Source organism: Eumetopias jubatus, unplaced genomic scaffold (assembly GCF_037043125.1).
Source record: "Eumetopias jubatus isolate StellerSeaLion01/CBP00866 unplaced genomic scaffold, mEumJub1_p1.0 scaffold_1, whole genome shotgun sequence".
Classification (NCBI taxonomy): Eukaryota; Metazoa; Chordata; class Mammalia; order Carnivora; family Otariidae; genus Eumetopias; species Eumetopias jubatus.
The window spans coordinates 40,357,275-40,501,453 of NW_028274807.1; the positions used below are offsets into that span (position 1 = coordinate 40,357,275).

Sequence of the window (144,179 nt, forward strand, 5' to 3'; positions counted from 1 at the left end):
ATACATTTCTGTTTTCATGTATATGTGCATTCATATACATACATAAACATACATACATATATATATATGAAGATTATTACAAGGAATTGGCTCATATGATTATGGAGGCTGACAAGTCCCAAGAACTGCAGTTGGTAAGCGAGAGACCCGAGAGCCAACGTTGCAGTTCCAGTGTGCATATTGGCAGGCTTGAGACCCAGGAAAAGCTGATGTCCCAGCTCAAAGGAGCCAGGCAAGAAGAAATTTCCCCTCACTTAAGGGAGTGTTAGCTCTTTTGTTCTATTCAGGCCTTCCACTGATTGGGTGAGCGGACAATCTCTTTTATTCAGTCTACCGATTCAAAAGTTAATCTCTTCCAAAAACACCCTCACAGACACATCCAGAATACTGTTTGACTAAATATCTGGGCATTCCATGACCCAGTCAAGTTGACACATTAAATTGACCATCACAAATCTGCCCCTGGTCAACTTGGTACCCATACACATCTCCTTAAACCATACTTAATCTTCAAATAAAGACAATAATAAGGTCATAATTCCACCTAACATGGCACAACTATCCTGTGTACAACCAGAAACATATAACCCTTCCTTAGAACAAAAGGCTAGGTCTTGATGTGAGGTTTACTCTTCTCTTTAATATCCTTTAACTTAAGTTCTATTTTGTAAAATTAATACATAAATAGTATGATATAAAGGCAATACACTTATGTACCATGATAAGGGAATAGGAAAAGAAAGAAAACAAAGAAATAGATATAGATACATAAACACAGAAATGTATTTGTAGCAAAAAAAAAAAAAGAGGGAATACTCAGTGACAATTACAGTCTTCATTTCTGTGATTGGTTTTGTGGTCATTGCTGGTATTTATAACTATCTTCTTTCACTGTCCACTCTGTATTCTCTTTACCTTCAGGAAATACCTCAGCTGGGCATGTTACCTGGTTGGGGGGCCCAAACCTTCATTTCTGAAGGGTTTGGGCCCTTTGTTGCCCTGCCTGGATGAAGTTGTCAAAGTTTTCCATTGACCTTAATCACAGGGCATGGCAATACTAAGAGATACCCTAAGGGATCTCTGTATTCCATACATACTCTTCCTTAACTTCCTTGTGGAGTAGCAGTCCAATTTCCCCTTGGCAGTCAGGCTCAATTACCCCAGCCAGCACAGTAACTCCCTTCCTTGGCTATTGATGCAGAGACATGAGAAGCCCAAAGTGGCTGAGTTGTTGTCTCAACTTCCAGTTTAATAGAACATCATAGTTGTGTCTCCTGGTGGAAGCATTCCTCCCTTTGGAACTAAGACCTCTAGGCCAGCAGGGCATAAAGTCATGAGAACAGGAAGCAAATATTTTGCTAGTGGGTCACCAAGGGGTAATAGTAAGTGGCACCACTCCCATTTCTACTCCTTGATTCCCGCACTTCTTGTGGGAGAAACAGTACAATATATTGGATGCTGATTCAGGGTAGATATAGCCTTCTGGAGAACCTTCCCCAGCCCTGTAAGGTATTGCCATCTAGCTGACCTTGTTAGCCATTCACCCTGCTGATTACTCAGAGACAACATCTCCTTCCCTTCGTATTCATTCACTCTGAGCTTGCCATTTTTCTGGATCCGTTCTGAATTCTTCAGTGGTTTTCTTCAAAGCATTTGGGCTTTGTTTTTTCTCACTGTCTCACTTCTCAATCGATCTAATACAATCTACTTTTCATCATCCATATAATTCAATCTTTCCATTATCCAGAGATTCCTTAAGATGTCTTATGTGCTCATGAAAACCTTTCTTATTTTCTAATGCTACTATGAATTCCTTCTCAGATTTTACGGGGTTTGAGACATAAAGGGAAGCAAATATATGTGTTTGGCTTGTTATATCTATCCACTCTCTGGCTTCGATGTTTAAGTGTCACATATTGAGACCAGAAACAAAGGACTTCTGTTTAAAAATGGTGAATTAGTGGAGTGTCTGTTTGGCTCATTCAGTACAGCATGCAACGCTTGACCTTACAGTTGTGAGTTTAAGCCCTACATTGGGTCTAGAGCTTACTTTAAAAAAGTAAATAAGAATATTTTTTTAAAAAATCAAGAAATAGTTATTAAAAAAAAAAAAACCCTTGTCCAAGTCTTTATAAAAAAAAGGTGAATTAGGATGTTTTTATTTCTTTTGTCTCATAAAACTTCACTAAAATAAAAATACATAAATTAAAAGTGTGTGTGTGTACATGTGTATAAAACACAAGGACAAATGAAATGGAAAAGGACACATAATATATGATAAATTTTGCCAACTTTTTTTTTTTTAAGAGAGGGAGGGAGAGAGAGTGGGAGGAGCAGAGGAAGAGGGAGAGAGAGAATCTTAAGCAGGTTCCACACTCAGCACCGAGCTCAATCTCATAACCCTGAGATCATGACCTGAGCCAAAATCAAGAGTCGGATGCTTAACCGACTGAGCCACCCAGGCGCCCCATGCCAACTTTTAAAAGCTAGAGTGTGGTTGGGCGGGCAATAAGTGACTGCCTGGAGTGGAGGAAGTGCCCAAGTCATTCACTCTATAGAACCCCTCAGAGGCTCAGCACTTAAAAGCTGAAATGAGGCTCTGAGCATGCTGCAGTCCCACTTCCCTAGACCACACAAGTAGGTAACCATTTCCCCACTCATGCATCTCCACCCCTCACCAGTCAAAGGGCCAAAAGGTTGTTCTCTGGAAAATGTGAGCCTGAGAAACTCTAGATTCGGGGAAGTCAGTCAAATAGAGGGTAGTAGTGAGGCAAGGGGCTAAAAACATGGGGTTAAAAGAATTATTACGTATTGAGCCATAAACTCCTGTATTAGGTTCCTTGCGCTGCTGTAACAAAGTACCGCAAACCATAAGTCTGTGGCTTAAAAGAGCAGAAATGTATTGTCTCATAGCTCTATAGGCTAAAAGTCCCAGATCAAAATTTAGGCAGGATTGGTTCCCTCTGAGTGCTGTGAGTGAGAATCTGTTCATCTCTCTCTGAGCCTCTGGTGGTTTGCTGGCAGCCTTTGATGTTCCTTGGCTTCTGCTGCATCACTCCAATTTCTGCCTTTATCTTTATGGGGCATTCTTCCTATGAGTGCATGTCTGTATTCAAATTTCCCCTTTTCACAAGGGACCATCATATTGAATTGGGGGTTCATCCTCTTCCAGTATGACCTTATTGTTTTTTTTTTTTTTTTTTAAGATTTATTTATTTGACAGAGAAAGAGAGTGCGAGGGAACACAAGCAGGGGGAGTAGGAGAGGGAGAAGCAGGCTTCCCGCTGAGCAGGGACCCTGATGCGGGGCTCGATGCGGGGCTCGATGCGGGGCTCGATCCCAGAACCCTGGGATCATGACTGAGCTGAAAGCAGACACTTAACGACTGAGCCACCTAGGCACCCCTCCAGTATGATCTTATCTTAAGGAGCTACATCTTCAATGACCCTATTTCCAAATAAGGTCATATTCTGAGGTACTGGGGTTTAGACTTCAATATTTGAATCTGGGGGTACATAATTAAATCCATAATAGTTCCCTTACTCATCCTATTCTCAGAATTCCAATAATTGGGTATTCTATACACATCTTTGTCACCCCTCTGTGTGTTTGAAAAAAATGAAACTAGATAAAAGATCTAAAGAAACTGACATTTGGAGTTCTTCAAAGATTGTATTTTGCTTCTGATTATTCTACCTGTTGTCAAGTCTCACCCATGTGTACAGAGATTGCAATCAGCATCTTAGTTCTTAAATATGAATGAGCCTCCTAGAATCACTAGATACCTAAATAATCTTTCCAATAAGGAAGAGACAGATTGAAACAGTCAGAAATAGAAAGGCCTGGAGGAAACAGACACAATGCAGGATCAGAAGAAAGCTTTTTAAAAAATTATCACAGAGGGATAAAATACTGCAATCATAAATTTATCTTTTTTTTTTAAGTAAACTCTACCCTAACATGGGATTCAAATACATGACCCCGAGATCAAGAGTCATATGCTCTACCGACTGAACCAGCTAGGAGGAGCCCCTGCAATCATAAATTTATAATGGGATGTGATGAAAAGGAAAGGTTTACAAAAAAAGAAAGAGGTCTTAGAAATCAAAAACAGGGTAGAATAAATGAAGGAGAGTAGATTATCAAAGAAATAATAAAAATATAATATGAAACATATACAATGAAACATGTATGAATATATGAAAATACATATACATGAATTATATGTGAATTATACATATATTCCATTTATTTCCCTGGAGACCTTCCTTCTCAACCCTTTTTCCTCTTGCTCTACTCTCAACCTGTGTTTCTCAAGGTCCAATACAGTAGTTATCCTGGGATGTCTCTTCACTGCTTTTCTGGAAATAAGTATTTACAATCTAAAAATAATATAAAACCACCTTATAAACTAAGAAACAAATTTGAAAAAAGCTCTAGACTTAGAAATAAAAGACAAGGAAGCAATGACTTCAAATTATCAAAGAAAATTATTTTCAATCTTCTTGGCCAAAATTTTAATTGTGAGGCAATGATGACGTTATTTTTAGTCACACAACATATCAAGAAATAAATCTTCTCTACATTCTTTCTTGGGAATCTTTTGGGTCATCATCCTTAAGCCAAGAAATGGATTATGCAAAGCATAGGTTGTGGACTGCAAGAAAGGAAGAATCTAGCCAGACAAGCAGCAAAGCAAGGAGACATTTCAGGATGACCACTGTTTTGGACCTAAAAAAAAAAAGTAGATTCAGGGGCACCTGGGTGGCTCAGTTGGTTAAGCAACTGCCTTCGGCTCAGGTCATGATCCCAGGGTCCTGGGATTGAACCCTGCATTGAGGTCTTCATCGAGCCCCGCATTGGGCTCCCTGCTCCGTGGGAAGCTTGCTTCTCCCTCTCCCACTCCACCTGCTTGTGTTCCCTCTCTCACTGCCTCTCTCTGTCAATTAAATAAATAAATAAAATCTTAAAAAAAAAGGCAGATTCAAATTTGAGCAGGGGGAAACAAGGCTGAGAAGAAAGTTCTCTAGGAAAATAAATAGGATTAATAGTTTATTTGACATATTTTTGCATTATAAAAGTATCTGCTATAAATAAGTATATGACTATTCATCATATCTCTTGGTGCATTTGGGAGAAAAGGGAACATAAGCAAAAGGAAAAATGATATAAAATGAAAAATTTTTAAAAAGTAAAAAAATTGTTTGAGAAAGGAAATAATCACAGTACACTATTCAGTTCAGTGGTGAACAGTCATGTACATGGGCATAAAAATGGAAACTTTTTTTTGTTAATTTTAACTACATAAAAATCCTGTGGTGAGAGAAAGTGTGGAATGATGATAGTGGAAAACAACAAAATGTTCATTTTTAACAATCATGCCTAAAATTGATAAATCAAAATTGTAGCATAAGCATATTATATTGGAAGTAGAAGAAGAAACAGGTAAACGAGTTCAAGGTAGGTGATGGGAGCAGTGAAGAATAGGCAAAGGTGAGAGCGTGAAGTAGGGATTACTGATTATAAATCATTTACATTCTTGGAGTTTTAAATCTGTATGTATGCATTATTTTGAAGAAAATAACAAATTAAAAAAAGAAAGAATACAGAAGCAAAGAAGATACCAAAATATGCTGATCATAATTTGAAAACCTATTTGTAAATGTTATGTCTTTCCCAGATGTGGTATGATGACTGGTACTCTGCATACAGCCCTAAGAAAACAATTAGGTTGATCAGATATATATATTATTAGCTTCATTGTTGACACAAGTTAACAAACACAAAAGTCAACGTGATGGGCACATTTATATACACCTAATGAGTTTAAGGTTAATTGCAAAGGCAGAGAATTTTATTGTAAAACCTATAGAAATGTAGAATCTAGTCATGTTTATGTATAATATAATAAATAAATAAAATATCCATGCGGATCCTGGTTGCAGCATTCTGGCAGTATTCTTAAATTTTTTTAATTTACCATTTTAACCATTTTTTAAAGTTTATTTATTTATAATCTCCACCCAACATGGGGCTTGTACTCACGACCCTGAGATCAAGAGTCACATGCTCTACCGAGTGAGCCAGCCAGGTGCCCCAGTATTTGCAATTTGAATTACAAAAATCTGCTCCATCTTATGGGGATACCTAAAAATGTGGATTAATAACTACATGGATTGTAGGCATGAATTTCCTACTTAAGACTCCTGTGATGTAAGCAAGTTGATAATATTTTGTATTAGCCAAAGGTGCAGCATTCAGAATCTACAAGAGGAAGAGATGAAGAAGCATTAGAGAAGAAAGAAGGAAATCTGATAAGACAGAAAGATTAAGAACAGATGGCCATTGGTATATGGAAAGATTTCACTTGATTGTTCTATTTCACTGTGATACTGCATAGTAAAGAAATTACTGTTGTGCCAGTAAGCAAGGGGATGCTAGGCAATCCCCCACTAGAAAGAGTTTTCAAAAGACGGTGGATTCCAGAATAACTACCTTCATGGAGAGGAATAGAGTTAAATGACAGTTACCGGACATGGAGTTTCAATCCTGATTTAGTGCTGGTTTTCTGAAATAGAAAGTTAAAGCATTTCACAGACATTATAAGTTATAAAGAACTACCTGATGATATATTATGACATTCCTCTAATTCCCATTAACTGACAGATTTTGAAACACATTGATGCGGTTTTAGCAGTGATTAAATTTATTATAGGCATTATTGAAACACAGTGAAGTAATGTATACAACTTCTGTGAACAACAGAAAGTTTAGGCTATTTATAGAAGAAGAATACAGGGATATTAAAGTTGTAGCTTTGAAATTAACTCCCCAGTACGTACTTAGTAATGAATAACTTGGGAAAAAGAAAGATGACTTAACTTTGTAAATGTGCAACTAAATGTTATGAAAGTAAATTTTAAAGAATTCAACAAAAAAAGATGTCTTAAAATATTTATTCAATATTCTCATTAATAGTGTAAATGAATCATGATATTGCTATTCTTTACAGTTGGATACAACTACTGTGTTTGCAGGTTTCAATAAAAGTCTACTTCATATTTCTACACACATATATGTGTGTGACAAAGATAACTTTGCTTGTTGTAAATAAGTCAATACATAGGGATGTACAAAAAGCAAGTATTCTCTCTCACTGCATTCAGTATCACCACGTCAGTAATCTTGGCATATGGTGTGTGCTGATCAACTCATACATAGTGCACTTCTACAGCAGTATTTTTTTTTCTCAGAAGTGAGAAAGTACACTTTATAATTTTTAGTTAATATTGTGGATATCTCTTCTGATCCATACTTTTAGGTCACTTGAATAGCTCTGTAATATGGATGTGTCATGATTTTTGGACCATTCCCCTATTGCTGGACATTCATAGTATTTGCAGTTGTTTACTATTATAATATTAAAATTAACTTCCTTTTCATATACCTTTACATATGGACTATTATGTTTCATAGGATATATTCATAAAAGTGGAATTTGCTTGATTAAAAAGAATACCTAAAATTATTATTATTGAATAGGTACTATATGAGCAACATAAGAAAAAATTCAGAGAGGAAAAATGAATATAAAAACAATGTTTTCCATTACACATTGATTCATTTGATGCTTAAAAAGAAAAGTTTGGAGAATCTGTCATCTAATATACATACCAGCCCAGGGCATTGGATTAACTAGTTCCACTGATTATCGATATTCAATATTCAGTGGAGTTCTTGATTTACCATGCACATTGCATTAAAATGTGTGGCAGGTTTGTATTTTACTGGTATTTAAATTGATCAATTCCATTGCTGAATAGATTTTAATCTGAAAATATGTATTTTGTGGATTACAAAAATTACCAGATTTTCAAAGGATATGCAGACCATTTAGTACACAAATTTTCAGTTTTTACTGCTCTTCTTGTACAAAATAAGACTTTGAGAATCAAAACAAAACCAGTGATGACAGTTTGGCTAACTAGTCTTATGACAAATGCTTAAAGGAGCTGCTTAGAAAAGACAACAATATGTCCCCTCCGCCCCATCACAGTGTTATGACAATGAATTATGATACTGTATTATCACTAGAATGTATGCTGCTTGAAGGCATAAATTTATTTTCTCTGATGTGTCCCAGTAGCTGGGGTAGTATTAGGTGTAGGATAGGGACTCAATAAATACTAGTTGATTGCATATTAATTCAAATTTAACCAAGAACTTGAGGACACAGGCTTTTAAATGATCTGATTCCAACATTTAAACAAGAGAGAGGTAAGGAGACATTGACTGTACATAGTATGCATATAAAACAATTGAAATCAAGTAACATACTGAGAGGTAGTCGGATGGAAATCATGCCCTACATTATCAAATGCATCAGATCACAAGTAGTCCTATTCTACCACCTAGTTTTAGCTTTCACAGGGCTAGGTTAGTTACTCTGATCCCAGGAGCATCTTTGCGTGATGACATACTTTATTACAGGTACATAATACAACTCAACTTATACATAGACAGAAAAAAATATAGGAACTGTTATGAGACCCAGAGGCACATATATTCAATTGGTTTACATTTGATAAAAATTTTGATAAGATTCTTTAGGAAAAGTGAAGACAGATCTTTCATGGTTTGTTGATATTAAACTGGAAGCAGACGTATTGACTGATTTTTTAAGGTCCTTTCTACCATTTTGATCCCAGGAAATATACTTTATAAATTCATTAATTCTTTGTCAGACAGAAGTGACTAGGAGAAATATATGCCCTCAAAACTATGTAAAACTACTAAAAGGCAAGACAATTTTCAACTTTTTTGCATTTTTTTTTTTACCCCCCATGGTAAGAATATAGCAAATCTTTGAAAAACCCAATAAAACATATGAAGTGCAAATTAGGCCCTTGTCTTTCATAAATAGTATTTCTACAAGTAGAAAATTAAAATGTTTCCAATTAAATGTGCTTATTAGGTTAACTATTACCTACGTAATTTTTAAGGAAAAGAGCTGTTTGTAGCCATCATGTGTATCTGATTTGACAAAATATATACTTTTACATTGGTCATAAGGGCTAATAATCCTATAGAGATATAAGTAGGAGAAAAATAAAACTCAAATTAGTAAAATTGTTCCTATTTTGGAACTACAAAATATGTTACTTAGAAAAATGAAATACAGGGCGCTTGGCTGGCTCAATTGGTAGAGCATGTGACTCTTGATCTTGGGACCATGAGTTTGAGCTCCACGTTGGGTGCAGAAATTACTTAAAATAAATAATTAAAAAATATATAGATGTTACTGACTCACAAAATGCTTTCAAAACTTCTGAGACAATTTTTTTGAAATTTATTTCTAAAAGTCACAGAGACAAAACTTTAAACGTGACACATTTTTACTAAGGATACATGCGTGAGCAAAAAAAGCAAGCACGGGAATACAAAAATAAACATAGTAAAATTTTAATGAATACAGTATTGTGGATACAAGTAGAATACCACTAGGTAAGAATTGTATTTACCTTAGAAGTCTAGGGTAGTATGGATTCAGATAAATGGTTTAGGACAGCCACCTCACTATTCACAAGTTAATCAGTGCTGACCAGAAACTAAAGCAATTTATATTTTAGGTTAAGATTTTCAGTGAAATTATAGGATGAATCTTCTATTTAATGAATATGTTTTAAGGTGATCTGCACTCATTTAAAGGCAGTTGGGGCAAGTCAAACCACAGAGAGCCCTCACAAAGACTAAGCACCAAATGACGAAATGTTTGTGGCTTTCGTTTTGGGCCACTTTAAATTTTATTTTGTTTAAATGTGTTTTCCATTAACATTCACATACAAATTCTTTCAGGCAAAAGTTTTAACATGGAACTTTCGGCTTGGAGATCTTGCCAACTGTTACTTACAATAGTTTTTAAGCAATGAATACTTCAGAACAATCCCAAGCGGCTACTTAATTGGTTACAATTGTAAGATGCAGAGCTTTTTCTTCAAAGTTTTCTGGTCCCCCAAAATTCAGTAGGGCCAAATGCATTAACTGGAAGTAGCATTTGTTTAAAAAAAAGTCTTAACAATGATAATGAATAAAATAACTATTTAGGCTCTCATACACAATCTTTCCAAATTTTCACCCTGTAAGAAATGATTACAATGTCCTTCAGGTTTGCTATATGCCCCACAGAATAAAACAAAACAAAACAACAAGGAATTTAACATTTCAACAAGCTAGTAACTATTTACTGTAAGCATATAGTGAAGTTCTGGAAGACATACTACCATACTTCAAGAAAACACTATCAACAGGTAAGCATGTGTTGAAGAAGGCAGTTTATAAATGAAACATTACAAATCTTATGTTTATGCATACAACTTATAAAATAGAAAAAATTGCTATTTTTCCAATAGTATAGCATCACACTAACACTATATAGTTAAGATCGAAAGCTTCTGTACACACGTCCACTACACCTCCACAGCCGCATACGCCTTAGACATTTTCATTTGTTATCCAACATATGCCAACCATGGTTTCACGGATTTGTACCAGTTTGAGCAGGCTAAACAATCATTCTGCCTTATCAATTGACTATGAGACAAAGTTAACCAGTTTCAGGGAACAAAAAGTTTCATAATCAGTAAACAAACCAACCTCCACTACGGATGGAAAATGCTTCTCAGGACATGATATAATCCTAACAGAAGGATGGATTATGCCCCTAGATAAGGTGTATGTGGGAATAGTTAGGAGCCTGGAGAAATACATTAAGACATATGGGACCTAAATGATCATCAAATCATTAATAAGTACTAGAAACTCAAATGTGAATTATTGACTTTTCTTGTGCAACATTATCCAGTTTACTGCTTAGGACTACTCAAAACTGTTTTGCCACTATGTTTGCTGTTAGTGCAAATTAATATTGAAAGAGGGAGCAGTCTGAATCACATGGAATTTTGAAAAATTAGAATGATTGTATATCTAACCTCATTTTTGTATTCTGAAATGCTTTAAAACTCAATTATTTTCCTAGCTTCTTAGATCTTCTACCATCTTAGATAATTCAAATTAAACATGGTTGCCTGCAAATTCTTTACTAGGGGAAGTAAAAGCAAAGTACATTTTGGTTTTGCTGCTGGTCTCATGTATGTGCTTAGCAATGACAGCACTACTCCAGGCATTTATTGTGCTAGTTTACATAACTAAACATGAGAAAAACTCATAGTTCAAATTTTGACAAGAAATTTTTTTTTTGGTGGCAGGCTTATTTTAAAATGAAAACAAAAACCCACTTAAAATCTAAAAATCAGTTGGGCATTTTTAACAACCTGAACTAGAAACTTAAGTCTGTGAAAGAAACTTAGACATGGGAAGCTGTTTCTGAAAAATAGAACCTTTTCTTATTCACTTTGGCTTTTTTTTTAATGAAGATTTGTGGTAAAATTACCTCAAAGAAAATTCTAAGTCACATAGGGCATTCATGTCAGTGCTTTGTAATAGAAATATATATTTTAAACTTGAATGTTTTCAAGGAATTTAAGATTCTTTTTTAAAGCTCTAGTCCAAGTCTTCAGCTGTTTAGTTCTTAAAAAATATAATTTGGGTCTCCAATGGAGAGGACATAACTGGGCTAAGCTACTTTGATGACATTACAGGAGTGAGGTTCACATAGAGATCATTTCCTGAACATGGTTGACCTTTAACAGAACTGATTATTTCCTCACCCAAACAGTTATGCAGGATACTGCCACATCTCCACTACAAAAATCTTGCCAGTCTTTCCAGACAATTGTTTACCATCCATGTTTAAAAACCTTGTACCACCAGAGGCAAAGCACATAAAAATGAAAATAAGTAAACTTGTTTCTAGTCTATTTACCTAAAGTCTTATAAATCATATGGAAAAATTAATGTATAGAAAGTAATTTCCTTATTATCTTATGTCAGCCAAAAATTACTAGTTTTCTGTAAAAACAGGAAACTCAATCATAAAATGTCTGTTTAAATTAAAATGCCAATCTTGAAATCTTTTAACATCAAGACATTAAAAAAAAAAAAAAGCTTGCAAATTCAAGAGGATGCTTGAAATGAGTTATGGTTCAAAAATTTGTTTATAGTAAGAGACTAAAATCATGTCACTGCAAAATTCCCCAGGGCTTTTGGCACTGACACTGAAAGATTTTAGTCTTTTGGTCACTTGAAGCTGCTAAATACAATAAGCCTTTAAAAAGGGTGAAAAAAGTGAGGAACTGAAAGATAGATAAGGTAACTACATCATATATACGCATAGTTTGAAAAAAAAGACAGTCATTTCTTCGAGGGATCTGAAGATATAAGAACAATTTCCCACCATCCCTTCCTTTTTGAAGAGGATCCTCTCAGAAATAATTCCTTTAAGTTACTGTGAGTGGTGTTGCCTGGCAGCAGCTTCAATTTCCTAGGCTAGTGTTCAATCCAAGTAATTAAGTAATCTCACAAGGAATAATCATATATGGCAACAGGGTAAAAAAGCAGGGCAGTTCTTCCATGCACAAACATTTCAGGAGAAAAACCATCAATTTTAAAGATAACCATCAGGTTTCAGGTATCCTAGCACACTCTAAACCCTAAGTTTTGCTTTACACCGTTGGTGACTAAAATTAACAAGTTTTGCAGTGAGGTTTTTTTTTTTTTGTTTTTGTTTTTTTTTGCCTGCAACTATATACACATTGCAAAACTATTCTGCATCACATGATTTTAAATGAAATAAATATAAAAATGAACCACACAATCAACACATAACTTTAATACTCCACATTTATCTTGATCACAATGGTGGTAACCTCCTTGTCAACAATCTTGTGAGTTGAGGAGTTGATTCTCATTCTCATATCCATCAGGAAGATATGCTCTCCTCAGCTGGTCTGACTTAGGTATGGAGCCTCCATTCTTCACATGGCGAGACAGGAAAGCACGGACTGCTGGGTGATCAGCCTTCTCAAGTGGGATGTTGGCTTCCAGGCACATTTTCACAAAGTCCTGGATAACACTGACTTTCTCTGTTTGCGCAGTACTGTTGCACTGAAGGGATGCAGTTAGGGGCCTCTGCTTCTTTCTCACATTCTGCTCTTCAAATTCTGCCTTCCTCTTGGTATGAGTCTTTGACTTAAGGTGGTCACTAATGGCAGACTTGCGAACATGATTCAGAACAACATTGCAAGAAGTGCAGAAGAGTTTTCCTCCATCTTCGTGCAGCTCACCTCCAAACTCAGTGACTCGATCCAGGGGAGTCACATACAAAGCAGTCTTAGAACGGTTTCGGGCAGGTGGTGCTGTCACTACAAATCTTTCCATTCTGACTCTGAATAGGTTCTTTCAAAACAAGAGAAACAAAAATAACTGTTACAACAAAACTCATTCGGGAAGTAATTAACAATAAAAAGCAGGTATAAACATTTCAAGACTTAAAGCCTTCAGAAAACTTAATTTAAATTAATAGACTGTGTGTCCATTAAGTCTTACCTGAAATGTGTAAGGGAAGGCAAAACCAGAGCAAGTTACTAGTAACAACTGGGTCCTTTCCTTGAATTTGATGAAATTCAAATAAATTAGAACTATGAAAAAAGAACTCCAACTAACCCAGATGTCACTATCTTTTAGGAAAACCTAATCTGATGTCAATATTTAGGGTATTAATTATGTTACTCTCATTCAATTTAGATGTGTACTGAAGTTTAAAAGAGCTTCTTTTACCTTCACAGTTCTGGGACAACTGATTTTAGGAACACAATTGCAGGCAATTGTGTACAAAGTTTGTTCAAACAGGTGGACCACTAAACTGGCCTAACTCTATATGAAGATTTGTTCTGAGAAGAAAAAAAGCAAAAACTGAAAAAGAAACAGACCAACTGCAATCAACAGCAGCAACAATGACATTAAATGTTAAAGCCAAGGTACAGAGCTCAACGTAAGTCATTTTTTAATGCATATATACCTCCACTGAGTTTTCTAAAGCGTGATAATCAAGATATGCAAAGTGCTTTTTCTAACACTTTTCCCCTCTTTTTTCCATTAAAGACTAATACGTTTGTTAATTATTTATTTCACTTATTAACTAGTAAGTTAGAACAAATCTAAGAAGTTAACACAGTGCCTAGTAAACATGATAGGTGCTCAATCACAATTTGTTGATGGAATAAGTAAATGACTATCTTTACTATTTTTCCAAGTATTTAACTCAGAAGCAGCTTAATAATTTCTCAATTTACCCTAATAACAAATTTTTATGATCTTTGCCAAAATCATGACATTACATTATAGACACTAAAAACTTGAGATACTGAACAAATGTTGTCAGTGACAACCATTTGTTCTCTGGAGCCATGCCTTTGGGCTAAGCTCTCACATTAGCTTATATATAAGAAATTAAAATGAATTTGATACAATTCAAGATGGAATTCTGGTCTCTATAAATACATTAAAGAAAAATTCCTAAGTACATTCTCAACAACAATGCTTTAAAAGTGTAATCAGCAATAATGGAGTATTCTCTGAACCCATACTAGAGAATTCGTAATTGGGTTCTAGAAAATCTTTCTCGAAAGAACTCTAAATTGCCAATGTGTTAGACACCTGTGGACATAAACTCAGAGGCAAACTTAACGTTTCACAGAAATTCTGCAAAATATGATAAAGTTTAAGTTTTAATACATTTGATTCTATTTTCTTTCCATTAACAAACTGTTCAATGCTTGACTCTCATGTGCCAAATACTGTATTAGGCTACAGGTTTTCAATGGCAGACAAGACCGATAGGATTCCTGCCCCCAAAACAGTTAGCAATGAATTCCATTACACATGTTGGTACTTTAAGTCAATGGTACGTATTTTTTACTCCCATAGAAAATCAGTCAAAATTATGATTTTGTTCTAAGCTAGTTATGAAAAACATTAAATATCTGTACCCAGGAATACCTAAATCTTGCGCTGTGAAAGTCTTCTGTCTTTAAATATTTGGATTTCAAACTTTAAAACAATAAACATGTTCATTATTCCCTGAAGCGTAAAATGCTCAGTTTGTGCTAACGTGAAAGGCCTAAACATTCCAATGTCTTGTAACTTTCAAAAATCTGTTTGTGTTACTGTAGAGGCAAATAACCACCCAGTAGAGGATGCTCGACTTTACAGAGACCCGAATAACAAAAGTGTTTTCAACAGAAGGTAAAGATATTTTAAACGAGGAAGTTAAAAAGTTAAGAGCAGGAATTAGCCAACAAAAACGAAGAAGCAAATTATTTACTAGATCGAAATAAAACTCAGAAGTTTTCAAGTTTTAGTGTTTACCCGATCACTTTCCAGTTTTTTTCGTCTTGATACTTAGTAGTGAAGGGTCTCCAGCGCAAAACCAAAGACGCTTGAAATCCTGGCACTTTCGTTTGTTCAAACCCGGAGATGCCTTCAAATCAGTTTTTCAACAAGTGGTGATGGGGAAATAGTTTCTGGGCTTGCACCCTATTTTCCCTGCGGTGCCGGGAAGTCATGCCTTTACTGTAAAACATGAAAAACAAATGGAAAGAAAAAATGGGGGAGGGGGAGGGAACGAAGGGTAGATAAAAAGACGAACAAGAACGACACAGCCACCACGGAGGTGTCTTTAAAACCGCTCCCTTTAGGTTAACTCCACAAAACAAATCCGGATCCCAACGTTTACCTCAACACTCCTCAACCCAGTCCTTTCTCAGTTGTCCGCCCCGCTTTGCACCTCCTCGCGCGCCCCAGGCCCCAGGGTTCGGGAGGGGGAGGGAAAGGCGGGGCGCGGGACGTTCCCGGCGTCTAGACTCCCTCCTCCCGCGTCAAGCTCAGCACGCTGGCGCCCCACAACCTCTGCCCCGCTAGCTGGGCAGGGCCGAGACCCAGCTGCCGGCCGTGGGCCCGGGAACTCCACAGCGGAGTTGGCGGCAGTCTCGGGGGAGGAGGCGGCAGGCGCCTGGCGGAGGCGTCTGCTGTCAGGCTTCCCGTCTCCTCCCTCTTCCTCCCGCCGACAACGGCGTCCCGGCCCCGCCCCCGGCTCCCGCTTCAGGACGGAAGGCCCCGGGCCCAAAGCCCGCACCAACGGCCGGGCCCACCCTCGGCCTCCCTAGCTCCTCGGTACCGTAGGATCGGGGCCGCCGTTAGGGGAAGTGGACGAGACCCGGCCGGAAGGGAAAGGAGGAGAAAGAAAAAAAGGAGCAAGGGAGTGAGGGAGGAGGAAGACCCGTCGCCGCCGCCGCCGCCGTCGTCGCCGTTGCCCGATCGAGCCCCGCGGCGGCCGCCGTGTCCCCCGCCGCGCCCCGTCCTCTTGCGCCGCCTACGGCAAAGCTCGTAGGCGGTCCCCAGCAACCGCCGAGCAGCATTGACCAACAGACCGCGAGTCTATCAAACAGACGGCTGATTTGGCCAATGGGAGTGGAAGGGTGGGCATGTGTATGATTGGCGGCTAGACTTCTCCAATGAAAACTGGGGGCGTGGGTGGGCGGAGCCGGAAGTAGAGCCAGCCGAGAGGCCCCTGTCCGGCTGGGGCGGAGGGAAGGGGGAGGGAACTAGAAGAGGAGGAGGTTAGCCGAGGCAGCTACAGCGGCGGCGGCGTAGGGGCTGGTACGCGCTGGGCGGCGAGAGCCTCATGGCGGAGGAAGAGAGCGATCAAGAGGCCGAACGCCTCGGAGAAGAGCTCGTGGCCATTGTGGAGTCCCCGCCAGGCCCTGTTGGGTTTAGAGCTGCGGGCGACGGCAGAGGTGGCGCTGGCGGCGGCAGCTGCGGTGTCGGCGGCTTTGGGATCAGCAGTCGGGATTACTGCCGACGCTTCTGTCAGGTGAGGCGCCCGTCGGCCTCCCGGACTTGTCACCCGGGTCTTGGGCCTCCCTGCGTCTCCTGGCCTTCTCGTTCTCGAATCAGGGCTGTGTCCGGTGTTCGCTCCCCCAGCCCAACAAGGAGAGAGTGAAGCTCCCTTCTCCACCTATCCCGCTTGGGGTGGGGGGCAGGGAGCGGGACTGGGATGACCCGCGGGTTTAGGGTTGCTGAGAAAGTGAGAGTTTGTCAGGGGTGGAGGGGCTGGAGGGAAGGAGGGTCAGCTGGCAGGAAGGCTGTGTACTGACATGCCTCCTCTCCTCCAAACAGACCCCTTTCTGCCCGAGGGTCCCGCCTTCTTGGGTTTCCTACCCTGTTCCTTCTCACCTCATTTGGAATCTCTGGCAACATTTCCTGCCTTCCCTTCTCCGCCCCTTGCCCCCCGTATTCTCCCCTTTTTCGGAGATGGGTGGCATGCCCTCTCTCTACCGCCCCCTCTCCTGTCATCGCCACCCCTCCCCCTCTGCTAGGGTCTCCTGTCATCCCCTCCTGAGATCCCAGTGGGCCAGTTCTCCAGTTACTTTTTTGAGAGGTGGGGTTAAGGCAGTGTGATTGTCATCTTTCCTTTTCTTACCCTGGTTCCTCGACACACGTACTCTCTTTTCTAATGAATTGCTGATGGAGAAAGTAGTTTTCCTTAAACTATTGCTCTGGTTGCCTCACCCCCCCTTCCATGTTTTAAATTACGGTGTATTTTATGTAGACTGTAAAATGCAGTGTCCGAACGGTGACGGTAAATTATTTACTTGGTCGTCTGCCACTACAATTTGATGTAAAGTGTTTGACCATAATCAAATATTAGGGCAACAAAGTACTTGTCTAGGGGTAAAATTTGTGTAATTTACATTCACATCTACGTGTATTTATAGTTTAAACATTTCATTCTCATTCACAACACTCTTGTTTTGAGAACTGTTTTGGATTTTTTTTTTTTAACACTCCGTTTCTTTTTTTATTTGTTTATTATCTTGGATGTATAGGGTTCAAATCATGGCTCCACCACTTCCTAGTTGTGTTACCTTGTAACCTAAGTAACCTACAAGTTACTTAATCTCTTTGTGCCTTCCTTTCCTCTCCTGCCAAATAGGGAGAGTAATTAAATGAGAGAGTATGTAAAGGATTTGAATCTTTTACATATTAATTGAACTTAGCTATTAATTTCATTGTGGTAACAAGTAGGAATAAAGTTAACAAGAAGTGAGCATTTTGTTTCCTGAAATTTGATTTTTATGCCTTGGCAAGCGTTGAAAGAAAAAGGATGGAGTTGACATTTTCAGGTAAGTTTTTAACATTTTAGGTTAAATAAATTGTTTTTTAACTTCCTCCTCCCACTTCCATAGATAAGTTGGTTTGAAGGTGGAAATTGTCTTGGTATAAAGTGTGTCAGTTTTCTTTGGCGTTGCTATTAAGTGACTTTATTGAAAAAAAAAATTTTTTTGGTATTGGCATTCACTGGATTTAGAGATTCAGTGTCTTTACAGTACTTATATTCTAGCTATGTTTTATATGTAGAAACCATGTTATAGGTAGACTTTGTATCTACGGTAATTTTAAATTTCTGAAAATAAGGTTACAATTGATTTCTTTAACATAGTGGCAGAAAATGTTTTCATTTTTTCTATGTTTTGCTTTTTATATTATTAATGAGCAACTTGGTTTTGGTTACATTTAGCTTTGTTAATTTACTTAATCAGGTAACTGTTAACTGCTGTAGAATTTGAAATTTTGAGGGCCAGAACATTTCTGTAGAACTTTTAACTGCTTTTCTATATCTTGAAATCTGTTTTAAGAACAAATGAGTAAATTTAGCTTGTGAAATACAGCATCTGAATAGTGACAGTAAATTATTTTAAGAACAAATGAAGTTGATGGTTCTGTAAAACTCCACTACCTCCTAAATATCCAAGAAAACAAACTATACAGGAAATACTTAACGAACTTTTATTTTATATTGCTAAGTTATGAGTTAAGTTATACTGACATACTTTGATGTTACCAACTTTCACCTGAAACCTCATTACATATTTTATATACTCTAGATTACCAGTAGATCTGTTCTAGGGCTCCTGTCCTAGTTCTGCCTTGCAGGTGAGCTTTGGGAAGTTCTTTTTTGTATAAAACTTTAAGATGGAATAAAGGATTATCTTTATTAAGTTGAATTTTATCCATTGTTTAATATAATTCTTGTATAGTACTGTTTTATTTGCCAGTAAGGGAAGCATTGGTTCATATAACTAATTCCCAAAGATTGTTTCTTTTTAAGCATTTGGTTTCCTAATATTTACTAAGAATAATATTAAGTAATGTACATTCATTAGTAAATTACTTAATCATGGGTTATCGATAAAATGGATAATATACACTTGGGTGTGTGACAGTTAACTAAATATATGAATTATACACGGAGCCTTGTGGTGTTGAGAAGAAAGGCTCCTATTTATCTTCCTTTTAGAAAGAAATATGAATCAAAATTTCTTGGCAGTTAGTTGTGTGGGTGAAGGGAAAGAGGAAGGAACACTTGAAGAGAGCTTCTTGTGTCTTTTACCACAAGGAAAAGTAAAACAGAAGACAGTAGGTAATGTACGTAATAAATTATGCCTACACTCAATACTTTGATGGTATACTTTTCTATTTGAGAAGCAATACCAGTAATTATAAAAATCTTAAACTAAGGGAATAGCTCCTGAGGTTTCAGCTAATTTTTGAGATGATGAATTTGAGAGATTGAAAGTGTTGGTTACATGGTCTAATGTTGGACTGCTTCTGTCACATCCTTCCTTGGCTCTTACTAGTAGACTCTGAACAAATGCTTAAATAGAATTGGCCCTTAACTGACATTTCATTTGCTTTAAGGAGGAAAGGAGGGGGAAAAATAATTTTTATTGAGGGCCTACTATTAAGGCCTTCATATTGGTCTTATTATGCAAGTTACATAATTGAAGTTGAGGCCTGAAAAAGTTAACTTGTCTTCAGTTCCAGTAGGTGGGCAAGCTGGGATTTGAACCCAGCCTTCAATTTTTACTGAAAGGCAGATTGAAATTACAAATAAATCCTCAAATAATTAGGGGAGCCTTGGTGGCTCAGTCGCTTGAGCGTCTGCTTTTGGCTCGGGTCATGACCGAGCCCCACATCAGGCTCCTAGCTTGGCTTCTCCCTCTCCCACTGCTGCTCCCCCTGCTTGTGCTCTCTCTCTGTCAAATAAGTAAATAAAATCTTAAAAAAAAATCCTCAAATAATTATAAAATGAACTTTTTCTGGCAAGTTGTGTGAAAGGGAAAAGTAGTTACTGGAAGTACTCAGGAATCAAGGATGAAAAATTTTAAAAGTACTCTTTCATTATGCCACAGTATAAAAAATATTTCAAGAAATAGTCAGATAATTATTATTTCTCTGACTTCTTTGGTACTGTGAACTATTTCTCCAAACTTCCAAGGTTGTAATAATTCAACTTCCCTTGCAGCTAGGTATATTGAAATGTTTTCATCATAAATTGTATACTAGCAAGTTAAGGTACTTTGTTCTTAGTTTAGTGCCAGAAAGAATATAGTGAATGATAAAGAAGTATTTCTGGAAATATTTTGATATGTTGATTAAAATAGATTTTAAATTGTTTTTTACTACAATATGGTTAATAGCCATCCCATGAGGATGTCATGAGTAGAAAAGGAGAGAATGAACCTGAAGTGCTCAGTACTATACCTAGCACATAGGTAAGATTAAATAGATAGAAGCTATTAATATTTCTGTCATGTGAAATCCTCTGAAGGTTTAAGACGGACACTAGAGATAATCTAATCTGTAGGTCACTTATAGTTTTTCTCCCACAATGAAATTTAGAGAAAATTTAGGAATGTTACATTTCTAAAATTCTGTTATTTAATAGAAGACCCTGATGAAGTACTAAATGATGTGCAAAAACAGCTACATTTCTCAGAGATTTTGTTTCCTTCAGGGGACCTTCATTAAGTCTGGAGATATTTTTGATTGTCTTCATTGGGGGGTTGCTATTGGCATATTGTGTGTAGAGGCTAGGAAGGCTGTTGAACATGCACAGGGCAGCCCCAACAACAAAAAATTATCTGGCCCAAAATATCAATAGTGCCAAAGTTGAGAAACCCCACTATACCCTTACTTTGGAACTCAGTGGATACTTTATGTCTGTAATACTGATACAAGTGGCAAACATGTATTTTTTAAAATACATGTTAATGTCTCTTACTTTAGAGAAATTAAAATTTAAGCTTTTTTTTTTTAAGTCTTATTTATTTAAGTAATCTCTACACCCAACGTGGGGCTTGAACTCATGACCCTGAGATCAAGGGTTACATGCTCTTCCAACTGAGCCAGCCAGGTGCCCCTAGAGAAATTAAAATTTAATTGTTTTTGGAAAATATAGTCTTTATTTTTTAGTCTTAATATAGAATTTACATAGTGTTTATAGTTCTTTGAGTAGTTTCTTAGGATATAAGAATACATTATTAACAATTCTTGCTATTAATTGGAATTATTTTTTAATTTATTTGAATTTTTATAAATGTTTCATATGTATTTATTTTAAAAGATCCTACAGGACTTAAATATCAGGAATTGCATTTTGCTTCTAATAGAGACCTGCCTTAAAGAGCTTAAACAGTTGTATACATTTATTTTTTATGTGAAAAGTCTTGAATGAGTAGTATTGGAATGATATGGTGGCTTTATCATCATAGTACCATCATTTGCTTTTTCTTATCAGTCATCCTTGTCTTATCTCAAGTTTGCCTCATGACTCAAGATAGTTTCTGGAGTTCCAGTCATCACTTCGGGAGTTCTAAGTAGCAGGAACAGGGTGTGTCTGGGGTAAGCCAAACATATACTGCCCAAATCCTACTCAGTGACTTCCATTTCCATCTTGTTAGCTATCCCCATCTGAAAAACAATGTTAGGACTTTTTGGTATTTTTTTTTTTGTATTATTTTTCCTGATAAACACATGTCTGTGATTCTGCTAGTAAGGGAGAAGAAAAGAAGAATAGATGTTAGAGAGGCAACCAGTTTTTTTCTTTTTATCCCCCCACACAGCTTATCATAAAAAGCAGCAGTAATACTCTGTCCCCTTCTTAACCCACATATTCCCTGGAGACAATCACTTGCAACTCTTATAGCGCTTATGATTTTTACCTCTAGGTTTATAATTTTTTTTTCTCGTTATAGATATGATCAGTTAGCCTAGTTGATGGAGAAAGTAGGGAGTACCTTACCGACTCACTGTTCAGTTTGTACACTTTGATTTTACCACCCCTCCCTGCTTTCCTCTATATTGCTTCCCTACCTTCTAACCCCTTCCTCCACTGCCCTGTCATTTCTGAGTCTCTTACAGTTCAGCCTCTTCAGAGAATCCAGAGTTTCCATTGATCTAGGAGTTGAAGGGATCTAGGGGAGACTTTGAACAGATCTGTTTCTCACTCTCACCTCCACTTTTGGAGATAGGTGGTATTTCAGATTCCTGAGATTTTCTGGTGTTCTTCAGGACAAATTAACTTGTTCCTGAATTCTCCCCCCAGCTAAATGATAGCTATTTGAATGTTGTCATCTTTCTCTTTTCACTGTTTTCCTCCTTGTGGGTTTAGGTCTTTTAATACAAAAATATTTTTACTGTTATTTCAGTGGCGTTTTCAAGTGGGAGCAGAAATAAATGAGTGTTCAATCTGCCACATTTAACTAGAAGTCTCAAATTAGTTTTTCAGCTCAATAAAGAATAAGAGACATGAAAGATGATGAAAAGGAAAAGAACTGAAACTAATTCAGAGTGATTTATTTACTTTTGGGAAAAAGAATATCCTACTTCTTGATGTACTCTGTAGTGAATATTCAGAGCTAGAAATAATTTCATCACACAGATTTACTTTGTGTGTTCCTTTTGGCAAAATAATTTTTATTACTAAATTGCAAATTAAAATTTTAGCTTTTTAAAAATGGTTTTCAAAATTTGACACATTTGGCACATTTCCAGTGTTCATAAAAGGTGATTTCCATGGAAACACATTAATTTATTATAATTAGGAAAAACAAAATAAAATGAACCCTAGAACTTGATGGCTATATTTGGGGAGCTAAATGCTTTGTTGATGTTGTTTAATGCATTTTAGGTTGACTTTCAGAATTGAATGGTACTAATTGTTCCTTATGACATTATTTATGATAGCAAATCCTTGAAAATAACCTTAATGACGAAAGTTAGGGTAGTTGTTACATATAGTAGAATACTATGTTCTCCTGACAGTCATATTTTTAAATATTTGTTCATATGGAAAACTGTTCATGGTATAATATCTACTGAAAACCCACAGGAAGCAGGTAATGTCACTTTTGTAAATAAAAAAGATTGAAAAGAAATACACCAAATTGTTAATAGTGGATAACTTCTTAGTGATAAGTTATAGATGAATTGATTATTTTCTTTACACTTATTAATTTTTTTATATTTTCTGGATTAAACCAACTACCTTTCTAATCAGAGGAAAAATAAAGTATAAAAAACACATTTTATTTTTTACTCTTCCTACCTTCCTTATTTTCTGTGAATAAATGCAGTAAATGCCAGATTACTTGAGTATGATAAAATGTTAACTCCTTGTTTCCTAAGAATATGTAAATTTTTAAAAAATGAATTGGTTAAGTGAACTTATAAAGGTCATTTTAGGTTAACCAATGAAACCCTAAATTTAAATAACTTCTTTATACATAATCTTGCATTAAAAATATGTCCATATTGCTTTCTAATAACCACCCATCATACTGGCTTAAAAAAAATCAATCTCAATTTTAATTTTGTAGATAAAATTGTAGCAGAAAATATTTTTAAGTGAAGTTCATTGCTTTTAAGTATTTTAATGATACCATCATTTTGCAGTTCTGCCAAACAGAAGTGAGGCACCAGTTGTACTATTATTGTTGGCACTGAATCTTGATTTTTCTGCCAAAAAGTACTAAACTATACCTTAGAAATTACAAACAAAAGCAGAAAAGAGAACTTTAAATGAAATTTAAGAAAGCTATGGTAAAATCGGTGTCTGGTAAGTTATTTGAAAACTTAAATAAGATCAGTAAAATATGGTTAATTGGTATACCATTTTAAATGTATATTAATATGTAATGGTAAGGATAGTGGAACATTTAAAGTCTAAGGTAATTTGCTTAGCTAAATATTAATTCTCATTACATTGTAAATCATTTATATTAGTACCTAGTCTAAATTAGAGATTATTTTTAAGTTCCATAATTTCCAATAAATCTAATTCTAGATAGGTAACCTTTAGCTTTCATATAGTATATATCTCATTGATTTCTTAGCTCCCTATTTCTCTGACAGGTCAGCTCATTTTTTCAGCAGTATACTGTATTCACTATGGGTCTGTTCCTAGTATGAGGCCCAATCAGTGTCACCTGGTTAGAGTCATGGTGGAATACTGGTGGCAAACTCAACACGAGAGGAGTTCTGTCTGTATGATTTGTTACGTAAGATCCTAAAGTCTAGTACACTGACACTCTGTACCAAGCACTAGGTACACTCAACTCTTCAAAGCAGAAGTGAATATGAAAATAGCTGAAAGGCTTTCCATCTAGGCATTAGGAAAAAAAGACATTGATATTATAGTTGAAGTTTGTCAGTTATATAAGGCACTGGGTATTTAGTAGTAAGCAAACATTGTCCTTGTTTTTGTGTACAGTTATAACTTTGATATGTTCTATGAAGAATAGGTATACAATACTATAAAAATAGGGCCTAATAAAAGGCTTGCCTATTTTTGGATTCTTGGGCAAGTTGAAGTCTGCTGAGATTTTTTGGTTTAGTTTGAACATGTTAAATTTAAGATGCCTTTCCTCAGCCAAGGAGAGATCTTAAAGATAGCTGGATTTACAGAATCCAGAGTGTAGAAGTGAGGTCTGGTCATCTTAGCTGTGTGGATGGATGGTATTTGAAGCCATGTGTATGAATAAGTTAACATAGGGAGATAATAATGGAATGGTAAAAGAAGGAGGACTTAGAAATGAAACTTTAGCAACTCCATAGTTAAATTTCCTGATAGAAAAGATTGAGTCTTCAAATGAAATCTGAGAAGGATTAGTTAAAGAGGTTGAAGAATACCAAGTAACTATGGTGTCATAGAAGTCAATGGAAGAGAATGTTTCGGGATGGAGTGAATGATACTTGACGTTGAAAACTATTGAGATCCAACCATTGAATTAACATGGAGAGGTCTTTGGTGACCTTAAGCAGAGCTGTTTTGATGTAGTGATGGGAGCAGGAGTCAGACTGGAGTAGTTTGAGGAGTGAGAGGCAAAGAAAGAGAGACAGTAAGTATAGATAACTTATAAAGGAGAGGAAATGATATGGGTACAAGCTGGAGAGCTTGTGGTTTAAAGGTGAGTATTTAAAAAAATAGAGCGGTGAGAATTTGGCATGTTTAAAATCTGATGAAAATGATTCATTTGAATGGATGACATAAATCTACAAAAGAAAGAAGGGATAATCTATAATATAAGATGCCAAAAAGGGAAGGAAGGTTAAGATTCAAAGCACAAATGGAGGGGTTGCTTTATATAGGAGCTTTGGGGTAACAGGAAAGTTCATCTGTTGAGAGTACCTGATGCTGGTTGGAGATTGAAGGTAAATGGAGATCTAAAATGGTAGCTTCTTAGAGAGGTAGGTTGAATTGGCCTACAGAACATTTGAATTTGCTGATAATGAATGTAGAGTAACCGCTAGTCTGTACTTTTGTTCAGCAGTGCTTATCTGCATAGGTAAAGGCATGATTAGTTATATGATTAGATAATTCATTATGTTGTAATTGATCAGTTAATTAACTTTGAGAAAGAAGGGCACAAGCTTATTTTCTGGCTCCATTTGTGGTAAAACATGGTACAGAGAAGTGAAAGGTGGAAAGAGAGAAGGTAAGAGAAGTGGTTCTGTCAGTACAGTAGCCCCTTTATTCACGGTTTCGTTTTCTGCAATTTCAGTTACCCGAGGTCATCTGTGGTCCAAAAGCAGATGATCCTCCTTTTGACATACTGTCAAAAGGTCAGTAGTAGCCTAACACTATGTCACATTGCCTATGTCATTCATCTCACTTCATTTCATGATGTAGACATTTTATCATCTCACATCATCGTTAGAAGAAGGGTGAGCACAGTACAATAAGGTATTTTTGAGAGAGAGAGATACCACATTCTCATAACTTTTGTTTTAGGAAATTGTTATAATTGTTCTGTGTTATAATTAGTTATTATTGTTAACCTCTTTTTGTGCCTAATTTATAAAATAAACTTCATTATAGATATTTACATATAGAAAGAAACATAGTATATATAGGGTTTGGTACTATCTGTGGTTTCAGTATCCCCTGGAGGACTTGGAATGTATCCCCTGAAGATAAGGGGGGACTACTATAGATATTAATAGGTGTACGACATTGCTCTATATACAATGAGAATATGTGTATGTATATAAGTGGGTATATATAATGTTCCAATAAAATGTATACCCAGTTTATTTTATTTTTAAAGATTTTATTTATTTGAGAGAGAGAATGAGATAGAGCATGAGAGGGGGGAGGGTCAGAGGGAGAAGCTGACTCCCTGCTAAGCAGGGAGCCTGATGTGGGACTCGATCCCGGGACTTCAGGATCATGACCTGAGCCGAAGGCAGTCGCTTAACCAACTGAGCCACCCAGGCGCCCTATACCCAGTTTATTAATACATATTTCTGTAACTGGAGTTTACTAAAACTAACCATTGTCTATTTTGAGATTGAAATGTTCTAAATACTCACTAATCACTACTGTAACTGATTAGATGTGTGTATTTTATATTTTTAATATCTGAAAGGTTTATTTTTTTGGAATGTTCTATATATGTATATATAAGCCATATTTTGTGTGTTTTCCAAGTATCAGGTGCTGCAATAAGTCCTTTCATGTGTTTTATCATTTAATCCATTACCCTACAGGTTATGTGCCACTGTTTCCATTTTAGAGATAAGGAAACTAAGACCAAGAGAGTAAATGGCTTGACTAAGGCACTGTAGCTAGTATGTGATTGTCGGATTGGAATCTGGCCAGCCAGATTGTCAAGAGCCTGTGTGTGTACTTAGCCATTTTAGTATACACATACATTATACTGTACCTAGGAATATGCATTTGGTATCTATTGTAGCATTTGTGAATATGTATTTGATAAAGCAGTTGTGGACGGAGTAGAAATAATGATTAAAAACATCCTGTCTTCAAAACACACTCTCCTGTGTTTTGAAGACAGGAGAGTATGGGATATGTTTTAGATATTAAGTGATTTTTAAAGTTTATTTCCATATTACTTAGATATAACCTTGCATAGATGTGGAATTCATACTAATCCAGGGGATAGTGGATATGCATTTTTCGACTTAATTATCTATCCTTTTACCATGCTTTGAAAATCTCTTGCCTAAAGATCTCTCAAGTAAAAGTAAAGTCTAAAATTTATATTCCATGCTCACGAGGGGGTCGTGAAATGGATAGCTCATTTTCAGCTGGTGGGAGTAAAAATCACCACAACCTTTCTGGACCACTATTCATCAAAATATATGACAAACATTAAAAATAATTTTTACCTTTTGGCTTAGTAATTTTCCTTAAAGCATTAACTTTTGAGGAAGTGTAAATTTAGATAGAAAGCTATTCATCATAACATTAATTGTAATTAATGAAAGTAATAAGTTGAAAATGGAAAAGCAACCAGAACATCTAAAATAGTTGAAAACTTCTCAACCCTCATAAACTATTATTTAGCCTTAAAAAATGATGTGTTCAATGACTATGTAATGACTTAGGAAAATCTAATAATACAAAAAAATTAAGGTGGAAAATTGGTAGCAGGATTATATAGTTTGAATGTAGGCTGGTGTAGTCTCACTGTGCTCACATGTGGATTTTAGAAAAGGAAAGTGTGAAGATAAGTCAAATGAGCCGATTCATTAGAAATCGGATTTTCTGATGATAGAATATAGGAGCCATTCGTATACTTCAGAGTCTGTAAACTCTCTGAAATTATTTGCAAAAAGTTGTATTTGCCATTTCCTTGTTGAGTAGGTCTGAGGTTTTTTTTGGTCTGTTTTTTGTTTGTCAGATTCTCTTTAAGAATTTCAAGACTTAGGCACCTGGGTGGCTCAGATGGTTAAGCATCTCTGCCTTCGGCTCAGGTCATGATCCCGGGGTCCTGGGATCGAGTCCTGCGTCAGGCTCCCTGCTCAGTGGGGAGCCTGCTTCTCCCTCTGCCTCTGCCTCTCTCTCTGGCTCTCATGAATAAATAAATAAAATCTTAAAAAAAAAAAAAAAGAATTTCAAAACTTGCTAAAAAAACAAACACAACCCAACAACATTCCAAACACACCAAAAAGTTATGAACCTTTACTGTAAGCCATTGTGACATAAGCAGTATTGCCTGTTTTTATAAATAAAACTTTATTGGAGTATGCACATTCATTTTTACATTTTCTGTGGCTGCTTTCATGATACAAAGGCAGGGCTGAGTAGTTGGGATAAAGGATGTATGGTCCATAAGCTGCTTTTTGGCTCTTTAAGAAAAAGTATGTCAGCCCCTGTCCTAGATTCTCATTTATTCTTTGCAACAACCCTGTGAGATAGATGCTATTTTTATCTTCATTTTATGAATAGTGCAGCTGAGACTCAGAGAGGTTAAGCAACTAACCCCAAGTCACACAGCTTGAAAAGGGAAATATAGCAAGATGTTAACAGTGGTTGTATTTGGGCAAGTACAATGATGGATGATTTTGTTTTCATATATAATCCAAATTTACTACAGTGAGCATATATAACTTATGATCTAGAGAGGAGAAAGTTGTAAAAAAAATAGAACTAAGTTGTGAGAATCTTAAAATTCATTTATCCTTTTATTATTTTGATTTCCTATGTGTCATTCTGTGTTTATATACTTAGAGTGGATATGGAATTCCCTTCTTGGCACTTAAGTCTTAATACGCAGCTCCTTAACTTCTTTATTTTATGAAAAAAATTATTGTATGTATAGTTTCTTAATTTTCTATATTAACTGAAGTCATTTTGTTCTTAAGCTCTTGAGATTCTTTGTTCTCTCTTTTATACTTTGAAGTTACCTTCAAGTATTAAATGCTCATAATTTAATAAAGGTGCTCTTAAAATGCTACATATGTGTCTGTCCAACAGTATATAACTTAACTTTTTCTTAATATTAGTTGAATTATCCTTAATTATTTTAGGCATAGCTCTAGATGCATTAAGTATCATAAAAATGTTGTAGAAAGTATTCCTAAAAGAAAAAAAATTGGCTGTAAACTATGTGAAAAGCTTCATTTTAATGATTATAGGGGATTTAAGGAGGAAAAAGTCACAACTTCTGCCTTCAAGGAACTGAATCATTTGGTAAGAGAGAAAAGACGTATCCGACTGCTGCATTCACTGTTATGATCTTGATCCAAACCACAGTTATCTTTTCCCTGGATTATTTTATCTCTCTGCTTTCAGTTCTTCTGTTTATTCTCCATACAGCCAAAGTGATCCTTTTAAAGACATGTGAGATCTCTTCTAAACCTTCCATGCTTTTCTTTCTCAGAATCAAAGCCAGAATTCTTACAGTGGACTCTAGTGCTTCATGATAAGGCTCTTGTCTATCTCTTTGACTAGTCCCATAGTACTCTTTGCCTCCACTAATTACCTTCAGCTGCACTAGCATTTTTGCCCTTCCTTCAACTTGTATGCCCCTGCCCTTGGCCTTTGCACTTGGCTTTTGTTTTGTCTGCCAGAAACACTTTTCATTTGGATTTCTATATGGTTTGCTCTAGGACCCAGCTCAAATATCCTTTTATAAGAGAGATGGAAGCCTTCCTTGAACATCCCACATAAAGTATAAAGTAGCATCACATCTCTAGCATTCTCTTTTCCGTTTACCTTGTGTTTTGTTTTCCAAGGTACTTAACACTATCTAACATATTTGTGTACCAATTTTCCTTCCACTAAAAATGAAAGCATTAGGGTACTTGGTACACAGTAAGCACTCAATAAGCTTAGAATAAATGAATGAGTAAATATAAATAAACGTAAAACAGCGAAATAGTGGCTAGTCCCACTAACACAACATATACTGGAGAGACTATTTCTAATAGTCGTGATTTGAGAAAGTTTTAGTGGACGAGATAACATTTCGAATTGAGTCATAAAAAATTGTTAGTATTAAAATGTAGACATGAAAAAGGAAGTGGTATGAGTAGGAGGAAATTATAAATAGAGCAGATAATTTGTGAAAGGTAGATGATATGATGTATTTATGAATGGGGGTAGTTAATTGTGTAGGGCTGTCATTCTTAAAAGTGTGATTCCCCAGCCCTGCAATAGAGTGTGAACACTATTAGCAATGCAAATTCTCGGCCCTACCCCAGACCTACGGAATCTTGAAACTTGGGCTGGGGCCCAGCAGTCTGTGTTTTTCACAAGCCTCCAGATGATTCTGATGCATACTAAAGTTTGAGAACCACTGGACTAGAACATATATTCAGAAAAGTATTGGTACATATCAAGATTGGAAAACATGGATTGGTCTAGATCTTTGCTTAGGAATTTGAATTTTAGGTTTAAAGGCACAACAGTACCATTATTAATCTTAAAATATTGTTTTAAAACAGACTTGATAAATAATGAATGAAAGCCTAGACAAGGAAGCTATTGGAGTATTTTGGAAAAGGACTGATTGAGGGACTGACTGGATAGTGGCAATGAAAATGGAGAGACAGGAACAATTTCAGGAAATAGGGAAATAAAACTGTTTAGCATCTGGTTAAATGTGGAGACAGGAACAAAGAATTTTATGAATTTGCATTGGGTTTCTAGTTGAAATGTCTAGGAATATGGTGGTAGTATTAATGGTAAATGGTAGAAGGAAAAATTAAGGGATCTGTGTGAACAGTACAGTTTGACTACTGGGTTTGAAGAGTTAGTGCATTCTAAAAAAAAAAAAATGGAACGGAAATTGTTAATCACTAGGCAGAATGGACTTTTTTTTTAATGTTGAGGATATGCATTTCCATTTAAGAACAAGGCCTTTTCAGGTAACCGATGATAAAGTTTATTGAAATACAGAACTGATAATTTCTTTTCTCTTTTTAGTAATACTTTAGTACTTGGAGTAAAGACTTTTTAAAAGAAGAGCCTTCTGTGTTTGAGAGTTAACTTACCTGTGATTGTTTTTAAGTTTAAAATTTCCTTTCAGGTTTTAATTTGGGGACAGGGGACCAAATGTCAACACATCTAATAAATTAGATGAAATGATTTGTCTCCCATCATGAGGTTCACAAAGAATCCAAAGAGGGTAAGATCCCAAATTCTTCCCTTCCAGAATTTTGCTTAATCTGAGCCAGTGGGTCTTTCATGTGCGTGCCCCTATGGTTAGAGGTGGGGATTTTTCAAGAGCTGTAGCTTGGGTTGTCTTTCTCTGATTGGGAGTAGCTTTTTTCACTTCTCTAAAAGAGAATTATTTAACTCCCAATTTCTTTTGTGTCTTAACTTTTTAAAGAATCCAGAAGGTCAGTAGGGCAAAAATTTATTACTCCACCCAGTCCAATACCCATTAGAACAGTAATTCCTTCAACTTAGTACATAGTCCAGTTGATTCGCATTACTTTTGCCAGTAGACTTTAGTGATATCACAGGGAAGATGGGTGCACAGGAAACAGGATATCAAGTCAGTTTTGGTTTCAACCTCACTAGGGTGCCAGTCAGTTGTGCCAACTGCCAGAGTCTAGAACGTGTACCTAAGTTTTACTGGGAAAATTCATCAGGTGATTGATTGTGCCACTGTATGTTTACCTTATTTTAGGGGGCAGTGGGAGCACTTAATCTGAACATTTCTACTTCCCTGAAAGTGTATCTGAATTTCTGACTTGCAAATTTCTGTGGAAGGCAGCCCAGGGCACTAGAATGTGTTTGATGTTTTCTCCTTTAGATTTTTTTCATATTAAAAACTTTTAATTTCCATTTCTTCTGTGTAGTCCTGGTATTCCTGTGCTGTAATAAGTGTGCATTCTGTTTAGTGGCACAGCTTCTATACCATCTCTTGAAAATAGTGTATCACTTACTTGTAGTGTGTAAAGTTCAAGGCACGATCTTCACAAGACTCCAGTCCTGCAGTTTCCAAAGCCCCAGTGTTCTATCCTTATCTCTGGATTTCTTTGTCCCCAACCTTGTGCCAGGACATTTTTAGTCCTGTGTGCTACCTTGGCTATTACCATCTTTCCTGAAATTCTTAGGCCTGTTGAGCTAAAACCATAAAAGAACTCCTGTTGTGCCCCTATTTGTATTATTTGGATAATAACCATAAACAGGTACCAGGAATGAAGCTGCTTTTGATGTTTCTGATGTTTGTGCTTGAAGGAGCCCAGTGAAGACAATATCTCTTTAGCCACTTGTTCCTCTAGACCTTTTCTTTACTCTGCTTTTAACTGTTCTGGGCCATGCATCATTTGTTCTACTTCATTGGTAGTGTAAACATTCCTTTTTGTCACATTCTTTTCAGCAATTATAGGTTATGCTATTTCAGATAAACATAGCTGGTTTTTGTTTTTGTTTACATTTTAGCCTGTTTTTAAGTTGGCTTTTCTTGTCTTCCTTTTCCTTTCTCTTTGCCTTTGGGCCCAGGTTTGAATGTTCTACAATTTACCTCTTGTAAGATCTCCCATAATGTCATAGATGAAAGTCAAGGAATTCTGAGCTCATTAAAAAGCATTCATTATCAAACAGATTTTGCCCACTCTCATCTCCCTGACTTAAAGAAAATTTTATCAGCTCAACCTCAGACCTAGGACTGACCTCTTATTTTTTCTTCAGTGTTGTTTTACTTATTTCACTCTCTGATGCCCAACTTTGAGTTCCTCGTGCACTTTCCATTGTGGCACCATGCCATACCATACATTACCCTCCATAATAACGAGTAATTTGAAATGTCCATGAAATGCTTCTGGTATTTTAAGGTAATCTCCCAGTCTTTTTTTTTTTTTTTAAGCTTCAAATCTGTACAGATTTTATGTTACCTTATATAATGGTCTTCAAGATGTGGTTTTTCACTTGCTCTTATTATGGACTTTCTATTTCTTTAGAAGAACATCTTACCATAGTTGGATTTCTAGTCTGGTTCACTCTGAGACTTCCATCCAAAGTTACCTTCCATTCCTCTGTTACATACCTTTGGATCTAGTCACCCTTCCTTTCTAATGAGGAACAACTAAAATACCTTTTCCCCTTAATTCCACTTTTAAGAGCACATAGTTCTGATATATACGTATTTCCTTTTTCTTTTTTCCAATCTGTCTAATTTTTTTTTGAAAGATTTATTTATTTGAGAGAGAGGGGGGGTAAGGGAAGGGGCAGAGGGACAAGGAGAGGGAGAGAATCTCAAACAGACTCTCCACTGAGCACAGAGCCTAATGCGGGGCTCGATCTCATAACTCTGAGATCATGACCTGAGCAGAAATCAAGAGTCAGACTGCTTACCTGACTGAGCCGCCCAGGTGCCCCTATCTATCCTTAATTCTAAGGGTAAACTTATATTTAAGGTAGTACCTCTCTTCCATCTTTGTCAACATGACTTCCTTTTATTTTTTAACTCTCCCACTGTTATTTTAATTATAAGTGTATAATTTTTAAACAAATTTAGTTCTTGAGACTGAGCAAACCTGGTACCTAAAGTTAGTGTTTGATGCATGGACCTTTTAAGTTTCTCTTTTGGCCTTTGAATTTGTAATAATTCCATTGAATTTTTTTTTCTGTCCCAGCCTAAGAAAGTGATTTATGTCCTATATGATAAGGAATCTTACTCTTCATCTGTTCACTTCATAAAATCTGGCCATCTTTGTTGAACTCAGATAAAATCTTCACATCTACAGCCTTGATTAGATTTATGAACTTATAAATTCCAGAAGCTACTTGAGACCATGTTGTGACACTGAGTTTAGAAGCCTTTGGACAAGTCACATGAATCTAAGAGCTGTTCTTTGAGAACAAAATTAAGAGGGAGAGGGACAGAGTTTAGTTCAACTGATCGAGGACTAACTATTTATTTTTCAGTTTTTATCAAATTAAGAAATTTTTGTTTTTTTAACATACAGTGTTACATTAGTTATATTAGTTTCAGATGTACAATATATGTCATTTGACAGTTCCATACCTCACCTGGTGCTCATCACAGCAAGTGTGCATGCTTTAATCCCCATCACCTGTTTAACACATCCTTCTAACCCTCTCCCCTTTGGTAACCATCAGTTTGTTCTTTATAATAAAGAGTCTTTTTCTTGTTTTTTTTTTTCTCTCTCTTTTCCCTTTGTGCATTTTTTTCTTGTTTCTTAAATTCCACATATGAGTGAAATCATATGGTATTTATCTTTCTCTGACTGACTGATTTTGCTTGGCATTATACTCTCTAGCTCCATCCATGTCATTGCAAATAGCAAGATTTCATTATTTTTCATTCTCACCTATTAATGTCTAAAACCCCTATATGACTAAAGGACGTTTAAAAAAAGCATTAATAAAATCAGTGCCTGAGCCAACCTGCAATACCGTCTCTGGCTAGGTCATGCTGAATTGAAGTCAGATGCAGAGCTCTGCTTAGCCCAAGCTAGTTAAGTCATTATTATGTGCACACACATCTGTGTATACCACTGGCATCCTACATTCTGATTTGATGTTCATATACATTTGCGTGTGCATATATTTTGGGGTTCACTTGTTTATTTGACAGTTTTAATGTTTATGAGGGAGCATTCAGTATATTATTCTTCCTAGTGAGTTTGGAATCAAATGAAAAATTGACAGGGATCAAAATTTGTCTAGAATATTTAAAATGAGCCTATTTCTTCTTTGGGTCAACATAAGAAAAAAGTTCGGTCTTTATTTATTCTTTTGGAAAGTTGAGTCTTTAAGCAGATATTCAGGCAACCACATGGAGGACTCTGGCTTGTCTCATATGATATGGAAGCAGAAAACTCAAGAAGGAGATGAGAGCCTTCTGGGAGTGATATTGTAATGGATATTCTTGCTTTGGTTTGTAGCTTTGACTAGATAATCATGAGGATTCCTGTTAATAGTAAGATTGTGTGGAATATTAAGTGGTGCTCAGTTGGTTGAGCATCTGACTCTTGATTTCGGTTCAGGTCATGATCTCTGGGTTCTGAGATTGGGCCCCACGTTGGGCTCAGTGCTCAGCGTGGAGTCTGCTTGAGATTCTCTCTCCCCCTTTCCCTCTGCCCCATCCCCCATATGCACGTGCACACACACACACTCTCTCTCTCTCTCAAATCTTAAAAAAAAGATTGTATGGGACATTAAGATTTAGAGGTGCTTACTCCATTTTCCATTTTGTAAACAGTTGATTCTTAATCACATTTCACTATTTAAAATATTAATGTTGCAGAAATACCTATTTAAGGAGTGGTGAGCTGAATAAACAGTGTGCTTAATTGAGCCCCCCAAAGAACTGGGTTTTAGGTTGTCTGTTACTGAAGATTATGTCCTTTGTAGATTCCAAACAAATTTTAACTTATTAGGATCTATTTCTAAACCATTTTGGTGGGTTTTTAAAATATGACTTTAATTTTAGATTTTCTTTACATGATTATCCTGATAGAAAAAGTCAAATGACAGTGACTCTTGTTTTGAATAGAACTTTTCTTTATCTTTTTTATTCTCAATGGAAAACTGGTAAAAAATAAAAAAGAATCCTCAGGTATCTGTTCAGGAATGAAGCATTCTTTTTGTATTGCTATATCTAGGATGTGCATCTGTTTGTCAGTGAGTATTGAACTAAATAGTTGAAACTCAGCAGTAGCTTTTGACTAGATTTTATTTGGGAGCGGCCTGTCTGCTTGCTTAAAGTGCATAAAATTTGTTGTAATTCATCATACTTGGAAACCTATAATTAATCAGTTAACATTGATGCAATGAAATAGTCGAAAAGTAAGCTTACCTTTGCTATTTTCTTAGAGTGTACTGGTATGTGCCAGGAATTATCCTAGATTTTAATATATTCTCTTACTTCTCTCATCGCCTTGTGATTAAGGTGATACTAAATTCATTTTATAGGAAACTTAGACTGAGAAGTATAATAATTTTGCTAAGTTTACACAGCTAATAAATGACAAAGCCAGGTCTATCTGATTCTAAAACCTATACTCTTTCTACAGTGCTGCCAATCTACCTATTTTTCCATCTGACCCTAAAAAAATGCCCATAGGCAAGGGTAAATCTTGATGTGTAGTTAGGTAACAAAGTAGGGAAAGTAAATGTATAATTGTACTTATGTTGTAAAATAGCCTCTAGAAAATAAATTAGAACATTGAAATTTGAGGGAAAAGGTGAAAACAGAAAAAACTTTTTAAAGTTTTAAAAGCTGAACTTATTTCATACTTACTGAAAATATAGTATAATTATCAGGAACAGAAAAGTAATATTGGTGTAATAATCACTAAATTACAGACCTTATTAGAAATTTAAGTTTTTCCACTGATGATTTCCCACTGATGAGTTCCAGGATGTTATTTCTGGATCTCACATTGTATTTAGTTGTTATTTACCCTTAGTCTCTTCCAGTGTGTAACAGTTCTTCAGTTTTTTCTTATCTTTCATGACCTTGACACATTTGAAGAATATTGACTAGTTTTTTTGTAAAACATCCCTCAGTTTGGGTTTGTCTGATGATTTTTCATGATTGGAATGAGGTTAGACATTTTTGGCAAAAGTACCACAAAAATGCCATTGTTTCTTTCTTGGTATGCCATATGAAGAGATTTATGATAATATGTTGTATTACTTACTGGTGACATTTACTTTGATGATTTGGTTAAGTTTGTGTCTGTGGGGTTTCTACACTCTCTTAAGTTACTATCTTTTTATTTTTAGTTGATAAATGTCTTGGGGAAGATAATTTGAGACTGCAAATCCTGCATTGCCTCAAACTTTTTTTTTTTTTAAGGTTTTATTTATTATAGAGAGAGCACATCAGCCTGGGGGAGGAGCAGAGGGAGAGGGAGAAGCAGGGAGCCCAACGTGGGGCTCCATCCCAAGACTCTGGGATCATGACCTGAGCCAAAGGCAGCAGCTTAACCGACTGAGCCGCCCAGTGCCCTTGCCTCAAACTTTTACCCACAAATATTAGCATTGATCTATGGATCTTGTCCGCAGCATTCATTACTGTGTATTTGCCTAATGCTGATTCTCTATATCTCTCTTTTCTTCTGTGTTTATTAATTGGGATTTTACTGTGAGGAAGTGCTGTCTTATCTCTAACATTTATTTATCTGATTGTTTGTATCACTATGGACTCCTGGATATTTATCTTGTTCTATGAATTAAAGTCTAATACTATCGTTTATTTTGTGGCTTAAATTGTTCCAACTTTAGCACTTAGGAGCTCCTTCAGGTTGGCTCCTGTGTTTTTATACCCCATCATTTTTTCAGCATTTCATTACTTTCTGGCACCACAAAATGTTCTAGTCTCATCTTGTGTTTTCCCTGCTTTAGGCCTGCTGGAGGAGGCCTTGAGGAGTCCAAGTTTCTTTTTTGGAGAATAGTGTTTAGAAACCAAGATTTGGTCCCTAAGGTATATATTGCTACTGGGGTGTTACTGCTCTTAACACCCTCTCAGTAGACAGAGCTGGGGGATTGTTTATATATATAGTAGCTATGTTACAAATGAATAACATAATCATACTGAAGGGGGTGGGGAAAAGACTAAATGTCTATTATAATGTTTATTTTAGGTATTTAGAAAGTTAGCAAATTCATTCAGAGCATAGATTGCATATGAATTTTAGGGGGACACTTTTCAGTCCATAGTGATTTGGATGATGTATCTTAATGTTCTTAAACAATGAATGTAATTTTAACTGAATGGGTTTACAATAAGTCTGTCTTCTGACAGTTGTGCCAGAGAATGAATCTGTGCTCATTTTCACAATAATTTGCCTTGGTAAATTAAGATATGGTAGTATATGGCATATACTATATGCCTTTTAGATCAGGATATATGCTCCTGTAAATGGGAGTGCTGAAAAAGTGCTGCAGGATCATTGCACAATTCCAGCATCTTTCTTTGGCAGTAGCTCTGCCCTTCTCTTGAACTCTCCTTATATCACGGCATGCTTTGGCTTTAGCTGTAACTTCTTTCAGCAGTATTCATATAGTTTCTATAAATTACAGTAAATTGCATTGCAGTATGTTTGTTATGCTCTTCAAAATGAAAAAAAAATTTTACCAATCTCTAATGGGCTATTGATCTTGATCCTGTTTCTTAGACCATTTTCTTGAAGAATTTAGAAGTGTAGCAATGGTTGATTTTAAAGATTCAGGTAAATACTTTTCCTTTGTTTGCAGCAGCTTCAACATTATTTTGGCCATTATGTTGAGACTGTTACTTATTAGAATGCAAAAGAAAAAGAAAAATGGAAGAGGTGTTGCTTGCTGTACTTTGGTCTGATAGAGCACCTTCAGATTATGATGTTATGTTGAACACTTTCATTAGCTGAGTGCTTATGATAGCACAGGAGAAAAATTTCCAATAAAAGGGAAATGTAATGTACAATTTCACATGTTTTAAGGAAAATATTTAAAAGAGAAATAGTGTTATAGTAAGTCTTAAAGTGTGAGGTTAATGTTACATTGTATTAGCAGTGTCTGGCATGATATTGAACAGTATAAGAATGATAGTAATTTTGTTTCTGTCCCTCCATAGGTATTCTAACAAACCTATTGGAGGTGTTGCCCACAAGGACTTTTATTGTGTTATGTTTTCTATCAGTAATTTTGTTTCTATCCCTCCATAGGTATTCTAACAAACCTATTGGAGGTGTTGCCCACAAGGACTTTTATTGTGTTACGTTTGGGCTCAGCTAGATCAGGCAGTATATTAGTAGCAGAATCTTGCTGAATGAGGGAAGCTATAATAGAAGCGGAGAAAATAGAAAGTTTCTCTTTTAAGGAGATAAACTCATCCCATAAATAGGAAGTGAATGAGGTTATAAGTAGATAAGGATTAGGGCAAACTGTTTGAGATGGAGGACAGGAAAATATGAGCCTCTCAGTTATCTATATTTAATGTGGCATTGGAATGGGTTATGGTGGCCAAAAAGAGGTTAATAAAACTGGTCAAACACTCTTAGTGAAGAGAAAATTTAAAGGTGGGTAACCACAGTTTAGCCAACTTTTTTTTTTTTTTTTTTTTTTGCCTTTGGTAGTTTAGAAAAGTGTGTCCTATTTGAGGTCATCATAGTAGTAATTTTTACTTCCCAGTTAACTTTCTGGTAGTACAATTTGGAATTGTCAGAGAACCATGAAGGGTGTAAGATTTTATCTAAGTTAGCCTGCCACAGTTTCATGGATACTGGAAGAAAACATGAAACTCCTGGGTCAGAGATAATGGACTTTATTACTCATGGCACAGCAAGCAGCATGAGCTTCATGCTCATGGTGGTTCCCCTTGCCCTTCAATGCTCATAAAGGTGATGTAAGTGGCATAGGTGGATCCTGCACTCGCAGTGAGTTTTCATCATAGCTGAGGAGCCCCAAGCTTAGGGAACCCTAATCTTTTATAATGGTCTACAAGTGTGTCTGCCTGGCTCTTGCTCCAGAGGGAGATGACATTGTAATTATGCTAAATAGTAAACAGGCTCACTGCTGTGGAGGGAGACATCATCTCTATTTTTCAAGGCTGTTGCCTATGAATATCTTTGAAAAGATGAAAGCAGTCGGGCCCTTTTTTGAAAAACTGTAGAAATATAAGAGACCCATGGAAAATTGTCTCCTAAGAGGAAGTGATGAGTGTGAAAAGTCCTTGAGCTCTGACTGTTCTTGGCTTTTGTACTCTGTTCTGTTTTTTCCAGCTTTTAAAACAGAGTTGGCAAACTTTCTCTGTAGTGGGGCAGATATTAAATATTTTAGGCTTTGTGAGCCATATGATTTCTGTCATAACTATATAACTGGTTGTTATAGCAGGAAAACAGCCATAGAGAGTATATAAATGGATGAATCTGGTTATGTTCCAGTAAAGCTCTATGGACATTGAAATTTGAATTTCATATGATTTTTAGACATCACAAAATATTTTTTTCAACCATTTAAAAATGTAACATCCATTCTTAGCTTGTGGGTCATACAAAAACAGGTGGCAGTTCACATTTGGCCTGCAGGCCGTAGTTTGCCAACCTGTATTATATGATGTATTTTAAAAATATAATACATTGTTTTAGTATAGCAGTCTTATATATGAGAAATCATAATTAACATTTATAGCAATTGATAGTTCTTAAAATGCTTTCTCATAAATTATCCTAATTTAGCTTCATAGTAAACCTGTAAGATAACCATTTTTATTTCTGTTTTATAGTGAGGAAACTAATGCATAGAGAAGGAAGATGAGATATCCAAATTCACAAAGCTAGTAAAGTGACAGAGCCAAGACTAAATATATTCTGGACTCTTCTCCATCTTATTGTACAGCTTAAACTTTTATAATCGGAGCTTCATGCCACTATATCTTTTTAATACCCATTGGTGCCAGAATGCTTAGAATTTAGTCTTTAATAAATAGTAATGATAATAATCATGTTCATTTATAATTTTCTTTATTACTACATTCTACTGTCTAGCTATTTTAATCTTTGATAATTGATGTTTTGACAAAGGCTGGATATGGGAGGTGAAGGACGTTTATTAAAGATTTGGCAGTTGGACAGTATAATTATTCATATACTATATTTCTTTTCCACATTTTCAAAGATAATTAGTTATTTTTATTTTCAGATGTACACTATGAAAATAAACGATAATCTTTTTCCCCCTAAATCATTTGTATTCATGCTAACTAATGCTTTCATTTATCTAGTAGTTTCATCATAATTTTTAAACTCAAGATGTTGAGAACATTTTCTATAATAATGTACTTTTTGGATTATTTCTCTATCAGGTGGTTGAAGATTATGCTGGAAGATGGCAGGTCCCTTTGCCACAGCTTCAGGTTCTTCAGACTGCACTTTGCTGTTTTACATCAGCCAGTGCATCATTCCCGGATGAATGTGAGCACGTACAGTATGTTTTGAGTAGCCTTGCTTTGTAAGTATGCTTTACTTCTTATAAAAGTATTATTTTTCTTGACATATCTGAGAATTGGGTTTTGATTATTTTCTCTGTGGAAGTAGCCTTTCCTAAAGTCTTCCCTCAAAAAGAAATTTCTAAAACCCTGGACTGTAAAAAAAAAAAAAAAAAAAAGAAAAGCAATTTCCATTTCTTCAATAAGTATTTAGGTTTAACTTTGAACATATAGCCATAATTTTACTTTTAGTTTTAGAGTTAATTGGAATTTTTGCATAGGTTCTTATGGTCATTGCCATCATTTTCCTTTTTTAATTCCCTAGCACTAATGGTAAGTCCCAAAATACAGCAATTGAGGCCATCATAGTTAGCAGAGGGACCTTAAATCAGGCCAGAAAGAGCTTAGGAAACTCCTGGTTTTTAAAAATACTTGTAGAGGAATTCAAGTCAAAGATCACAAACCTGAGCACTTGTGTTTATTCTTTTTGCTCTGGTAGATCCTACTAAAGTTATAGTAAAGACTTAAAGGGAGGAATACAGTGAAAAGAAAGTAGAGAAGAGCCATCAGTGAATGAAAGATTTCAAAAATTTTCTAGAGAGAACAGAGAAGAGTGAGTGGTCACTGAAACATGACAGAACAAGTCACAACTTCACTTTGTTTTGCGCATGTGCATGCACCTCAGATCACACATCACAGTAACATGTAAAATCATTTATCAACATTAGAAAATACAAGAGAAAATATCAGAGAATGTCTTGTAGGATCAGTATTATTTAGTGATATTCTTGTTTTATATATTTATTTTTATGTATGTGTGTACACTTGATTATTTGTAAAACATTTTAAAAAACTGTAGCAGTTAAAACAGAATTACCTTCTGCCTTATAAAAGGTCTAGCTTGTCTTGCCCCCTTACCCCCAGAATCCTAGAGAGGTGTAGAATTTGAATATGCAAGGTGTGAAATAGAGAGTAGGGAATGAGATACTTTGGGAGAATGCGGATAAAGGAGTTAATTGCAATTTTTCCATTCAGGCCAATCACCAAACCTTAGGGCCAAGTTGGGGTAGGGAAACAGAATTGCTACCTTTTTTCCCCCCTCTAAAGAATTAAATGACTTTGGAGCAATGACCTTTGCATTCTGGAAGTTAAAGTTTCCTCTTTGAGACAACTAGCTAATCACTTAATTACCCTAAAGAAAAACTTGTCAGTCACCAAAGTCTAGACATGCTCATTGAGCTCCCAATTAATCTGTTTATGGCCTTATTCTTAAATATTAATGGGGATTCAGGAATCCTCAGACAGTTGAGGAATGCCTTCAACATGAAAAAAATACAGTGAAAAACAAAAACTTTGGAAGAAAAAAAATTAAGAAAAATATAAAATCTATAATGTATATTTTCAGAGAGAGTTAATATGTGTAACATTAAAACATCAACATATCATGCTGTGTGAATGGAATAATGAGATACCAAAAATGAGTCTGTTTAAATTAAGGAAATCTAATGATGGTTACAATTTAAAGTCTGTAGGAGGAAATTTGGAGGGTAAAGTTGGAGAAATAATCCAGGATGTAAAACAGTACCAAAGAGAAGGAATGTGTCAGAAGAAAAAAAAAATGATATGGTGCCTTTATGCAGGAGGTTCATTATCTAACTAGTTGGAGTTCCAGAAAAAGAACTTAAAGAAAATATATTGGAGGAAAATTTTAAAGAAAAAATAAAAGAATTTTCCAGAACTGAAAGTCATGAACTTCCAGACTGAAAGAACTCAAGAAGTGCTTAGGACAGTAAATATAAGAGACACTCCGTTAAATATACCATTTGTGATTTCAAAATACCAAGAATGAAAAAACAGATTTGAACATCTTGTAGAGAGGAAAAACTAGGTTACCTACAAAGGGACAAACATCAAATTGCTATCAGTCTTCGTACAACTCATACAACTAACAATGGGTGGTAGACTATAATGAATCAGTGTCTTGAAAAATTTGAGGAGAAATTATTTTCAATATAGGATTTTATACTCATCCAAACTGTAAGTGAAGTGTGAGAGTTAGAACATTTCCAGGTATGTAAGGATGTAGAAGATTGACTTGTCGACATACCCTTTCTTTTAGGAAGTTATTAGAGAATGTATTCCAGAAAATGACAGTGGATTTAGAAAATAGTGGCTTTTTTACTTGAGATAGAGGGAAGAGAAGTCCTAGGATCACTGTTGAGTAGTAGGTCTCACAGATCACCTTGAAGAGGTAATATTCAGTAAAACTGGAGATTTGAGAGTAATCTAGAGAATTTAGAACCATTTAAGGTATTGATAAAAAAAAAAGGCAAGATAAAAAGAATTAGATACTCCAGGAAAATTAAAAATAATCTGAACAGGAAAAAACACAGAATTATAGCAAACTACTTCAATATGTACTGAGTGTTATTTACATAGTTTTTTTTTTTTTAAGATTTTATTTATTTAACAAAGACACAGCAAGAGAGGGAACACAAGCAGAGGGAGTGGGAGAGGGAGAAGCAGGCTTCCCGCGGAGCAGGGAGCCCGATGCGGGGCTTGATCCCAGGAGCCTGGGATCATGACCTGAGCCGAAGGCAGATGCTTAATGACTGAGCCACCCAGGCACCCCTACATAGTTTTCTTAATGTAAATGATGTTTACTGACTTTAAACTTTATAGAGTACAAAAATAATCATAGTTACAGAACAGAAGGAAATTATTAACCATTCAATATAAGATTATTTGATGGAAGTTACAAGTTAAAGTGAAGAATAAGGGCACTAAAAAATATCCTTCTATTCTTATTTTACAAAATGGAGTATCAGTAGTACATGAAACCATAAATAAATGTTTAAGTAAAGTTACAAAGATCAATAATAGAAGAAATAATAACCAATGGGAATGTGGAATTGGTTGTGTGAGGAGTTAAATTCTCTTCTCCCACAGCAGGAAATCAAAAGGTAATATTTTAAAATTGGTAAATAAAGAAATACTGACAAAGCTTATTACCAACAGCTATTAAAAATTTTGAAAGTTGTTAATTCTAGGCCATTGGACTAGTGAGAGAGAAGACTGAATTCTTTCTGTACAGTTAGCATTTTTAAATCTTGAAGATGTATTAATTTCATATATATGAAGTATATGGTCTTTTTGCTTTATATATGTATATAAAATTTAAAAGAGTACATGTACATTGTGTTTCTTTAAAAGTTTATTTGTAGATATTTAAAATTATATGAGAACTGTGTGAGGTGATGGATATGTTAACTAGCTTGATTATGGTGATAATTTCACTGTGTATATGTATATCAAAACACCAAGTTGTATACCTTAAATATATATAATTTCTGTTTGTCAATTATACCCCAGTGAAGCTGAAAAAAAGTTGTAGGAGGAAAGAGTTTAGAATATAACCTTATAGATTTGTAAGAGCAACGCAGTGTAAAGAAAGCTATATTATTTAAAAATATATATTCCTTTTATTTTTTTTTATGATGCCCAAATGAATATGGGAGATGTATCAGGACTTTCTGATTATAATTGGCAAACGTGCTCAAGCTAGCTTAAGCAAAAAAGAAGGGTGTGGGGGGATTTATTAGATGACTACACCATGGAAAAGCAAGGACTAGAACTAGTTTCAGGATTTTCTGAATCCAGAGAATAAAATATCATCTAGAACTGTTCTCCTCCTTTCTGTCTTCCCTTTTTTGTCTCCATTCACTCAGGGCTCCTGACAGTTCTGCGATGAAGCTTAGTTTATTAACCAAGAGAGAAGAACCTCCCTCCCCCCACATTTGTAATCCTCAAAATATTTTTGGGAACTTGAGCTCAGCCAACTTAAGTGCCTCCTGCTTTGACTAATAGCTGTGTTTAGGAGAGTATAGTAAGATTTTTGGCTCAGTCTGATGATCAGCTCACCCCAGGCTGGGGGAATGAGGATACTACATTTACAGGCCAATCAGAACCATAGAAATGTTGGAGGGGTAAGCAAGTTCCCTCAAGAAGTAAATGAGGGTGTGTGAGAGCTGCTAGGTAAACAAACATAACAGATGTCCACTACAAAGAATAATTTTATGTGTCATTTTGAAAACTACTGAAACAGTTTAGTTATTTTCTACTGATTTCTGAGGAAAAGAAAATAAGTATCAAAAGAAATACATTATTTGTAAGCAAGAAGTATTATTCTTGTTTCAGTGCCTGTTTGGATTTTTCCCCCACCTTTCACCTATATAATCTTTGTTAACATTCGTGTTATAATGGGAAATGCTTTTAAGGTTTTCAGAAGTACTTTTTTTTTTTTAATTTAACTCATTTGTTAGTTTCTGTTTCATTGCTTGCTATCTTTTTTACTACTGCTAATGAAAAAATAATGTATTAAGCAGAAGCAAATTTTTGTACAGTGTTAGGCAAAAGAAAGTAAACTATCTTAATGGTTTGTCAAAGAGTAATGTTTCTTATAAGGAAAACTCCCTGCATTATTTGAATTTACTTCAACAGAAAAGTTAATTGTATTTTTAATACCAGAAGAAAAATGAGGAAATAGCAACATGGTGATACTATTGAAAGAATAAAGAGTCTGTAAGTGTTCAGTTTATTTTAATAAATATATAAACCAGAAAATTCTTCTAATTCCATAATCATTCATTCATTCATTCATTCAGTAAATCTCTTGTGCTTGGTTCTAGGCTAAAATAGAAAATAAGAGAGATAAGTCCTTGTTCTCAAAGACCTTACAAAGCCTAAAATATATTAAATAAGCAGTCACAGTATTATGTAATTATAATTATGAAAGAATTACAGGGTACCATGAGAGAGTATAACAGGGGACTTGACTTGGTCTGGGAGGTCAGGGAAAATTTGCTGGGTGAGCTAACACTTGAGCTGAGCTCTGAATGAATGGTAACAGTTAATTAGATGAAGGAGCAGAAGAGTGCAAGGTGACTGGATAGGATGTCAGGATATTAATGGATTTCATTATAATTCATATCTTTGTTGAATTCTTGTTTGTGGTCCATATCATGTACTTAACGTTACTTACTCGACATACTAAAAAATTATAGGTGAGCTAAAGAGTTAAGTAATATCTATGAGATTTTGTTTTATATAAGTATATATATAAGTGTGTGTGTGTGTGTGTGTGTATAATATGTTAAACATATAAGTTACTTTATTCTGTGGCAGTATTATCTGGTCCATATGTCCACCTTCATAAAAGCCTGTTCCATCTTGTAAATTATACATATGTGAAGATGTACCTTCTGTACATCTGTAGACTGGGAGACTACAAAAACTACAGTTTTGTGAAGGTCTTTACAGGGAAGGAAGGTGTATTCTGTTTTTATTCATACTTGAGTTTGTTTTTTTTTTTTTAATTTTGTGGCAATGAATATAGTCATGTAGAGAATTGTTTTAAATTGACTAATTACGATTTTACCTAGGTTGACTCTTTCTGTAAGCGTATTTTCTAAAGAAATGAAGATTTAGCTGCGTGTGTATGTATGTCTGTATTTGCACTAAAAAGGACCTCAGGTTAAATCTCTTCTATAGATAAGAAAACTTAGGCCTGAAAAGTGTAGGGGACTTTTGCAAGTCTGAGTTAAGTGTTTTGTTTTTTTTTCCTATTGTTTTCTTGTTTTAGATTGGTTAAACACTGACTTCTGTTTTACAAAGCCAAACACCCTGAAATTAAGTGGATCTTTAGGCAGAGAACTTAGACTTTACCAGTTTTATATAAAATAAAAGCAAACTTTAATGCTGCCTTCCCAGCCACCTTTAGCCCAACAGAAAGTAAATGTTCATAGATTTTAGCATTCCACACAGGGTTCCATGATGGACAGTACCTATTTGCCTGGCAGCCATTTAAGGTTGATCTATATGATCCACTGGAGAGGGAACTAGTTCAGCTAGTAGTATTTATATGTGTAGTGGCAAATACTAAAAATGTATACCCTAATAATGCCAAGTTGCCTAGAAGAAAAGACCAAAAGGCCATCTCTTTCATGGAATTAAATGGTATATCAGTGTCTTATTTAGATTGGCTAGACATTCATGTGTTAGGCCACACCTGTAATGATAGATCAGTAACCCTTTCTGACTATGTTGCTAAATGTAATTATATTTCAAACATATTTTGTACCCAACTTCTATTCAACCAAGTTTTATTTGGTTGTATTTATAACTTAGGTCTAGGCTTCAACTAACTTAGGAAATAGCCTACAAATTAAAGGAAGAAAGGATAATTATAAAGGGCTGTTTTTTGGGGTGGGGCCAGATCCCACAAAAGGTGTTTGTCTTATGGCCCCAATCTGTATGTCCTTTCTCTGCAACATGGAGCACTTACTGCTTCTTGATTTTTTAATTTTTTGACCACATATTCAAAACCTCCAATTTTATCTCTATTATCTTTACAAATCATTTGTGGCAGGTGATCTCATTTATTTTATAGAGAAATCTAGGCTATCTAGCCTGCTATTTCTTTGTTTTCTCTCTTTAAAGAAATGATTTCTGGAGCGCCTGGCTGGCTCAGTAGGTAGAGGATGTGACTCAGTCTCAGGGTCATGAGTTCAAGCCCCACATTGGGCATGGAGCCTACTTAGACCTTAATTAATTAATTTAAAAAAAGAAATGATTTCCTTTTTGAGGCGATTGGTGATCTTAATTTAATTCCCATATTAAATTCTCTCAGCATTGCTTTGTTTTTCTTTACCATTAAATTAGAATATTTTGTTTTCAGGATTTGTTGTAGCTAAAGTCAACATTAGACAAACCTGCATGCATTTGTTTATACTGGCTATGTTTAGAAACTCAGCATTTCATTTGGTGCTAGTAGTGCCTAGAATTTTTTTCCTTATAATTTTGGCCTTTATTGTTCCATTTATTAATTTTGGGGTGAAGCAATTGAGACTTCATTTTATTGGCATTTAATAGTCATTTTATTGACAAAGAGAGAGGGATTATTAACTGGTATATTTGTGTTGACAGAGATGAAAAGTGATCAGGTGATGACATACCCTATTCCCATCCATGTTGATATATATCAGAACCTAGAGGTATATACATGTATAGTTTTATAAAATGGTATTTACTGCTTTTCTAATATAATTGAAGGAAGGCTTAATAATTCTTGGTCAGTGGAGATACACAAAAACTAGAGTGAAAAAGCAGTAGACTAAAAGCTGTTACTATTTTCACTGCTATTAGGAAGATTATTCTTTAGAAGAAGATGTATAGAGTCATTATGAATGGTATAAATACATGTTTGAATTTTTCTGAGTTTGAATGTCTTTATTTTGGGCTAAGCCAGATTCCTGAAAAACTACGGATTTGAACCTTTTAACTTTTCATCCCTTCCTCCTAATAGCTTTGGTTTGTAGAACTGGACCACAACATCATACTGTCAGCTTTCACTGTGGAATAAAACAAGAAGAAGAAAAAAAAAAGAAATGCTTCTGAAATTGTTGAAAAGATGACAGAGTTTTGCCCATTACTCCTTACACAGAAATCTTAAAAACATTCTCTTAGATGCACCTAAATTACATAAAAGCAAATATTAAGAGATCTAAAGGGAGAAATAGACAGTACTATAATAATGGTAGGAAACTTTAATATCCCACTTTCATCAATGGTTAGATCATACAGATAAAAAATAAGGAAACATTGGCCTTAAACAACACATTAGACCTGATGGACTAAACAGACATATACAGAATATTCTATCCAAAAGAAATAGAATATACATTCTTCTCATGTGCACAGGATAGATCATTTATTAGGCCACAAAAAGGTCTTAATATGTTTAAGAAGAATGAAATCATATTAAGCATCTTTTCTGACCACAGAGGTATAAAAACAAATCAATTACAAGAAGAAAACTGGAAAAACTACCAATATGTGAAGATTAAAAAGCATTCTGTTGAACAAATGGGTCAGAAAAGAAGTCAAAGAGAAACCAAAAAATACCTTGAGACAAATGAAAATGGATATATGTACAACATACCAAAACTTACAGGATGCAGCAAAAGCAGTGCTAAAAGAAAGTTCATAAAGATAAATGCCTACTTTAAGAAGCGAGAAAGCTCAAATAAATAACCTAACTTTACATTGCAAGGAACTAGGAAAAAAAGAACAAATGAAGCCCAAAGCTGATAGAAGGAAATAAATAACAAAGATCAGAATAGAAATGAGAGACTAACCAAAAGAAAAGATCGATGAAATTAAGAGCTGATTCTTTGAAAAGAGAAGCAAAATTGAGAAACCTTTATCTAGATTCATCAACAAAAAAAGAAGACTCGAAATCAGAAATGAAAAAGACAGTACAAGTGATACCACAGAAATACAAAGGATAAGAGACTGAACAGTTATACACCAACAAAATTGACAACCTAGAAGAAATGGATGAATTCCTAGAAGGGCACGATCTGCCAGACTGCATCATGAAGAAATAGAAATCTGAACAGACTAATTACTAGAAAGGAGATTGAATCAGTAATCAGAAACTTCCCAACAAACAAAAGTCCAGGACAAGACGACTTCACTGGTGAATTCCATCCAATATTCAAAGAAGAATTAATATCAGTCCTTTTCAAACTACTTCAAAAAACTGAGGAGGCAGGAACGTTTCCAAACTCATTTTACAAGGCCAGCATTACCTGGATACCAAAACCAGAAAGGGATACCACAATAAAAGAAAAATGACAGGTCAGTATCCCTGAGGAGCATAGTTACAAAAATAGTCAACAAAATATCAGCAAACTGAATACAACAGCCTATATTAATAAAGGATCACACACCATGATTAAGTGGGTTTTTTTCCCCAGGGGATGCAAGGATGGTTCAAGCATTCACAAATCAATGTGATATAGTACATTAATAAAATAAAGGATAAAAATCATTATGATTCTCTCAATAGATGCAGAAAATCATTTAAGAAAATTGAATATCCATTTATGATAAAAACTCTCAACAAAGTGGGTATAAGGGAACATACATCAACATCATAAAGGCCACATATATCACAAGCCCACAGCTAACTCATACTCAGTGGTGAAAAGCTGAACGTTTTCCCTCTAAGAGGAGGATGCCCATTCTTGCCACTTTTATTCACATAGTAGTGGAAGTCTTTGCCAGAGCAGTCATGCAAAAAAAAAAGTCATCCAAATCAGAAAAGAAGTAAAACTGTCTCTGTTGGCAAATGATGTGATATTATGCATAGGAAACTATGAAGAAAACTGTTAGAACTAATAAAAAAAAAGTTAATAAATTTGCAAGATGCAAAATCAGTGTACAAAAATGTTGCATTTCTGTGTACTAATAATGAACTGCCAGAGAAATTAAGAAAACAGTCCTATTTACAACTGTATCAAAAAGAATAAAATACCTAGAAATAAATTTCACCAAGGTAGTGAAAGACCTGTACACTGAACACTATGTGGCACTAAAGAGAAATTGAAGAAGACACAAATAAATGGAAAGATACTCCATACTCATGGATTGGAGGAATTAATGTTAAAATGTTCGTACCACCCAAAGCAATCTCCAGATTCGGTGCAGTCTCTATCAAAAATCCAATGGCATTTTTCACAGAAATAGAACAAATAATTCCTACGATTTGAATGTAATGAAGGAAGAACAAAGCTGGAGGCATCATATGACCTGAATTCAAACTATATTACAAAGCTGTAGTAATCAAAACAGTATGGTATTAGCATAGAAACAGACACATAGATTGATATAACAGAATAGAGAGCCCAAAAGTAAATTCACGCATATATGGTCAGTTAATTTACATCAAAGGAGCAAAGATTATATATTGGGGAATGGACCATCTCTTTAGTAAATGGTGCTGGGAAAACTGGATAGCCACATGCAAAGGAATGGAACTAGACCACTGTCTTAGACCATACACAAAAATCAACTCAAAATGGGTTGAAGACTTGAACTTAAGACTTGAAACCATAAAACTCCCAGAAGAAAACATAGGTGATAAGGTCCTTGATGTTAGTCTTGGCAGTGATATTTTTGGATTTGACACCCAAAGCAAAGACATCAAAAAGCACGATAAACAAGGGGGCTTACATCAAACTAAAAAGCTTATGCACAACAAAGGAAACCATCAACAAAATGAAAAGCAGCCTACTAGATGGGAGAAAATATTTGCAAATCATCCATCTGATGAGGTGGTTAATATCCCAAAGATATAAAGAACTCCTATAACTCAATAGTAAAAACCCAAACAATTTAATTAAAAAATGGTCAGAAGATCTGAATGGACATTTTCCCAAATAAGATATGCAGTTGGCCAACAGGTATATGAAAAGGTGCTCATTACTAATAATCAGGGAAATGCAAATCAAATCACAGTGAGTTACCACCTCACACCTGTTAGAATGGCTAGTATCAAAAATACAAGAAGTAGTAAGTGTTGGCAAGGATGTGAGAAAATGGAAATCTTGTGCCCTGTTGGTGGGAATGTAAACTGTTGCAGCCACTATGAAAAAAGGTGTGGCGTACCCTCAAAGAATTGAAAGTAGAACTGTTATATAATCCAATAAGTCTTCTGGGTATTTATCCAAAGAAAACAAAACCATTATCTTGCAAAGATATTGTTACCCCTATGTTTATTATAGTATTATTTACAATAGCTAAGACATGGAAAGAACCTCAGCTCCCATCGATGGATAAATGGGTAAAGAAAATGCGATATATATATTATCATTATCAGGAGCTCATTCCTTTTTGTGCTGAATAGTATTCCATTATATGGATGTAGTACATTTTGTTTATGCATTCAGCAATTAATGGATATTTGGATTGTTTCCAATTTTTGGCTTTGAACATTTGTGTATTATTAAGTCTTGTGTGGACAAATGTTATTATTTCTCTTGAGTAGCTACCTAGGAATGGATGTTATATGTTATGTTTAACATTTGTTCAACACAGAACTGCCAAACTGTCCAAAGTAACTATACCATTTGAAGTTCTAACCAGCTGTCTGGGGGTGGGGGCTTAGTTTCTCCACATCACTAACACTTTTTATACTATTTGTCTTTTTTATAATAGCCATTCTACATAACATTGTAGTTATGTGGTGGTATCTCATTTTGGCTTTAATATGCATTTCCTCAGTGCTGTTGATGGCAACCATCTTTTTGTATACTTATTTGCTAGAGCATGTCTTCTTTGGTAATGTGTCTATTCAAATCTTCTGCTCATTTTTCAGTTGGATTGTTTGCCTTATTGAGTTAGGACTTTTTTTATATATTCTGTTTATACATTCAGTATCAGATAAGTGATTAGTGAATACTTCTACTCTAGCCTCTCTTCATTTTCTTATTGGTATCTTTTGAAGTTTATGGTTGGTTTTAAGAAATTTGATTGTAATTTGCCTTGTGTAGTTTCCTTTATGTTTCTTGATCTTAAGTTTCTTGGGTCTTTGGACTTAATAAATTTAACCAAATTTGGGAAATTTTATAAAAATAAAAAGATTTTTATTTTTGAGTAATCTTTATACCCAACATGGGGCTCACACCACAATCCTAAGATCAAGAATTGCATGCTCTACTGACTGAGCCAGCCAAACACCCTCAAAAATTATTTTATTTTATTTTTTAAAGATTTTATTTATTTATTTGACAGAGAGAGAACACAAGTAGGCAGAGCGGCAGGCAGAGGGAGAGGGAGAAGCAGGCTATCCACTGAGCAGGGAGCCTGACGTGGGGCTCGATCCCAGGACTTCTGGGATCATGACCTGAGCCGAAGGCAGTTGCTTAATGGACTGAGCCACCCAGGCGCCCCCCTCAAAAATTATTTTAGAAAGCATCATTATGTTTTCTTAAGGGATGACACTTGAAGAGAATCCACAAAGGATCCACAGTTTACTGATGGTTCTGTTCATTTTTATCAGTCCCTTTTTCTTTTGGTGTGTTTTATTTTAAGAATGCTCTCTCTTGTTTTCACTGATGTTATCTTCTGCAGTATCTGATTTGACATTAATCCCATGTAATGTATTTTTCATCTCATACATTTTTTGATCTATAAAAGTTTTATTTGGGTTGTTTATATCTTTCTTAACATGGTTATTCTTTACCTTAGGAGTTGGCAAACTATGGCCCATGGGTCAAATGCTGCCCATGCCCCTCCCTTTTAATATGGTTTCCAAGCTAAGAATAGTCTTTGTATTTTTAAAGATTTATTTATTTTATTATTAATTAATTTATTTTTAAATATTTTATTTATTTGGCAGAGAGTGAACAGGAGAGCACAAGCAGTGGGAGAGGGAGAAACAGGCCCCCTGTCGAGCAGGGAGCCCGATGCAGGACTCCATCCCAGGGCCCTGGGATCATGACCTGAGCCGAAGGCAGTCACTTAACCAACTGAGCCACCCAGGCACCCTAAGGTTTATTTTATTTGAGAGAGAGAGAGAGAGAGAGAGCACGCAGAGGGAGGGGCAGAAGGAGAGGGAGAAAAAGAATCTAAGGCAGACTTTCTGTTAACCATGGAACCGGACTCGGGGCTTGATCTCATGACCTCCCAAACCTAAAATATCTGGCAACCCAGCCTCCACCCTAAATATAACAGTAGAGGAGGGGCACCTTGGTGGCTCAGTTAAGCATCTGCCTTCAGCTCAGGTCATGATCCCAGGGTCCTGGGATGGAGCCCCGTGTCAGGCTCCCTGCTCAGTGGAGAGCCAGCTTCTCCCTCTTTGCTGCTCCCTCCCTGCTTGTGCTCTCTCTCTCTCTGTCTCTGTCAAATAAAAATCTTTAAAAAAAAAAAACAGTAAAGGAATTTGAAACTGGTGGTATACTGAAGGTCATGATAGCAAAAACATAACTCAAACCCACTTAATTCATGACTAGATTTACTTAAATTTCCATAATAAAGGCCTAATGGAAGAAAAGGCATGTCTATCCCCTGGTATAAATACTATTAACATCAGTCTATGCTGTTGTATATCATGAAATCCAGCTTTCAGCTAAAAGTTATTGACACTATCAAGAGAAAATCAATTAGAAGAACTAAATTCAGGTATAAATGCTTTAGTGGAAAAGGTTGATAACATGGTTAAATATTGGGGATTTTAGCAGAGAGATGGGACACTTTAAGAACGATTCAAATGGAAATGCTGGAAATGGAAAACACAATAATAGATGATGAATGCCTTTGATGGGCATATCAGTAGAGTTGACACAGTTGAGGAAAGAATGAACGAACCTGAATGTAAGTCAATAGAAATTACCCAGACTAAAAGTAAAAGAGAAAAAGAGAAGAAAAAACAGAGCACTTAAAAAAGAGCTTTAGGGAAATATGAAACTGTATATGTCTACTAGAATCCTAGGAGAAGAAAAATGAGGCTGAAGAAATACTGCTAAAGTGATGGCCATGAATTTTCCAACTATAAAGAAAGACATCCAACCACAGATCCAGGAAACTCAGAAGCAGGATAATTTCAAACATATACACCCTGACCTACCACCTAGATCACCTAGATCCATCACATTCAAACTCTGAAAATCAGAGAGGAAATCTTAAAGGCCACCAGAGTAAGGCATTACCTAATTTAGAAGATTAAAGAAATACAGCAGACATCTCAGAAACCATGCCAGTCAGAACACAATGAAGTGGGGCGCCTGGGTGGCTCAGTTGGTTGAGCGACTGCCTTCGGCTCAGGTCATGATCCTGGAGTCCCGGGATCGAGTCCCACATCGGGCTCCCTGCTCAGCGGGGAGTCTGCTTCTCCCTCTGACCCTTCTCCCTCTCATGTACTCTCTCTCTCTCATTCTCTTAAATAAATAAATAAATCTTTAAAAAAAAAAAAAAAACAAAATGAAGTAACATCTTTAAAGTGCTGAAAGAAAAAAAAATAACTCTCCAGTCAGAAGGAAATTAAAGATGTTTTCAGGGAATCAGAAACTGAAATTATTCATTTCCAGAAGATGTGAACTACAAAAGATACCATACTAATACGATGCCAGACAGAAAATCTACCCAAAGAAATGAAGAGAGCTGGTAATGATAAAAACTGAAGATAAATATAAAATAGAATTTTCTTATTTTTAATATCTGTGAAACATAACTGCCTAAAGCAGAAGTTGGTAAATACTGTTTTAAAGGGGCAGGTTTTTTTAGACCTGCAGACTATAGGGTGTTGTAACTACTCAACTCTGCTCTTGTAGCACCAAGGCAGCCATAGACAATACACAAATGAATGCATGTAGCTGTGTCTCAATAAAACTTTTACAAAAACTGGCAGGCAGCCTATGGGTCATATTTTCTAAATGCTGAGATTACAACAAGAATTGTAGTGAAGCACTGTTGGTTTATAGCATGTTTAAAATGAAAATGAATGACAAGAATAGCACAAAGATTATTATACCTAAAGCAGCATGATATCTGAAGGCATAACGGGATTTGTTAAAGATATATATTGTAAATTCTAGGGTAATCACTAAAAACATTGAATACAGAGGTGGATATATTAAGACTAAGTGGAGATAAAATGGAATTATGAAGTTACTTAATCCAAAAATAGGTGGAAGAAGAGGTCAAGTGCAATAGTGAACCAGGTAGAATAGAAAATAGCTATTGAGAGAATAGGTTTTAATCTAAGCACATCAAAAATTATATTACATGTAAATGGTCTAAACCTATTAAAAAAGACAAAAGTTGGTTAGTTGGATAGAAAAACAAGATCCACTAACATATATAACCATAGCCTTATGCCCTTTTTATGTAAACAGATACACACTTTTTTTTTTTTTTTTAACAATATTATATCTTAGAGAGTACTCCTTGGAGATAAAGATTTAGTTCAAGTCCCTGTTTATACCTCATAGTATTGTGTAGATGTACCAGTTTATTCCATCATATCTGCTAATGATATATATTTGGATTGTTTCTATTATTTTCCTATTATAAATAGTGCTATGATTAATATCCTTTTGCATGCATTTTTTTGTTTTTGCCAGTAGATTTTTAGGGTGGGTTCCTAGAATCTGTGTCAAAGAATGGATAGATATGTAATTTTGCTAAGTAGTCCAAAGTTTTCTTTATAACAGCTCATACCATCTTGCATTCTCACCCACAAAATTAGTCCTTGTTTACATTCAACTTTACCAATTTTGTGTTATCAAACTTTTGATTTTTTTGCTAATCTAACAGAGGGGTAATGGCATTTTCGTGTATTTTTTAAAAAAGATTTATTTATTTATTTATTTTAGAGAGAAAGCACAAGCAGGAGGGGCAGAGAGGGAGGGAGGGAGAATTCTTAGCAGACTCCATGCTGAGTGCAGAGCCCAATGCAGGGCCCCATCTTACGACCCTGAGATCAGGACCTGAGCCAAAATCAAGAGGTGAATGCTCAACCAACTGTACCACCCAGACAGCCTTCAGTGTAGTTTTAATATGTATTTTCTTTTCTTTTTAAGATTTTTTATTTATTTGAGAGAGCAAGAGAGCAAGAATGGAGGGAGGAACAGAGGGAGAGGGACAAGCAGACTCCACACTGAGCAGAGCCTGACATGGGGCTCCATCTCACAACCCTGAGATCATGAGCTGAGCCAAAACCAAGAGTCTGATGCTTAACCAACTGAGCCATCCAGGCACCCCTTAATTTGTATTTTTCTTATTGTGAGTGAAGTTGAACATCTTTTTGCATATCCTTACAAACCATTATTTTTTCATTTATCTTTTGATTTTACTTATGTTGTTTGTATTTTTAGACATTTTAAAATGTATTTAAAATTTGTCAGTATTCCTCTATTGCTCTTGCATCTTGAATCATAGTTAATGATTTAAAGAAAAATGATTTGTCTATAACCAGGTTATATGGGATTTTTTTCTGATATTTGTAATGTCCAATTTTTTATATTTAAGTTTTTGATCCACTTTGAATATTTTCTTGTTTGGAAGCTAGAGTGAATCAGTTTTGTCTTATAACATTTGACTATCCAATACAAAGAAGTCAACTTTTTCCCTACTGATCTGAGATGCTGCTTTTGTCATATATGCATTTTTCACATCAGTTGGTCAATTTTTGGATTTTTCATTTCATTAGGCTCTTTGTTCATCTGCCAATACAATGGTGGTTCAATTATAGAGGCTTTACAAAATGTTTTAATACTGGCTTGCTCCTTTTCATTGCTCTTACTGTTTCATGGTTTTTCTAGATACTCAACTTTCTAGATAATCAATTCTCCTACCTCCACAAAAAGATGCAGGTACTTTTATTTATATGTAAATTTTAAATTACCTTCCTCCAGTCTAAGGACACTGGAACAATAATGCTAAAATTTCTCCTTCCAACTTAAATGCTATTTATGTCATGTATTTTTGCTGTATTTTAAAGCCCAGATGAGATTATTTCTTCATGGTGTCAAAATTTGTAGCCTATATATTCACTGATTTGCATCTTAGATCCTTCTTGCTAATTTAATTCCCTATTTGGAAACAGTTCTATTTTTCTGTGGTTGTTTATACATTGTTTTTTTTATATTTGATGTTTTATAGTTTACTGTGATTAGCTAGGTTTAGACTTATTTTTATTAATCCTTATGGGGTTTCCTGGGCTTCCTAGATCTGAGGGTTGGTATTTTTCATCAATTATGAAAAAGTCTTATCTTGTTTTTGTCTTTACCTCATCTCTCTTTTTTTTTTTTGTGCAAGTATAATTAGACGTCTTAGATATGTACACTCCGTTCCCTGTATCTCCAGTTCTTGCTTGCCGTTTCTGTTTCTTTGTCTTGCTCTGTTGTATTCTATATTAGTAAGTGGATTTCTTGCATTTGGATAGTTAAGCATCATACTTCAGTGGAATTTTCCTATGGTGGATAAATACACAAATTCACATTCTTGTATTTCAGGGTGAAAATTACTTATATGCTACAGGGACCCAAAAAAAGAATAGTAATTCTCATAACTACCAAACAATCTACTGTGTGTCTTATTTTCAGGAAGTCTGGTACTTTATTACCATTTGTAATAGATGAGAAAATATAATGATGGCAGCATATAGTTTGTTTCATAAATAGGGACTGTACCAGTACTCGAGTTATTTAAACTTGCATAACTCATAGCAATATACTGATTGATGCAAGTCAAATGAGTATGATTATATATGGTATAATTTTTTAAATTCAAAGGCATGCTATTTATTATGTACATAACCCACTATAAATAATTTATGTTTTTATAGAAATCATTTTAAGTAATTCTATTTTGAATAAATATTTCAATTGATGTAAATGAACTTTAGTTAACTCATAACTTGGACTAAGGTTAATTATAAATTGATTAGTATATCGACTGGTAATATTAAATATTGTATTAAATATACATTATACAAACATTAAAAATATTAAACATATTCAAAATTAAAAACTGATATTAACATACACTAATAAATTTTTAGAAATCCTTTGATGAGTTTAGTCATATATCTTAAAAAGCTTCATAATTTAAGTGAAGAAAAATTGATGTCTTATGTTTCAACAAAATTGACAGTACACAGCAGAGAAGAACAAATCTATGAAGATCTTGTGTTTCCTCTTAGATTATTGAAGGAGGAACTTTGATGGCAATGTTAATAATAAAAATTAACAGTACTTTTATTATTAGCGCATCAGTAGCACAACCAGGGATTGATTGTTCTAAGTGCTTTACAAAAGATAGTTATTGTTTCTATTTTATAAACAAATAAACTGAGGCATGGAGCTATTAAGTGACTTGCCCAGGGTTACATATGAAGAAAGTGGTGGAGCTGAGATTGAAACCCAAACACTGTGGCTGTAGACCATGGGTGAGTAAAGGGCCAGACAGTAATATTTAAGGCTTAGCTCATAAGCTTTCTGTTACCACTACTCAATTCTGTCATTGTAGTGTGCAAGCAGCCATAGCCAATATGTAAATGGATGGGTATGGTTGTTTCCTTATAATACGTCATTTATTGACAGGATATTTGAATTTCAGATCATTTTTACCTGTCACGAAAAGTTATTCCAGGTTTTTCTTTTCTTCTTCTTCTTCTTCTTCTTCTTCTTCTTCTTCTTCTTCTTCTTCTTCTTCTTTTAACAATTTAAATATGGCTAACTATTCTTATCATGCATTATTCAAGAGGCTGTCATTGGGTCAGATTTAGCCTGTGGATAGTAGTCTGCCAGCCCTGCTCTAGACTGCTACATATATTTTGGGGGTCCTACTTTGTTCTAGTCTGGACTCACCCTCCACCATATAGACTTTTCTTCCATGAGGGCTAGGTAACTTGATCTCTAAACATTTAGTTGATCCTTTATACCAGTCAATAGGAAATACAACAGGTTTGAAACCTGAAGTTTCTACTTCTATATATAATCTAGATTTTTCCCCTAGTGATTTCACTACCACATAAATACTTGTTTACTTCCCTGAAACCCTAAGACAGAGCTAGCTAGATTTGTTTTTATTTACTGTTACTTTGCATGCAGTTTTAACATTTTATTATCATTATCATAGAGTTGGGCCTTGTTATTGAGGTAGCCGATAGTGGGGCCTGCACAGATCTCTGTCTTTTGTAATGTTGGCTCCCCTTTCATGTTCACATAAATCAGACATCATATAATTCTGCATATTTGTTGGATTCTGTACAAGGTCACATGCATCTGCATACTCATATCTAAATATACTCAATAGCACATTTTATTTCTACTAAAAACCTTTGCTATCTCTCTCCCTCTTTTAATATAATTAATTAATGGCCCTAGCAGTCAGTACTATCTACTCAACATAATGATGCAATCCCTTTCCCTTCTACTTAGTGCAAACTTAATGCAGTGCAAACTTAATGCCTGTGTTTCAACAGGTTATAATATATATGTAAAGTACAATACTGTGATAGTACAGAATCAGCTATATGGAGAGAAGGAAGGGAATTTGAGACCAGATTCCTAGGTAAAATTGTGTAAATAGGTCTTGAGGAAGCAAAATAGATCCAAAGACCATAAGAGCATAGGAGTTAAGGAAATGGGGAGAAGCTTGCTGTGATTGGAGAGCATGAAATTTCTGATAAAAGTTATGTGTGTAAATATAGTTTTGAATCAGACATAAAAGTTTTTATATCATGATAAGGAATTTGTATTTCCTGCTGTAGATTAATGATCTCAAATATCTACATAGAATGGGAAGGGAATGATAGTAAAAAAATAAGTTAAGCAGCTAGTATGTTGGAGAAGTGGACGGAGACTGGCAAATTGGAAAGGAGGTTCGTGTTCTGTCTAAAGGCAGTAGCTGCTCAGCTTTTGTCACAGAGAGATGCAAACTCTGTGTTATAGGGGTTCCTGTTTTATAGGAGCTCAGAGAAATCTAGATTTAATCTGAAGTAGCAAAGTTTTTAAATATTAGCAACTAAAATATTTTTTAAAAATATTTTATCCATACAAAATAAGTGTGTCAGCTGAATGAATGTCTTTGCTTTTAGATGGTACAATCCAAAAAGCAGTTTGTAAAGTCTGTTAAGTAGTCAAATCATTCTGTGTTTTAGGATGATAACAACGGCAGCTATATTAAACACGTACTTAGGAGTGAGTGAGTGTGGAATAGCATAGGAAGGGTCTATTAGAAATTTAAAGATGATGTAGATGTGACTTAATGGTATAGGGATAGAGAGGATTCCGAGGTACATTGATGGGGCTTTTTTCATATTCATTGATAGGAAAATAAATAATTGCAAAAGCGTTAATAATGACAATTCTTTACATTCCTGGCCCCCAAATTCTGTTTTACTTAATGTGGAGTCAGTTGCTTTTACCAGTTTGTTGCATATCCCTCTAGATACTTTGACAATATGCATTGGTATTCATGGGCCCTCTCTCCCCTCCCTCCCTCCACACAAATGGTAATGTAATTAATATATTTCTGCATCTTTTCTTAACAGTATATCTTGGAATTTCCTCTTGTCTATTCATATAGATTTAAGTGTATTCTCACTAATATTCTCATTAACATTTGTATTATATTTCATTGTATGGGTGTATTGTAATTAATTTTCCCAGTCCCCTGTGGTAGACATTTAGTATGTTTCTATTCTTTTGCTATTACAAATCATTTGTGGATGCATATCCCTATATAGTCTTTGAGCTAATATGTGTATATTTGGCTGATTTAGTTCTATAAGTGGAATTGCTAAGTCAAATGATTATGGGCATATTGTAAATTTTCTGATGACTGTTACTGCGTTGCCCTTTAAAAGTGGTAGTACCTCCTACCACACCTCCAACAGGATACCAGAGCTTATTTCTCTACATCAGAGCCATCGTAGAATATGTCCACATTTTCATTCCTATCATAAATATGATAGGAAAGGTATTTCATCTTCATAAATTTTTACTTATTTGAGTAAAGTAGAACATCTTTTCATATTTGAAAAAAAATTCACTTGTGTTTCTTTTCTGTGAGGTAGTCCTCTCCCAGTGTTTTACCAGGTTGTTAACTTTTTCTTCAGGGGTGTCTGGGTGGCTCATTGGGTTGTGTATGACTCTTTTTTATTTATTTGACAGAGACAGAGATAGAGCAGGAACACAAGCAACAGGAGTGGGAGAGGGAGAAGCAGGCTTCCCCCCAAGGAGGGAGCCCAATGTGGGACTCGATCCCAGGACCCTGGGATTGTGACCTGAGCTGAAAGCAGACGCCTAACGACTGAGCCACCCAGGCGCCCTAGGTTGTGTATGACTCTTGATCTTAGCTCAGGTCTTGATCTCAGGGTCATGAGTTCAAGCCCTGCATTGGGCTCCACGCCCAGCGTGGATCCTACTTAAAAAATAAATAAAAATTACTTGTTTAAGCTTTTTAATTAAGGAAATCAACAAAGATTCTTTCTCTATATATCATTTTCTTTGACTTCTTTTATATATTTTGGTCTGTTGACATTTAAAAATTGTTTTTAACTACTTTAAAGTTAGTTAGTTAAAGTTTTATAAAATATGTTATGGGGCATGGTTATTTAGAAGTATTTATTATGTAATACTTGGATCTTTTATATAATTTTTTTAAAACTACATAGTCTCATAGTTGTGTTTGCATTCTAAAAACTTCATTCTTAGAGATTAATTTGGATTAAAGGCAAAAAGTGATTAAAAAATACAACTTTGGGTATTCCTAGTTGAGGATCTTGTAGGTGAATTAAAATCTAAGGATTCTGTGGTATTTGTCATTTGCTCTACTTTAGGACTGCTAAGTAATACTAAATAATTTTCATAGTTTTTCATGCTCATGATTAGGAAATAAGTCATATTTCTTCCTGTATGAAATTATGAATTATTAAAGACACATGAAGTATTTAGTTTATTTAAAAAGGAGGAACCACAAACTTTTGGGCTGTCTGTCACGAGTGGGATAATCAAGGTAAGCCCAGTTTGAGAACCCATGTATCGTTTATTAGATACCTAATTGGTGATACTACTATAACATAAATGTTGGCAGAGAGTTTCACAGTGACTAATTTTCTTATACCTTTGTGTTAATTTTATCCATCCTTTATATCCATCTGAAGAAAATTAGATTTTGAATTTTCTAAGGGGCCCATTGTACAAGGGTGAAGCTGGACCCATTTTAAACCATCTTGACGTGTAGCAACATTTTTGCCACCTGGTGTACCACTGCGTTTTTGTTTTTTTTTTTGCATTGTGAACACTGGTAGGCATGAGTAATGTAATTGTTCATTCTGTAGTTCTAGAACTTCAGTATATTTCTTTGTATTTTCTTTGAAGACACTTCTATTAAAATTTCACTGAAAACCTAACATGAATCTTAAATGATCAATGTAATGATTCAAATCTGGCTATTTTAAAACCACATGTCTGATATTACATAACTTTTATCTCTTGAGAATATTTTAAATTGGGGCAAAAAAAAATTAAAGAAGCAATGAAAGTTATTATTCACTTATTCTTTCTAGGAGCTTCTTTGAGTTGCTGCTGTTCTTTGGAAGAGATGAGTTTTATGAAGAGCCCCTAAAGGATATTCTTGGATCATTCCAGGTAAAACAGTTTACTCTTTCACATTTTGTCTATGTTTAACACATGAGTTATTCTCCCCCTAAAAATGATATATTGATTGTTTATTGCTTTTAAGTTTTTATATTTACTAAGATGGCAATGGTTAGAATCCTATATATTTTACTAGCAGAAATATAAGGTTCTTAAAAATTAACTTTTAGCTATATTACTAAAAGCTGTTCAAATTAACATTCCAGTTCCACATTTGCTAGACCAGAGCTTGCTACTACCACCCTTGTAGATTCCTAAGCACATCTTGCACATATACTCACACTTTTTATTGCTATAGGCTTTGGTTTCAAAGCCCCATGTAGAACTCAAGAAGGACTCTTCTTGTCTAGCTTAAAAGCCGGCTGTCTGTCCCATGTCACTTTTTCCCCTTGGCTATATCCTGATTTTCTCATTTATTTTCTCAATAGCCTTCTCAAGATAGGAAGCAATTTTTTTTTTTTTTTTTTTTGGCACGTACTATATGAGAGGAGAAAGTAAATCCTGAAGGGAATGACAAAGATCCAAAGACCTGTAGACGCAAGAACATTTGATCATTGATCTTTTTACCATTTACTTGGGAAGCAGTACCTAGTACTATGGCTCACTAATATGTCCTTGTCATCTCATCATTATTCTCTAGAGTGGAATAAAGGAAGATGTACTTTGAGCTCCATCTAGGGGTAAAGTGTTCAGACATCTTACATTTATTCCTATTATGTGTTAGTAAGAGAGGCTTGTGGTCAACCAGGAGTCCATCTTAAGGAAGGAGATCAGCATAGTAACAGAAACGTCATGCAGTGCTTTCTCTTACCTGGAATTTTTATTTTGTATTTATTGAAAGAGAGCTTTTAGACTGAATTAAAATAGATTTTTATGATTGCTCACTCTGGTGCATACATAGACATAGGAAAATTAGAAGCAGACTTAAATGGCTAAGATATATCTAGAACTTCTTCACTTTTGGAATCTGACTCTAGATTTGTTTTTCCACTCAGTCACTGTCTGTTTTTCTATACCATTTTGTCTTCAGTGGCACAGAAGGTAGCATTCCTAAAATAGTTGATAAAAGAGCTAAAAGCCATTGGCACTGGGCTTTTAAAAGCTTAAGCTGTTTTTTTTTTATTAAGATTTTATTTATTTATTTGACAGAGACAGAGACAGCGAGAGCAAGAACAGAAGCAGGGGGAGTGGGAGAGGGAGAAGCAGGCTTCCTGCCAGGTAGGGAGCCTGATGTGGGACTCGATCCCAGGACCCTAGGATCATGACCTGAGCCGAAGGCAGACGCTTAACGACTGAGCCACCCAGGCGCCCAAAGCTTAAGCTGGTTTTAGGGTTCTGTTTAACCAGCCAGCTTTTGACTCCTGCTTCAGAGTATTGTTAAATTACATTAATTGCCCTATGCCCTCCCCATACCATTTGCCTCCCACAAGTTAAGAGTGCTCTGCTAGTCTGTTGCATTTTATTCGGAGTCACCAGTATACCTTTTTGCAAGTTTTCATGCTGTCTCTTTGAATGTCCATGGATACAGAATGACAACTACCTTGCGATCATTACCAGGCTGGCTTGGATTCTAAGATAGTGTTGACTATAAAACATACTCTGATTTTAGAGTTGTAAAAATAGGAAAAAAATGCATCTTAGAATCAGTAAAACTAGGTATATTATATTAAACATTCTACTTGCTTAAATTTTTTTTGAGTTTATTTATTTTTTTTTTAGTAATCTCTACATCCTATGTGGGGCTTAAACTCATGACCCTGAGATCAAGAGTCCTATGCTTTTCCAACTGAACCAGCCAGGTGCCCCACTCTAATTAAAGTCTATATTCAGTATTTAAAACTTTGTAATTTTCCATTCTATTTTTCCTTTGACACTTGTGTTCTTGGCATTCCATTTTTGAATTTTTACTAGGCAAATATTTATTAAGTCTCTAGTATATGCTAGGCACTAAGTTCTGGGAAAAACAGTAGTAAGCAAAACCAGAAGAACCCTCCTATTGTGGAGTTTAATTCTAGTAAAAAGACATAAAGACAATAAATCAAATCTTTGTAAAATTAAGATTATTTTAGAAAGTGACAAATGACTCACAGGAAAATGAAGCAGGCCAGGGAGCTAGGGAGTGATGGCATGGTGGTATTGGGGAAAGAAATTTCAGTTTTAAATGAATAGTCAGAAAATGCCTCATGAAGATGTTAACTGAGCACTGATAATGGGAACTGCTGAAGTGTTTGTAGAGTAGATGAGAGACGATATTTCAATTATGTTTTAAATGTGTGAAATCATAACATCTGTGAAGGGATAAAAATTTCTTTTTTCTTTTTTTTTTTTTGAGCAGGGTTTCCATTCAGTTTTCAAAATAATTCCTCAGGGAAGAGTTCTTGGTTTTGTACCCTTTACTATCTTCTGCTCAATTTCTAAAGCCCAACCCTCCTTTTGTTCTCTTTTGTTTTTAAAATCTCTATGCCACTTCTGCCACTTTTGTTGCTATGGCTTCTTCCTACTTCCAGCTTCTTTCTTCCTACTCTGAATTTTCTCAAGCCTCTAACTCCTGCCTCCTAGGAGAGATTTCACCACCTTTCGTCCTCCATTTTCTGAACTGAGCTGCTGCTATTTGGTGCTTTCAGGCCTGTGCCCTTAGGGACCCACGGAGGGCCAACATGTCGTCCATCATGTACACTTCCCTAAACTCTTACATTTGCTAAGCTTTGTAATTTCCCCAGGCTTTTGACTTATCTTTGATAGTCCAGTGATAATCCCAATGTCACTTTTTGGAATGTTTTTATATTTTCTAATGCAAACCCTATTTCCCCAAGTGGTTCATTACTATTCATCTTTCATAAAGATTTCTACCAGCTTAAGATCTTGGGCTTTCTTCCTCTACCATAAGTAGGATGAAATTAATGTTGCTCATACTTTAATGTACCTGGGGATCTTGTTAAAATGCAGATATTGATTCAGTAGTTCTGGAGTGGTGGGGGCCTGAGAGTCTACATTTCTATCATGCTCAGAAGTGATGGCTATGGTGCTTGTCCCTGGAACACAATCTGAGTTAACAGGGGATTAACTTTCTTTGCTGGATTTGAGTTAATTATCCCTCCTGTTGGCATGTGGCTCTGAAGTCCTCCTACCTGGATTTCTGTTTTCACAGTAAGACGAAAACCTGGCCCTTAAGTTTATTCTTAAGTTACTCTTTTCTTCAATGAATTTCTGATCTCCTAAAATCTGAGCTGCTCAAGTAGAAATTTTAAATCTTGTTATTGGCTGACTGTAATTTTTTCTCTACCTTATTCCAAGAGGAAATTTCATTCTTAGAGCCAGATGTTCTGTTTGCTGGCTTCTAAACGTTTGCTTTCTTAGTTTTTGTCTTTCGATAATTTTTCTTTACCTCAAAAAAAGATGACACATTTCTTATATGATGAGCCTACCTTATTATTATTTTTAATTGTTCATTGGTAAGCTTTCCATAGGCTTGTGATTGAATTCATACACTGGGTCTCCAAAACCCATTAATGTAATTAAATTTAGATTCCCAATGATAAAAATAACATGAGAATAAAATTCCTTATGAATGTTGGAAACTAGGATCAGGATCTATATCAAGCCCTCAGGGATGAATCCATCTCAAGTGATAGGCCAAACCATACTTGATTAACGGAATGTGATTAAATAGGGGAAAGAGAGGGAAGGCCTTCCAAATGCTATCCAGTAATGCCCCCTACCCCTATCAGCTTGTAATGGTGGGGACTAGAAAAAATTCCAGATTGTGGGGCATTAGGTGTATGGCCAATCTCATTCTTATTGGTGCTTCTTGAAAGTGCGCCAGGTGTGCCTCCAAGCCCACAGAACAGGAATACTGATATGACTAAGCTATCAATATTAAAAATGGGATGTATGGCTCTCCATGAAAGCATTCCTTCCATTGAGAAAATGAGAGTATGACCAAAACTAAATGCAGCCTGCCCCAATACCCAGAGGTTAGAAAGTTTTGTAAAGAGGTGTGGTTGTCTCCCACTGTAGCTTCCTCTTTACTGCCTCGTGGGCCATTGATCTAACAAAGTAAACTTAGAACCTTTTCCCTTCCATCTTGGTTGAGCTTAAAGGAGTCAGACTTATTTACCCATTAGTAAAACAGCTCTCTTTCTAGATATTCTAGGTAAAGATGAATAAGGAGATTAATGCCAGTTATCATCAGTTAACATGGTTAAGGTAAGACAGTTAAAAAAAAAAAAAAGATCAGTTTTGTTCTTTCTGTGGTTGAGTTCAGGGTATTCTCTATGAAACTGGAAGTGAAATTGTAAAGAAGGGACCATCCCAGAGAATGTATGGAGTTAAAATATTGTATGGAGATGAAACTACTAAATTAAAAGTAGATGATCAATAGCAGATTAGCTCCAGAAAAAACTCAATCAGTGAAGGAAACAGTTCTCTAAAAATGTATTCTCAATAGTTACATGCAGCCATATCTTATTGGAGTCTTCAATTCTCAGGATAAAGGAAAGTTCCTACAAATGCAGGACTCATGTAAAACAGGATTCTCACAAAGGTAAAAATAAAATCAGGCTGGCAGTGAACTTTTCCACTGTAACAAATACCAGAATAAATAAATAATGTCTATGGAGTTTTTAAGGGAAAAAATGTTATTTAATAATACTACTGCCAAGCCCTATAGTTTATGAGAGAGGGCAACAGAAAGAAATAGTCCAAATACTAGAAAAACAAAGCAACTATAAGTCTTTTATCAGAAAAAAAAAAGTATGCCAGCTGATTTAAGAAATGGTCAAAACAAAGAATTTACAAATAGAGTTGTTATAGAATTAAAAAATAGGACTGATGTGAGGGAACAAGTAAAAATTAGTAGACTGTTATTAATATGGCTGTAATGAAAATTCTTTAATGTTAGAAATGATTCTGGGAAAAGAAAATACAAGCACACACATAATGATAAGGAACTAAAATCCCAGATTATGGTATTGATTGGATGGAGATAAGGAAGATAGGGAAGAATCAGGTATATTTTGGGGGCATTTAAGCTGATGTAACCATATAGAGTAGTGCCATTCACTAAGTGAGCAGTGATTATAGGGGGAAGAACAGGATATAGAAAGAAGATAACTTCCATTCTAGACAGAGTTTTAAATATCTTTGGAACATCCAAGTACTAATGCCCAGTGATGGTTAGATTGATGGGTCTGTATTTGTATCTTTCTTGCCTTTTTTGTTTGTTTGTTTTTAACCAAGAACATGTATTACTTTTATAAACCAAGAGAAAAATAGATGTTATAAAGCCTCCCCAGCCCCAATTTAGGGGGGGAAAAAAAGACCCTGGAGTAGTCAGCAAAATGCTAACCAATAATCTAAAAGCCTTACTGCTAGAGCTCTGCAGTTGTTTTAGTAAGCCTGCCCTGACCTCAGTGAAAATTCTCTCCTCATCCCTTGGGGTCAGTGTATAAGTCACAAAGGTCTTTTTTGTTCAGAATAGAAGTAGGTCTTAGTTAAACTTTCTTTCCTGAGATTCTACCCTATTTTTCAATCTGCTTGTCCTTCTTTGGATATTTGGGGGAAGCAGATGGGAAGAGATAGGGGATACAACCTCCCAAACAGGAGGAGGCCCAACACTATTTTATTGTGATAGCATTGTAAAAGAAGAGCAAAAAGAATCAAAAGTAAAAGAACCAGCCACAAGAGAGGAATTTAAGTTGTTATGCCCATCCTATTTCACTGGGGCAAATGTTGATTTTCCCTAATGGAAGTCAGTGGCATTGTAACCCAGCATACCTCCCAGATTTTATTTTTAGCTAATATGGTTTAAAAGATTTATTTATTTTATTTGAGGGAGAGAGTGCATGTGTGAGAGAGTGCACATGGGAGAGAGGAACAGAGGGAGAGGGGGAGAGAGAATCTCAAGCAGACTCCCCACTGAACACTGAGTGTGGAGCCCAGTGGCGGGGCTCGATCTCACTACTCTGAGATCATGACCTGAGCTAAAATCAAGAGTTGGACACTTAATTGACTGAGCCACCCAGGTGCCCCTAATATGAAGAACCTACTTTCTACTAAAACCTTCTGGACTGTGTTCCCTTCCTAGACTACTTGCAGTAAGCTGCCCAAAGACTTAATTTGGTAAAATCCTAATCTTGGTATTCAAACCACCTTTGTAGTACTGGTTAAAATGCTTTTAGAGAATATGATAATACCAACTTAATAATATCAAGAAATTTTGAGGAGCAGTTTCAAAATTTGTGTTCACATATTTTTTTCTTCTCTAATAGAAGTTCTCTCCTCTCTCTGCTTAATTCCATTTTGACTGCATATGATGCCACCCCACTCACCCCGCCACAAGCTTTTCTACTGTTACTGAAACACTAATCCCTCTGTGTTCTGTCTGTGGCTTGATAAGCCTCTCCAACTATGCTGTTAGAGCTCGTGGGCAGAGGCTACTTTCATCTCTGTGTCTCCAGCACTTAGTAGTCTTAGCCCCTAGCATTGGTATGTTTGCCAACGCAAATGAAGGATAAATAAGTTCATAGGCATTTCTTTCTTTAAAAAAAAAAAAAAAATCCCTCTTAGAGATGTATCATCATTGCTGAACTCTAAAAAACAAGAAACAGGTACATTTTCTGAAATTTACCTCATGGACCACTCGTTACTACTGTACAGTGAGATGGGGGACAGATCAACAAATGCATTCAGGGGATTAAACCACTGAATATTTATTTGTGGATTCTACTTTGGCAGCATGTAGAAAAAAAGAGAAATTGAAGTCTGCTTAATTGTGAAAAAGGTATAAGGGAAGAGATTTCACTGTCTCTGAAAGAAACATGCTTAACAAGTATGCCACATATTTAGCATTGGGAATGAAAAAGACTGATGTTAAAATTAAAATTTCAGATTCTGAAATCATTTTATAAAAATTGTATTCCTTAGATAAATTTTGTGTTGAAATGGGTAAAGCTTTGATATTTTTTTACTGTCATTTATATGTCTGAACTTGTTACTACTATTAATAATTCTTGTATATTACCAACTCAGAAATGTTTTCACTTTCTCTTACTTTTTTTAAAAATCTGAGAAGGAAATATTTTACCTCAACTGTTGAAGTTCTGTGATCACTTTGAAGAAATTTAAGAGCCAGAGTTATTTCAAGCATAATATAATTTATAAACTTGAGACAGTTAAGCTCAAGGGATCAAGACAAGCCTCCAAAAGATAAGGCTGTCAGCATCAATAAGTTGTGTATCTCAGGAAAGGCCAGTATACTCTGACACATGGAACGGCAGTCATCTCAAAAGCAGGTACTAAACATTGTGCATTGATAGTTATTCATACATAGTATCCAACTATAAACAAAGATCTTACATTCTGAGCATCTTACAATTTTGTGTTGTCAGGAGCAGGCATGGAAGTGCCTTCAAAATCAATGATAAGATTAATACTTGGAAAATAGCTCTGACAGCGCATCAGGGTCATTGAGGCATTTATTGATCACTGAAAGATGATTCTATAGTGTCCTAATAACTAGAATTATGAGCATATTAGTGCTTGAAGTAGTTTCTGTTTTCCCAGATAATATACTAGATCATAGAAAATTTAGCTGTGAAGCACTGTAAAGGTCATTAAATCCAGTCTAACTTTAATACATGATGAAACCAAGGACATGGAAATTCATTCATTCGTCCATTCAGTAATATTTATTGGAGATTAACTTGCCCAATTTGTAGCAGTGCCAGTACTGTGACCTGTTGTCTTGACTAACTCTGTTGCTCTTTCCGCTGAATCAGATTTTATATTTATTTCTTTGTATGGGAACCTGTACTCAAGTAAATCTTGCACACACCTTAATTCTGTGTCAGGGTCTGTCTTACAGGTTAGAATCATAACAATAGCACTTCACTGTTGGCCATGTTATTTCCTTACCAAATTAAAGATGTTACTGGTAGGGTTGTGCTTTCATTAGCATGGCAATCACCGATTCTGAAATTTGGTTATGCTCTCAGTTGAAAGTTTTGCTGGACTTCTGATTGGCTTCCCCTTCAGATAAGACTTCAATTGCTAATTTAAGTAACATTTACATTTACTACTTAAGATTTTTAAAATGTATAAAAATGTAGTCATGTTTATTAAACAGGGAACAATTACTTATATTTAAATAGCCATTTTTTTCTAAAGTCCCCAAATGAGGCATCTTAAATAGCTCACTAAGTACATGATACTAGTTATTTTTAAAAATCAAATTTATGTAATTAATAGGCATTCATGGATTTTTATAATTTTGAGATAATTGTTTAATCCAATAATCCCTTATTTTACAGATCAGAAAATTAAGCTCCGATGGAGTTGAGGTTTATAGAAGTAGGACAAGGGCCTAAGTCTTACCTTCAACCAGTATTACACTTAATCTATTCTGTGAATTGATATAATCATGTGTTTGCAGTAATGTAGATAAAAAAAAATTTCTTTAAACCTATTTTTTTTAAGTTTTATTTAAGTAATCTCTAGACCCAAGAGAGGCTTGAACTCATGACCTTGAGACCAAGGGTTACATGCTCTTCCAACTGAGCCAGCCATGAGCCCCTAAAGAAATGTTTTATTTATACTGCTATCTTAATAAAATGCTTTGTGATCTAACATTTTGAGGCCTTCCAAAGACTTATTGGGGGAGAGAGGAAGAAGAAATTAATGTGGTTATCTAAATGATAGCAGATGAAGGCCTACACTAGAGTGTAAACAGTAGAAATAACACATCAAATAATAAAGAAAGTTGATGTAAATTGGGATCAATAGAAGACGGTGAGTTTTATATTTGATTCCAAACCCAGTGTAAAAACAAGTAATACCTAAAACCAGGAATCTCTAGACTTCTGATAGGACAACCATCCAGGTGTTAAAAAAATATATGCATATCAATACACGCATATTTGTTATTTATGTACATGTACTAATATTATATACATTATAAAACATAAAAAACATTTTAAAAAGAAAAGTAAAATGTTTTAACAGTGGAAGAACTAATGACAGCAATGTGACTGAGTATGTTTTATTTTGAAAAATTTTAACACTTGGTCATATAGTAATTCATAGTCTGATTTTAGGTTCAGTTTACTTGGATACTTGGTTTTAATAGCTGTCTTAGGTGAAAAAGACACCTTTGGTAGATCCAAATGAAAAATCTTCTAAACTGTGATACTTAGTTTTAAATTCCTTCCACCAAATTTAGAGTTGTTGAAATCTGACTACTAAATTTCTGTTGTTACTGAAAGCAATGTTTTCTTGATACTAACCATTTTTAACATATGAATTGAAAACCTATTAAAATGCTGCAGTTGAAAGGTTTTTCAATAAAAATATTCTAATTTAATTTTTTTAAAGGCACAGATACAAACATTATAGGTGACATGCTGATTTTTGGCAACAGCAAACATGTAAAAATGCAGACACTTTCAAACATTCATTTTAAATCATTTTCTCCATAAGAACTTTCTTTTGAAAAGCAGTAACCTTTTCACTGTTATACCGTCTTCTCTGTATGGACAAACTCAGGATGCTTATTTTTTTTAAAAACATTAGGTAAATATTCCTTAGGAACTTGCCACAGAAAAGAACGGCAAATCTGTGATGTTGTCTTTTTCTAAAAGAAAACTGTGTAACATCTTTATATTTTACAACTTTTTGAAATGCTTTGCCATAAGATACCCAATGAGAAAGTGTGATAAATAAAAGATATGATCATATCTTATTTCAAAGTATTGTTAAGAAGATTTTGTGTATTTTAAAAGCTCTGAAAGTCAGTGACCAGACTGAAGACCTTTTAAAAATATTTTTAATTTGATTTGCTATAATAGCTTGTTTTATGAATGAATTTGACATGGTGTTCTATAATTTTACTGTGGAACCTGCATTTCATTCAAAATAAGACAGACACTTCATAGTGCTTCCGATTACATGGATTTCCATAAAACCATATTTTAATTAAAAAGTTAATTACTGAGAATTTATCTTCTCTGGTATACCTTTCCTTTCTTGGCTCTGTTTGAAGCTTTTAATTACCTAAGAAGTAAGATGTCAACCCTTAATACAAGGCCTTCTCTTACATGATAAATACCAGAAGAGTAGACTGGTACTCATTTTCAGTACTGCAGGAGAAGGAATTAAGTTTATTATGGACTGAGGTAGCTAGTAGAGGTTTCTCAGGGAAAAGTAGGACTATGAAAAGATAGGAAAGGATTTAGAATGGTTTATGGGAAGGTTTAGATAGGTTTATAGGAAGTTGAAGGAGAAAGAAAGTAATGATGAGAAAAGCGTAAGCAAGACAGTACATGATGAATCTAAGAGACATGGAAGAGATGAGGTTGGAGGAAAGGATTCCTGTACAATAGGTGAATGAGTTAGGAAGGTACATCCAGAGGTCCTTAAATATGAAGTTGGTGCATTAAGAATTTTATGCTATTAAAAAAAAAAAGATGGGGCGCCTGGGTGGCTCAGTTGTTAGCATCTGCCTTTGGCTCAGGTCATGGTCCCAGGGTCCTGGGATCGAGCCCCACATTGGGCTCCCTGCTCAGGGGGAAGCTTGCTTCTCCCTCTCCCACTCCCCCTGCTTGTGTTCCCTCTCTCGCTTTGTCTCTCTCTGTCAAATAAATAAATAAAATCTTAAAAAATAAAATTTCATTCTATAAGCTGTCAAAGAAGTATATAGAATGGCCAGAAAACTGGTCTGCAGTTTTGCAGACATGTTATAGGTGCCAGTTCTAAAGAGGCAACAGGTTCAGGGAAGAAAATTCTTCTGAACAAAATATTAAGCCCATACCACAATAGATTCTGAAAGAAGAGTGAGGGAAGGAGTTGTGTTTTCTCTCTACCTTTGGCAAAAACACAAGGTTGAATGGAAATTTCTGAGGGGGTTATGTTAAGCACAGTGTGGTGGGTATCAACTATAGTAGACATGACTTAATTAAAGATTAAGTTAATATTTAGGTCCAGGTTTTTAATTAAGTAAACATTCTAAAAAATATATAATATGCATATATAGGAAAGATAAGTTGTGAATTCTACAGTGGTTTAAGTGCTTCCTTTTTCACTTTCAAGTCTTTTAAATTGCATATCATCCATAGGAGTGGGGAGCCAAAAGATATTTACAGACAGACTTGGTCTCTTTCATCCCATGTCTTTTTAAATAGACCAAAATGAAATCTTCATTTCATCTCTAATTCCTGTCCAGAGCTATTTCCCATAAAAGTGGTCTCCAAAATATGGTGCACTTGATTGAAGAAGTGCACATACACACACACAAGAAAACTCTACCTTATAATCTTTATCTTAGAAAAATGAACTTAAGCTAATTGACTAATTTTTAATAGAAGGGTTGATAGGAGTACAAGTATATAATTTCTAGTATTAGCATTTATGAAAGTACACTTTAAATATAGAAGGTACAATTAAAAAGTATGCCAAAGTTGACTGTGGGGTGGGGGTTATTAAATATACAGTTTATCAGGGCTTTCCTCTAGAAATTTTGATTTAGTATGTTTGAATTGGTGCCTGGGAATCTGTTTTTTAACAAGACCTCCAAGTATTTCTTACTTTTCAGCTATATTTAGGAAATTAGCAATAGACCTATTGCACCATATCTTGACTTAGGCCTAAGTCCAGTTATAGGTCCCACAATGCTAATGGCTGTATGATTGGTACCTTACCTACTGTAAGACAGCTAGAAAGATGGGTTATCCAAGAGTTCAGAAGCAAAACTAAAGCTCACCAGTGATTCAGGGGCTAGCAACCAGCTTACCTTATCTCTTGTGCTTTTATTGGACCAAAAGCCAGTTTACAGTAGTTGAATTTTAGGGGTAGCAGTATGTGTGTCTAGAGTAATTTAGAAGTTTGTTTACCTTTAGGTTTGAAATTGATGATTGTTTTAAGTCATAAATTGTTACCACAGATTGTTACTATGTTCCATGTGTTTAAAACATATCGTGGCCAATCAAAAACTTTATACGTTATTTTTATGAATGCTATAACATGCTGACACATGGAAATATAGAAATTAATTTTATTCTAAGGCATTTGGGTATGCTAAGATAAACTTATTTATCCAAATTGTTAAAAATACTAGAAGAAATATTAAGTGCTTACTATGTGCCAGGCACTGTACTAAGCACCTTTCAATACTGTATATTTAAACCTTACAACAATTCTGTGAAATAGGTGTTTTTAGTATCTATTCTGCAGATGAGTTAACTGAAGGAGCACAGAGAGGTTAAGTAACTTGCCCATTACTTATATAGTTTTTGTTTGTTTGTTTGCTTGCTTGCTCATTTTAATTTGGGAATACTCTAACTTTTAGAAGATATTATTTTCACGTTACGACTTAATGATCCTTTGACTTCTTTGACTAAATGATTCTTTATCTTAAAACTTGATACTTCTACTGCCTTGTTCTCTTACAAAACAAATAAAACCTCTTTTTATGTAGTTTAACAAGGAATAAAAAGTGGCATATCAATAACCACTTTTAACATTCAAATGATGAATGAACATGGCATATAAAAGCAAAGTGTTTATTGACACTTGGAATATGTAGCCTGATGATTTATGTCATAAGTAAGATTTGTAATAATGTATTGTTTTATACTGAAGCTTTGCTTTGCAACTGTTACTGTGTTTTTGATGTCTGAGGGATTTTTTGAGCACATTAAGAAATTTTGGCTATTGTTTGTGTTTTAATTGATGTGCAATTTATTCAAATTTTTAAGATTGCCAATTTCAATATCTAATTTTTTTCTTAAGGCTGTAAGCTCAGTGTATGCATTTAAAAAATATATCTAGTCATACTCTTCACTAGGCCTTCAGTTAATCTTTTAAAATTATTGAATTAAATTCCTGGAATCATTTTCAAAACAACAACCAAGGTGTATAATGAATTAAAAAAAGCATAATCAAACAATTAAATTTTATAAATCTAAATCTAATAAATAATATTTTTAAATTCAGCCGGCCAAGTTCTCCTAAATATTAAGATTTGTTTACAAACAACTTGTCACATAATTCATATTATTATCATGAGTCTAATATAACAGATTCTCTAAAAAACATTTCAAACATCTTTAAAAAAATCCCTGAAAATGCCTAGACAAATTATCAGTTAATGCCCAACTTATCAGTACATCTTTATCTTAAAACGAATGCAAAGTTTTCGTATTATAGGTTGGATTCATTCCTTCAGTCTGCCATTTCTTCATCCCAAGACTACAAATCTGCTAACACAATAAAATGCAATAGAATTTCCATCTTCCAGCCTTCCAGCATAACCTAAGAGTATACACTTGGGATCAGAGCAAGGGACCTGTGTCTGTCTGCCAACCACAGTCTGTATTGCACAGGAACCCCTCTACCTCCTTTTTATAGTCAGGCTCTTGCTTGCCATTGTTAACAGAAGTTTTATGAGCCCTCAAATAAATTTAACTCAACATTTAAGTTTTACATTTTTGCAACCTGGTTCTTTTCCTAGAAATGATGCATCCTGTAAGTTTTTCCCATAGGTTTTGCAACCTGGTTCTTTTCCTAGAAATGATGCATCCCTTAAGTTTTTCCCTTGGGTTACACTTCATCCCTATTATAATTGGATTTTCTAAGTCCAATTATGTAAAAACTCTGTAACCTTTGGCATTAAAGCCTATTTGTGTACTGATGGGGTTTTGACACCCTACTTAGGTTACTGTAGCAACCCTTTCTCTTTTATAATTTAATAGCTGCCTCATTGACCACCAGTCATTTTATTGACAAGGATGATCAAGTTTAGTTTTTAACCCCTTTAAATTCACAAAGCCAAAATGATTTTTCTCTCCTAGGAATGCCAGAATCACCTCCGCAGATATGGAAATGTGAATCTGGAACTGGTGACTCGAATCATTAGAGATGGTGGCCCATGGGAAGATCCAGTGTTGCAAGCTGTTCTTAAAGCCCAGCCAGCATCTCAGGAGATAGGTACTTCAGGAGACTCAAAATCAAAACCAACATTTGTGAGAAGCAAGCGCAATTTCATTTCTAATTAGAGCAGTAATAGTGATTTTTCTTTATCTTTTAATACTGAATAAGAGTAATGTATTTTCACATGAAGTGTGTTTAAATTGTGATACTAACCTGGCCCAAGAATGACTTTTGACACCAGACTAGGTACATTTATTTCCAGTAATTTCCCATTTATTCTAATGGGAATTCAGAGTGTTAACACTTTTACTATGCAGACGTTACTGACAGAGTTTGTTTTCGCCACTTGTTATGTTTTAAAAATCTATTTAAGTAGGAACAAACACCCTTAAAAAAAATGCCCTGCTTAAGCACATGGAATCTCCCTTATACAGGAAACTCTGTGAGGGCTGGAACTCTGCCAGTTTTTATCACCACTACTGCATATCCTATACCCAGCCCAGTGCCTAGGTCAGAGTAGGTCCTCAATATAAGTATTTGTTAACTGAATGAATGACCACATGATGAATGTGTTAAATGAATGAGTGACTAGTTGAATGAATAAGTAAATTTCAATTCCAAATACTCTGGAGCAGTATTTCCCAAACTTCATCCATTAATAGATATTCCCCTTAATGCCCTGTGTACTTCTTTGACATTACTTCCTCTTCAACCTAGATCCACAGTGTTTCCTGTGGGCCAAAATTTCCTTTTGAGGCAAAAGGCTCTGTCAATTACTTCTAGTTAATTCTTTTAAAAATATTTGCCCTATTATTCCTGAGCCCCAGAACATTTTGGATCATTAAACTTAGAATGTAAACTCAGCAGTAGTATAAGCAAAAAAGTATGGAAAACATTTGAAAGCATGGAGAGCCCGTGAAGTGCAATTATAAGATGGCCAGAGGGAAAAGACAAGACTTCCTAGCCTTGGAACCATTCAGACCGTGGTCTGGTGAGGATACTTCATACCATGTATTATGTTGATCAGGTTAGGATCTTTCCATTTGTCTCATGTTAAGGGTTGCGGGTGGGCTTTGAGTACAGCTGAGTGGAGAAGGGGCTATGCTTCTCCAGCTTAAGAGTAAGCCAACCCCAGATACAAATGTGGAGGACTGTGACAGAGATGTGAGAGAAGATGAAGAAATAGAGAAGACCAGGAGAAGTAGTGCAAAGTGGTAGGATGAGAAGGCTACGGAATATATCACAGTGGTTTAGTGGTAAACACCCAGGGGATACAGAGGAGACTGGAAGTTGATGTGAGGGTTTCAGGAAAGAATAAAAACTGAAGAGGGAGGAAGTTGGAACTGAAGAGAAAGAGTTGGATCATTGAGGAAAAGTAAAGAGTCCATATAGGGAAGGCAAGGGTGACAAACTGAAGAAAACTATGAGGAGACTGGGGAATGTGGCCAGAGCAGACAGGAGCGAGACAAAGAGTTTCAAAAGGAGTGAGAACAGAGGAGAAGAAAGTTTGGACTTTTAGGGGAGCTTTGAAGCTTCTCTGACTAGGAGCTAGAACAAATCTGTTGTTGGTTGGTGTGAGGGCTGATGGCATCTCTCTCTCTCTCTCTCTTTCTCTAGTCCTTATGTACATACTCCTTTCATATTCCACTAGCATACCTCACTTTGGGAAAAGCTGCTCTAGAGTCTGATTAATATGGATGACTCTCCTCTAGTTGGTGACTTTTAGGGTAAAGACCTGTCTGAAGTTTATCTTTGCATTAACTATACAAATCACTGTCTGCTTATCATATACAGTAAAACAGAACTGCAAGGCAAATGTTGAAGCCCAAATAAAACATCACTCGTAGGCATTTTAGGAGCTACTGATTAAACATACACAACTAATGAAAACACTTTGGATTTGAAATATGGGTCCCTGTTCGTGTTCTACCACTTATTCTTTGTCCTTGGGCAAGTCATTTGACCTCTCTGAGACTCAGTTTCGTGATCTGTGAAAGAAGTACTATGATACCTGTCATAGGTTGTTGTTAGGTCTAAATAAACTTATGTAGATAAAAGGTATTTATATATTTTTAAATTGTGTAAAAACAAGTATTAGTAATTATTATTAGTGACACATGAGCATATATTAATAAGCAGTCCTATTTGGCACTACTTTCAACTTAATTTTTTGTTAAAAAGTAATAAAATATATTATGTTTTCATTAATTCAAATTACTTTTCTCTATAATCTAAATCAATGTGGTTTTAATGACAAATTAGGAGTCAGCCTTTTAATCCTATAGTAATGAAAAGATTGGACAGTAAAAAAAATAAAGTACATAGAAATTCCAGACCCCATGTTATCTGAAACATTTTACCATATTAGTGAACTGGAAAGAGAATATTTCCTTTTATTTTCTTTTTAAATTATTTTTCACTTTTTAGACTGAAAAGAAGTCAATAGTTCTTGAGCACTGTTTTGGTGTTGCTCTTATTTCCATTTTTCCAATCATATAACTGAATATTCTTTGACAAATATACTCCTACTAAGGAAAATGCTATTTAATAACTACTTAATCTCCTTAGGTGTACCACATGTTTAGTGGTAAAGTTTCAAACAACTTTGAGAATCTTTTCTTAAGAGTAATAAGAATCTGTTTTCTTTTTAATGTAGTGAACAAATATTTAAGTTCTGAAAATCCACTGTTCTTTGAACTGCGTGCCAGATACCTAATTGCTTGTGAACGCATACCTGAAGCAATGGCTCTTATTAAATCTTGTATAAATCACCCAGAAATCAGCAAAGACTTGTACTTCCATCAAGCACTCTTCACATGTCTGTTTATGTCACCTGTAGAAGATCAGCTATTCCAGGAGGTATTGTTTGAGATTATGTTTGCCTATTACTATTTTAACCCTACCAAAAATAAAAAAAGTTGCCCATTCTTGTTAAAGTCCTTTTACTGTAACACCAAAAGTTTTAAGATTACATTATCTAGATGTGTTCTCATTGGCACCATTCTTTAAGCTCCTGTTCAATTAGACAATCTGATACCAACAAATGATGAAATTAACAAAACATTCATCAATAGCATTATTCATCTTGAGTTTCTTGTGACAGATAAGAGGTTAAATAAAACTGAGAAGCATTTTAAATAAAAATTTCAATTAATTATTTAGCACTTTTTAAAATACATTTTTATAAAGTATTTTGCCTTTTAAATAAAATACTAAGAAATTAAATGCTCATGTTTGTTATTTTGCTTTTTTTTTTAAGATGAAAGAATTAATCTTTTCCTAATAGGACCTATTTATCTACAAGGTGTGGACATTAATGAGATTAAAATAGTCATAAAACTGTAGGTTTTATATAGTGAAACTATGGAAATATTTCTGTATAATTCATCATTGTCTTTGTAGAAGAAAACCAGAAATCTAATTTTTTTCCTGAATGTTAACTCTACACATTTAATGCAATTAGCTTTTTAGGTATTTTTAATGATATGGACTGATTTTTCTTTTCCTTTTATAGCATTTATTGAAAACTGATTGTAAGAGTGGAATTGATATCATCTGTAACACTGAAAAAGAAGGCAAGACTATGTTAGCCCTACAACTCTGTGAATCCTTTCTTATTCCACAGCTCCAGAATGGAGATATGTACTGTATCTGGTAAGTGTTCTCAATACAGAAACTGATAAGATGGGGAACAGAAGGAGAATTGGTCAGCAGAGTCTGGACTTTGTTTTTCAAAAAGTTATGTGAAAATGTTAAGTCACTTTTTAAAAATTTATTGTGCAAGAAACAACAGTAAGTTGTAAGATATAAAAAAAAGTCAATAACCATGTACCAGTAATTGACAGTGTAAATGTTTAAAGTATGTATTATAATGAAACAGTTGTATTTTAAATTAAATGTGGAGTGTTAGTTTTTTAAGACTTTATTTTTTAGAGCCGTTTTAGGTTTACAGCAAGATTGAGAGGGAAGTACAGACATTTCCTATTATATCCCCATCCCCATACATGCATAGCTTCCCCCATTATCAGCAGTACTCAAAACAAAACAAAAAACATTACTCAACAGAACGGTAATTTTTTTTTTTTTAAACCAAGGATGAACCTAAGTGGTATATCATAACCACCCAAAGTCCATAGTTTATCTTAGGGTTCACCATTGGTGTTATATAATCTATGGGTTTGGATAAATGTATAATGGAATACATCATTGTAATATCATACAGAGTATTTCCACTACCCCGAAAGTCCTCTGTGCTCCACCTATTCAATTCTTTTTTTTTTTTTAAGTTTTTATTTATTTATTTGACAGAGAGAGACACAGCGAGAGAGGGAACACAAGCAGGGGGAGTGAGAGAGAGAGAAGCAGGCTTCCCGCTGAGCGGGGAGCCCGATGCGGGACTTGATCCCAGGACCCTGGGATCACGACCTGAGCCGAAGGCAGATGCTTAAGAACTGAGCCGCCCAGGCGCCCTTCCACCTATTCAATTCTTATCTCCCTATCCTCTCCCTCACCTCTGGAAACTACTGACCTTTTTACTATTGTCATTGTTTTGCCTTTTCCACAGTATCATGTAGTTGGAATTATACAGTGTATAGCCTTTTCAGATTAGCTTTTTTCACTTAGTAATATGCATTTAAGGTTCCACCATGTCTTTTTGTAGCTTGATAGCTCATTTCTTTTTAGTGTTGAATAATATTCCATTGTCTGGATGTACCAGTTTATTTATACATTCAACTACCGAAGGACATCTTGGTTGCTTCCAAGTTTTGTCAACTATGAATAACGCTGCTGTGAACATCCTTGTGCAGGTTTTTGGGTGGACATAAGTTTTCAGATCCTTTGGGTAAATACCAAGGAGCACGATTGCTGAAATGTATGGTAAGAGTAGGTTTAGTTTTGTAAGAAACTGCCAGACTTGTCTTCCGAAGTGGCTGTATCATTTTTTATTCCCACCAGCAATGTATGAGAGTTCTTGTGTTCATCCTCACCAGCATTTGCTGTTGTCAGTGTTCATGATTTGGCCATTCTAATAGGTGTGTAGTGGTATCCTGTTTTAATTTGCATTTCCCTGATAACGTTGTGATGTGGAGCATCTTTTCATATGCTTGTTTTTATATCTTCTTTGGTGAAGTGTTGGTTAAGTTTTTTGGCCCATTTTAAATCAGATTATTAGTTTTCTTTTTGTTGAGTTTTGAAAGGTCTTTGTATGTTATATATAGAAGCCCTTTATCGGATGTGTCTTTTACAAATATTTTCTCCCAATCTATGGTTTGTCTTTGAATTCTCTTGATACTATCTTTTGCAGAGCAGAGTTTTTAATTTTTAAACAAAGTCTAGCTTATCAATTATTTCTTTCATGGATCATGATGGTGTTTTAAAAAGACATCACCATACCCAGGATCATCTAGGTGTTCTCCTATGTTATCTTCTAGGAGTTTTATAGTTTTGCATTTTATATTTAGGTCTGTGATCCATTTTGAGTTAATCTTTGTGAAAGGGATAATGTGTGTATCTAGATTCAATTTTTTTTTTTTGCATGTGGATGTCCAGTTGTTCCAGCACCATTTGTTGATGAGACTGTCTTTACTCCATTGTATTGCCTTGGCTCCTTTATCAAAGATCAGTTGACTATATTTATGTGGGTCTATTTCTGGACTCTGTTCTGTCCTCTTGATATATTTGTCTTTTTTTTCACCAACACAACGTTGTCTTTATTACTTTCACTTTATAAATACGTCTCAAAGTGGAGTCTCATCAGTCCTCCAACTTTGTTCTTCAGTATTCTATTGGCTATTCTGGGTCTTTTGCCTCAATATAAACCTTAGAATCAATTTGTTGATATCCATAAAATAACCTCATGGGGTTTTGATTGGGATTGCATTAAATTTGCAGATCAAGTTGGGAAGAACTGACATCATGACAACATTAAGTTTTCCTATCCATGGAAACATGGAATATCTCCCCATTTATTTAGTTCTTTGATTTCATTCATTAGTTTTGTAGTTTTTGTCTCATAGCCCTGAGATCATGACCTGAGCCAAAATCAAGAGTCAGACCCTTACTGAGCCACCCAGGCACCCCAGGTATAGGCATTTTTAATCAATACTTTTGAATTTTAAATTCTGAAATATGTATTTTTCACAAACTTTCTCTTTAATAGATAAGCTTAACATCAGTGGCAAGTTTTAGTAGAGTAGAAAGCCTTCACTATATATTGTCTATATTTAAAGTTTATTTTTCTGAAGAGAGAAATTCCACGACTAATGTCCTTGAAGATAAGAAATATAAGAAATAAAATAAACTGCTAGTTTTTAAAAACTGTTTAACCTGGTGGTTATAGCTTGTTAAGTTAAAGTTATATGTTAGTTTGAGAGTGATTGATAGTGATAAAAATTATCCAGAATAGTGAGTCAAGAGATATTTGGTCTTTAAAAGGATACCACACTCCTAAAAACAGCAATTTTTATCTTTTAGGAATCGGTCAAATTTAAACACATGTTTTACATTATATGCTTCAGTCTAGTTTATTTCTTGTAATAGTTTTTGAAAACTATCACCATAACAGGGTTTATTTCACAGAGGGACTTAGGCAGTGGACCACAGCCACCAAGCACCATAAACAAGACATTTCGGTCACCAGTGCTTGTTCATATATCTTCTCTCTGCTGTCCTGATAGCCACACTCTCTACCTCAAGAAAACTGTCATTTTCATAACTAGTTCCCAGACTGTTAGGTCTATCATACTTTAGCGCTCTTATACCCCATCCATCGCTCCTCAACCCCACCATCTACATACACAATTATAAATTGTTACATGCATTAGGCAGCCTTAAGGAATTTAAAATCTGTCATTCTAGTATCAAGTAGCTCTTTAAAAGCTTTAGGAAGCATGAAGTTAGTCACACACAGGGCTTGTTATTTAATGCAGGTTTTCATGCCTACTCTCAGAGCTTTTAATTGCATAGTTCTGGGTAAGGAACTGTATGTTTTTATCTTTCCTCTTTGACATTTTAATTATTATGTGTAGTGGTGTGGACCTCCGTGGGTTCATCTTGTTTCAAACTCTCTGTGCCTCCTGAACCTGGATGTTGTCAGCTATTATTTCTTCATGTAAGTTCTCTGCCCCTTTCTCTCTCTCCTCCTTCTAGGACCCCTATAATGTAAATGTTTGTTTGCTTGGTGTTATCTAAGAAATCCCTAACCCATCCTCGTTTTTTAAAATTCTTTTTTCTTTTTGCTGTTCAGCTAGGGTGCTTTCCATTACCCTGTCTTTCAGACCGCTGATCAGTTCTGCATTCACTCATCTGTTGGTTCCCTTTAATGTATTTTTCACTTCAATTTTTGCACTTGTCAACTCTGGTGGTTCTTTTTTATATTTTCTATATCTTTGATGAAATTCTCACTGAGTTCATCCACTCTTCTCTCAGTCTGGTGAGCATATTTATGACCATTACTTTGAACTCTTTATCAGGTAGATCACTTACCTGTTTCATTTAGTTCTTTTTCTGAGTTTTTTTTCCTTGTTCTTTCATTTGGAGCATATTCCTCTGTGTCCTCATTTGCTTGACTTTCTGTTTTTGTTTCTATGAATTAGGTGGAATAGCCGCTTCTGCACTTGAAGGAATGATCTTGTGTATGGTCATCTCCAGTGTAAATTGTGTGTGCCTGGTAACTTTGGCTAGCTAGCTCAAGCTGTGGCTGGCCCACTGTGTACTGGGGCCACACTAGTGGGAAGACCGGAGCTGAAATGGATGTAGGCTGGGGTGGTGCTAGGATTCTCTGCACAGAAGGTACATTGGCACAGAACAGCTGAAGCTGAAGTGGGTGCAGGCTGGTCCCAGGGCTCTCCTGTGTTGAGGGTAAAGTGGGTACAGGCTGGGGTGTCCTGGGATACTCTGTGTAGGGGGTTGCCCTCATGGGGCAGCTGGAGCAGAAGCAGGTATGGACTATGGTGCCCTGGGATGCTCTGCTCCAGGGGTGCTCTGGCAAGTTGTCTGGAGCTGAAGCGGTGTGGGCCTGGAGTATTTCAGGGTGCTTTGTACCTGTGTTACCTTGTCAGGTAGTCTGGAGCTATAGTGAACACTGACTACAGGTGTCCTGGTGGGCACTACACAGGGGCTGCCAGTGGGACAGTTGGGGCTGGTATGGGTAGAGGACCAGGGATCACTGAGGCGGTAGGGTGCCCGGACCATGCTCCTATCCATGCTGTCAAGGTGGATGTGGAATGTAAACTGTGGTGCTTGACAGCTCCACTGACTTAGAAAGAGAGTTCCAGCAGTCTCCCTGACGTTTGGCAGAGTTCTAGGGCCAGATTCCTTATATTCTAGTTGGCCTTTTAAACTGCAGCTTTGTGTATGTGTGTGTGTATGTCTGCGTGTGTGTGTGTGTGTGTGTGTGTGTGCACGCCTCAGGACAGATGAATCTGCTCACAGACTCTCAGTACTACCCCTTCCACTGTAGTGCACAGTGTTGGGAGTGGGGGCTCCCTTCATTACTGTATCTCCATCTTTCTTGCTGTTCTCTATGTGGTCTCCTATCTTTTGTTGTGCAGAAGTTGTTCAGTCAGTCCTCAGTTCTTCAGGAGGAGCTGCTCGATAAATGGTTATAGATTTGGTGTGTCCCTGGAGAAGCTGAGTTCAGGGTCTCCCTATGTTGCCGTCTTGGACCTAAATTCTTTATTTAAAACAGCAGCTTGAAGACGGATTTAATGATTTAATATTCTTTTTTTATAGATTAAAATCTTCAGACTCAGAGATACAGTCAAATAGCTAATTAGCAGAGCTGGGTCTAGAAACTAGTCGGCTTCTAAAGGAGTAGACTTTTAGTTAGATTATGCAAATCTGTATTAAAAAGTTTACCATGTAAATTGGAATTTCAAATAGAGGGGATCAGGAGACAGTGGTAAGACATATAATTTTAAATAGTTTTTAAAATATCATTTCTTTTTTTTTTTTTTTTTCAAGAGTAGGGGGAGGTGGGAGGGGCAGAAGGAGAGGAAGAGAGAGAATCTCAAGCAGGCTCCACACCAACCCATGCCTCAATCTCACAACCCTGAAATCATGACCTGGGTCAAAATCAAGAGTTGGGTGCTTAACCGACTGAGCCACCTAAGGTGCCCCTAAAGTATTACCATTTCTTGATATGTAGTTAGAAACAGAATATAGTCATGACTATTATAGTAGATCTTTTCCTATGGGGAAAGGAGGAAAGAAATGTTCTGACTTCTGCTATATTAAGCTATTTAAACAGGGTATCTTTAGCCTTTTCATTTTAATATACTCATAAGTAAATTGGAATCTCACGTATAAACAAACAAACAAAAAGACCAAGAAGATACTCTGTTTTCTTCTTTTGGCTAACCATTTAACTCTTTAGGGAGGGACCTTAAAAATAGAAGAGTGTCTATCTTTCCTGCCCCCAGCCACTGGCACCCTCTAAGAATAGAAGCTGGGTATGCAACTCCCAGCTGCCTAACTGTTCTTTATCCCTCCTTCTGGGTAGGTGGAGTTCTGATTGCCTGCTCTCTTATTTCTTCTACCTCTCTATATTTCTGAATTGCTGGGATCCTTTTTTCTTGCTTCTAAATACTGATTTTCACCGTAATTGAAGAGCAGGATTCTTTCCAGCCTATAAGATCTGTGTTGTCTGTTTCATTTTGGCCTTCCCTGTGAACCAGCTTAACCTCATCTCCCCTCTCTGTGGACAGAACCTGATCCACAGTTCAGTTTTGCTCTATCTGAAGCCAGTGGAGCAAATTACCAACCCTATTTCTCTCAACCATTGCTAACAACAACTACTAGTAATAATAATAGCAGCTATTAATATCTACTGAGTGCTTTCTATAGTCTATACTTTATATATGCATTCTCTTATTTATTCCAGTAATCTTATGGGATAGATACTATTATGCCTAAACCGTGCAACTAGTAAATAATGAAGCCAGAATTCATAACCCAGGCAGCCTGACTCACAGCCTCTGCTATTAAATACTGCTTACTATACACAGATCAAATATATACATATATACATATATATATATATATATATAAATCTATGTTGTGCTGTGTTTTCGGAAGGACCCTCTGTTTGAAAAGAAAATGTAAAGCTTCATAAAGAGTGCTTGCACATAAGCAAAGATGACTATCACTGGTTTTCAGGGTGTTTATACAATCAAAATCCATTGTATAAGTAAAACCTTAGAACCCTTTTGTAAAGTCAGTCAAAATGGAGCTTCATAACCATATCCTGAGATTTCTGCTTTGCTTGCTAGAAAACTAAAATCCATATTGGTAGCCCTTTTCTGGTAAATTTATCAGGATGTTGAGATTGCATTTTGTTCACCAAGTTTCATCCTGAATTAAGAGAAACAAAGGGAAATAAGATCTCTCTCTTCAAAAAAGAAAAATAATAATATCGTATTCTAAGGAGTCTTAGGAGTCTCAACTTATTTTTTGGAGCAAGTTGGAGAATAAATATATACATTTCTAATATGTTAAACATTCATCTGTGTAAAATTGAATGCAGTGAAATACTCTCCCATAACTTCCACCTATCATTTTTTTTTCTCTTTAAATCTGTTGCAGAGATATCGCATGTCTTCTTAAACAGTTAATCTGCTTGCCTTCTACCTCATCCCTTTGTTCATAAAATACCCCTTATTCAGAATGTCCACCATCATCTTTATATCATTCTATGTCTACGATTTCCCTTAATATATATCCTCAAGAGACTCCTTCTAAATGTCTTCGCATTTAGGAATACGTTTTTTTTTTTTTTTTACCTGTTTATTAACTACCAAATATTTATTGAATAAATCTCACTGCTTGGTACTGTTAAGACTATAAAGATAAAGAATATAGGAAATTGGTGATTTATTAAACATTGGTATATACTAGATATTTCACCTAGGTGTTTTCACTTACCTCTCTCAATTCTTTTTATGTATAAGAAAACTGGGTAAAAGAGAAAAGCCACATAGGTAGTAACAAAATGGAGTTGGGATTTATACTAGTCAGTTTGCAAGTGGTAGCACCCTATGTCTAATTAGTTTAGGGAAAAGGTATTGTGCATGGAAAAAATACTGGGGTATGACAAAAAAAAATGGGCAGGGATATAGTAGGTACCCAAATATAACTGCTACCAGGGACACTGATTTCTCTTTTCTGCCAGTTGACTTCACTCTCTCCTGTTGCAGATAGAAGGAATGTCAACAGTCTCCAGCCTTCATAGTTTAGAGTTGAGAACATTCCAGGGACTCTGGCCTAACTGGGGTCAGTTTTATACCCCTGACTTAATATCTTAAGGATGGTGAGGAGGTTCATATAGGAAACATGGCCATTGGGGTTCCAACCTTGTGTAGTAGAGCTACTTCCAGAGAAAGGTGGCTCACTGTGAACTGGGTAATATCACACCTATTGAGAAATCTCTTATTCTCAGTCTCATGTTCTTCTTGCACTATTTCACCTATATAATGTGTCACTGAGATTTACAATGTAGTAATAGTTGGGGGGACAGGACCTACAAAATAAGCAAATATCAACAAGGAAATATATGAAAGGCATGAAATCAACAAGAGGGATAAGATCTGTTCTGAAGTAGTTACCACTTTAGTTTGGGGTATTCATGAAGGCATTCATGAAGAAGGTACTTGATAATAAGCTCATCTTAGAAATGAGGTACTTTCCAAGTACCGTAAATTAGCATAAACAAAATGAGAATAAACAAAGCTCAGTAACTCAGTTAACCTCAAAGAGTGCCCAGGATTAAAACCCTATCCTTCTGACCCCAAAACCCCTGTTTTTGTTGCTATTAATACTATGTGACATATGAAATATACTGAATGAAATGATTTGAAAGTCTGGAAACAGACAGTTTAGCAACCCCTGTAGAAGACATATGTAAGACTAGAGGACTTAACGTAGTAGCACCGAGAAAGCATGGTATGGCTGTGGGCAAAAATATAATTGGAATACATAGGCTGTGGGAAATAAACAGATTACAACCAAACAGGTTGGAGGAATGTTTAGTGTCATTGACTGACCTAGGAAAAGACAGTTTTGCAAGAGTTATTTGTTCTAAGTGGATTCTGGTGATAGCAATCTAAATTGAAATATCCAGGCATAGAAATTGGAAAGAAGTCAGAGCTAGAGATTTGGGAGCAAGGTGTGAAACCTGGTGAGCTTTTATGTATGCAAAAAAAGTGGGGTTGTGGATTGAAACTTATGAACACCCACACACAGCTAGAAGGAAATGGAAGTAGAATTTTGGTTTTATTTCTTCTATGTTGCTTGCTGTCATTTTCTCTTTTGTGTTTTCTGTATTGTCTCTCTAAGTAGACTATGTGCACCTTCATGATATTAGTCAGACTGTCCTTAGACTTAATAGCCGTATGTGTTGGGCTCAAAGTACATACTCAGTCAATCACTTAAAAAAAATTCATCAATTATTTTAATACTTTTTAGATTATGGTGCTTTATGTCACTTGACGCATTTTAAAGAGTTATAATTTACTAGCATATGATATCTAAGTATATCAGTTATATCTTATGATTTCCTTTGTCTCAAAACCCCCTGCTCCTCCCTTGTCTATCTAACAACGTTAGCCATATTTTAGAAAAGAATCTACCTGTGAAGTACTTAAATGGTCCATAGCTTATCTGTTTAAAAGTACTCCATCTTAATGAATATATAAAATTTGATGAAATTTTGAATTAATGAAATTTCAGAATCCGTACTATATCTTACACTTTTAATCTATAGTACTTTGGGTATCTTAATAGATTGAAAATGAAAAAATAATAAACGTTTTCTTTGCAGAAAGTGTACAAAACTGATTTCTAAATTTACAAGTAGGTATTAAAGACCAAAGTTTATTTTTTTTAAAGTAATATCATTAATATTGGTACATAGTGATTCGAATTTATTATCATGTACTAGAGGTGCCTAGGTTTGTCAGCATATGATTGGAATTCATTCCTTACCACTGTAAGATTAGTTTCTGATCTCTCTTTTCTCTCCAGCTTCTGTCAGTCCCACACAGGTAGCAAAAGTAGCTTGGAGGTTAACATAATATCCATTTGTGCCCACTTTGTATACACCCCAGCCAGGGTACTTAAAGAATCAGCAAAAGACAACTAACATCTGTATTTGAATAAACTGTATTTTTGATATTTCTCTTTTTTTTCTCATTTACAGGGAGTTGATTTTCATATGGAGTAAACTTCAGCTTAAGTCTAATCCTTCAAAACAAGTTTTTGTAGATCAATGCTACCAGCTTTTAAGAACAGCAACTAATGTGAGAGTCATATTTCCTTTCATGAAAATCATTAAAGATGAGGTAAATAGGATATCTTTATCCCTTAATTTTAAATGAAGTTTAAATGACAGTTCACCAAAACTTGAATCTTTTATGATAAAATTTATTTGAAGGGAAGGAGGATTTTAAGGCCACATTCTCCATATATTACATCTTTCCCTCCCCACCAACCTCAAACTCCCAACATGGTACTAAGGGTATACGTAAGTGAAAATTACTGAAAAAAGACAGAAAAACTGCCAATTTGGTGTTACTTAAAATTTAATAAGCTTGTCACATTTAACACTATCATAACTCCTGTTTGTAGAATCTTATTTGCAAATGAATTTTGTATAACCTTAGGTAATACTGCTCACTTTCACAAAAAAATATAGTTCATAGTTTTAAGTCTGGTGGTCAGGTAAAAAGGAACGATGAATTTTGAGGCATTTTTGAAACTGGACAAATTTTTAGAGTATTTATTTAAAGTAACAGTGAAATCCATTACCTGTTTTTAAAAATAGTGCTGAAGTAAGTTTTTCATGGGTCACTTAAAAGTGGTTACAGTTCTACATAAGTGTCTTACATAGACATGAAGTGGGATCCTGCAGATCCTTTAACATTTTCCCCTCAAATATTAACAGAACTTTGAATACAAAGATAAGAAAGATAAAGCTACCCTACACTTTAGGTAGCTCCATTTAGCTGAATCTTTATGTGGGTTACTTTTAAATATACAGGAGACATCCATTAAATAATATATTTTAATTTTTCTTATATATTTATGCATTTATCACATCATGTCACTCATTAGATATATGACCATGTTAGTGATTATATCCCTAAAGTTAGCAGCACTGTATTCAGAGTTTTATAAATTTCCTATTTATTTTACTAACTGCATTCATACCTTCATTATTAAATAGTGAAATGTCATTCAAATGCATTGTCAAAGTTAACCTCTACCCCCATCAAAAAGGGAAAAAGAAACAAACTATGCTGTAGAATCCTTTTCAACATTTGAAGTGCATCAGAATCACCTGTAAAACTTAAAAAAAAAAAGTATCCGTATATATTTTTTACATAGCATTCTTATTTGCACCACAAGATGAAAGATTTTTGTTATAAAAAGTTTACAATATAGGTGAAGTTCACACAGTTATCATAAAGCTTTCTTATTTTCACATCTAGTCAACCTGAGAATATAAGAGGAAAATTCAAAGATGAAATAAATATTAAAAATGTGCTTAACTATTTATACTTTACTAAAAATATCTTTACTGATGGAGTAGATCGTTTATGTGCCCCAGTACTGTGAAAAGCTGCACAAACAATGCTGTTCAGAAGAATGAGACATTACAGATGGCATATCTGAAAAAGCTTCACAGAGGAAGATGCTTTAAGCTGGTTTTAAATGAAAGAGGAGGATAATACTAACATGTAGAGGATTTTGTAGTTTACAGAGCATTTTTGCCTCACTATATTACTTGTTTTTCTCACAACACTCCGTCGGCATTAATAGGGTAGGAGAAATATGGGGAGGTATGTGGGAGATGAAGCTAATTGAAGAGACTGCAGGAAGTTACAGAGTGGGGGGTGGTTGTTGGAAATCCTTAAGGGGCTTGCATGCTGCACTAAAAATTAGAACTTCGCTCTATAAATATACTGGAATTGTTGAAGGATTTCAGTTAAGAAAGTAGCTTTTGTGTTGATCTTAAAATCTTTAGACTTGGACAACTGGGTACATGATAATTTCATGAGTTAACACAGAGGTTGTAGATAGAACTTAGGAGAAAGAGAAGGAATTCTCTTGGATTCTCTTGAATTCTCAATGGATTTTGAATTCACTATATCTGGGAAATTTAGGTGGAAATACTAATTGTAACAGATAATCAGAAATAAGAAATAGGAATTCAGAAAAGGATTCCAAGCTGAAATGATGGATTTACAGAAGGAAGTTAAAGTCAGTAGGATAGATCTGATCCCATTCACATTTGCAAAGGCCACTATATGCCAACTTCTCTGCTTATGATAGGAGGATACAAAAAATGAGATACTGTCCCTGTGATTTAAGAATTCAAAGTCAGGGGGTAGGGGCATACACAGTTACAAAACAATTATGTATGTGCTTTTTATAAATAAGTATAAACTATTCTCAGTGGGAAGAATAGGGAGTGTTTATCTCTGCCCCAGGGCTAGGGGCCAGAATGAATGGGGAGAAAAACTTTCGGAGTAAAACTGATTCTCAAAGAATGAATAGGAAATAGATAGGAGTTTACTAGCTAGATAAAGTGGGATTATGCTGTGCAAAATTAAGGTCTGCTTGTAGAACTGTAAGTAATTAAGTAGGGTTAGACAGCACGTAAGGGACGATAAAGACATGAGGCTGGCAAGGTAGTGATCCTTCCTGTCATCGATAGCATATCAGATGCAGGCAGTACACACACACACACTTTTAAAGACATACTATTATTGTGTCTTTTTCTATTCAAACAAGCATTTATATCATTCCAAATCTATTTATCATTTGAGTTAAGGTGGGTGGACAATAAATTCCCCAGTGCATTTATCTTTGAGTCATCAGTACAAGTTTCAAAGCTTGAATAATTTTCAGATAATTTTCAAGTAGTTTCATTATTCTGATTTTTATTAGATTTGGAAAGATTCTAATTGCCTTCTTCATGTGGGCCACACTTTTCCTCTTACTTGGATAAATAATATTACTTAATAAGTAATATTTTTAGTGCAGATTTATGAGTTTCTGTAAGCAGTTTTTTAAAAAATACAGTTCTTTTTTAACATTGTTAAATGTGAAAATTGATAAATGCTTTAAATACATTTAATTTAACCTTCTGCCTCAGAATGTGAGATTGGTACCTAAAATAAATGGGGCTGGATTTGTAAGAAGCCTTAATCACCATAAGGTTATGAGGCATTTTGTACTGTGGTTACTAGGAATTGTCAAATTTGAAAATTAAGTAAATTGGAAGCTAAAATGCTATCTCTTCCAGATTATTCTCAAGTTAAAAAAGAAAGATTTACTTATTATTAAAAAAGAGTTAAGGCTACCTGTTGAAGAAAACCGCACATTTGGAATACTATGTTTATTCAGCTTTCAATTCAGAGTTGTATTTTATTTTATTTATTTTTTAAAGATTTTATGTATGTATTTGTCAGAGAGAGAGAGAGAGAGAGAGAGAGCACAAGCAGGGGGAGCGGCAGGCAGAGGGAGAAGCAGGCTCCCCTCTGAGCAAGGAGCCTGATGTGGGACTCCATCCCAAGACTCTGAGAACATGACCTGAGCCGAAGGCAGACGCTTAACCGACTGAGCCACCCAGACATCCTAGAGAGTTGTATTTTAAAACAATAAAAGTATAATAGTATTTTTTTAAAAAGGTATTTAGTAGTAATATTTTTCCTTTTCCAGGTTGAAGAAGACGGCCTACAAATTTGTGTTGAAATATGTGGTTGTGCTCTACAACTCGATCTTCATGATGATCCCAAAACTAAATGTTTAATTTATAAAACAATTGCACATTTTTTGCCAAATGATTTGGAGATCCTCAGGATTTGTGCACTCTCAATATTTTTTCTTGAGCGCTCCTTGGAAGCTTATCATACTGTTGAAGAGCTTTACAAACGTCCAGATGAGGAATATAACGAAGGCACAAGTAGTGTTCAAAATCGTGTTCGTTTTGAATTACTTCCAATTTTGAAAAAGGGATTGTTTTTTGATCCCGAATTCTGGAACTTCGTAATGATTAAGAAAAACTGTGTAGCATTATTGAGTGATAAATCAGCAGTTAGATTTCTAAATGAAAGTACACTGGAAAATTCTACAGGTAATCTAAAAAAGGTGGTGGAACAGCAAGGTTTAGATGAAGGGCTGGACTCTCTTACAGATCAGAGCACTGGAGAGCTTGATCCTGATGATATATCTAGAGTGCAACCTAAGGGTCACATTAATAAGAAAAATCTTATGGCTCTTAATGTTTCCAGAGTAGATCACAATGTCCCAAGGCATCGGTGTATGTTATGTAACAAGGAATTTCTAGGTGGTCACATTGTGAGGCATGCCCAGGCTCATCAGAAAAAGGGTAGTTTTTCGTGTGTAATATGTGGTAGGAAATTTAGGAACAGAGGACTTATGCAGAAGCATTTAAAGAATCATGTTAAGAAAATACAAAGACAGCAAATTGCTGCAGCTCAACAAGAGGATCAGGAAATCCCTGCTTTGGAAGAAATAAATTGTTCTGATACTTTCATTTCATTTGAAAATGGGAATTCTGGTAATAAAGATTTGGAAATAGAGACAATTACTGCTTCCAGTGATGGAAACAAAGAAGTCATCCCTGCACATGTGGCTGAATTCATTGAAATTCCTGTAAGTGTATCGGAAGATGTTATTGAGAACATGATTGAAAATGGAAGTCCTGATACTTCTTTAAATAATGTCTCGGAGCCTTTGCCTGTCTGTGAGGATGACTATGAGGAGGAAGAGGATGAAGAAGGTGATTACGAAGATGATGATTATGACCTGAATCAAGAAACTTCAGTACTTCATAAAATCAATGGAACTGTGTGCCATCCAAAAGACATATATGCTACAGATCAAGAAGGAAACTTTAAGTGCCCTGCTCTTGGTTGTGTCAGGATATTTAAAAGAATTGGCTTTCTAAATAAACACGCAAGGACTGTACATCCAACTGATTTAAACGTGCGGCAAACAGTAATGAAGTGGAGCAAAGGAAAATGCAAATTCTGTCAGAGGCAATTTGAAGATTCTCAACATTTTATAGATCACCTTAATAGACACAGCTATCCAAATGTGTACTTTTGTTTGCATTTTAATTGCAATGAGGCGTTTAAGTTGCCATTCCAGCTTGCTCAGCATACAAAAAGTCACAGGATATTTCAAGCCCAGTGTAGTTTTCCAGAATGCCATGAGCTTTTTGAAGATCTTCCTCTGCTATATGAACATGAGGCTCAGCACTATTTAAGTAAAACACCAGAATCATCTGCACAACCAAGTGAAACAATTCTTTGGGATGTTCTTACAGACTCAAATCCTAATCATCAGGAAAAAGACTCATCTAGTAATGAGAAACAAACTATTAGTCTGCCAGTTTCTACTAGCAAATCAAGGAAAGATTCCACAGAACCAAAGACATGTACAGAAAGTATGGAAAAGAAAACAGATGGTTTAGTTCAGAATGGAAATGAACATTCTGATGACACTGTTTCTGATATAAGCTTGACAGACCAAAAGATGCCTGACATAGAGCCAAATTCTGAAAATAATTGTAGTATTAGTGATTTAGTCAATGGACACAGTGGAATAGAGCAGACACCTTTAGTTTCGTCAGATCCTGCTTTGAAAACTGATGCAAATAGAATCAGGACAGAAAACGGTTCCATTTTACCTAGTGTTGTACCACAAGAACATAATACCCTGCCAGTATCTCAGGCACCTTCCAAACCAAATCTGACGAGTGAACATACTTCATATGGCTTAATTTTAACAAAGCCATATGTCAGACCACTGCCTCCCAGTTACCTGGATGAACGGTACCTTAGTATGCCAAAACGCAGAAAATTTCTGACTGATAGAGTAGATGCCTGTTCTGATCAAGATAACGTTTGTAAAAAATCCATGAAAAGATTAAGATGTGGCAAATGCCTGACCACCTACTGTAATGCAGAAGCACTTGAGGCTCACCTTGCACAAAAGAAATGTCAGACACTCTTTGGATTTGATTCAGATGATGAAAGTAAGTCTTCTATCTTCTCAATAGGTCTGTCTGTAGAAATAGAAAATGCCACAGATCTTTATGAGGTTAAGAAAGTTAACATTTGTATAGCACAGATAATAAAGCACCACCCCATACATTATTTCTTTTAATCCATATAGACACTATTTAAGGTGATGTTACTACTCCTGTTTTATAGATCAAGCAGCTGCAATTTCACAAGTTAAGTAATTTGCATAGGTATAGCCTATGAACTTGTGGAAGTCAGAACTTGGACACGGTTTTTCATACTCTTTGATCATACTCATTCACTGTGTCTGAAACATTTCTTCATTACAAGTTTCATGTAATAAAAGTTTTAGAAACAAAGTAATTGTGATGGACATGTTTTTCATTTGCATGCCAGAATATAAACCAAGTGAAGTTGAGCTGCTTTTCCAGAAACAGAAGTGAAAAAGAACCAGAAAATAATTGAAAGACAAAATTGAGCAAAGGAAGATCTTGCCTTTCTACTACTATCAATATTTTTTGAATGAGTAAGAGTATAAACAGGAATCTGACTTAGAATTTCAGTTGAACTATAAAATTTGAATTAACAGACATGTTCTGTTTTACAGGTGCCTGATAAAAATGTTACAGAAAGATCTGTCGATCAAGCAGTAGTGCGAAAAAAGCACTGCAAGAAATTGCATCATCAGTTTGCTATTTTCCTGATGGCCTTAATTTTCAAGCGGTCTTGGATTACTAAAGATAAAGACAAAGCACATTTTCTAGAATGAACTCAGAGAGGAGATGTGCTGGTTTAGACTCCAAAAGGGTTATTACAAAACTCCCAAAGTACCAGTTATCCAGAAAACCACATTTCTTTAAAAAGTTGATGACTTAATGCAGCATGTTCAGTTTCACTTACGTGAGAAACATGTTCAGGCAACTAGTCAGAAAGAAAAACCAGCTATGGCCTTACAGAAAGGGAAAAGTTAATCCATTATTAAAAAAGGGGAGGGGTTTATTGTTTACAATAAACAACTTGAAGTATTCTACAAATGAGATTTGTTTTCTTGTCATGCATAATCAGATTATATCCTCCCTTCTCTTCAAACATGGTTTAAAGAACTTCTGCTATTTGGTTTATTATAATTTAGAAACTGATACATGAAAATAAAACTTGATTTATCACCATGCTATCCATAAAAGATTGTAACTTGTTTCCAAGATGATTGATTAGGACAGAGTTCAATGAATGTTATGCCAGCATTGGAAGTTAAAAAACAAAAGAAAACAAAACAACACTTTGCTAATAAGCTCTTAATAGAACTTTCCACTTTCCATTTTTGTAATACCAGTGAATTGTATTTAAAGGCAGCAGTGTCCATTAAATAAAAAAGTACCATCAGTAACTTTGGGGAGAGATGGGAGGAATCTAAGACCATAAAGGCTATCTAATGGAAGGAAAACACTGAATTGCAAATAACTCAATGTGAATAATGGTATAAGCACACTGGGATATTTCTATTTGTATATAGAGTAGTGTTAGGACATTGCTTGATGATTCATAGTAAGGTCCTTTTAGACATTAATGTGAGTTATCTAAGTACAGTCCTATAAAAATAACTGGCTGTAAAAAAAAAAATGTCAGCTAAAATCAGGTCAAGAATTCATTGGTTTTATTCAGTTAGGAGAGTTAATTCTAAAATAAGCCATACTACTACTCATGCTTTCTTATTTATTAGTGATGAATTTGGTCTGAATAGTAATTTTTATATATAAAAGGAAATATTTACACAAAAATTTGCACAGCAGGAACACAGTTAAGATACATTGATGCTTTTATTTTCCTTGATGACCAGTAATTTTCCTAAGGAAGATTTTAACTTATTAGGCAATGAATTGTTAAAACACAAAATGTTTTCTAAAATACCCCCTCAGATATGTTCCACTTGTACATTCTCTAAAAGAGGAAGCTTAAAGACCTTTTACCTGTCAGTGTATTAATCTATAGCAGGGATAAAATGAACAAAAATGCAAAGGCAAATTCTTAAAAGGTGGAGCTACTAATGTACCATGGTCAACCAAATATTCCAGTTATTCCAACTGATACATTTTTGTTCAAAGCAGATAATCTTACTGGATTCTACTATTACAAATTTTTGGATATTAAGCTTCTTGAATGAAGTCACTAAGGAAGGGGACATTTCTTCCAAGGTAGCATCCAGACTTTATTAAATCGGGATTTCTAGGTCATGAAAGATATAAAAAAAAAAGCCCAATTTTATTAGTTTATTTATTCATTCACTACTATGCAATTGATAGTCACAAGTCCGTTTCAATCAAATTAAGGTTTTTGTTTTGTTTGTGTAGCCTACATTAGGCTGTGGAATTTACATTTAAATAACAGATAAGTAAACAACTCAATCAGATTTTTAAATCCCTTAGGGTCAACTCATACAAACAAACAAACAAACAAAAAAACACCTCTGTACTTCCTGATACTGAAAATACAGTACTTGAGTTCTATTTCAGTTCAGTAGAAAATACAGCATGTAATAGTCTGTTTGGAAACTAGTTCATTTGGACAATGAAGTTTTTTTGAAATATAATTTCTGCTTTGTACATTTTCCAGAAGTTTAAAATTACAACTTAACATTTTATCACATTTTTAACTTTTTACTTTTTTATAAGTTGTATCTATTGACAAATCCATCTCTGCAAATTATTTTCATTCATTCTGCAGTTCGTACCAAGATGTTTTAAGCATATTCCACTAGTTAATTTTGTCTCTAATTTGAGGTTTTATTTCTACTTTTGTGTTGCTAAGGGAAAACTTTCTGAAACACTTAGATCAAATCGGTTTATACATAATTAAATCAAGGAATGTTTTATAAAAATCTATTTGGCCATGTTGTTCTAAACCTCTTTATATACTTCTCAAATGATTGCTACTGAAAGTATGCGTACATTTCATTATTTATGTCTTATAAAGCATAAGCTTCTATCATTTTGCTTTGGTGGGGTGCATAAACTTCCAACAGTTCTAATTTGGGATTCAGAAGAAAAGGAAGCTTTCCTGTTCTTCAGATTCTTCTCTTTTACTTTCTGTTCCTTCTGTTTTGAGGATATGCTTATCTTACATGGACCAAGTTTCAATTCTTTTTTTTTAAATAAAAATTTCCTTCAAAACAATAACTATAAACTTTCTGCTATTTCAGTAAGGTCAAGAAAATAGCAAATCTGAATTTTTGCTGCTCAGATATTACAGAAAAGAGGGATCTCCGTGGACAAGGACACTGGTACTTTGGGCTTTAGCCATATTCATTTTTTTAAACAACCGGTTATATAATGAGTAGATGACTTATAACACTGAACTTGTGATTCTTTTCAAATCACACTTGAAGGTTCAGCCGTACTCCTTTCATGTTTGGTTTAAACTGTTGTATGGATGAAAAACCTAAAAGGGATGATAGTGTTTATCTTTTAATTTATTTGGTACTGTAAAACACCTTTTCAGAATGCCTAAATGCTGCATATGCATTTTGGAATTGTTAATATGTGAAAGATATTACAGATTCAGCAAGAAAGGAAATTTGTGCTTCCTTGTTGAACATTAAATTATTTTACTTTGCATTTTTTAAGAGTACAAATTAAAACTGAGCCATTGAACTGCAATAATTCAACAATAGCGTCTCATTTCAAGAAATTTTTTGTACTGTACATAGACTTGTTCAATAAAACATTGTCCTTGTTGGTAATGAAGTGTTCAGTTTTATGTAGCACACTGCTTCAAAAGGAATTAGGCTTAAGGTATGTAGTAAATAAGAAAGTCCCTATTATGTCTCATAAGAGAATGAATTATTTCAGTTAATATTACCATATTCAGATGATTAATTTTTAAAAACATTTTAAAATAGAAAAATCTAGAAGTTTACGTAAAACATTTTAGACATTATTTTAACTAACGTCTACATGCAGGAATTACAAGTTGACAGAATGCTGGTTATTAAAGTTATTTTGGGTACCCTCTGCAAACTTTGTAGGTAGACAAATATCACAACTCTCTAAGTGAAAGACAGTGTTGGTAAATCTTCAAAAGATGAAGAGCATCTGCTGGAACTCAAAAAACAAAAACAACAAAACAAAACACTGGGAAGTCACTTTGAAATAAGGTATAAATATTGATGAAAATGACTTCCTAAAAAGCATTTCAGTGGGAAAACGTGTAAACCAATTAATCTGTAGCTAAAAGTGAGTCCTTGGGCATGAGGGCTCCTACTTTTTTGGTTGACTAACAAAGAAAAACACCCTATACCCTTTGCTATCACTTGCAACTAGAATAAAATGAGGGCTGAAGTAGAAAAAGACCTTGTTCGATGCGATGATAGCAATGCAAAAGAAAGGACGGTGGTACGTCCAGTGATTTGCACATACAGCAAACATGCTTTGAAAAACAATGGGAAAGTTATTCAAGCATTCTAGAGCTGAGATCTGGAATTCTCAGTCTATGCTTTTGGTCATATGATTTTAGACTATTAAATGTACTGAGGTATTTAGATAAAGGTATTGGAGTTATCTAGACTTTTTTTTTTCCTGAGACTTGAGGAATTCTGGAAAGCAATATTACTAAGTATGCTTCCAAGATAAAAGAGGTTGCTTTTCAGAGCTTAATATAAATTTCATAGCAGCTTCAAGAATCAACCAATAGAAGGGTCAGGGATTTTGGCTGTATATGAAGATGTCAAATGGAGCGGCAATCCAGTATTACGTGGAATTAAAACTAAAAGTGGGGGAGAGGTTCATGCCTTATTTATGAGTGCCACACACTGGAGAAGAAATGTCTCCTGTTTCACTAAATTACTATATACTAGCTAATTTATATATGTTACCCCTAATTGTTAAAACTCAAAGACAGATAGGAACACCGCGTTTTAGAAACCAAGGCTCAAAAACATTAAATAGCTTGACTGAAGTCACACAGGAGAGGTGGGATTGAAAAATCAGATGTGTCCTCCTAAAACCATAATGCCAAGCAGTTTTCATTCTACCGTGCAGTTTTCCCTGCAAATACAGAGCATGAGTGGCTATAATATATCCAAATAGAGTCAGACCTGCCTGAGGATCAATGATTTCAGAGACAAAGGATGAAGTCTGGTAGGAGTAGGTGGCTGACGTCTCACTTTCTTCTATTAGCAGTGATTCTTACAGTGTGGTCCCTGGAGCAGCAAAATTAGCATCACCTAAGAACTTCTTAGAAATGCTAAATTTCGGGGGGTGCCTGGGTGGCTCAGGCAGTTAAGCATTTGCCTTTGGCACAGGTCACGATCCTAAGGTCACGATCCTAGAGTCCAGGGATGGAGCCCCTGTTCTTGGGCTCCCTGCTCAGAGGGGAATCTGCTTCTCTCCCTCTCCCCCCCTTCCACCCCCACTCGTACTCTCTCTCTTGCTTGCTCTTCTCTCAAGTAAATAAAAGCAAGAGGCAAGTTTAAGGAACAAATAGCAAGGGGACCACTGTGACTAGTCTGGATAAGAGACTGAGAAAATAACAGAAAATGAAGACAGGTAAAAGAGCCAAAGTCTTCACAATGGCCTGCAAGGCTCTAGATCTGCAATATCCAATACAGTAGCCACTAGCCACATATGGCTATTAAAATTTAACTAAAATTCAAATAAAACTTAAAATTCGGTTCCTTGATTGTACCAACCACATTACAACTGCTCAACAGCTACATGTGTCTGATGGTTACTGTACTGAACAACACAGATACAGAACATTTTCATTATCTCAAAGAACTTTTGGACAGGTGGTTCTGTATCAGTGGTTCTCAAATGGGGATGATTTTGCCCCCCCGGGGCACATTTGGTAAATTGGGAGATATTTTTGGTAGCCACAACCTGGGGGAGGAGGTGCTACTGGCATCTAGTGGGTAGAGGCAAGGGATGCTGTTAACATGCATAGAACAATGCATAGAACAGCCCCCAAACAAGGAATTATCCTGCCCAAAATGTTAATAGTGCCTCACTGAGAAACCCTGCTCAATCTTGACTGCAACTCTAACCTCACTGCCTCCTCCTTGAACAGGCTGCTCTGGCCTCCTTCCTACATTGCCAAGCACTCTGCTTCTTCCTTGGAACCTCTAATATTGTTTCCTCCCCCAACACTCTTCTGTGCTTCACTCACTTTCCTCAGGTCTTTCTTTCAATATTACTTAGAGAACTCTCTCTTGACAGGCTGTATAAAAACGCAACATCCGCTCCATCCCCCTCCTTTTGATTTATTTTTCTCAATAGCATTTCCTGGCACAGTATATAGTTTCTTATATGTTTACTGTCTATTTCTTCTCACTAGACTGAAAGCTCCAAAGAAACTGTATTTGTTCCAACACAAAGAACAATGTCTGGCAAATAGGTGCTCAATAAATACTTTTTTTTCCCTTTTTAAATGAAGGAATGAATGAAAGAAAAGGTTGGGTATGCCTTCTATATGGTCCCACACCAGCATGATGAGCACTTGTTAGCCCTTGCAGCACTCTCAAAAGATCCTTGAAAGGAGGGTCTGTGTCATTTCTCTGAATCTTCTTCAATCCCTAGCATAGTACATACTCAATACTTAATGAAAAATGAAGGATTTTTAAAAAAAAAAGATTTTATTTATTTATTGGACACAAACAGCGAGAGAAGGAACACAAGCAGGGGGAGTGGAAGAGGGAGAAGCAGGCCTCCCTCTGAGCAGGGAGCCCAATGCGAGGCTGGAGCCCCATGCGGGCTTGATCCCAGGACTCTGGGATCATGACCTGAGCCACCTAGACGCCCCGAAAAATAAAGGATTTTTATCTGTTGAGTAAATGATACCCCAAATGACATCCACTGGCAAATTAGTATAGGCATGCTTTGAATGCCTACGCCACATTTACAGTTTATTTTAAAACTGACATTTAGCTGTGATATTTTTTAAAACGTTAAATTTGCTCACCTGGATCTGCAGAAATGTACATGTGAGCTACAAAATGGCAATACCCTAATTAAATGTTAACAAATCAAAAATATGCCTAAAATGTGGAAGAGGCTAGAGGCAAGTGACGATGTTTAAGCCTGATTCCTCATCGCTCTCGGTCGAGCCCAGCATGACTTCTCCATTGGTGAATACGAGTAGCTGCCACACTAACAGCAGCAGCTAACATGCACTGAGTTCCTTCTAGGTGCCAGGCACTGTCCTTCACCCCGCCCCGCACCCCCGCACCCGCAAACCTACGAGGTAGCTAACTCTACTAGGTCCATTTCGAGATAGGAAACTGAGGGACAAAAAGGCTAAGAAGCATGTCCATGGTCACAGTTAGTGAATGGTGGCGGAGTAAAACCCTGGTAATCTGGCTTCCAGAGTCCCCAGCCCTAAATTGCTCGCGATACAGCATCGTCTAAAACCAAGCTGGAGAGGACCGGAATCAAGCAACAGCCGATCCGTTAGAGATGAAAGCAAGAAGGCATGGCATGTGATAGGTGACTTTTTTTTTTTAACCTTTCATAGTCTATTGCTAAACAGAACCAAATCATTTTAATACTGTACTGCGTAATTTAAGAACATCAAACTACAGGTGCACCCCACTCAGAACTGGCCGCAGAGGACGTTCAAGCGCTCCCGGGGGTCAGACCCACGGGCGGGGAATAGGCGCCTCCATTGGCCGGCCCCGCGGCATCACGGGAGCTCGCCGTGCGCAGGGACCGCCACCCGCTTTCCACGCACCTGCACCTGCGCAGCCCTCCCCGGCGCATTTTTGGAGGTTGGACTCCTCAGAGTAAAGGGCTTCGCTTTCCGGAACCAGGTTCCTTGTGGAAGATCGCTGTTCTCGGTGCAAACGCGGTAGTTCCTAAAGTGAGATCCGTTGGATTCCCCTCCGTCCTGTCCACCCCGGAACGACAAGTCGGAGCACCACATTTCCTGATTGACCTTGTTGGCAATCACTTCCGCCCAGGGGTTTGGAATACCGGAGGCCCTTTGGCGGAGAACAACAGGAAAGGCACTTCCGGTGTATGTTGCCTAGGCGCCGGCCTGGTGGGCCTGCAGGGACGGCGTCACTGGGTAGTCCTCTTCCCCCCCTCCTTTGGGGGTCGAGATGTCGGGGCTCAGCTTTCCAGAGATGGAGGGCTGTCGTAACCTCCTCGGCTTACTAGACAACGATGATATCATGGCCCTGTGCGACACCATCACCAACCGCCTGGTGCGGCCTGAGGACCGCCAAGGTAAGTGTTGACTTTTCTCCCCAAGGGCGGACGCCCCCTCGGGCCCCAGGTGGCCAGAACGTGGGAGTAGAGGAGGTGCGAGACCTCGCCCCGCATCGGGGCCCGACGGTGCTGGGGCGGAACTCTGCCGCCGCCGCCGCCTCCCGGCCTGGGAGCCGCCGTGCGCCTTCAGGCGGCCCTGAAGCGCCAGATCCCCGGGAGAGGTGGTGGCACTGCAGACGGCTCTGCTTCCAGGTTTTATCTGCTGGATGTATGGGCAAATGCTTATTTTTTCGAGAATTTAGAGTACGTGAATAGTGATTTCAGAATTTCCAGGGTGTTTTTCATTTTCAGTTTCGGCGGATCTGAGGAGTCAGCTGCTGACTGACTCCTCTGGGAGGATATAAACACTTTCAGCCTCGTAGTTAAAACTACTGTAACAAAAGAGCAGATAGTTTGAATCCATGTCTCTTTTGGGATCTAATTTTTTTTCTGAGATGGTTTTGTGTAGTAGGAATACGTTGTTTTCAGAGCCAAATAAACATTTCTGTAGTTTTAAAGGGTTATGAATATTCAATCAATATTGATTGCTAGCTACTCCATATAAAAATGTAATCAAGAAGCTTGTGTGTGTATTTCACTTGGCATATCATCGGGACAGTCTTACTTTAAAATGTGAAAACTCCAAACTTCTATGTTAGTATGACTTAAATAACTACAAAAGCATAATCTGCATGTCTCTGCTTTTAAATTGGATTTACGTTTTTGCCATTTAAGAAAATCATTCATTTGAAACTTCAAACTTAATGTTTCCTCAAACTTAAGAAATTCCTAAGAATTTCGAATGCAGATAGTTTTAGACTTAATATAGTTCTTAAGTATTTATATATTTCACGTGCTAATCACCACCTAACAGTCCTTGTGAGTGTGAGTTTAAAATTGTAATAGATAAAAATGCTGGATTTAATTGATGGTGGGTCTAAAAGCAAATAAAAAGAAACTTCCCAGTACAGAAATGTTAAATGATTAGGAGAGGGCATTTCTCAGAGAGGAAGAAAATAGTAAGCATATGAAAAGATAATCTCTGTTTATTTATTATGAAAAGATAATCTCTTTAAAAAGCAATGAAATGAAAACCGAAACACAGTGTTTTCCTGTCTACTGGATTGGCAAAAAACTAAACGTGGTGATCGTGCAAAGCAGGTCTTTGACAATTGGAGGAGTGTAAATTAGAACTTTGGAAAACAAGTTTGACATCATCTCTAAGTGGAATTATTTGCTTACTTCCGGGTTTATATTCTGGACCTGAGCTTCTCAAGCTTGAATGTGCCTGTGAATCAGTCCCTCAGGATTCTTGTGAAAAATGCAGATTCTGATTCAGTAGTTGTGGAGTGAGTCCAGAAATTCAGCATTTCTTCAGCTCCCAGATGACCCTCATGCTGCTTGCCCCTCTGTGCACTGGGAGACATTTATGAAAATGTTCAAAGTGATGGTGTTTGTAATTGGACACACCCAGTAAAAATCTATGAACAGAATAGATAACCTTGTGATGTAGTCATATAATTTACTGTGGTACAGTTAAATGAATTAACAGTCGAAAAATTAGAGCTACATATATCCACAGATTAATGTCAGAAACAACATTAAGTGAAAAGCTGAATATGAAAGACTGTGTGTGTGTGTGTGTGTGTGGATTGGATTTATAGAGTGTTCCAAAAATACCAAACTGTATTGTTTAGGAGTTCATAGTTATGCTGTACAACTATAAAGAAAAGCAAGGTATTGATAAACAACATTAGGATAGCAGCTATCTCTAAGGTGGGTGAGTAGAGAGAGGGAATACTATTAAGTAGGGAGGGTTAAAATGAGGGCCTCAAAGATACTAGTAATATCTTATGTCTTAAGTTATGTTGTATATACATGGGACTTCATTTTTTTGCTATTCTGTATTCTTTATGCATGTAAAAAATAATCTTTGATCTGTTATTTAATATAACACCTTTTTTTAAATTAAAAAAAGAATACAAGTATTCTGCCACTTCTTAGAAGCATGATTATTGATACCTCATATATTCTCAACTTTCATTGTCTATAGAGTAAGGAGTTTAAACGTCCTTGCACATCTAAAATAACTGTAATTTTACCTATGTTAGGGATTATAAATGAATTTAGGTCCATTGGCCTTCTTAGAAAAAAATTTTTTTCTCTGGCTCAAATTTTTTTCTCAAAACATGTCATTCTTTTAAAAAAATGCAAAACTTTTACTATCTTATGAGAAGTGAAAGGAAGAGGTAAGTAAGTTTAGGTAGGGAAGTTTAAAACATAAAGAAAAAAAATTTTAAACCCAAAATCTGACAACCCACTTTCTGGTTTTTAAAAATTACCATCTCATGCAAAAAGAGTAATGCCATGACAAGAATTTATAAATATTATTTGATAGGGTTTCTGCTGACCCTGGACAGATTTACAAGTGACTTGTGATTTTCTACTAATCTTTATAATTTCCTTCTAGATGCCATTCGTGCAATATTATTGTACAGTCAAAGTGCAGAAGAACTTTTGAAGCGTAAGAAAGTCCACCGAGAAGTCATATTTAAGTACTTGGCAACACAGGGGGTTATTATACCTCCAGCTACTGAAAAGCACAATCTTATTCAGCATGCAAAGGATTACTGGAAAAAGCAGTTACATCTGAAATTGAAGGAAACACCAGAGCCAGTTAAGACAGAGGACATGAGACTATTTCAACAGGTAAAATAGATCTTATATTTATACCCTAAATCATAGTTCTGTCTAAACTCTTTAGATAATCCTAGATCTGTGGGAACAGGGCTAATATTTTGGCTTTTATAATTTAGCTTCACATCATATCCTTTGCATTCTAAAGGAAGACCAGTATTAAGGTATTAATTTGGTATTAATTTGTATGTATGTGGAACACACACACACAAATTGGAACACTCTACAAATCCAATCCACACACACACACAATTAATTAATCTAAAGGTATTAAATTGTAAAAATTCTATGAGAGAAACTTAAGTAATTTTTACATTTGATTTTTTTTTTTTTAAGCTAGGAAAAATCCTCTTGTAATAATTTCCTCCAGCTGACGTTGTCTGTTCCTATTTCTTTGTATCCACTGGACATTTTAGGTACTCTGTGAATATTTAAATATTGACTGTATGAACTCTAGGTAATTTGCAAATTTTATTTTTTTATTTTATTTTTTTTTAAACAAAGCACAGAAAGACCACCCCCTTTTCAAATCAGATATATAGCTTAATAAATGTCCATGAAGCAAAAACATTTGTAATGACCATGCTGGTCAGGAAATAGAAATTTGCCACCCACTCCAGAAGCCCCTTCCATGAATTTGCAAATTTTAAACTACATACTTTGAATTTGTGAGGTTTTACAGTAAGAGGCATTTGCTTTCACGTTAGGAAAGGATCTTCTAAGAGCTTTCTTAATATGCTAAAGAGAATGTTGACTCTGAAATCATACAGATGTGACTTCAGATAGGTCCTGCCCTGTGCTAGGTGTGAACTTGAGCAAGTAACTTGACTTTCCTGAGCCCTGTTTACTTTATCTATAAAGCAGGCACAATAATGATAGTATCTGTGTAAATAGGCTTTTGAAGATAGAAGGAAATAGTCCGTAAGTCCCAAGATTTAGACATAATCATGGGTGCTCTGTCAATAAAAGATTCTTACCATCAAAATGAGGTACTGTGCTCTGGAATGTTCTCATCTATTCACATAGATGAGTAAAATCAAGCTTGTCAGGTATATTTTTGCAGTAACATTACCCTTTGTAAAAAAGAAATAACAGTACAAAAATAATCCCAATCATAAAAAGTAATGTATTTTCAGTCATAGTCGTATTAGAACTCTGTTTAAAGATAGTAAAAAATTCTTATTTGTTACCAACTTTATTTTAGTGTAGTTTATATGCAAAGAAGTGTATCCATTTAAAGCATACATGCTGCTTGGACAGACATTGTGAAACCACTGACACAATCAAGAGAAAATACTTATGTAAATCATTGTTGACTGTTCATGCTGCTATTTTGGAGGCTTTGTTAAATCTTAATCTCAGCTGAATTTTCAGATGTTTAAGGTGGGAAATTCTAAAATGATTTTTCCCCTTTTTGGAAGAACAGTGTGTGCGTGATGGGTTCAGTGAGTTCACTTGTAGTTTATTTAGCTTCTGTTATACTCAGCATATGAAAACTTAGCTCTAAAACAGATGAGGTAGAAAAAAAGATGTGAGAACTGACCTTGGTTATATTTTATATTTTATTTATCTTAGCAGGAAAAAGAAGATAAAACTGAAAAAGTTGATTTTCGTCGATTAGGAGAAGAATTTTGTCACTGGTTCTTTGAACTTCTTAATTCTCAGAATCCTTTTCTGGGACCACCTCAAGATGAATGGGGGCCACAGCACTTCTGGCACGATGTCAAGCTTAGGTTTTATTACAACACCTCTGAACAAAATGTGATAGACTATTATGGAGCAGAAATTGTGAGCCTTCGTCTGCTGTCACTAGTGAAAGAAGAGTATCTTTTTCTCAGTCCCAACCTAGATTCCCGTGGACTGAAATGTGCTTCTTCTCCGCATGGTCTGGTTATGGTTGGAGTTGCTGGGACTGTCCACCGAGGGAATACTTGTTTGGGCATTTTTGAACAAATTTTTGGACTCATACGCTGCCCTTTTGTAGAAAATACGTGGAAAATCAAATTTATCAACCTGAGAATTATTGGAGAGGGTTCTCTTGCTCCTGGAACATTAATGAAACCAGCTATTACATTTGAACCTTGTGATCTAGAGGCCTTTTATAACACTGTTACTTTATGCAGTACCAACTAAGTACAACTTAATGTAAGGCAGGCATTGGATAGTGGAACTGGAGACCAAGCTTTATGCAGTGGAGATGAGGCATTGTTGAACAAAAGAGAACTGAGTTCACCCAGCCCTCTAAAGCACTGAACATGTTTGTCAGTCTAAAAAACCTTCTATACAGGAACTCTTCCAGATATCACATCAGTAATGTCTAAGTGATTGCAGATGTGAGGATTGACATATTTTAGTTGAAGTATCTTTCTTGACAATAGACTAACGTATTATGTGAATACTTGCCTCTTTCTACATGACTTGCAGCAAATGTTCTGAGAGCTAATGCAGTTCATCAAATAAATCCCACTTTAGATGGTATAACTAACAGTGTGCCTTAGAAACCAGGTAATATTTTCATTTTACTTAGTGAATATTCTGCTCATATCTGTACTTTTCATGTCGGAAAGGTTTAATGTAAACTCAGAGTTACCATTTTAGAAAACTTGAGTGACATTCTCACGCAAAAAGTCAAATAACGTAAATTTACTTTGCCTTTTTAAAATGAGGAACATCTTTCAGTTATCTATAGTAGTCCAAGCTAAATATCTTAAAATCTGCAACATTTTCTGAACTCTTGGGCAATGATAAATGCTGTTCTCACAACAGACCTTATTCTTATCTAAGGCTTCAGCTAACAGTTATATAGAACATTTATTGTAATGCCATCTAAAGGAAACATACTGTTGACATTTTTTAAAAGGTGTGCCCAGTTCTAACTTAAATGAATTACTGTTTTCCTCTTGATTGATCTTGGAAGAGGTGACCAAAAAAAAAAAACAAAACCCAAAAACACACACAAATTTATAATGTGGTCATATCTATATACATATATAGATATACTCCCACATCATAAATTAAAATTATTAGGATTTTTTTACCTCTAAATTATTCTACTAGGTTTGAATTACAAAGTTGCCAGATTAATTACATAGCTGCTTTAGGGTTTAAAGTTTTCATCACTTCACAACTACTTGCTGATCTTTGATTTAGTTAGTAATTTTAATTTACAAAAGTGCCATATGGAAAAAATTCAGCTGGGAGTTGTGATGATGTGTTGTACATGTTAATTTTTTACCTTTAACTCTTCTCGTGATCATCTAGGGTAACAAGAATTTTGGAAGCAGGAGGAAAAAACTCATCTTTTTTGTATTTTAATGCCAGCCTTTTAGGAGGAGTACAAATTGATACATCTTAAAATAAAAACTTAATAAAGGAGGGAAATTGCTACGGTCTGCTATAAGAATAGTATATTGTTTAGATTTAAAGCAAGTTATCATTTTCTCCTTTAAGTATAGAGTATCATTATAACATGTACTCAATAAATATCCTGAGTAAAGAATAAAATTAAAAACTATTCCCATCTGTTTCTTTTGTGGTATTGATGACGAGTACTGCAGAAATATTACTACAGATGCTCAGGGTGGGCAGAAATTGCCTCTGGCTACCTTCAGTATTGGCTTTTTGAATTTGTGTAATGCTCAAGTAAGGCTGCAATGTTTGCATGTTCTTTTAATCAGCGTTAGAAGTTTGAAATCTTCCTGATAGACTCTCTCAAGAATTGGAACTATGTTTTATTTACTGTGAATCCCTACAGCTGGGCCACATAGTAGGACCTAATGTTTAACTAAATGGGTTAAGGTATGAGTAAAAGAAGTTTACATACTGTATAAAAGACTTTTCTGCATCTGGATTTTGTCTTTGGTTCTTATTAGTGATGGGGTTTTTTGATCATTTCATCTGTTTGAATTTCATGCATGGATACACAGAAACTTTTAGGCTCCAAGCTAACAAATTTAACCTTTTAAAATTTACTGAATTTAAAAAGCCCAAGGGTCAGAATGGGATAAACTGGAATGCTCTAACCATTTTAGGGGAAGTGTATATTTTTTTGTTCAGAGAAAGAACACCTGGAGGAGTTGAGATTTATTCACGAAGTTTAAAGCTTGGTCAGGTCTCTGAGAAGGTCCAGAAGCACACTGCAGATAACTCTTTTGCTACCCTCCCTTTGTTTTGTATATGTTAGGGAATGGCAGAGACCCCAGCTTTAGGTCTCTTTTGCTTCATTTCACCCTCAACTGGTATTTTAAAGTTGTTGGAGTAAAGTAGTAAAGAATACAGCACTACACATAATTCATAGTGATTGAATGAATGGTCAAACCAGGGGGGCAACTGGGCTTTATTTACTGTAGACTGATTTGTGATAGCCTAATAATAGGGCATACATGAAGTATCTGTTCTTGTTAAAATAAAAATATCTTAAAGTAATAGTTACATTGGGATGTTTTATTAGTATCTAGAATGCCAAAAACAAGTTTCATGAGTCTTAACTAAAATACCAAATAATAGAAAAAAGCCATCTCTGTTTTATAAAATCAGCTTGCAAATGGCCAACACAGGAAGACTTCGTTCCTGTGTTTCCTTAAGCTAAAGGAAGCTAGTTACCCAGTGCCTGTAAGAAATTGTAATAGCACCAGAAAAAAGGGCTTAAAGAATAGTGGCTTAATTTAAAAAATCAGCAATTTTGTGTTTTAACAAAATGGCTCTTATGGCTAAGTAGATGATAAACATGAACAAAAACCATACTCTAATATTTTTATTAGTATCCGTATTCACAAACTTAGATGCCTTTTTCTTCATGGTTCTTAATTTGGGCTGTGGGGAGTGGTCATGGATTTTTTGAAAAATGAGAGCTGTGTTCTGTCCCCAGAAAATGTGTTTGTATATAGTATTACAGTTTGTGCATTATTTCAGTGAGCTCTTATGGACTTCCTAAGGCACATATGTGACTCCTATAAGGATCCTTGTACTTCATGTTAAAATCCTGCCATAGTAGTTATATTTCCTCCAAACTACTCTTCGATATTAGAATTATTTTTAGAAAATTTTATGCCCTTGCTGGAGTCCCTAAGCTAGAGGACTAAATCTTCCTTCTGAATGAAAGAATAGGAAATCTGTTCGTTTATGACAGTTGTTAATTTGTGGATTTTGTTTTTCAAAAGACATCAGATACTAAGACAAAACCTACTGAAATACTGTTAAGTGAAACAAAATTTCCAAATTCATTTTATTTTGGTAAGATAAATTTAATGAACAATAACATGCCTTAGAGAAAGTCTGAGGGAAAAGTCTGAAAAGAAAAAGTATTCAAAAAAATTCTCAGGGCGCCTGGGTGGCTCAGTTGGTTAAGCATCTGCCTTCTCCTCAGGTCATGATCCCAGGGTCCTGGAAATGAGCCCATTGGTCTGCCTGCTCAGCAGGGAGCCTGTTTTCTCCCTCTCCCTCTGCCCCTGTGGCGAACCCCCTTGCTTCTCAAATAAGTAAAATCTTAAAAAAACAAAAAACTGTAGATCTTTACAAAAACTTTATCCTGAGATGTTTATTTAGTAATGATTGTATACTGCTATTTTTTTTGAAGGATTTTAAACATAGGATCATTTCCTCTGAAGGGCTTGTATACGTGATCTCACACCATTCCTTCTCACTCCCCTCACCCCCACCCTATTTATAACGTTTGTACATACTCAAGTTTGAATGCAGATAGCACAACTGCAAGTGTTGGGAAATAAGACTTTCTGCATCTGGGTTCTCTTCAAGTTTATTTGGCATATATTTATGGAGCATCTACAATTTAAGTCACTGAATCAAGCACAAGATAAAATAATACATCAATAGGTTATTTACCTAAATTTCCTGTTAAGTTTCAGTTTCCTAGTTTAGATGTCTTAGGGTGAGAACTACTTTAGGCCCTTTTTTTTAGGGTGTGGTTATATCTTTTCGTATGGGTCAGGAAAAAAGAACACTTAATTGAAATTTTAAATAGCTGTGTGACCCTGGCTGTGCCATATTGATCGTATCAATGCAGAATATAAGATATTTTGACAGACCACTTCATTTAGAGTTGGAAGGAAAATATTTCAGAACTGTATTAGAGTGCACTAAATCTTCATAGCTTTATTTTTTTCTAGTTTGAACCTTTTCCAGTAGTCCTTCAGTAAAACAATATTAAAATGGAGTATTATTTGCTGTGAGATAGAATGTACTTCAAAGTATTAAACCATAAACTTCAGAAATGTGTTAGACATGAAGTGTTAGTAGAATCACTGGCCTAGAATTTGGTACCTCCTAATTTCTGTTCCTAGTACTGGCCAGTATAGCCCTTCATAGTGAGTCATTTACTGAGGGTTCTTTGGTTAGCAGTTTTCATCTTCAGTTTTTAGACACCCTAAATTTCAAGTATGAAATTAGTTACATTTGAATTAATTTAAGAATTGAAAGAAGCCCCTGCTGCACAGTGCCAACTGTGTTACTCATCTGACGTTTTCTGAACAAAAGTTAAAATCAGTTAACTACTTAGGAAAGCCTTTTTTCTTGAAGTATTTAGTTTCACAAGTTTGTGTTAATCTTTTCCATCTCTTAAAATACTGATGGTTAGTATTCTATTTAATTCTCAAATTGTTACATGTAAGTTACTCCTGCCTCCCTAAGTAGATGGTAAATTACTTGACCCGGTGATTCTTTTCTAAAAGATTTTTTTTTAATTGTAATATAATTAACATACAGTGTTACATTAGTTTCAGATATACAATATAGTGATTCCACAATTCCGTACATTACTCAGTGCTAATCCCAACAAGTGTACTCTTAATCCCCTTCACCTATTTCTCCCATCCAGTTTTTGATGAATCCTTTTGACTGTCTTCAGTATGAAGGTCATTTGCTGGCTCTGATTTCCAAAGCAAAGATGCCTTTAATCTCTATTGTTTTATCTAAATACAGAGTAGGAGTGTTAGTGCCTGCTGTATCCTCTTGTAATTATACTTAAGTTGCTTGGTGATTTAAAACCACTTGAAAAGATAGAATGCTCATGTATGATATAAAAAGGAATATAGGTAATTGGGATATATAAAAATATATGTAAAAATTTACATGAAATTTCTTGAACTCAGTGTCTCATCACAATCACTAGTCCTTTTCCCTTCCTGTTGTACTTTCAGCCTCAGAAACAGTCTGTTTCACACATTTAATTTCCTTCCCTGTCTAGATGCAACATATCTCCAGTATTGCTTTCTGTTTCAGCTGTTACTATAATTAGAATTTCTTTACCTAAACATTGACTCAATAATTTATTTCTTTGCTTTAATATTTTTTACATAACATTAAAATTTCCTTAAAGTACAGCTTTCATCATATCTTCCATGCTCAGAACTTTCAGTGGTGTATTGCATTACCTCCAAAATAAAGTCCAGGTTTTCTGATCTGGTTTTCATCACCATCTAGGTTTGATTTCACTCGTTTTCATGCATTGTTTGGTCCAGCCAGCATCTGCTATTAAGTAGTCTTAGTATTTGTCCTGTGCTCACTTAGTTCTCTGCTTTTATTGGCAAGTATAGACAGTCGCTGACTTGACAGTGGTTCGATTTAGGATTTTTCAACTTTACAAAGGCATGAAATTGAAATGCATTCAGTAGAGACATACTTGTTGTTGTTTTAAGTAATCCCTACACCCCACGTAGGGCTTGAACTCACCACCCCAAGATCAGGAGTCATATGCTCCGACTGAGCCAGCCAGGTGTCCCAGTAGAAATGGTACTTTGAATTTTGGTCTTCTCGGTGCTGGTCAGCAGCAGGTTGCCCCATGTCCCAGTCAGCCATGCAGTCATAAGGATAAACAACCTGTATACTTAAAATCATTCGGTATCCATATAGTCATTCTGTTTTTCACTTTCATTACAGTATTCAGTAAGTTACATGAGATACTCGACACCTTATTTATTATAAAATAGGTTTTGTATTAGATGCTTTTGCCCTACTGTAGGCTAATATAAGTGTTCCGAACACACTTAAGGTAGACTAGGCAAAGATAAAGTATTCAATAGGTCCTAACCTATTAAATGCATTTTCAACCTAATGATATTTTCAACTTCTGTTGGGTTATTGGGATGTAACCCCATGTAAGTCAAGGTGGGTCTGTTTTCACTACAAAATAGTGAAACTTAATTTTTTTTGTTGTTGCAGTCTGATAATATAGAAATAAAAGGGCTATGATTGAAATGGTTTAAAAACTGGAAATTTCTTTTAAGTCAAACATTTTTTCTCTTGAGGTGTTTTGTGTATATTATCTTTCTAAAATTTTCCTAGCTTTTTGCATGGCTGCTTAATTTTTATCTTTTAGGATTTGTCTTAAATGTTTTCTCCTCTGTAAGTGGATCCCGTTTTTAATATTTATCAGAGCTCCTGTTTATTTCAGCCATAGCACTTTAAATATTAATTTACTAACTTGTTAATCTCCCCCACTAGATTTTAAACTGAGAGCAGAGACTATAGCTGTTTGGCTTTCATTTTTTTCCATTGCTTTGCACAGAGACTAGGTATTCAAGTTGATATTTATTAAAGATATAAATAAGGGAACACATGATACTTTTTCAGAGCCTTTTATATTCCTAGCCCTTTGCCTGTTTGCTAAAGAAAATGCTTAGCGCATGTATTAGGTGCTCATAAATATTTGTTTAATGAATAAAGCCAAAGTTATCTTCCTGAATATTATATAGGAGCTCTAATACAATCAGCAATAATCTGCTAGATAGAAGTATTAAAGTTTTATTATGCTTTTATAAAAGATGAAGAAACTGAGGTCCCAAAAGTTAAGTACTGTGCTGAAGTTCACAAAATTTTGTTATGGAGATTTTTTTCCTTTTTTTTTGTTTTTTTTGTTTTTTTTTGTTTTTATTTTGCGTGCGGGGGGAGGGGGCTGGTGCGTGGGTGAAGGGATGATTTAATTTTTAAACTACAAAGCCTGTTTTTTTCTTGCACTTCATTTCTAATCTGACTACTGCTACTACCTTATAGTGAAAGAATTTAAACTCTAATTCTCATTTTCTTCACTTGTAAAAATAAACAATTTGATGATTTCTAAACTGCTATTTTGAAGTTACATGGTTTTGGGAGTGTACGCTTTCTTAGCAACTCAATATTTTAAAGGAATTTGTAGTTCATTGAAGTTGAAGAAATTATTTTGCTTCCTTATAAATTATGCTCATTGAAAAACACTTTTTAACAAATACACATTTATAAATATATGTGTAGTGTGTGTATTTCTATTTACAGAGGGAAAAACAGGATGAAATATTACACATTTCTAGAAAAAAGTATGAAGCCTTTAAAATAATTTCCTATTTTCTGTTTTTTTTTTTTAAGATTTATTTATTTATTTGACAGAGGGAGACACAGTGAGAGAGGGAACACAAAAGCAGGGGGAGTAGGAGAGGGAGAAGCAGGCTCGCCGCCGAGCAGGGGACCTGACGCGGGGCTCAATCCGAGGACCCTGGGATCATGACCTGAGCCGAAGGTAGACGCTTAACGGCTGAGCCACCCAGGCACCCCTGTTTCCTATTTTCTAATCACTAGAAATTCTGAAGTTGTTTGAACTACTCTTGTGTAAAACTTTTTTGCTTTGTTACATATGTTCAAAATATATTTTCATGTTTTAGTTGAAAAGTGCAATTGGTTGACAGAAGGCCAAATTATAGACTGCCAAAAACCTGTAGTAAAAATGTAGTTGTTAATAAAATAATCAAGTACTAGATAGATGATTCCTTCAAAGAGACTGAGTAATAGGAGTTGACATACATTTAAGAGTGACATTGGAGATGAGGGGCAGATGCGGGATAGGATTTTTCTGTAGGAAGTATGGTCCTGGGTGGGTGTACTCATAAGGTCATTAAAAGTTATTCTAGGAAGTTTAACGGAAAATCCTTGTTTAGCAAAGACAGGAGGTTTTGCTGTACTGACTGTACCGATTGCAGTAGATTGGCTTTGCGATAGAACGAGCTTAGAGTACAGAAACAAGGTAGCAGTAGAAAAGGTAAGCATGTCAGGCGCTTTAATGCTGGAACTAGTGGTAGAACAATCATAAAATTGAACTCATAGGAACTAAGAGAATTGCAGAATAAGCCATAATTTTAATTCTAACTCAACCTTAAGCTAGAGCAAGAGTTTAGGACTGAGAAAAAAGTTGATTTTAAATAATGTATTAGTGTTTTCCCTTCAACAGTCTTCTCTTAATTTGGTAAACCACTTATCAAGCACTTACTATGTACCAGGTACCCTAATGGAAGACACTTTGTACTTAAGATATTTGTTCTAGTTTCTTAATGCATTTCTCGCTTTAACTTGCATCAAATAACATTTACTGTGTAATCAAAGTTTATTAGAAAGTGCTTCCCTCTGATCTCTCATTGATGCCCTACTTACTGCTTTAACCATTGTCTTCTTTTGGTCCTTATTCTGAATTGTAGGTAAAGTCCTAACCTTTGGATTAGAACAATGCCCCAAAAGGATGGTGATCCTTGGTAACTAGTTTGGCAGTTTCACAGGGGGAAAAAAAATGCACTGAAACATTTTTTTCCATATCACATATATTTTGGAAATTTTATGCACATAATTCACATATTTAGCAAGTTTTTAGGTAAATTAAAATCTCATTTAGTTTTTTTTTTAATATTTATTTATTTGCTAAAGAGAGACACAGCGAGAGAGGGAACACAAGCAGGGGGAGTGGGAGAGGGAGAGGGAGAAGCATGCTTCCCGCTGAGCAGGGAGCCTGATGCAGGGCTCGATCCCAGGGCCCTGGGAGTGAGAAGTCCTTAGCAACTTCTTGTTCTATTCATCCATGAAAATTCATCAATATGGAAAACAAGATTACACTGGGCAATAAGCTTTGGTGAGAAGTAGACAGGATGTATTACGATCTTTAATGATGGAATGTACACTAGCTATTTGGGCAGCAATGAAGGTGTTAGGTGAATAAAAGGGTTGTAAAAAAGCCAATCAGCTCTTTCTTAAGAGAGCAGTTAGTTATCAACGGTAAACCATCAATATGCTGATTCAGTGTTGAAGGGAGTAAATACAAATTTTAATGCTTCAGTCTATACTGTTTTTATAATACTGTATGAAAAACTGAGCAGGAAGTTGCAAAATTTTTTTCTTCCAATACTTCCTGTGTGGAGGAAAGGTGTTCACATGAGGTTTTGAGATAAGAACAGAAATTAAAAACATTTCTTTGAGATATTGTTAATGTCAGGAAAGGGCATTTCTTTGATTTTCAGTGCCTTCCTTAAGTGGCATGTCAACCAGTCTACCCACTGTCTTGAAAAGACATCCCTCCAGATTCATAATGTGAATTATAATGGCAAGGAGTTCACTTATGTTAAGATTACACAACTTGTGCGAATGGCTCAGTTCTGAAGAGCTTCATCCCCACCCCCACCACAATCTTATATTCCTGGCTTACTGCAGAAACATGTTTGGGTACATATTTAAAACCATGTCCAAATACTGCAACATAACATGAAAGAACACTTTCCTGAGCTGAATGCGAAGGACAGATGAAGAAACCCCTTTAACACCATCTGCAGGTAGATTTTTCTTTTGGTGGCTCTAGGTGAGAAGATTACTGTGATAGTATATGACTAAAAACGAATTTTGTATGTGGATCAGTAAGAAAAACAAGTTTTTTAAATCACATACCTATTCTTAGAACACTAGAATAGTGGTAAGTTTCCTCTTTCCATATGACCATAGGAATGTAGGACAGAATTGTGGGAAAAAATAAAACTGCTAGAATATGTATCATTATTACAGAGTGTACAAATGTAGTGTACACGTTGTACACTAAAAGTTTGTGCTGATCTGACTTTACTGTTTTTTGTTTTTAAGCAATAATCACCTTTTCACCCAAACAATTTAACTGATATCATCACCTTGATTTTAATTTTTAGCAGCCATTCAATGCCCTTATTTTCTGTCCTTTCCTAATCCTGGTATTCTGGCAATTTGTTAGAGATCATTCCACTATCTCCTTTTACTCTCCGCCCAAATAAGGCTTAGTTGGAAACATTTTCAGTACTGGAGTGAAAAAACTTGAAACTATTTTCTTTTGTTCACGTTCTATAAATTACATTCTCAAGAAGACATGTCATTTATCAGTAGACAGTCTTTCAGAAGCATGTAGAGCACAGACATGTTTTTGCACAATATATTGGAAGGAGGCGAGATTTTTCATCAAATGATTTTTATATTCTTATTTCTGGCCAAAATAAAGCTTTTGTTCATTATCATAATTATTAAATGTGTAAATATGTCTTATTTCTATACTTAAATTCAGTTGGCTTGCTGTGATGTCTTTATTTTATAGGTTAGTCTATGTAAAGCTGGAACTTTCGAAGTTCTTGGATTTGCACATAAGGGAAAATCCCAAGAGTTGTACACAAGTGCCTTTAAAATACTTCTGGTCCCAATTGCTTAACTTTACATAGTGATGTTTTTAACTTTTACCTATAATAAATGTAGCATGCCAATAAACAAGTTCTCAAGATACATAAAATATAGTGAGTACTATAAATATATACCACTCTTTTTTTTTTAAAATATCACTTTTGAATAAGAAACAGCTAATTTCTTCCAGACTAATTGAACTTGAATTATAAAAATTTTAGAGGCTGCATAGAACTATGTGGATGAATGAACAGGTACCTTTTTTGGGTACATTTCATTTTCTAAGGTAAATTTGTTTTAATGGATAAGTTTTTTTTTTATTCACAAAATGTATTTTCCAAGGATTTTAACAAAATGTTTTTTACATGTTCCATTTTAGAGTACCTACTTTAAATTATTGAATGTTAATTCCATTTAAACATGTTTATTGAGTTACATTTTGCTAGAAACAAATTTGTGAAGGTCCAGATAGCATGAGATAATATTGCCAAACTACCTTGCCTTTCTTCATCATCCTTTCTTTCCCCATCACATTTTTTCTTTTAAAATTAAGGAATCAAAGAGACTTTATCTTTCTTTTATTTAGATCTCAAATGCTGCTGCTGATTTTTTAGATGGAAAGAAGCTTGCAATAGCATCTGAAAGTGTAACATGGAATGTTAGTGACATCTTGTGGCTAAGGCTTTTCTCCGAGTCTATGTCATAGAATCGGCTTTGTACTAGCGGACTTCCAGCTGGAAAACACGTACTTCTGAACATACCTGAAGACTCAGAAAAACTTAAGCTGGCTTGAAGACTTTTAAGGCAATCTATTTCCTTATCCTTAATCTCCTGCCCTCTCTCCACTAACTTGAGTGTGGCTGTGGGTCTGAGCAGTAGACCACTTCCTTTTTTTCAATGTTTTTTTGTTTTTTGTTTTTACAATTACCATTCTTTCACTTCACAAAAGTAAAATCTATTTCTCAGCCCTCCTGAACCTCATTATGTTGCACTGCCCTATGGTATCAAAACCCTGGGTACTAAACACAGAGAATTTTGAATTATTCACATAAGGAATAAGGTGTAGGAAAAGGGAATCACCACAATGATTATTCAACAAAAGTTTTGTAAATCAGATGGTGCAAAAGTTGAAAGAAAAGACCCAGCTGGAGGCCCTGTGGAATTCAGGATCTACTGGACAGTTTTCAGTTTGCTCGGAGGTAGCTGAGTAATCAAAAATGTCAAATCTCAGATTCATTGTGGACCATAAGATCTTTATGACCAAGAATCTGAAAAACTTTGTTAATGCTCTCTAGCATTTGTTTGATATCATTACTTGTCACCTTTGAGCCTGAAAAAGAGTTCTGGATTGATTCAAAGGCAACAACAAACTTGCTATTTAAATTTGATCAATAGCCCTACATCACCAAGGTCTTTGTTTCAAACCTGTGGCCACTCTATATGCATGTTGTTTACACTTTGTACAAATAAATATGCTAGAGACTTCAAAAAGTTTTGCAAGTCAGGTGGCTGTTAAACTTTCTTTAAAATTATTTGGTTTCAACAAAATTAAAAGGAAAACCAAATTAAGTTTTATGTGGTCATTTAGTAAGAATAAATGTTGGCAATAAATCACCATCTGATTTTTTTTCCTTTTGGTATACAATTTACATACACTAAAATGTGCAGATCTTACTTAGGAATATGTCCAAAATATTGGCTGATATTATAATTTCATTCCTCTCTACTTGTTAATATATTCATGACTTCTCATGCTTATATGCTAAAAAAAAAAAAAAGAAGTAGAATTAAGGATGAACTCTGACTTATACCCATCTCAGTAAATTGTGGGTGTCCAGTAAAATGTGTGAGTTAGTTGTGTTGTTTTGATCAATTTTATAATACTAAAAATTATGGTAATTCAACCCAGAAGAAATGTTAGCACTTGAAACATTATAGGGAAATTTAAAAACAATTATGATCATATTTTTGTCGCATAGAAGTGTTTACAGTGATCAGTCTTTTAAGTATAAAATGTATCACATTGGGATGAAATTCTGTGAGGCAACTGGAATAAAGTACAAATCAGAGAAGTACAAGTAAAATTTCTAACTATAAACAGGAGCTTGTTTGTAAATATTTAATTAGATATCTGTGGGTATAGAATTCAGTGAAGTTGCTTACATTTTAAAGAGTTATTTAATGCTTTTATTTTAAAAAATGGAAATTGTGTGTGTGTGTTTATTTAAATTCAATTAGCCAACATATAATACATCATTAGTTTCAGATGTAGAGTTCAGTAATTCATCAGTTGTATATAACATCCAGTGCCCATTACATCATGTGCCCTCCTTAGTGCCTATCACCCAGTTACCCCATGCCCCCACCCGAGATTACTTCTTTTCAACTAATAACATAATGAAATATTTCAGATGCGTTGCCTCAACATTTGTGAAGGCATATAGTTTGTAAACGTTCTTTTACGGAAAATGTAAGCAAGACTAGTTTGAAAAGCAGGACTTTATATCATTTAACTTGGCCTTCAGTTCCATGAACCACATGAATGGGAGGAAAATCACTTTTACTTGTGCTTTAGATATGTGATATTTTCTAAAATTATTCCATTGGTTATAGGATACCACTGATTCAATTACTTTTTGGTGCTAAAAATTCGCATCATATTCAATGGTTATATAGAGGTAAAGAAAACAAGGCCAATGTCAGAAATGTTAAAATATGAGTAGGTGGGGTGGGGGGAATGAGGAAGTGTTTTAAGATTGAAGAAATAAGCTACATACATACAGTAGGTTGTTCTAAATTGTTCTTTTTATGTGGCAAGGTTTAATATGATATGCCTAACATTCATCAATGTTATTATCGTTAGTGACTGCAGACAATGAAGACTGTCTGTTAACTGCATGACATTGTGCTGGGCACTGACATTACACGGAAGTATGGACTATGACCAATTTTTTTTTTTAATGTAAACAAGAAAGTTTAATAATGAGAAGACAGCACAGTTGGTACGATCAGTGTGGAAGCACTCACAGATCCCAGAACAGCCTGAGCTGTAAAAGAAGAGCAGGACTTAGGTCCGTGCAAAACAGAGAGCTGGTCTTGCTCTCCAGGGCTGAGTTGAGTAGTTATGACAGAGACCATATGGGCTATGAAGGGATTCAGAACAAGCCACCCCAAAATGTCCCACTTTAGCATGTATACATTGAGCTGAAGTGAACCAAGGCCCAAAGGACTCAGGAAGAGATTTTTACCTCCCCCTTCACTGCCTGAAAGAACTTAGAAGTGATGTTGTCACGCCAGGTCAGAGGACCAAGAGAGGGTCCTTGGCTCTGTGCAAGATAGAAATCAAATGCGAGCCAGCAGGAATGAGAGCAGAGTTTATTTAAGATATATAGAGAGTGCAGGTACAGAGCGTCTGGGAACCTCAGAAAGGAAAGGAGAGTTTTGTCCTTGCTTGCGGTCTGGGGTTTTTACTGGGGATGGTGGGCTGGTGTATGTGTCCTCTTGAGTATCCGGGAACCAGCCAGAACGAGGACACATGTCCAGGTGTCTTCCATAAGTCACTTATTTCTTGGAGCCAGGGGTCTTGGCGTCGAGATGTCTAACACCGCTAGTTTGGAATACCCACAGGAAGGCCTCGACAGGTCATTCTCACCCAGTCCTTCCTTCGATGTTATCTAGTGTGCAGGAAGACTCTAAAGAAATCATTAACTCCTTGATTTATCCAAGTAAGACATACTACAAGGCATGTGTAAGGTGGGGATGCAGGTCCTAGCAAGAACAGAAGCAGGAAAAGGAGAAAAAGGTTTGTATGGAGCCCTTCAGTTTCCCTACCTCAGAAGCCCTGGTCCAGGAAGGGAACTGTCACCAGAGGTAACTATGAAGAATTTGGGCTATGTGTGGTAAGCTGGGGAAAAACTCTGCAGGGCCTAGAGATCAACTTCCTCTCCTGTGTCCCACTGTCTCTGCACAGCAGGGCACACAGTTGTTTACCAAACATTTGCTCTTCCCCTTTGAAGTCTCAGACCTCTCCCCCCTGCTCCTGAACAGAGGATGGCGCATAAACCTCAATTGCTTTAATGCCTGTGGGTCTCCTACTCTTATGGAGCTCTCATACATACATACACAATTAAATTTGTTTTTCTCCTGTTTATCTATTTTAATAGACCGGCCAAAAGTACCTAGAAAGAAAGAAAAGTTTTCTTCCCCTATGCTCGCAAAGCCTAAAATATTTGTTACCTGATCTTTTTTTTTCTTTTAAAGATTTTATTTGAGAGAGAGAAAAAGATTAATTTGGCAGCCATATGTAAAGTAGATTAGAATGCAGTATTAATAACTCAGGGAGAGAAGCAAGTTAGAAGATTATAGCAACGGTAAATATATAAGGCAGCATGTATCTCCTGCTCAGCAGTGACTTAGGAATGAAAAGAAAGGAACAAAAAACTCTAATATTTATTAATAATACCAATATGACTTTAAAAGATCTTTTAATCTGAACTTTATTCCAGGGTCAGTAAACATGATTTAACACCAGCATGTTATACAGAACCATGTGCATAATAAGATGCTACTCCAGGGGCGCCTGGATGGCTCAGTCGGTGAAGCATCCGACTCTTGGTTTTGGCTCGGCTCGTGATCTCAGGGTCATGAGATTGAGCCCTGAGTCAGACTCCCCGGGGAGTCTGCTTGAGACTCTCTCTCCCTCTCTCTGGGCCCCTCCTGCTCGTGCTCCCCCTCAAATAAACAAATCCCCCCCAAAAAGATGCTACTCCAAATGTGAAATTAATCAACCAACCACAAAATCCCCTCTGGAATGCAATGTTGTTAACTCACTCATCTATTAAATCATTTTATTCACTAAAAATTTATTCTGTGCCAACTTTTTTCTAAGTGCTATTCTTGGTGAATGAAAGCAGTGAACAAAAGAGACAAAAACATTTCTGTCCTCATGAAGCTTACATTCTAGTAGGGAAAGTAAAGGAAGAAACATGTAAACTATAACAAGGTTAGATGGTAGTAAGTGCTATTGGTTAAAAAAAAAACAGGCAAGAAAAGTAAGTTGTAAAGGGGAGAACTTATTAAAAAAATAAGTTATTTTTTAATTTAGAATGATGGGGGAAAACTTCCCTAAGAAGGCAACATTTAAGTAGAGCAGGAAGTGGTGCAGGAGTGACCCATGGGGCTATCTGGGTAGAGAGAACACCAAGTATAAAAGTCTTGAGTGGAAATGTGATTATCAGGTTTGAGGAACATCAGGGAGACCAGTAGAGCCAGAATGAATCAGTGAGCGAGAGGCAGAGCAGTGGAAAATTAGAGTAGCAGGGGGCACAAAGCCAGGGCCTTCTAGTTCATTATAAGAACCACGGTTTATACACTAATTACAATATGAAGCCATTGGAGGATTCTGAACAGAGTAGTGTGATCTGATTTTTGAAAGGATCCTGGCCATGAGAAGGAGCGGGGACACAAGGGTCGGTAGAGGCAATGAGACCAGTTAGGAAGCTCTTTGCAGGAAACCAGGTGAGAGAAGATGGAAGCTTAAACCAAGGCGGCAGCAGTGGGGACTGTAAGAACCAGTCAGACTTAAGATCTTGTGGGAAGGGAGACCTGACAGAATTTCCCGATGGCAAGGCAAAGAGAAGAGAGAATGGTGGCTCCAGAGTTTCTGGCCTGAGCACCTGGAAGGATGCAGTTACAATGAATTAAGACACAAGAAATTGCAAGAGGAGCACAACTGGGGTAGGAGTGATGTGGAGAAAGACTAGGAGTTTGTGTTTGGATGTGCTAATTTGAGCTGTTTATTACAGATCTACATGGAGATATCAAGTTTGCAGTTGACAATGAAATAATGATATCCCTTGAGTTTCTCAAGTAGCATCTGAAAGCTGTCAAGAAGGCCCAAGGTCTGTGTTTGGGGAACAGACTCCAACCAAAGGTATACATTTGGAAATCATTAGCATAAAGATATTATCTAGTACCATGATAATGGCTGAGACCATCAGGGCATGAACTTAGGTCCTGAGGAAGTCTGAGGGCTGACTTCTGGGTCCCTCCAATGTTAAGAGGTTAGAGAAATGAGGAGTCAGTAAGAGAAATATAGAAACAGTGGCCATGGGCGCCTGGGTGGCTCAGTTGGTTAAGCGACTGCCTTCGGCTCGGGTCATGATCCTGGAGTCCCGGGATCGAGTCCCACATCGGGCTCCCTGCTCGGCAGGGAGTCTGATTCTCCCTCTGACCCTCTTCCCTCTCGTGCTCTCTATCTCTCATTCTCTCTCTCTCAAATAAATAAATAAAATCTTAAAAAAAAAAGAGAGAAACAGTGGCCAGTTAAATGCTAGGAAAACCAAAGGAGGGTGATGTTCTAAAGCCCCTCGAAGAAATGTTTCAAGGAGGAAGGAGTGAGCGAATGTTTAAATGGTAAGTCATCGACTAGGGCCACTTTTAGTCTTAGTGACGGGGTAGGAGCTGGGATTTTATGAGTTCAACAGAGAATGCAAGATATTGGAGCAATGAACAGTCTTTTACAAGAATTATGGTCTAAAAGGGAGCACAGACATGAGGTAGTAGTTTGAGAGTGATGTGGGGTTATGGGAGGGTTTTTAAAGATGAGAGAAAATTTCTCTCCTGGTAATGATCTAGGGGCCATCAGGAGATTGGGGTTAACTCCTGGTGTGTTGTCCCCGAATAGGCAAGTGGGGATGGGATCTGCAGCACAGGAGCAGGCTCGGTCTTAGAAAGGAGCACAGACCACTCATTCATACAAATGCAGCAGCGCGGGAAGCAACACAGTGAAGGCCACGAGAGAACAAACTTGTCCAGTCACTGGCTTTGTGACCAGGGGCCGAGTTGCCCCTACGTCTCTCTGCCGCGGGTCTCTCATTTGTGAAATGAGGGTAACGATGGTCCCTGGCTTATAGGGTTGTCATGGAGATTATGTGGTTTGGTTTATGTAAAGTGCTTACGATAATTTCTAGCGACCAGTCAGGGCTATGTAGATGCCAGCTATTGGCGTCCTAGCAAGAGGAAGGAAGTTACGAGTATGTAGGTGCGAAAGGCATGGGGGTGTGGTGGTAGTGGGAGAATGAAAATATTTTCTGATTGCTTTTATTCATTTATTTATCTTTTATTAATATAGGAAGCAAGGTCATTAGTTGGGAGTGAGGAGGGAAGTCAGTGTTAGGTCTTTGAAAAGAGGGAAGAAGAGATGTGGGATAGTTGCCTGGGAGAGCAGAATTTCTTGGTAACATTTTATGCCCACTTGAGGTTCATGAAGAGAAATTCAAAGTGAGAGATGGTGATACTTTACTCCTCCATGTTCCTCTTCTTGAGTGCAGGTGAAGAGTATGCTCATGGAGTTGAATTTAATTGGGTTTGGGGTTTTGCTAGAACAGTACAGTGAAAGGAACGGTAAGAGACTTGATTTACACAAGAGAGTAATTATATTGGGACAGACAATGAACATTCGATTAGTTGCAAGGAAGAAAATAAGGGACTAAAAACCAAACTTGACAGTGAAAAGGTTGTTGGATTTATGGACTATAGGCCTAAGGATTTGGGGAATCACAGCATTGAAGGGAGTGAGTTGGAAATATAAGAGGCAGTAGTTGAAAAATGGGATACCCGATATTGTTATTAAGCAGTGGATGTAGTCCTAGGTAATAAAATATGCTGATGGGCGCAGATGATGTCTTAGCTCTGGCCACCAAACAAAATACTGCAGCTCGGGGGGCTTCAACAGCAGAAATTTGTTTCTCATAGTTCTGGAAACTGGAAGTCCAAGACCAAAGTACCAGCAGGGTCAGGGCAGATGGCCACCTTCTTGCTGTGTCCTCACACAGTCTTTCCTTGATGTATGTGGGTGGAGAAAGAGAGGAAGCAAGCTTTCTGGTGTCTTCTTATAAAGGCACCCATCCCATCATGGGGCGGCACCTTCATGACCTCATCTAAACCTTATAACCTCCTAAATGACTCATCTCCAAATACCACCATCACCTTAGGGATAGTGCTTCCTCATATGAATTTGTGGAGGACACACCTCAGCCCATAGCAGATGAGGAGGGAGGGTGGGATCCAGTCCCCAGAGTAGAGGAGAACAAGGCTCTTGGTTTTCAAAGTGATCATCTATGAAATCACAGGAGCGACGTTAGTGAAATAACTATGAACTAGGATTTAAAATCCTTAATGACACCAAGTGACCTAGGACCTGTCGATACTTGCAACAAGGACGGTGTTGGTTGGCGTCATCCGATGACAGGAGATTCAGAGCCGAGTATTTTCAGGAAGGAGTGAGGAAGAATGGTCACCTTCATGCCGACTGGTAAGAGAAGTGTGAGAGAGGAAGCAGCTTCTATTTGAGGAGGCTGCGGAGAAAGCAAAATCCTCAAGTTAGACTCCAAACAAGAGTGTGAAGAGAGAACAGTCATAGCACAGGCCCAAAGGGACAATTACAAAAGAGGGTGTTCTATTTACCTAAGTACAGAGAGCTTCACGGGCCTTGAGGGATCAGTCAACCTTCCTTTGGAAAGCCTTGGCCTTGCTTTTACAGTCATCTAAGAATTGCCTTATTGTCCAATTTCTTGTTTATCAATGTGAGTTCCTGGGAATTGTGTATAATTAGTAAATAAAAGATTTTTTAAAAAGATTTTATCTATTTATTTGACAGAGAGAGAGAGAACACAAGCAGAAGGAGCGGCAGCCAGAGGGAGAGGGAGAAGCAGGCTTCCTGCGGAGCAGGGACTGGATCCCAGGACCCTGGGATCATGACCTAAGCCAAAGGCAGATACTTAATCGACTGAACCACCCAGGCACCCCTAAAATAAGATGTTCAGTGCACTAGAGGAATCTATTTATTTAAAGAAGCACAGTGGTAAATCTTTCCATAAAGTGCTGTGTCTTTCTTTTTTCTTTCTTTAAATTTTTTATTGTTATGTTAATCACCATACATTGCATCATCAGTTTTTTTATTTTAAATTTTTTATTGTTATGTTAATCATCATATATTACATCATTAGTTTTTGATGTAGTGTTCCATGATTCATTGTTTGTGCATAACACCCAGTGCTCCACGCAGAATGTGCCCTCTTTAATACCCATCACCAGGCTAACCCATCCCCCTACCCTCCTCCCCTCTAGAACCCTCAGTTTGTTTTTCAGAGTCCAACCTCTCTCATGGTTCATCTCCCCCTCTGACTTACTCCCCTTCATTCTTCCCTTCCTACTGTCTTCATCTTTTTTTTTAACATATAATGTATTATTTGTTTCAGAGGTACAGGTCTGTGATTCAACAGTCTTACACAATTCACAGCGCTCACCATAGCACATACCCTCCCCAATGTCTATCACCCAGCCACCCCATCCTTCCCACCCCCCACCACTCCAGGAACCCTCAGTTTGTTTCCTGAGATTAAGAATTCCTCATATCAGTGAGGTCATAGTGCTGTGTCTTTCTGAACCAGATTTCCCATGTTCTCTTTTGACTGATAGATCCACCATAAGGAATGACTATGATTGTGACGGGGGATCATCACTGCCAGCAGAGGGTAGTGTGCAAGGACTAGGGGGGTAAGGGGGTGGAAGCCAGCACTTGGAGTTAATAGCTGTGCTGATGACTGCAGCAAGGAGAGTTTTACCCACCACTCAGGAGGGCAGCATTAGACCCAGACGGGGAAGGGATACTGAATCAGCATTTCTTTTTTCTTTCTTTCTTTTTCTTTCTTTTTTTTTTTTTTCTTTTTCTTTTTGGCATTGTTGTCATTCACGTTATTCTGGTTTCTCTTTTCCAAATTAATGTTTTCTGGGTTGACCTTGCATTCCCTCTTCATTAATATTCTACTGATGATGGATGATGGCTCTCTGTGGAAGGAAATTCTGGAATGCCACACTGTCTTACGCAAATCTGAACAGAAATGATTTTGCCCACCAAAAATAAGCATTACTTGGCTGGAAGAGGATGTATTCTGGAAGAATGGCTAGCAATTTAAATAAGAAAGAGTAGCAATTTTCTAGCTAGTCAAGGTGGTGGAGGTGGGGGGAAAAGGTTTGCAGAATGTAAATGTTTAAAGGTCTGAAAAGCGATGGCAAATACTTGATTCCAAACTCCTCCTCTGTCCTTCACCACCAAACCATCGCAGACACCAGCAATCAATCTTCTCATTCTTTCCCACTGAGCTCAAAGGAGGTCACACATTCTTGAATACATTTTTCCAGGCACCATTCCTAATCAATTGGCATTAGAAAAACAGGTAAAATCCAACCATCATCTCGGGTCTAGGTGTTTTCTGTGCTTCATGGGAAATGCAATATCCTTGTTATGTTCTTTAAAGAGAGTCGTGTCCTTGAACCACAAAGTGGGCATTTGTAAATATTGTCGATATATTCAATAACATTTATTTTATGTTTTCACTATGAATTTTATTGTGTTCCGTGAATGTGGGATATATTTTTCAACAGTATGTAATGCAGGTATATAGTGCTTCTGATATTGAAAGATGATTTTTTGTGCAGTAAATTCTCTGTGGTGACTATAGTGATTATAAGATTTGGTTTAATAATTTGAAACCTGTATTTCTAATATAATAATTGTAGTATATAAATAGACTTTAGTTAATGACATTAAATATGTCTAGCATTTACATATGAATAGATATTTGTTTATGTTTTTCTACTACTTGTGATTTCAGTGAGAAATTTATCTTGGTAATTTAAATATCTTTAATTAAAATTCCATTGAATATAAATAATGCATTTCATCATATAATTATATGGTTTAGAGTTTGGAGAGATCTTAAAGATTATGTATTCCACCCTAAAAAGTAATGCAAAAATTACTTCTACAGCATTTCATACAGGTTGTCACTCACATTTCTCAGAATATATTTGGTAAGAGGGAGGTCACTGTCCTCCTAGCTAGGTTCCCTCATCAAATACATAATCGAACATTATCAATGTTAAATATATAGAGTCTGCAAAGATGAAAAGACATGACTTTCATGGTAACAGCAAGTAAGCCAGATATAATATGCATATAAGTAACTTCAAATTATCTTTTCTGCTCAGAGAATTCCAAAAAAGATGCTGATTACTAAACTCCATGTGTTCAACATCCAAAAATAAAGCTATTAGATATTGTCAATTCCACCTCCTTATTTCTTTCCTGTCACACCCAAACTTCTAGAAATCATTCTGTGTCTGTTTCCTTTTCTCCTTTATCTCCTATTTACTTCTCAACCTACTACAAGTTGTCTTCTGCTCAAACTATTCCACCAAAAATTCCTCTCACAAGGTCATCAGTGACCATTTTCACTGTAAATTTAAAAAAAAAGTTTAGAATTTTTTTCCTCTTATTATATCTTTTTGCAAATTTCCATGAACCTTTAATTCCCTTGAAGTCTATGACATCTTACTCTCCTACTTCTTTTACTCTTGGTAAGTATAATAAGTAATATCTTAATGACAGCAACCTAATCTGTTAATCCCTTTTATTTTCATATCACCCAAAGCTTGATACTTTACAGCTTTGTCATCCTCCTGGAGAAATTAGGACAACCAGCCGTAAGTCTTCAACAGCCATGTGTTATGGACATTTTCTTTATGCAAGCATTCTTCAAAGGCACTATGGGGGAGAAAAAATGAGGAAGATATATATATATTCTAAAAGAATTTACAATCTATTGGATACTATGTAATCAAATAACCATACTCTTAGGAAGTTTAAGGTAGAAACTACAAAAGAAGTAGCAAGTACTATTTAAAGTTTCTTTTCTGGAAATATGGCCAACAAGACATTTAAAATTCTTTAATTGCTTAGGAGGAGGGTAGAGATATTAACTTCAGAATTTGTGCAGTCATGTATGTTACAATTTTAAAGGTGACCACGAAAATCAATTAATTTTACAATTTTTAGACAGTAAAATGAAAGGGAAACATGAAGTTAAGAGAAAAATGAAGTTAAATTCATTTTAAAAGCAGGACAATTAGAAAATTAAAATAAAATGTTAGGAATAAGTCCAAATATATTAGTAGCCATAGTAAATGTAAATGGATTAAATTGCCAATTAAAAGAAAAAGATGGTGAGACTTGATAAAAAAAACTTTTTTAGCTATTAGTACTACTGGTGATCCATACAGAAACAAATGACCATTCTACCTCCTGCAGAAGTCACTTCCACGCGGTTTAATAAACAAAATGAGGGAAACAATTCTGTTTGTCTAATGAAAACATAAAGCCTAGAAAGATAAGACAAAATTGAGCAAAGATATTTGAAAGTATAAGAGTGATTAAATCTAGCATACAGAATTTTATTTATTTATTTTTTTAGCATACAGAATTTTAAAATGTATATTAAAATATATGTAAGGAAGAGACAATTTAATTGAAAAATTGGTAAAATAGATGAATAGGCAATTTTTAGAAGAAAGACAAGTGACTAGTAAACTTAAGTTCATATATAATCTGGAGAGTACAAATTAAAACTACAATAAGAAACAAGTCATATCTCTCAGCTTAACAAAAATTAAAAAGCCCTGAAAATACCAAGTTTCAGTGAGAATGTGGAGCAATGGGTACAATGCTGGGAGTAAATATTGGAACAAATTCTACTACTCTGTAATTTAACTTCTAGATACATAAATTCAGAAAAAACTCGAATATAAGTATAAGGAGGTGGTTTTAGTGACATCACTTGTAATAGTATAAAGAAGTGGAAGCAATTTAAATGTCTATCACCATGTAGAATAGATTAAAAATTGTATGTTATCATGGAATATTTGAATCAGTAAATTAAGTAGAATTATATGTATCAGCAAGGCTAAATATTGAGCACCCTCATTCAAATACTTTAAAAAAATTTTTTTAAGTTTTTATTTTAATTCCAATTAGTTCACATACCATGTAATGTTAATTTCAGGTGTACAATATAGTGATTCAACAATTCTATAACTCACCCGGTGTTCATCACAAGCGCACTCCTTAATCCCCATCATTATTTACATATCCCACCCCCCTCCTTTCTGGTAACCATCAGTTTGTTCTCTATAATTAAGAGTCTGTTTCTTGATTTCTCTCTTTCTCTTTTCCCTTTACTCATTTGTTTTGTTTCTTAAATTCCATTATGAGTGAAATCATATGGTATTTGTCTTTTTCTGACTGACTTATTTCACTTAGTGTTGTACTCTCTAACTCCAACCATGTTATTGCAAATATTCCACCCAAATACTCTTAAGTCAAAGGATAAGATATTCAGCATGACATCTTTTTGGTACATTTTGAAAAATGAAATCTATATTACATATTGTTAAGAATTACATACATATATAGAAAAATTATAAAGAATGCACATGAATAGGATGCCTGGGTGGCTCAGTCACTTAAGTGCCTGCCTTTGGCTCAGGTCATGATCCCTGGTCCTGGGATCTAGCCCCTCATTGGGATCCCTGCTCAGCAGGGAGTCTGCTTCTCCCTCTGCCTGCCCCTGCTCATGCTCTCTCTCTCTCTCTCTTGCTCTCTCACTCTGCTCTCTTTCTCTCAAATAAATAAAATCTTAAAAAAAAATGCACACGAATGAAAAGTAACAAAATTATGGTCATGATTACCTCTATTACCTCTGTGAAAGAGGGAGAATTCCATTGGGAAGGGTACATTGAGGTCTTCAAGTATGTTTTTAATTTTTTATTTGTTACATTCCTCTCTATACCTTCTTATATTTTGAAATATTTTAAAAATATGTGTTTTTTGAAGGACTAAAAACTTTGATGGGAGGCAATCAAGGAAGGTAACAAGCTAGCTAAAGAAGCAAAGGGATGAAAGTCAGAGATGGAAATGAAGAGGGCACCACAGAGGAGGATAACACTGAAAGCTTCTGTCCTGGAACTGGGAGCAAACTCAGAGAACTGAGGATGGCTTGATTCCACTTGAATATGGAAACAGACACCAGAAGGAAATGTAACTTAGGATGCTTCAGGAAAAATCTTTGACCATTAGGGTTTCTATTTTGTTCATATACAATGGGAAGATATTTATAGCTTTTAAGCAGGGAACTGTAAATTTGGTGTGTGCTTTAGAAATACTAAAATGGCCCATAATAAATCAAGACTGAGAATGTAAAAATGATGAATCTGATAGGTGATATTTAAGAGACCACTGCAATATTCCAGGCAAGACATGATGGAGATGTACCTATAGCTATGACACTGGCACTTGAAGTGGGAAAGAAAAGATGGATATGAGAAAGAATATTGAGACAAGAATTAAAAGATTCAGAGTCTGATGGAGCATGGGGTGTGGAGATGCCTTGGAAGATTCACAGATAACTGCAATCTTTTGATGTTAGATGGAAGTATTGTTATGGCATGAATAGAAATAGAAATATCAGAAGAATGTACTGGTTTTGAAAATAAAGTTCAGTTTTAAATACATTGACTTTTACATATTTCCTATAGAGACACTGAGAAGGCAGCTAAGCACCCTAAGCATGTATCTGCTCCGTGATGACATTAGAAGACATGCAGTTATGATTCTATCCAAAGGAAACAAAGAAAATATTGGTGGAAACAGTCTTCTGGAATGACTATTTTTAGGATGCTAGAAGAGAACTTGGAAGAGTTGTGTAATGAGTGCTAATAAAAGAAGTAGATGGTCACAGTATCATGTTGAAGTGTGGTGAGCGAACTAGAACTGAATTAGATGATTCAAAGGTCATTTGTGTCTATTGAGAAAGTGAATTTAAAAAATGACTACAAATGTAATGTGTTGTTTAAAAATAATTTGCTTAAACATCGTTTAAAAATAAATGATGAAAAACTGAAATTTTTTCCTCTAAGATCAGGAACAAAACAAGGATGTCCATCCACTCTCATCACCTTTATTCAATATACTGCTGGAAGTCCTACTCACAGCAATCAGATGAGACAAAGAAATAAAAAGCATACAAATCAGTAAGGAAGAGATAAACTGTCACTATTTGCAGATGACATGATAACATATATAGAAAACCCTACGGACTCCACCAAAAAACTTAGAACTAATAAATGAATTTGGCAAAGTTGTAGGATACAAAATTAATATACAGTAATCTGTTTTTATACACTAATAAAAAAGTAGCAGAAGGAGAAATTAAGAAAACAATATCATCTACAATTTCATTAAAAAAAATACCAAAAAAAAAAAAAGAGTAAAGTATCTGGAGTAAGTTTAAGCAAGGTGAAAGACCTGTACATTAAAGAAGGAAATTGAAGACAACAAAAACAAATGGAAAGATATACCATGTGCATGGATTGGAAGAATTAATGTTGTGAAAATGTTCATATATCACCCAAAGTATCTATAGATTCAATGCAATCTCTATCAAGATAAATACCAATAGTATATTTTATAGAACTAGAACAAATAATCCTAAAATTTGTATAGAACCATGTAAGACACCAAATGGTCAAAACAATCTTGAGAAAAGAAGAACAAAGCCGGAGGTCTCACAATCCCAGATTTCAAGCTATAGTACAAAGCTATAATAATCAATACAATATGGTACTGACACAAAAATAGACACATAGATCAATAGAACATAATAGAAAGTCCAGATAAAGCCCAAATTATATGGTCAATTAATCTGTGACAAAGGAGGCAAGAATATACAGTGGGGAAAAGATAGTCTCTTCCATAAATGGTGTTGGAAAAACTGGACAGCTATGTGCAAGTGAAATGAAACTGGATCATTTTCTCACTCCATATACAAAAGTATAATGAATTAAAGACCTAAATATAAGACCTGAAACCGTAAAGCTCCTAAAACATAGGCAGTAATCTCTTGGACATCTACCTTTTTACTAGATATGCTCCTGCAAAGGAAACACAAAAGCAAAAATACACTATTGGGACCACATCAAACTATAAAACTCTTTTTAAAAAAGATTTTATTTATTAGAGAGAGAGCATGAGAGAGAGAGCATAAGTGGGGGGAGGGGCAGAGGGAGAGGGAGAAGCAGAATCCCCACTGAGCAGGGAACACAATGTGGGGCTTGATCCCAGGACCCCCAGGATCATGACCTGAGCTGAAGGCAGACGCTTAACCTATTGAGGCACCCAGGCACCCCCAAACTATAAAGCTTTTGCATGGTGAAGGAAACCATCAACAAAATCAAAAGGCAACCTACTGAATGGGAGGTGATATTTGTGAATATCTGATAAGCAGTTAATATCCAAAATATATAAAGAACTCCTACAACTCCACACCAGAAAAGCCCCAAATACTTTGATTTAAAAATGGGCAGAGAAACTGAATAGACATTTGTCCGAAGAAGACATAGAGTTGGCCAACACACACATGGAAAGGTGTTCAACTTCACTAATCATCAATGCAAATCAAAACCTCAATGAGATATCACCTCACACCTGTCAGAATGGCTTGTATCAAAAAGATAAGAAATAACAAGTGTTGGTGAGAATGTGGACAAAAGGGAACCCTCATGCACTGTTGGTGGGAATGTAAATTGGTGCAGCCAAAATAGTATGGAAGTTCCTCAAAAGATTACAAATAGAAATATTATATGATCCAGTAATTCCACTGCTGGATATTTACCTAAAGAAAATGGAAACATTAATTCAAAAAGATAACAGGCACCCCTATGTTTATCACAGCATTATTTACAATAGCCAGGACATTGAATCAACCTAAGTGTCTATCGATAGATGAATGAGTAAAGATGTGGTATATATATATATACAATGGAATATTACTCAGCCATAAAAAAAAACCACAATGAAATCTTGCCATTCACAACATGAACGGACCTATTGCATATTATGCTAAGTGAAATAAATCAGAGAAATACCATATGATTTCACTTACATGTAAAATCTAATACACAAAACAAACAAACAAAAACAGGAACATATTCATAAATGCAGAGAACAAATTGGTCGTTTCCAGAGAGGAGGAGGGTATATGGGCAAAATAGGTGAAGAGGCTAAGAGGTACAAATTTCCAGTTATAAAATGGACAAGTCACAGGGATGAAAAGTACAGCATAGGGAATGTAGTCAATAGTATTTTAATATCTTTGTATGGTGACAGATGGTAACTATACTTACCATGGTGAACATTGTGTAATGTATAGAATCGTCAAATCACTATGTCATACATCTGAAACTAATATAACCTTGTACGTCAACTGTACTTCAATAAAAAAGGAAATTTATGTATAGGAAAAAAACTCTAATGAAGTTCTGATTATAACTTAGTTTTAAACACATAAAATTTCTAATGCTATTTTAATTGATTTTGACATTTGGTTCCAATTCTTTGATTATTTCTTACTTTCCTTCCTATTTATTACTCCTCTAAGGATTTTCTCATCTTTAGGGCATTTACCAACAATAGTTTTCAGAAATAGTTACAGGACAAATGAAGTGTAGTGAAACAGTCTAGGTTAATTTTTCCCAATGACAGAGGCATCTTCCAAAGCCCTAAAGTTTTAAAAATGGCTTGTTGTAGTGATTTCAGTGATAATGCTTATTATATTCACTTATTTTAGTTACATCAATTGAATTAAGGGAATTAGTTTGTTTTTCTTTTTAACTAATCAATCTATCAACACATGACATATCGTGTCCCTCAGATATAAAAATATAATTTTGAAATTCCATGTTCTCAAGTCTTTTATCTAGAATATTTGTATGGCCTAATTCATATCTTTACAGACTCAACAATTGCTTTCTCCTTAAAGTATTTCTTTATACTTAGTATAAATAGTAAATCCTAAATATTTGGCATCTGGTTTAAAAATTTATATTTGTTCAATTATTATTTTCAAATGCAGAGTCATCATAGGATCTTAAACGTGGAAAAGGCCTTAGATAAAATCAACCATCATTTGACACATGAGAATAATGAAAAGCCCAGAAAAATTAGGGGACTAGGTAAGAGTCACATGGCATGTTAACACATCATACACAATTCAGAATTATGCAGTTACAAGGACCAAGGCATAATAAAATGATAAAAAATTTCTTGCATCTTTCAGTCATTCTAAATATTACTAGATGTCCACTATGGACATCAAGCTAAATTAGGAGCTAATGAGAAAACAAAAGGAGGTGATAAGACTGTTCCTTTCTTCTAGGAAGTACCTACTTGGGGAAAATCTTTGCTGTACCTTCTACAGAATCTAAAATAGAAAGTTGTTGGTGTTGGATGAAGGAAAAATGAATGATGTTAGTTGACAAAATGCCTTTTCTTGATTCCATGGTAAAATTACTAACAGATAAACCAATCGAAGCATTTTATAGATTAATATATTTTTTTAAGAAAGCAGTCAAACACATTATCAAGGGCCAGTTGCTTTGAGGGTTTACTCAACCAAAAAAAAAATTTTTTTTTTATTGTTGTCAAAAAGGCTTGACCAAAGAGGATTGGGAAATTTAGCTAGATTTTTCTCCCTTTTTCCTTCCTTTAGGAAATATTTTTTACTCTCATTCAATAGTAGAAAGAGAGGGTGGTACACAAAGGCACTTTGAAGTGAGTAGATATGAAAACAATATATCTTAAATAATTTAATGGCACAAAATTTTTTTAAAAAACATAAAATTTAAGCTTAACTCAGGTTAGCATCCCAGGTTGTTGTATATTAGATAAATTTTGGGGAAAGGGGTAATGATTAATAAAGGAACTTACTGCTAACATAGAGAAAGGTATAGTGTAATTTCTAGTTTTCCCTCTAAATCATATATTTGAGTTTTTTTTTTTTTAATTGCTTTGGGACATGCGTAGCATGAAAGAGAGGAGTGAACCATTAGAAAGCAACCACAGTTAACTGTGCCAGTGTGACATTAAGCCATGCTGATTAAGGGATACTAATAAAATTCTGGACTAAGATTAACTTTCAGGAAACTATTCAAGTTAGTTCCATTTAGTGTTGAATGCACACTTGGGTACATCACCCTTACTTAAGACCTGAAAGGCCTGCACTTCCACATAGTAGTAAGCTATTCTTGATCTGGCCACAGTGTGGAGATGTTGCAACACAGAATCACCTTGCCATACCAGAGAAATGAGTTCTCAAATAGGAACATGGATTTCCACTGCCTGAATGAATTTTCCTTTTCATTTTAGAACATCTTATCATAAACAAGTGCTTCCATTTTCCAGTCTAAGTTCGTAAGTATGGTGGCACACCTTTTTGGTGGGAACATTAGAATTTCTGTGCATCTGGTACCCTTAAAGATTCACACGTAATAAGATGCTTTTAACTGATCCTCCTTACTACAACTAGGAATCCATGTAATGCTAAATGGACCAATTTCAATATATGTAGTGCTCTTGAAAAACCCATTAGAGCATGTAAAATAACAGCAAATACCACCACAGTTTGCAGGTTCCATCTAAGAATGAAATCTGTTGTAAAAACCATTCATGAATTCATGTGCAAATCTAGCTGTTCCTTCATGCCACAAACACTGAAGTGCTTGCTCTATGTCAGGCACTCCTCCTGGATAAGCAGAGAGAGAAAAAATGACTTGATACCTACCTACTGGGATAGAGTGACATTTAAAAGATATATGAATACATATCATCATGCAAGATAAATGTACTGAAGGGAAAATAAAAAAATATAAGGAAGTATTGTAAGCTAATGCAGATGGACGAAAGAAAGAAAGAAGAAAGAAAGAAAGAAAGAAAGAAAGAAAGAAAGAAAGAAAGAAAGAAAGAAAGAGAAAGAAGGAAGGAAGGAAGAAGAAAGAAAGAAAGAAAAAGAAAGAAAGAAAGAAAGAAAGAAAGAAAGAAAGAAAGAAAGAAAGAAAGAAAGAAAGAAAGAAAGAAAGAAAGAAAGAAAGAGAAAAGAAAGAAAGAAAGAAAAAGAAAAAGGCGCCTGGGTGGCTCAGTTGGTTAAGCGACTGCCTTCAGTTCAGGTCATGATCCTGGAGGCCCGGGATGGAGTCCCGCATCGGGCTCCCTGCTCACCCTCCCCCCCTCTCGTGTGCTCTCTCTCTCATTCTCGCTCTCTCAAATAAATAAATAAAATCTTAAAAAAAAAGAAAAAGGGAAAGGGAAATTAATCTCAAAGATTGTGTACAATACACCATTTGAAGGCAAGTAGATCCTTTAAGTTAAGCCGAGTATATTTTGGCAGGCAGTTAAGGAAGCCTACTTCTTCCTTATTAAATGAATTTGCTCTGTTACTCTATTGCAAACTATTTACCATTCTTTTGTACTCTCTGAGAATTCCAGCACCTACATTTCTACACAGTCCATGTTGGAGAGTGATTGGTACATGCTGAAGTGGTTGAAGGTGTATCAGAATTGGTTATAAGTTATTTTAATAAGTTAGATATTGTCCACACAGACCAGCTGAAAAGCTGCACAATAAAGGAAAAAGAAACAGAATGATGAGGAGTGGATAGTAATTATAGGGATGAAATTAAGATACGGAGTTTTCTCAGGTTGACTCCACTTGTAACCCACACTCAGGACAGAAGGAATACTTACAGAAATAGATGCATGGGAAATGTATGTCAAGAGTATACAAGTTTGGGGGCACCTGGGTGGCTCAGTCGATTAAGCATCTGCCTTCAGCTCAGGTCATGATCTCGGGGTCCTGGGATTGAGGCCCGCATCAGGCTCCCTGTTTATTGGTGAGTCTGCTTCTGCCCCTCCCCTCCCTTCCCCTCCCTTCCCCTCCACATGTGCTCTCTCTCTGGCCTCTCTCTCTCTCAAATAAATAAAATCTTAAAAAAAAAAAAGAATATAGAAGTTTGGTGGGATTCATCAGCTTAATGTTTTTAAAGTGACATTTTTTTTAGGGGAGATGGGGCAGAAGGAGAGGGAGAAAGAAAATCTTAAGCAGGCCCTATGCCCAACATGGAGCCTGACTTGGGTCTTAATCTCCCAACCCTGAGATCATGACCTGAGCCAAAATCAAGAGTCAGATGCTTAACGGACTGAGCCACCCAGGTGCCCCTAAAGTGACATTTCAAAGAACTTAAATTGGAAATGAAGTTGTTTTGTATTTGTCCACATACCATTTTTGATGCTCTTTCCCTTGTGTAGATTCAAGTTTCATCTGATATCATTTTTCTTCTGCCTGTAGAACTTTATCTTTTTTTTCTAGTCTAGGTCTGTTAGCTATGAATTTTCTCAGCTTTTTTTGAGAAGTTCTTCAATTCACTTTCATTTTCAGCTTTAAAAGCTATTTACTCTGGGTACACAATTCTAGGTTGACTTTTTGCTTTGTGTCTGCATTTTATTTATTTATTTATTTAAATTAAGTTAATTAACATATAGTATATTATTAGTTTCAGAGATAGAGTTTAGTGATTCATCAGTTGCATGTAACACCCAGTGCTCATTACATCGAGTGCCCTCCTTAATGCCCATCACCCGGTTACCCCATCCCCCCACCCACCTCCCTTCCACTCAACTTTAAGTGTCTGCATTTTAAAGATATGGTCCCATTCCCTTATTTCTGACAATGGGAAGTTTGAAGTCATTCTTATCTTTGCCCTCCATACATAATCTATCTTCACTCCTCCTCCCCTCTCTGGCTACATTTAAGATTTTCTTTTTATCACCTCTTTGCAGTAATTTAATTATGACATTCTCAGTGTAGTTTTCTTTTTTTAATCTTGCTTGGGATTGGTTAAGCTTTCTGAATTTATGAGTTTACAGTTTTTACTGAGTCTGGAAAAATTTCTCCTGTCATGTCTTCAAAGATTTTTTCTATTCTGCCCTACACTCCCACCTTTTTTTTCCAAGACTCCACAAGAAATATATGTTAGGCTTCTGATATTGTCCCACAGGACAATGGGGCTGTGTTAATTTATTTTATTTTTTCTGTGCTTTTTTTTGGACAATTTATAATTTCTATTTATGTGTCTTCCAGCTTACTTCTTTTCTTCCATCTGAAGTATTTAGTTTGCTCTCAACCCCATCCAGTGAAATTTTCATGACAGATAATGAATTGTTCATTTCTGGGAGTAATAATCCAATGAAGGATTATTTTTTATGTCTTCCTCATTGTATTTATAATTACATTTAAAATCTGAGCATATTTTCAATATTTATCATGACTTTTATAGTCTTTGTTCACTAATTCCATTATCTCTGTCATTCCTTGGTCAGTTTATATTAATTTTTTTCCACATTTCAGGTTTATATTTTCCTGTTCTTGGCACATCTAGTAAGTTTGGATTGGATGCTAGACATTGTAAATTTCTCATTGTTGAGTGGATTTTGTTGAATTCCTTTAATAAGTTCTATACTTTGTTCTGGAAGCCATTTACATTACTTACAAATAAGAGTGATCCATTCAAGGCTTGCTTTTAAACTATGTTTGGGTAGGTAAATTTAGCTATTCTCTAGGACTAGTTCATTTCCAGTATAAAGGATAGTCTTTTCTGGGGACTCTACAGACTGTCATAACAGAATACCATAAACTAGGTGGCTCTTAAATAACAGAGATGTATTTTCTCAAAGTTTTGGAGCCTAGAAGTTCAAGATCAAGGTGCTGGCAGAGTTGGTTTCTGTAAACCTCTCTTTGCTTGCAGATGAACACCTTTGCACTGTGTCCTCATATGGCCTTTTCTCTATGCATGAGCTGAAAGAGATTAAACTCTTTGGTGTGTCTTCCTCTTCTTTTTTTTTAAGATTTTATTTATTTATTTGACAGAAAGATAGAGAGCACAAGCAGGGAGAGCCCAACACAGGACTCGATCCCAAGACCCTGGGATCATGACCTGAGCTGAAGGCAGACGCTTAACAGACTGAGCCACCTAGGCACCCTGGGGTGTCTTCCTCTTCTTACACGGAAGAATACCAGGCCTATTGGGTTAGATCTTATGATCCAATTTAACCTTATGATCTTATTTAACCTTAATTGCCCTCCTGATCTTATTTAACCTTAATCATTTCCTTAAAGGTCCTATCTCCACATACAGTCACACTGGGGTTTAGGGCTTCAACATATGAATACTAGGAGGACACAATTCAGTCCATAACACCCAGCATATACAATAAGGTTTCTTCACTCTGGCTAGTGGGAACCTCAATGAATAATACTCAGCCCTATATGAGCTGTCAAAACTGCTTTGTCTTATGGGTATCCAGTAATTATTCTTTTCCTTCAGGTCTTTTTTTGGTGGGGGTAGCTTTGTGGGGTTTCACTTTACAAGGCTCATATTGTTCTTTATTCAAAGACTTTAGGAAACCCTTATGGAGATTTATGGAACTCTTTCTTCTGTTTCATTTTCTTCTTTATATAAATCCTAGGTTTCTTAGTATCCTTGAACACTAGTCTTTATTTTCTCACCTCAATGAGACTAACACACTTTATTTGTGTTCCCCTCTCTGTGCTGCACCTGGAGATTGCCTGCAGGCAGAAAGCTGGCATTGATCTTGGCATAGATCTAGGACTCACATTGGTTTCTCTCCTCTCAGGGTTTACAGTTCTCTTCTGCCAATTGTCCAATGTCTGAAAAGAGTTACATATTTTTATAGTGTTTTCCTTGTTTCTGGCAAGGGTTCACATCTCATAGCAGTTACTCCTTCATGGGCTGAAGATTTTATTTTGCATTTATAAAATTAAAGACTTGTGACTACTTAATTTTTTTCACAAATAAATGATAATATTAACAAACTTACTTTCTAGATTTATCTAAAATATAGATAGATAGATGATAGATAGATAGATAGATAGATAGATAGATAGATAGATAATAGATAGATAGCCTCGATGTATCTAGAAGGTAGGATATTATCTATCTTGTCAATCTAGATATATTAGATCATACCATGGTTCCAATCACAGCCTTCCAAAACCTAAAAATTACGTTCAGTTAGAATACTACATGAAATCCTTATCAAATAAAATTCAATTTCACACAGTGAAAATATTGTGGAATATATTGTGGAAATTTTGCCCCCAGTTGAGAACCATTGCTATAATATATCCTTAGATTGACCAAATGTGAAAATAATGAAGCTTCTAAACAATGAATATCACTGATCTTGTGAACGTTTTATAGCAATGTCTCTCAACTTTCTGCACAAGTGGGAATTACATGAATGCAAGTGTAGGGAGTGCACCTGAGTTTACAAAGTTGTACAGGTGATAATGATGCACATAACACGCTAAGAATTACTATTCTAGAGCTCAAATGTGAGTGTGCATCAGAATTGGCTGGTGGTCTTGTTAAAGCAGATTGCCAAGGCTCACTCCCTGAGACTTTGATTCATTAGGCCTGCCCAGAGCCTAAGAATGTGCATTTCTAACACTTTCCCAGGTGACACAGTTGCTGCTAGTCTTTGAACCACGCCTTGAGAACCACTGTTCGATAGCATGGTTGTGTTGTTTAACTATGACAATAGTAATTTTTAAAGCAAATGATTTTATTTGTATATATTATGATAAATTTGAGGTGACCATGTGGTGTAGTCAAAGAAGTACAGGAACTGGAATTAAACTGAAAACAAAACAAAAATGTTGGTTCAGCTCTTGCTCAACCCTTACTAGCAAATCATTTTGTGTCTCTGAATCATCATCTGTAGAGAGGGAATTATAATATATGATTAGCTACCTTACATAAGTAACACACTTTAGTTAATTAATTTTCAATGACAAATACCACTTTTACTCCACTTCTTTCCTCATATGGACAATAGTGTATGGACTCTTTTTTACTAAAATGGCTCTAAACAATTAAGGCAAAAGTCCCTGGAGGACCTTTTATCAGGGAAACTGAAGCATAATAATCCTTCTAATCTTCTTGGTCAATTTTGGAATAGTTCCTAAAAAGTACAGTAGACCCTGACTTCTGGTTGGATAGATTACATCTCAGTTCTCT

The 144,179-nt window shown here is 35.7% G+C and overlaps 3 protein-coding genes across 6 annotated transcripts; 2 read left to right on the forward strand and 1 right to left on the reverse strand.

Moving 5' to 3' along the window:
• Nucleotides 1–9,765: 9,765 nt before the first annotated feature.
• On the reverse strand, nucleotides 9,766–16,320 carry CGGBP1 (CGG triplet repeat binding protein 1). Of its 3 annotated transcripts, none has more exons than XM_028115587.2 (3): nucleotides 16,133–16,320; nucleotides 15,325–15,528; nucleotides 9,766–13,353 (listed from the first exon to the last, which is right to left on the reverse strand). In XM_028115587.2, the coding sequence occupies exon 3, from the start codon at nucleotides 13,333–13,335 to the stop codon at nucleotides 12,832–12,834; it is 504 nt and encodes a 167-aa protein (XP_027971388.1). In that variant the 5' UTR covers nucleotides 13,336–13,353; nucleotides 15,325–15,528; nucleotides 16,133–16,320; the 3' UTR covers nucleotides 9,766–12,831. The 3 variants fall into 3 exon arrangements, with proteins under 3 accessions (XP_027971388.1, XP_087880371.1, XP_027971398.1); XM_088024245.1 differs by having other exon boundaries at nucleotides 16,235–16,292; XM_028115597.2 differs by lacking the exon at nucleotides 16,133–16,320 and adding an exon at nucleotides 15,692–16,119.
• A 239-nt stretch (nucleotides 16,321–16,559) lies between these two features.
• Nucleotides 16,560–99,724, forward strand: ZNF654 (zinc finger protein 654). 2 transcript variants are annotated; one of them, XM_028114957.2, is made up of 9 exons: nucleotides 16,560–16,828; nucleotides 40,878–41,023; nucleotides 62,923–63,004; nucleotides 76,855–76,990; nucleotides 79,590–79,792; nucleotides 80,448–80,587; nucleotides 90,129–90,270; nucleotides 93,656–95,999; nucleotides 96,596–99,724. In XM_028114957.2, the coding sequence occupies exons 1-9, from the start codon at nucleotides 16,640–16,642 to the stop codon at nucleotides 96,601–96,603; spliced, it is 3,390 nt and encodes a 1,129-aa protein (XP_027970758.1). In that variant the 5' UTR covers nucleotides 16,560–16,639; the 3' UTR covers nucleotides 96,604–99,724. The 2 variants fall into 2 exon arrangements, with proteins under 2 accessions (XP_027970758.1, XP_087880374.1); XM_088024248.1 differs by lacking the exon at nucleotides 96,596–99,724 and having other exon boundaries at nucleotides 93,656–96,588.
• A 4,178-nt stretch (nucleotides 99,725–103,902) lies between these two features.
• CUNH3orf38 (chromosome unknown C3orf38 homolog) lies at nucleotides 103,903–110,772 on the forward strand. Its single transcript, XM_028114977.2, is given in 4 exon segments — nucleotides 103,903–104,204; nucleotides 106,696–106,934; nucleotides 108,498–109,046; nucleotides 109,048–110,772. Coding segments are annotated over 4 exon segments (939 nt in total). The 5' UTR covers nucleotides 103,903–104,077; the 3' UTR covers nucleotides 109,072–110,772.
• The last annotated feature ends 33,407 nt before the right edge of the window (nucleotides 110,773–144,179 follow it).

Coding starts and splice junctions, on each gene's coding strand:
- CGGBP1 (XM_028115587.2), bottom strand. CDS start 13,335: ATGGAAAGATTTGTAGTGACAGCACCACCTGCCCGAAACCGTTCTAAG.
- ZNF654 (XM_088024248.1), top strand. CDS start 16,640: ATGGCGGAGGAAGAGAGCGATCAAGAGGCCGAACGCCTCGGAGAAGAG. Junction 41,024..62,922: donor GTTTTGAGTAGCCTTGCTTT/GTAAGTATGCTT, acceptor TATTCTTTCTAG/GAGCTTCTTTGAGTTGCTGC. Junction 63,005..76,854: donor ATATTCTTGGATCATTCCAG/GTAAAACAGTTT, acceptor TTTCTCTCCTAG/GAATGCCAGAATCACCTCCG.